General features: G+C 38.9%; 3 protein-coding genes across 7 annotated transcripts; 1 reads left to right on the top strand and 2 right to left on the bottom strand.

Annotated features, from left to right (window-relative positions):
- The first annotated feature begins 14,705 nt into the window (after positions 1–14,705).
- LOC148645447 (uncharacterized) lies at positions 14,706–16,273 on the top strand. The gene is made up of 2 exons (XM_088610863.1): positions 14,706–14,813; positions 15,769–16,273. The coding sequence occupies exons 1-2, from the start codon at positions 14,787–14,789 to the stop codon at positions 16,144–16,146; spliced, it is 405 nt and encodes a 134-aa protein (XP_088466989.1). The 5' UTR covers positions 14,706–14,786; the 3' UTR covers positions 16,147–16,273.
- A 2,199-nt stretch (positions 16,274–18,472) lies between these two features.
- On the bottom strand, positions 18,473–81,970 carry LOC148645448 (excitatory amino acid transporter 2-like). 5 transcript variants are annotated; one of them, XR_015928044.1, is made up of 13 exons: positions 81,509–81,970; positions 66,694–66,749; positions 43,183–43,325; positions 39,499–39,651; positions 37,352–37,602; positions 36,183–36,345; positions 35,560–35,686; positions 34,629–34,862; positions 32,575–32,769; positions 31,436–31,570; positions 28,193–28,421; positions 24,371–24,499; positions 18,473–20,130 (listed from the first exon to the last, which is right to left on the bottom strand). XR_015928044.1 is itself a non-coding variant. In XM_088610859.1 (12 exons), the coding sequence occupies exons 3-12, from the start codon at positions 43,313–43,315 to the stop codon at positions 24,425–24,427; spliced, it is 1,695 nt and encodes a 564-aa protein (XP_088466985.1). In that variant the 5' UTR covers positions 43,316–43,325; positions 66,694–66,749; positions 81,509–81,969; the 3' UTR covers positions 18,473–24,424. The 5 variants fall into 5 exon arrangements, 4 of the variants coding, with proteins under 4 accessions (XP_088466985.1, XP_088466986.1, XP_088466988.1 ...); XM_088610859.1 differs by having other exon boundaries at positions 18,473–24,499; positions 81,509–81,969; XM_088610860.1 differs by lacking the exon at positions 81,509–81,970 and adding an exon at positions 73,577–73,600 and having other exon boundaries at positions 18,473–24,499.
- A 13,345-nt stretch (positions 81,971–95,315) lies between these two features.
- On the bottom strand, positions 95,316–128,004 carry pamr1a (peptidase domain containing associated with muscle regeneration 1a). Its single transcript, XM_088611153.1, has 13 exons — positions 127,722–128,004; positions 115,667–115,843; positions 114,445–114,570; positions 113,713–113,827; positions 106,741–106,958; positions 106,149–106,256; positions 103,360–103,530; positions 101,724–101,915; positions 100,591–100,782; positions 99,841–99,907; positions 98,845–99,080; positions 97,422–97,717; positions 95,316–96,786 (listed from the first exon to the last, which is right to left on the bottom strand). Exons 1-13 carry the CDS (start codon positions 127,834–127,836, stop codon positions 96,247–96,249), a joined length of 2,553 nt encoding a protein of 850 aa, XP_088467279.1. The 5' UTR covers positions 127,837–128,004; the 3' UTR covers positions 95,316–96,246.
- Positions 128,005–132,009: the final 4,005 nt, after the last annotated feature.

A 132,009-nucleotide genomic window follows, 5' to 3' on the forward strand; every position in this document is an offset into this window, starting at 1 on the left:
CTTGATTTGAGTGGCTCAAGTGATAATCCATCTTATTCCATGGGGTGCAGTCAGAGGATTCTTTGAGAGTAATTTGACTACATTTACTTCATAACTGCATACAAATGGTTTGGGTGTTTAGTGCAAATCAAGTTGGCTTTTTTTAGAACATGCCCAACAACTCACATTTTCTAGCCCTACTGCATTGGAAATGTACATTTTCGTTCGGCAGACACTTTCAGCCAAAGTAACTTACAAGATAGAAACAGTCAAGATAGCAAGCATATAACAGTAGAATAAAATAATAATAAAACCACAAAAATAGACATAAAGCTATTATTACAGTAAAAATCTATCTTTATACAGTATGGGTAAAAATATAGGTTCCTTTTTTGCTAAACACTGTCAGCCAAATGAATTAGTAAAACTTAGTATACAGTATACAGTAGGTTCAAGTGCTATCACGCCATCTGGAGGCTTTTATGACCAAATTAGTACCTAAAACTCAGGCAGGCTGTCTTGTATCTGATGCCATTGACTGCCTTTTCCTCATTATACCCATCGATTCCTCCTGCCTCCTGTCACCTCTGATGTTTGCCTTGTTTCAGGGAATCACGAGTTCATGCTGTCATTCTCTATACTGATGGCATGCTGGATAGGCAATGTTTTTTGTTGTTTTATTTCAGTGTACTGTCAGGGTCTAGAATCAATTGGCCCAAAATTGAATTACTGCCTTTAAAATTTACAATAGAGGACATTGACCTACCAATGATTTTATATTTTATTTTTGGGGTTAATGTTCAGATGAACCTGAAAAGATAGACCGGGATATTATCTGAACCAGAATTTCCAATCCAGTGGTTACCAGAGACATTAGGGTGTTCATTGGTGAAAGGTTTAAACTAAAGACCTTTAGAGGTTCCTGCTAAATTCTGTTATGTCTCTTCCCAATTTGTTTTGCACTATTTTTCCCCTTACTGTTGGTCCATAATGACGGCTGTGTGTCATACTGCTGCACTTCAGCAGTAGGTGACGTGAGTACCCTCTTAAAGATAAAGACCTTTGGCATGAGAAGCAGTATATATACTCTATATATACTGTACAACCAATCAATCAATCAGGCCATTGCATACATTCAATCAAGAAGGTGAACTTTTTTATATGGGTTTTAGTAGTTTCCAGATGTGGCTAAATTTTGAAGACAGGCTTTATTTTCTGTGTTCAATATTCTTAACAAGAATGTGATAAATCCACTCTTCATCTTTCACTATAGCAGCAACAGCTGTGGTTGGCTTGTTTCACTAAAAGATGTTTGCACTTTGGGGGCAAGAACAGACCTCTTTGGGTGACCTGGTATTTATTGTATTGTACAAGTATCTTGGTTGTATGACTTCATGTCTGGGGTCTTTAATTGGGAAAGTCTGGATTTTGTGCGGAGCTGAATATTGTTTTGTTTTATACTGGCAGTGTTTGGTTCTGAAAAATTAAAAATAATAAAATAATAATACAAAATAAAAATAATTAAAATTGTTTGATCTTCTCCAGTGTTGTTTGTTACTCTAAAACAAAAAATATTTTATCATTCATAAAACAGAAGTAAAACATTTTTTTGAAACAATAAATATACAAAAATTATAGCAGTATTTTTCTGTTCTCTTCTGTGACTCAGTGTGTGACTGTGAAGAAAGATTATGGAAGAGCAGTGGTTGTTGCCATGGCACCCAAACATTGATGCATGATATTTCAGAGGGAATGGAAGAGTTATCTATATTAATCATAATACAAACTTATTAAATCTGGTGTTGAGGTTTGCGTTAAAGAGTACTGGAACTAAACTTGGTGCTGCATAAAATATGATTTGATTATTCCAGTGCTGTTTTCTGGGAGGGATTTAGGATGTAATTGACTGACATGATTAACACCTAAAATTGAAAACAGCATCTAGAGTTATTGATTAATCAGCCTTTATGTCTGAAGCGATGAAAGAAAGCATTTTACTTGGCAAGATAGAGAGGATTTGTTGCTTTTATTTGTGGCTCCTAAACAGCTGCAAAGCTATTACTCATTCCATTATCTTCTGATTTCCATGATTGGAATAACTTGACAACAAAAGCACAAGAAAATCAATGTAGAGCCTCTAGCTTATCAATCACTTTTATCTCCACCTACTCAATTTGAGTAATCACGTCAGAACTAAGATTTCTACAGTATATAGATAGATCTACTAGGATCAAAGACCTCCAAATATTGGAGGCTGCTAATTTTTTTAAAGGGATCTTGACTTTGCACAATGTTGTTTTATTTGGGGAACAAATAATATGATGAAAGCAGCAGTTCTCTCAGAAGCACAGCTGTGCCTTTATTCAGCATTCAGAGCACGTTATAGAGTCATGCAATCCTTGCTGTTGCTATTGTTTACGTCACATAACCCTGGAAACCAAGGTACCTCTGTATGGAACAAAAAACAACAAAAAAACCAACAGAATATGAAATTATATGTGTGAGCTAATTAAGAGGATGAAAGACTTTATTCCAAATTGGCAACTGCTTATCATATTATTGCAATTATAACCCTTGGAAACAGAATGCTTTATATTTATTAAGTCTATAGTTTCTACTATAAACTAATTTTACTATATATTACAAGATGGATGACATGGGTGTCTTTCTTCTTTGCCCTGTTAAAAGTGGTAAAATTCAATTCAAAATACTTTAATCATCCCCAGGGGGCAATTGAAGATTGAATGAACATTGCAAATCAGTTGCAAATGAACATTGCACTGTGTATTAATGTGGTCCTCATACCTATATGTTGCATATATTTATCCATGTACTGTAAATTTATAAATGTACATATAAATCTACTTCTATTTCATATGAAGAATTTGTACAAAATGCTGCAGCATGTAACAGGTAACATGGATGAAACTACTCTTTAAGGAATGCCTTATTATTTCCACCCCCAGAAGATCACTTGGATTTGCAAAGAATAATGTAAAAGATTTTTAGCAGCAGAAAAGGCTAAAATCTTTAAAATGACAAGTATAATTTTAACAATATACTGCATGAAGCAAAATCAAAACAACAAATATGTTTTCAGACTTATCTGAATTTGACTGTATCCGCAAAGGAGGATTTATTTTATGGTAGAGGATCGACACTGCTCCTGCTTGCTTATTAATGGCTCCCCTCTCTCTGCCATCATTGGATCTCTATGGCAAGGTGTGCATACCCAGTGTCTCCATGGCAACAGTTAGATTGGAGGAGAGGATGGGTGGAATTTCTTGTCTTCAGTGGGGGTGGGGAATCTGCCAAGGCCATTGTGAGCATGTGTGTGTTCTGTATGTGCGTGTGCCTGGTAATCCTGATGTATGTACAGTACACAGTATGTCTCATCACCACTGTGCTCGAGAGCTCTGTAGGGACACTAGAACAAATGCTCTGATGGTGTCAAGCATACTAACACTGCAGTAAAGCAAGGTCTCGGTTTATTTATTAATATCACTACAGCGGTTCAGCAATCCTTCAGTCGGTGCCCACAGGGGTCAAGGCAGAAACGTTCCCTGGGATGTTTTGGAAAACAAAGGGCTGAATAACTCTTGTGTCCTCCACAAAATCATGCCCTGTAGTTAAGTAAAAGCTCTCTCACACACCTACAGTACATGCCTCTCATGGCCAAGCTTGTGTAAGACGGGGAAAACTCTCTTTTCCTACCAGTTGTTTCTGCAACGTCTGGCAGACTCACTTGAGGGGTTTTCCTAGTTTGCGCCGTTATCAGCAACATTTTGTTGAGTGAAAGGATGCTTGACAGGCATGATGCTTAGCTCGTGCAATGACTCTCTGTCTTCAAGGCAACCAAATACACAACCTCTGCTTAAAGGGCAGATATGCCAGGCAACGGCTGTGTGCATCGTACTGTAGCTCCAGGGCCTATTTCCTAACTCATAGTCCCCTCACATATCCTTCACAAAAAGTGTTAGGAGGGTTACTTTGAAGATTTATTTTGTTAACCAATACTGAGTGCTCTGCAAATAATTCAGAATTGACAGATTTTAGGAATATTATTTTTCCTTTCTTAAAAAGTAGCATTAGATATAAACGTAAATAACTGCCATATTTTAGGCAATACAAATTGCTATACAGAAGAATGAAATTGATTTAATTCATGATACCTGTAGTTAAATGGTAATTAAAAACTCTCATGCTTATTTTATTCAAGAGTATTCTTTGTTTTTAAGTATATTTTCTTTGCATGTTTTTTATTATCTGAAGTTTATCTGGATTGCTGTCAAAGAAACTTTAATAGAAGGGTACTGCTTTTCAAATGCTTTACCTTTCATTTTGAAGTGTTACCAATATGATCAGCCAAATGCCCACAAGACAGGGAGACTGAGTCTTCAGCACCACTGAGACGCCAGCACAGCTCCCTTCTGTCTCCGTTTCCTCATGTGGGTCAGTGACTGAGCATCTGTCTCAGTGTTGCCGAGAGCATGTGTGCTCATTTCAGAGGCTGACCTTTGCCACTTCCCTCAATTGATCCACACTCTCTGGGAAAGGCAGCAAGATCCTAAACTAAGCTTTTCTTTTCTTCTTCTTGTGCTCTGTGTATAGTTTTGATATGTACTTTCACCCTAAACCCAGTGTTTTACTCTGCATTACTTGGAAATGTAAAAGAATGCTCCTTTTTCTGGCTTTGTTTCAGCAAGTTTTAAAAAGTGTACAGTACATACCTGGCAGACTCATTCTGGTTAGGATTAAAGTGTGTCTCCTTCTTCTTGGTATTTTATTGGTACTACTGTTTGTGTCTGTTTCCTCTAGTGCCATTCTTTATACAGTAGGTTTATTTTTTCTTCTGAAAAGAAGGCTTTCTTGCCTTCTCTGTTCTCTTCAAAGAGTTCTCCTCTCTGTTTTGTGTTGTTTTCCTGCACCTGTCTGCTAAAGGTAATACTTCACTAGTTTTTCCTCCCTGCTTCTTTTCTTTCATGTTGGAGGCAGAGAAAGAAACCCTGACAAGAGCAGGGAGCAGATTGACTATGTGACAACTGCTCTCAGAGAGCCAAGTATAACTGCTGTTCTAATGGACTAATATACCTGGTCCCTTGCAGTCCCCTGCCTCTGGGCACTTAAAGTGTGTTCCTCTTCTCAGCTCATCTAGCTCTTTTTGATGAAAATTTCATCCAGCCATTTTGAAAAGATACCCAGATGTTTGGCCTCAACCTAATCCTCTATGAATCTCTAAATCCTCTATGAATTTCCTTCTGTTGTCCTTGGTTTGCGACTGGATGTAAAACAGTCCTCTGTGTTGACCTTCCAGCCATTGTTGAAGATTTTCTCCCAGAAACAGTAAGTGTAATAACCAAGGCCAGTGCATTTGCTTATTGTGGTAATCATGCATTGTTTGCAGAGCTATCAGTTGGTGTAAAGACTCAGTCCTCCCTGTCTGGTCTGTGGCAACAGCCCATTGGTTGGTAGCAATTATATTTTTTTCTTCTGCACTCCTGAGACCAGAGTAATCTAAAGTTTATTATTGATTATTTAATTTATACATTTCAGAATTTCTTACAGTATACAAGGCTGCTTAATAGGGAAAATACTTTTTTATTATAAGACTTGTCTAGGGCTTCATTTTAAATGTGCTTATCTACAGTATATTGCTTATGGATGGTCGTTAAATGTAAATTTAACATGACAGTGTTAATGTTATGGTCAAAATAAAGTTATTTCCTGCGAGGATATTATACTTGGTCATACTGCTGCATGCACATAAGCTCCATGAAATAAAGTAATAAAACAGGGGAAATTAACAGCAGGAAGACTACCAGAAATTTTCCTTGTCTTACAATTTCCTTATGTGGGCTCAACATCTTCCTAAAATTAAATATGTATGTTTTGCAAGTACTGTTAAAAAAAAAGGAAAAGGCACACTTCAAGTTGCAGCTTAGTATAATAAACAAAGAGGTAATGTAAGCGAGTAAACTCAGCGGGATGCTGTCAAAACATTGCTTAAAATATTGCTGCAGCCAAAATACACCTTTAACACAGTGCTTGTTGAATGTTCACATCAGCCTGGGATTTTTATCATTCTGACATCTTCATAACGTGTACAAAACATCCCCTAGTAATTTTGTCTGGAAACAGGCAGAACATAAAAGTCTTACTGTAGCTACAACATTATATCCATACTACAAATAACCAATCTGTAAAATATTTGTCTAACATAAAAAGCATAGCACTCCAAGCAAAATTTGAAATGTTTTTACAGCACTTTATATTAGCTGGGAGTAATTTCAGTATGCTTATAAATTATCACTATAATAATTATCATCAATACTTGAAAAATAACTTTAGGAATTCTTTAAAACTAGTTAATTATTTTATATACAGTATAGGGAACAGGACCCATTTCATCCAGCTGACATGTGGCCATAAACCATTATGTACCAGCAAGGGAGCCAAACCCACCAGTACTGCACTTGAATTGCATGCTTGTTTCAAAATATGAAAAAACAAATAGTCCTGCAGTGAAAATGTTAAATCTCACATCTCAAAGATAAAACAAAATATTTCCAGCATGCATGCAAATAAAAGCAATGTTTAAAGTGCTTCAGGGGACTAACACATTCTATGATATCGTACATTAACCTGTGAACGATCAAGGATTATAAAAAATATTTTTTCTAGTTCATTATTCTTCCTCATTTTATTTTGCAAGTCTTTTTGGCATCATACCACTGCACACGAACCATTCTAATAAAGTGATACATGCATACTTCAGACATTTATTTTCGCCAAATATTGTTGAAATCTTTTTGCACAGGGGTCTGAGCAGTGCTGAGTGGTTGTATAAACTAAAAAAGCAAGACAAAATAAAAGTGAAGATACAAAAAAATGACTGATACGCTTATCACATTTTCACAAATCACCTGTTATTTGTTGAAGTCTAATTTTTCTCAAACAAATCATCATGGCTTCATGTGACACCTAGAAATTTTACTTAAACTCTGTATCACAATACAGAGTTTACACAATATTTCACATTTTTCAATGGCTGTTTCTTGGTCTCTTTTTTGTCCACTAGGGTGTGCTGAAAATCTGATGAGTACAGCGCCTACAGAAAGTCTATACACACTTTCCAAAAGTAAAACATTTTGTAGTCTTACAGCCTGAAATCAAGACATATCAAATCAGAATTTATTTTTCCTTTCTTTATACACTGTAACACCCAACATCCAAATCAAAAACAACTGCTCAAGCATTCTGAAAATTAATTAGAAATCAAACCCTTGAGAAATGGGTTGGCCAAGTGTAAACACCCAGTTAATACTTGGTAGAACCACTTTATGCTTTACAACCATTTTGAATAACAGCCATAGCTGTTTGGATAAGTCTGTATGAACTTGGCACAACTAGATTTGGCAATGTTTTCCCCATGTTGTCTCCACCATGCTTTGCAGTAGGTGGGTGATGTGTCCTATTGGGTTTTTGCCAAATGTAACACTTTACATTCAGACCAAAAACTTCTATCCTGGTTTCTTCAGACCAAAAAAAAAAATTATCACATGGCTTCAGAATTCCCAGTGTCATTTTGCATACCTCTAACTCGACTCACTGTGGGCTTGCCACTCTCCCATACAGCCCAGACTTGTGGAGGGCTGAGGATATTGTTGTGACATGTACACTGACCAGCTTTTGACATAAAGGCCTTCAAGTCTTTCAAAGTGACCACTGGATCATAGGTGGACTCTCTGATCAGTCTGCTTTTTGCTCTGTCATTTATTTTAGAGGGATGACCTGATCTAGGCAAGGCCTTCCACTTATTGATGGTGGTTTTGACTGTTCCAAAGGATATTTAAGGCCCTTAGAATATTTGTATATCCATCTCTTTCTGTGTCCCTTTCCTTTCTTTATCCTGGAGGTCTTTCATGACCTCTTTTTTACCCATAGTTGACTTGAGATGCACTACATATCAGAATAAAATTAGCATTTCTCTTCTGCTATCATCTGAATTACAACTGGTTACATCAGATCTCATTTACAACTGCAGTTACTAAGGTACACTTATCCAACTTACTTTTCTAGGTTTCATTTTTAATTTATTTTAATATAATGTTTGACCATTAGTTTTTCACTTGGAGGTTGTATGTTACAATGTGTAAAGATAAAATACATTTATTTAATGTGTCTCAATTTAAGGCTGTTAGACCACAAAAGGTGTTATTTTGGAGAGGGTGTGCAGAATTTCTATAGGCACTGTACAGTACATCTTTCAGACTTTATCGGAACCTACCCAATGTCATACAGTATGCGAGATATTCGTAAGACATTTTGTAAGATTTATGTAACAGTATATAAGACATTAATTCAGAAGAATTCATGAATGTTCTTGTCTTGGTTAATTTATAAACAGTTGTTTTATTGCAGACAAAAGCTGTATTGCAACTAAAATTAAATCATTTAACATTAAGGGTCTTTTCATTCCCATATGGAACCATGTCTGGTATAATTAATCAAAATTGTATCTTCTTATTCCAAGGGAGGGTTTAATACAATACACATATAACTAGAGTAATCCTTTAATGTTTCTTATAACCCAAACCCTACACTGGCCTGAAATGCACTCTCATTTCAATAGCATTTTTTCACCATTTCTCAGCTGACTGAAAAATTGCTTAAAGGAGATGCATTTAAATCAAATTCCAAGAGGTTCTTTCCAGTGGTTGTGATTGTTTTAGACTCATGCTTTTTGGTTTGAGGAACATTTTTAAATCAGATGACTGGAGCGGTTCAGAGACACATTGCAGGATTGCACTGTTGAAACCCCAGCTAGGTTTAGTGTTAGACTACTTAGACAGTTTTTACACTCAGTGCTGGATTTTGAGTCACAAGGGTACTTTAGGACGAATGATAATTTGCTCCTATCTGAAAGTTTTTTCCCCCGGAGACTTTCGGATGCCTTACTTATATATTGCAGCATTCAGGAATTAAATTCCAAAATGGAGTCAGATCAAAAGTTGTGAGAAAACCTGTTCTACTGAAGCCCATACATTTCCAAGAGCTTTTATTAATGGTGTTGATTGTTTTAGACTCATACATTTTGGTTTGAGGAACAGCTTCAAATCTCATACCTATAGGGCTTCAGAGACAGATGGCACGATTGTTAGCATATTCACACTGCTTAGACTTTTTTATTTATTTTTTTACACTCAGTGCTGGATTTTGGGTCCTACGGGAACATTAGGACAAGTGATAATTTGCTCCTGTCTGAATTCCACCCCCAGAGACTTTTGGCTGCCTTTGCTGTACAGTATATTGCAGCATTCAGGAATCACATTCAAAAACTGAATAAGGTCAAAAGAAAACTGCTAAGGAGAAGCATCCCCACAGCATGATGCTGCTACCACCATACAGTACTTCACAATAGAGATAGTGTTTCTTAGGGCATTTGTAGTGTTAGTGCGACACATAGTACTTTGCCTGTTGGCCCAAAAGCTATCTCGGTCTCATCTTGCCAAAAAGCCTTTTCTGAAATCTTGGCTGAATCACTCTTGCGCTGCTTGACAAACTCCAGACAAGTTTTAAGATGTCTGGGTTTTTCTTTGGAATAACAGCTTGTTTTTTCATCTTCTCATACAGCTCAGACTTCTTGATGGATAGTAGCAGACTGCTGCTCCTTTAATCCACTCTCAGCCACTGAATTCTGTAGGTTTTTCAAAGCAATCACTGGCCTCTCAGTGCCTTCCCTAAACAGTCTCCTCCTTGTTTTGAGCATCAGACTTTTCTAGGCAGTGTCTGAGTGGTGTGATACAGCTTCCACTTCTTGATTATCCAAACACATTGATATTTTTGTACTTTTTTCCTAATCCATACACTTTTAATCACTTGATCTCTAACTTAGAATACTCTATAACCTTCATTTTTGTACCTCTCCTTTAGATTCACTGCCTGACCAATGTTCCACACCCACACTGGGGTTTTTATCCAGTAAATGTAAACAGGCTGAGGCCAATGCTAAGGCAATGATATCCTCGTTAGAGCTATTACTTCCACCTGTGTAAACCTAGAACTCCCAGATGAGGGGGGTTTGAATACTTATCCAAGCAGCATAGTTTTAGTTTTTTACTTTTTCTAAGATATCTGCTGATAAATAAATGTTGTCTTTAAAAAAATTATGTTTGAGCACGTGAGTAAAAATGCTGATTTTAAAAAGATGTGTGTCTATTGTAATCCAGCAACATCTGAACACTTTTAAAGGATCTGAATACTTTTGCAAGGCACTGCATTTGTAACTGTAGTCTGTTTTGGGTTTTTTAGTTATTTTAATATCTGGGTTTTATTTTTTTTACATTCATCATTATTCCATTTCTCTCCTCCTATATAAACATGGGAAGTTTCTTTTCTTTCTCTACCTCAAGGACTAATATTTGGTGCTACATTCTCTCTAGTCCTCTCTGTAATTAGCACACACACCTGTTAAACATTTAAGGACAATAAACCCTGCAGAGCCTGAGGCTATCCTCTTCTGTCCTCTGTCCCTTCTTCCCTCCTGGACAAATAAAGCAGGATTGCTGCTGTGTCATGAATGGCCATTTTCTTTGTGTATTCATGCAATGGCTAAGGAAGAGTCACTTCACACCTACTGAAGGTTCAGGTTACATACAGGCATGAGCAAAGGACTTGTGCAGTACATTACCTGAGGAGTGAGTGCACATTAAATGATAAAGGTGTTTGCCCAGGTTTGAATTTAATCTAAATATTTTAAAATGTAATTTGTTACCATTATTTTGTAACCTAATACTTCTATTTTAGTAGCATTTGCAAATGTACTAACTGAACCAAAATCTTGATAATTAATTTTAATTAGGAGAAACAGTGATCATAATGCAGATCCCTGTGTTAGACCACTAACTACAGTACATTTCCCCAAATGGGAATCCACCTCTTATACTGTCTATACTCTTATTTTTTTATATAAATTAACATGTTCTTAATCCAAGCACCTGTTTCCCTTAATTCCTATCACTGGTAATTTGAGATTTAATGTTTTATGAGGATCTTTATCAAAAGTATTCTGAAAATCTAAATAGACTTTGTCATATGCTAATTCTGTATCTATTACTTTTGTTCCAGATGCTTAACAAGACCAGCCTTTTCTAAATTCATGTTGACTATTCCCTAGTATCTGATTTCCATATACAGTACAGTCATTGTATGTATTATTTTTTAATCTAATTTACTATTTCAAAGATTAGGGCGTCTGGATACCGTTAATGCACATAACAATGCTACAATGTGTTGTCTAAAACTACTGGCAACACAAACTCTTTACAATAACCTTGGCCATGACCTTTGTGATATTTTTCAAACAAAGTTTTTTTTTTTCTTTTAATACATTAAAGCAATCAAAAGCACAATATTCTGGACTATACCTGTACATGCTTCTAATTTTCAAATAAGTGAAAGCAGAATAACTACTGTTATCCTGTATAGCAGGATTTGCTCTTTGACAGTGCCCTTCAATGTAGTTAATAACATCAGTCTCTACTTTTATATATTTTCATTGTAGTTTATTAAGACAATTAAACCATAATTGTTTAAATGGAATCTTAAATTTCTCTTACTATTTTTTTGTCATTATAACTACAATATGCCTGTATTTTAGAACGCATGTTTAATTGCACAGTTATTTGATGTGTATTGATTTATTTGATGGTGGTGGTGAAGGGGAGTCCCTACTACCTGTAAAGTGCTTTGAGTGGAGTGTCCAGAAAAGCGTTATATAAGTGTAAGCAATTATTATTATTATTTTTATTATTATTAGGTGTATTTTGAATGGCAAATTGCAGGATCATTTCTTAATAGAGCCAAAGGTTCAGGTTTCAATAACAGGGTCAGGGAGCTTGTTGGAGGAACGTCTGTGTAAAGATGCGCCTTCTGTCCTCAATCCTGTGTCTTGTAATTTACTGTTGAGCCTGAAGAAGTCCATCTGAGTAGCTTTGTCATGTGACTTCTGAGGAGTTTGAATACTTGAGTCAAGTCCACTTGCAGTCTGGTTGCGCTCTGTTCACCAAAGCTTTTTTGTTTCCGACTACAGAGGAGTAATGTGTGTTTTCTTACAGGCACTGTTTCTCAGTTTGGTGTACTGTACTTCACCAACAGGCTGCCAGCCGGGTGAGGGGAGTTTCCCTTCTTCCAGCTGGTGGCGCTGTTTTATTCGTGCTGCCATATCGTGCTACCAAAGACCCGTGAAAAAGCGGAGCAGCGAGTTTCACCTGACTTGCAGCACAACAACATACTGCAGAAACACGATGTTTTAAGGGAGTTGGTATTTCTCCCGATTTTACAGTCCTCAGCTGAATATTGTGATTTTTTTTTCTGAAATAACCTAAATAGTTAAATCTCAACAATTACTGTACTGCATGTATTGTCAGCCAACGAGAAGTCCCGTGTCCTCTAAAAGCGAAAATAAGGTTTGGAGTACGAGAGAGACCCGAAAGCACTTAAATTACTGTAAAGGTTTTAAAAATGGCATCTGGGGGAAAAAGGCAAGTTTTGGACGAATACTAAAGCGGACTTTGCAGACAAGACCCAGATTTGTTGCACTCAGCTGGCGAAAAACGTACTCTGTTAATAAAGTTCTGCTGCTCAGTGTATATCCAGTCTTCTGGAGACATGCACTTTCACACCGTTTGTGTTTATTCGCATCATTTTACACTTAAATGACCCCCCTCCCTACACACACACAAACATACACTACACTGCACCCTGTCGGATTGTATCATTATTTGCATATGCAGTCAAACAATATCATTTAACTCACTGTATTTAAAAATGCCTGGCAGAACCTCAAGTTAAACATTCACCACGACTAGCCCAAAGCTTTTTGTACTGTAACTGATGTGAATTTTAAAGTGTAAGCACAGCATGGCATAAGTACAATCCGCTCGGGTTTTTGCATTACCGTACACCTCTTACTAGAAAGCAAACCTGGCTGAGACACTTCTTGCAAGTAAAAGCGTCCCCTGTCCCGCGGTCCGCAGACCGAGTTCATCTCGGTTTCCTCGCAGCAGGTGTATTCGCACCTGTAACTGATCACGGCCTCCAGCTCCCAGTTCCAGGCCCGCTGGCATTGATGCGCCCCAGCTCCTCCACCTCGCTCCACCTCCCCCCCTCGCACTCGCCTCCCCGAGAGTGTGTTGTACCCTTCGTGTCTTCATACAGTACACGTCCCCTTCCAGCGTGTCGGGCGTGATGTCTCCTGTTCCCGGACAGCGGGAGACCTCTTTCTGAATGAGGTTTCCAGTCCCCTCGGAAGTGCTCCGCGGCTTCCCCGAACAGTTTGCACAAGTATACGGCACAGAACAGCTGTCATCGCTGGGATAAACATACTGTACGGTACTGTACTGTTGGGCAAACTGTTCGCTCTCCTCCGAGTTTTCGTCTTCCTTGCACTTCACCTTTTCCATAATAGATATCCTGTGTGACAGCACCTGTTCAGTTAGGATGCAGCAGCAGAACTAGTAAGGATCCACGGGTTCTGAGCGAGAATATCTCAGACTGAAGGGATTTCCACACAGTACAGACAGTACAGTACAGACAGTACCCTTATTCAGCGGGTCCTGCAGGATCTGCTCAGCAGCAAGCTTGGCTTGAGCGGCTCTTAGAGCTTTCTCTCCACTCAGGTCTTTAATGAAGAAGTTGGAAGACATCTTCACTTCTGTTACCAGCTCCGCTTAGAATCTACAGTACACCTTCTTCTTAAACTGTTGTTTCTTTGTATTTGCTAACAGAACAACAACGACAACAACAGTAATTATACTTTAAAGACGTTTCATTGCTCTGTAGACGCCGAACCGTTTCTCGTTGCGAAGTTTACCGTATCAAAACGAAAGTTTCTCTTGTCAGAAAGTGCCAAGGTTCATGAACAAAAAAAAATAAAAAAAATCAGTTAACAGGTTAGATGCAGAAATTTGGAGAGAATGAAACAGCATTTTTAATAATATAAAACGTCAACACATATTTATCCCAACTGTTTGTTTTTGACCCTCAAGCAATTTAATTTTCCGCAGCACGTTATTTTATTACACATTGCCTTGTATGGCTTGCTTTGTGTCGGCTGTATTAATGGTCTTAGCCTAAATTTGCCAAGTGTCTAAATATTTCGTAAATTATATCTTATGATGGAGCTCATTGTCATGCTCTTAAATATAACTAAGGAGGCAATTTCACATCTTTTGACAGCTACCTAAATTAATATTAATATTTAGTCTGCAGAACCACTTCAAAGAAATTTCTCGTGGTCAAATGCCAGGGTGAAAGATTATTCAATTTTAGGTTTTAAAATTTTAATTTAATTTAAATAATGTAACTGATCACTTTTAAAGAAAAATGTTACCTAAACCTGCATCTGTCTGAAATCCTGATACAATACAGCATTTTGATGGTCGGTGAGTCCTGTTCAAATATCTGGGAATTGGTCGAATTCGGTATGGGCAGTGAAACATACAGGAGTAATGTTGACAGCACATTGTTCATTCCGACTGCTATTGTCAATTACCATTTAAATGGAGTAAATAGACAGTTATAGTGGAAAGAGATCTTCTCACTGCGTCTGTTAAGCATTTGAGACATTGTTAAGGACATTAGATGCTGCCACACCAGTGTCCACTGCAATGTCACACAGACCCAATTGTGACACAGATATGACCTCAGTTCTAGAATGTTATCATCTCCAGATCATCACAGCATCATTTTACTGTTAGGTGCAACAATTCCTGGAGAAATATGAAAGTTTGATAAAGCAGCAAGGGATGGGCTGTAGTGTTTCCAAATTAAAGGTAAGACTGGTTTACTTTAGAGGATTGTAAGAAGGATGTATTAGTATTCTAGGTTTACTAACTCCCTTTAACTTTTTAAGCAGAGATCAAAAGATAGATGGTAGGTAAAGCTTGAAAGAAGAGACTCATATGAATGCACCTGATGCTATTTTTAACACAGTGAAGCCAGGTTTCTGTAGAGAAACTACAGAAGAAAATATTTAATGAGGATTATATTACAGTGGATAATAATAAGAGAAGAAAAGCCAAGTTCCATTTAAAAAAAAAATCTACATCTAATGGCATTTAAATGTATGTGATCCGAGCCTAGTGTATATTCTTTAGCATTTCATACACTTAGAATCTAAAAATAATTACTTCAGTTAAGTGTTTAATTTGTTATTTCTCTGTTCACTTAACAAAATTAGGAGGATACATAAACCAAATATATGACCTCCTCTGTTTATATATTTAAAAGTTAATGCTCAGGCCTACTTTGTTTTTCTAGCAAACATGTTATTTAAAATATCCAGCATAACCAATTTATCTCTTTACTTCTACAGTAGGGAAAGTGTTGGCTACAGCTCATGTTTAGAGCTTGTCTATAACTTATAGTATAAGAGTGTGGTTTGGGGAAATCAGGTGACAGGCATACACATCTATAAACATCCATACTGTATATTCCAGTAATTATTTTCTTATACTGTATATATATCATGTATCTTGTATCCTTGGCGGGTAAAATCCATTCACTGTCATTAAGTTAATGACATTGCAGGAAACTGATAAATCATGGCCAAAAAATATAAGGACCTCTGTATGCAGTGCAGTGTCTCCATATACTGCAGATATTTATATGTATTCAAATACAATCTTCATATACTGTGTATTTTGTTACTGCTAAAACAAAAAAGCAAAAAAAAGCAAAGGGGAAAAAAGATCAGTGCTGGCAGATCCATTTGCCTTCTTTCCCAAGAAAACCCGGCGAGCGGAACTGCGGACACAGGCGGCCGTGCAGATCCAGGCCTGGTGGCGGGGCGTTTCTACAAGGAGGCAATTGGATCGGAACAGGCTTCTCACCCGGGTCCTGCTGCTCTGGCGCCGCTGGGCCTGGGAGACCAAGAGAGACCGGCACTGGCAGACAGTGCGCCGGGAGCTCGTCATCTTCACGATCTACCTCACGCTGATCCAAAATCGATCGCTCCTGGGGATCCGGGCCCGGATGCCCCGCTTTGGAAACCTACGCGTGCGCCGCCAGCGCCACAGCTCCCAGCCTTCAGGGCAGGACGGGAGGAGCACAGAGCCCGAAGACTGCCCACAAAGCGACACTGCAGCGGGTGGAAATACCCTGTAAAACCAGGGAAATCATACTGGAGATGTCAAACGAATTTCAATCAGAATTAAAATGAAAATATCATTTTAATTAAGAGTTCTATGTGCTGCAGTATTGTAACAGATAAATACCACATCCCAAGGAAAGATATACATGCTCTTTAATCTAACACATACTGTACATGTACAAGGGTATAAAGGAGAGTTCTCATCTGGGACTTTTTTTTCTTTCCCTTAAAAGCTAAATTAATCAATTAAGCTAATTGAACCCTTAAATGAACCATTATTAACTTGGTATAAATTTTTTTTTCTTTACTAAGTTCTTGATTTGACTAAAGTTGATTCTTAAGAGAGGTCGATGAGGTTTGGACTTAACTGTCACACCCTCTACATCTAGAGGGCGCTCCTTCTCTGTCCTGTTCCTAGTTTCCCTGTGCTTTTCTTGTCCTTCCAGTGGGTCCTTGTGTGGGGCTATATGTTTCAGGGTCTCCCTTTGCTCCTCACTCAGCATTGAGGGTTCGTGTGTCTTGAGACCCACCCAGCACCAGGCCGTCTCCTCCGCGGTCTGAGGGCAGAGGTTTCTCCCTGACCTCGTCTGACCCCCTGAGCCCGGGCTATCCTCCGTGTTGCCCCTTTCGCCGCTACGCATAGGGTCTCTTCTGCTCTCCTGGCTGTCCCACAGCATGACCTTTCCAACATCCGTGACATTAACAGCTAAACATTAACACAATCAGTGTTTTGTATGGGTCTTAATGTTTAGATTCCAGAACAAGCAGAAAGTGCTGTATGTACTTCTATTTGTTACAATAAAGATTCAGGGCTGCATGGTCGTTAGTGATGTATTCTCACAGCTTTGATACTACTGGCCTGGGGGAGCTTTCTGTATGGAGTTTTCCTGGTCTTATCTAGGTGAGTCTTCTTTAGATATACAGTACTGATTTCTGGTGCTGGTCCAGGGTAACTGTAGGTGTATGTTTGAGTAAATGTGTGTGTGCTCTACCATGGACTGGCATCCTGTCCAGGGTGTAGTCTGATCTTAGACCTGGATGAGAGGAAAATGGATAATAGATTAATCTCCCACTGTGTATAATACCTGGGAGTTTCTGGATTCACTCAATTTTCATCCTTACCAGAGAATTTATGGAAGATTAGGATTAGAACACATAGTATCTACATAGATTCCTGTATGCAGCAGATAATAACATTAAGGGCACTAATTAGAGTTGTCTAAATGGAGTATTACCAAGAGGTCTCTAAGAACTGAAGCAAGCGGCATTCCAAATAATTAACCACATTAACAATAGACCTGTTTGTGAACATAAACAAAGGCTGAACAATGTTCACTCTTTTGGATAAATTAAGGTGAGTTAAGGAAAAGAAAAATTGAAGATATTTGTTGTTGAAAAGTAGTTTAATGTGCTGTACCAATCATACAAACTCATAACTGAAGTCATAAACTTTCCAAAACATTTGTCAAGATTAATTCACTATTTAAAAGGTAGTACGAAGTGGTCAAATTACCACTGTCTTGCCAGGAATACAAACCATGCACATCAGAACATATGTGCATAACTTTAAGGGTAGCTTTAAAATTAAAACTAGGACTAGAGTACATTTAACAATTCATGGGTTATACTGTATATTATTACCTGCTGTGCTCAAATTACAATGAGCTTTTCTAGAAATGTTTTTAACATGGACTCATGAAAGGTAGGTCATACAGTACCTTCCAAATCTGTTAGAGTTCTTTGGAGAAGCAACAACAGTAATGGCTATACACATGCCAAATTACAGTGTGTGGTTTATTTAGATTTTCAGAAGGGTTTTTGTTAAAGTTATTACTACTAGCAGCAAGTTCTTGATTTCACTTAAAACAATACTTAGTAGTATACATTTTATTCGGCTGATGCTTTTATTGAGGGTGACTTGCATTTGCACCTACACATCTATTCACAGCAAGGCACTTTACAGGGAACAATTCAGCTGAGCCAGTTTGCTCAAGGGTACAACCACAGCATCTCGGCTGGGAGTTGAACTCACAACCTTCCAGTTTCAAGACCAGAATCCCGAGTGCTACTCCCCAACCAGAGGACAGAAGTGACAGCTACTTAGAAGTACATTTACAAAGGAGAACAGGCGGCTCCTCTTTATGCAAAGGGAAGTGGGATAATGGAACAAACTATCCAGCAATACCCTGTCTTGTTTCAAGAAACAGCCTGATACTGTACGGTCCTTGGTTCATAAACAGTAGCTACTAAACACCATCCAGGCTAGATGGGCCAGATGGCCTCTCTTTTTAACTGGTCTTATGTCCCTAACCTTATGGAATAAAAAAGTCACAGGTCAGATTTTTTTAGTTATGAACCAACATTTATTAGTTTCCATTTTATGTACATGAAAGGTACAATACTTAGATTTTAATAGCCTTTTATTTTATTTCACTGGTTTGGTACAGAAAGGATTTCATATAAGTTTTAAGTTTAAAAACCATTTTTCCATTAAAAGTACACCTACAAATTCACAAAGTAGGAAATTCTAAAAGTAAAACTAAAGTGCAAGTGAAAAAGAAAGGGAAACAGGAAAAGACCATGACGGTTGTTGGCTCTAATCTAGGAGATTTCATCAAAAGAGAAAAATTATCAGTAGAAAAGAAACGTACATTAACTGTCATAGAAATATTGTGCCTACCATTTTATTTTTTAATGTGCGCAGAGATTTTGCTTATAAAAACATGGACAGGAAAAAGCCAAATTTAAAATGAATTATTTGCAAATAAAACTGACACTGTGTATAAGTTGACCGGTTAATTACAATTAATTAATACTGTATATAATAGTTTATATAATGTTTTCTATAGAGCTACATTCAATATGTTTGGTGTGGATTACTCCAGTGTTGTTTATGCTGGTGAAGGGAGTCTGGAATACATCCAGTCAAATAAAGAATTAATACAGAACGTGAGGGGGATATGGGTGGCATCATTACTGGCAGTTCAACGTGAGCCTCTAGCCCAGCAAATATCATACAGGAATGTATACAGAGTAAACATTTTATTAATTATTTTTTAACAATTCCTTGATGCTGCCAAAAGCACTGTTTGTTAACCTGAGGAATATTTTTTTTTTCTAACAGGCACTGCCATGGAGGTCTATGACAGGAGAAAGCTCCTCAAAAAGAGGAAACTAGAACAAAGTTTGTTTTTCTCCCGTTTTAAAAAGATACCATTTTTGTGCTATTCAAGTTTTTTGTGCTTGTCAAGAGATTTTTTTGGCTGTGGGAAAGGCTTTGTAGGCTTCTGACTGTCTTTAATAAATTTGACTTTTTCCCTGTGTGCTGTAAACCTAGTTACACATGACAACAGTACCCACACTCCACAAACCAAGTAACACAACTCCACTTAAAAACACAGCTTCACAGTAAGAAAGGTTAAGCCAACAGTTTTTTCTTCCTCTTCCACCTGTGGAGATTGTTCAAGGGAGCATCATCAAATCTCTGGAACATTCTGAGTTGCTATTTCACATTTAGGATATGTACACTGAACATAATTCACGCATGACTTTTAATTTCATGTGATAGACATTTGAAATGTTTACATTAGATTCCCAAAAATATATATATATAAATTTATATAATGGATGTGTAACATCTATGTAAGACTATTTCAAACCGCTAACCAAAATGCAAGGACAAGCAACTTTTTAGTTCCTCTTTTAAATTTTTTTCTTAGCTATTTCTTTTACAGAGCACATAGGCAGGTATCCTCTAGCAAATTACAGAATAGTCACACCAAGTAAACACTACCCTTAAACATCATTTCACAGAAATTAGACATTTCCTACCTACAATATATACACAAAGTGCAAAGAGGCACTTTAAATCATGCTTTAAGATAGTGATACAAAATGATGTTCCATCCAGTAGGTTAAAACAGGGTTCACTGGTCTGACACTCAGTCCCCTTAGGTGGTTGCCTGGTCAGCCACAACTTTTATCGTCAAAGAAACTACCTGAAAACAAGACAAACCTACTATATATAGACATACTTCATTCAAAATAAATGCTGAACCCAGTCTGTATAGATTTAAGATGAGTAGAGGTATGCTACTTTAAAACTTTCAGCTGTAAATTTAAAAAAAAAATTTGCTAAAATGAAAGACTTGTGTTGGTAAAACAACAACACCTTAGGCAGGATTAAATTATGTACCGAACAGAAAGATACAACCATATATAATGTAGAAATCCAAACTATCATGTACAGTAGCTTTCATTAGCCTGAAGTGCACACCTCAGGCTATCGCGTGAAGGGATTGGGTGCTATAATATAAATGTTTAGTAAGTAATATTAGTAAGATTATCATGCTTTTATCAGTGATCATCATCAAACTCCTAATACAGGCTGCTCTGTTTGTAGTTCACATTTTCAAGGCAAAGCTGTCATCAAGTGAAAAAAAAAGGAAAAAAGGAGAATGAAACAATCATCAATAAAAAAACACACCACCCACCCACCTCTTGCACACACGTGAACATACAAAGAATTACAAGCAAATGTCCCAGTGGTCTCTGCTTGAGAGGAAATAATTCACTTTCCTTGTGCTACAGTACCTCTTATACTGTACTACGCTACAGTATATCAATTACGCTTCTATCTTCTGAAATGCAAGTGCAAGGTTTCATATTCAGCTCTGTGCTTCTGAATCATCATGGTTTTCATGCATTTTCTATACCTTAAACTACACTGTGATGTTTGGAAACAGGACACCCTCCTCCTTGTCAGAGGCGCTAAGAACAGTCATGACCTTTGTGGTAATAGGCTGAACACGTGTTCCTGCACTCGGGGATAATCTTCAGATTAAAGGGATGGGCTAGACAAAAACAACACAGCATGAAAATGTGCTTTCTTGTGATATAATTTTTGGTCATTTTAAATAGAATGGATATTTTCAAAGAAAGATAAACATAGGTGTTCCCAGAACATTAGATTGTATGCTCTAGTCTTTCCAAGCAAGAAATATAAAAAAAACATCCTGAAAGCATAGTTTTACGTTGCAGTATAAAATGCTAGAAATATACAGAAATCAATTTTAGAAAGTCTATAAATGTACTAATTTAAAATTCCATTTTAGTTCCCCATTGACAAATTTCAATGTGCTCAAAGTACGTAAAATAATTTAATACATTTTATTTTATTTAAATGTATTTATACATGTTCAGATATATTTCACTATTGTTTCTGATTTTGTTCTTAAAACATATCCAAACTATTTTCATATTATTTTGAAAGTGTGATATTTGACTTTATCTCCAGCAATGGACTACCATCCGATCCAGGGTCTATCCCTTTCTCACAGCCCTGAGTTGGTTAAGTGGATTAGAAAATGGATAGCTGGAATATTTGACTAGTATTTGGTTTTCATTGGAATCCAAAAAGTGTTTTGGGGAGGTTTGTTTAATTCTCTGTGTGAAGTGTCATAACGCTTTCTTGGGCAGGACACATAGGTTATTTCCTAAAAGACCAGGATAAAGTGGGGTAGCTAAAAAACCTACAGTATGTTGAAATGTTTTGGGTGAAATTTGTTTGAAGAGGTGGAAAGGTTCAGGGTGTTTTAAACTTTAATTGGAAGTTGTATTTCAGCATTATGGAATTATAGATTTTCAAGAACACTTTTCTTAGCTTCTCAGCCTTAGCATTTTTTTATTTCAAAGTATGAAGGCTTTTCTTCCAAATACTTTCTCTCAACATTTATAAAAGAATTCGGAGTGTCTTTCTGAATACTTTTCATTGGCTAGGTGTTTGCTTCACTCACGTGGTCTACACATTTCACAACAAGCATTGCTTTCTCACACTATTTCAAAAACAAATTGTCTGATAAGTATGTGCCTGATCCTTCTGTAGTCATCTGTAGATGAGCCCAACCCAAAACAACCCAATACTAGAACCGTGGATTCTGTACTTAAATTATCCTGCAACAACAAAATGAAACATATTGGCAAATCTAAAACATGCTAGAACAAGGCAGTACAGTTTGTTAAAATGATGTGTAATGTCATAATTTTAATTTAAATGCAAGATTGATTCCAAATAAGGCTTACATATTTCTTTTATATCAGACTGAGGAAAAGCAGACTAGGTAGAACTGATGCTCTTGCTCTAAGACATTGGCATTACATTTAAGTCATTACGAATTCAAAGAACCCTAATAATTTACAATTCATCTATGTCCATTTAATTTCTATTAAATTACTGCACTTAGCATGCATGCAAGCTTTTCTAATAAAACCAGTCTCTCTGAAGTAAATTTCCCCCACTGTTATTAATCTTATCGATCTCCTCTAGAATTGGGTCACAGAGGATCTATTCTCAGTATTTTCACATTTTTTCTTACTACAGCAAATATAACCACTACACAATCAATACAAATTTAATTATATACTTCCAACAATCAATACACTAACCAATACATTATAGTAATTTCATAGAGATACCAGATCACAGATGCAGCACAGAACAACTTATACCACCAAAGCTGAGAAGAGTGTTCATTAAAAGTTATTTTGTCACAGTAGAATGATGACAGTTTTTGGTCTGTTGATACAAACAAATTTACTACTGTATTTGATGGCCCCCAAAAGAATTAAGACACAAAGCTCCTTTTCTCAAAGAAAGAGGTAAGAGGTGCTTTTTTGGGTTGTATTATTATTATTATGATATAAGGCCTTGAAGGAAGAACTGTAATAATATCTTAACTTTCAAAGGACCATACTTGTGGACTGGCAGTCTCAGAGCTAAATGAGAATGTTATGTCACCTAGAGAGAAGAAATCTGTCAGAATTAACAGGTGAATCCATCCTCACCAATCAGTGTGCATGACTCATTGGATTCTCCTGGTAGATTGTGAAGACATGCCAAATCCAATTGTTCTTACTGTCTAGTCATGACAAGACTATGTGGTTTGTATTACTGATTTAAATATATTTTTGTCATACAAATATATGCTAATGCATGCCTAAATATTTAAATTTTTTCTGTAGGTTTACCTACAGACCATAGTGTACATTGTTGAATGTATCCCAGTATAATACTGTCTGTCCCCCACAAAAAAATACCTTGCTAAATATTGCCGTCATATTTTTGCCACCAGAAAAGATAACTGTGAAAGGGGTACGATGAAGTGAGGTTTTTCTATCGTGAAAAAGAAAATCCCACTAGACAAAGTTTAAAGATCGGATGGCAGGTGAAGACATTGTAGGGACACCATTGGACCTGTCCAATCATTTGATTCACTCCATTCAATCATGAGACAGACCTCCCTGTCTCTGGCAGTGTAGTGCCTCTTTTCCCTTAATTAAATCCCTTAACTAATCATTTTAAATATAGAGTATAAGCTGAATGGGGAGTTCCATAACATTTATTTTTGTTTGAAAAAAAGATTCTCATTGGGCTGCTGTCCAAATGTAAGAATGAAAATGAGCAGCGCAGAAGGAGGTTGTCAGTACACTGTGAGGCAGGCCTGATGCTGCTGAACATCCAGCAGGCTGGGCCTTATTTTTCCAGTAGGAAAAATACTTGCCCCGACTGGAATTAATCAGACTGGCACAGGTAAAATAGGGGCCCCTGTCTGTAACCCTCCACTACCACCATGAGGAAAGACAAGAAATGATGATAAATGACGGCCTTGCCACTTTGTAAGTTTTTCTGTGCAAGAACTTGAGCAGAGCATGAAAATAAATCTGCTCTAATTCAGAAGTAAAGGCCTAAAGGTTTGCATGACAAATGATGGTGGTTGAACAAGGACAGAGAGAAATGAGTTTCCCTGCCCCAGCCTTGAGCACAAAAATCATTTATTCCATTTGACCTTAACGAAAATCCCAAATCGTCGCACATGCTCAAGCTCAGGACAGGCAGTTTGTCAGTCTCATCCTTTTTCCTTTTGCACAGACTAGTGAACTGCCTGAGCCCAGATATCACATCTGGTGTCACCGGAGAGCAAAGGGGTTTCTCTTTTTAGAAAGTAGACTCTATAGTGAAAATCACTCTATAAAATCACAAACAAACATGCTTTAGGGAGTTAGTAGGTTATTGAACTACGTCATTCAATCAGTTGGTCAGTCATGTTTTTGTGAGAATTAATAGATTAATAGATTTTGTCATCAAAACTAAATCATGAAACCAATTATTAGTTTGGAATGATTATTTGTTTTAGTTTTTTTATTTGAAAATTATTTTTAATTTTTGTTAGTTTTTTTCACCAGGTGGAAAGCTCGTGGAGGCTCTGGACAAGGCGCAGCTGGGATCTCTGTTCTTTATTTTTCACGTTTCCAAGGTTCCTCCTCAACAAGTGTGTATTCAGCAGTGGAGCCATTTGTGGCCAAGGTGACCTGAAAGCAATTATCAGGAACAACTAACTCAAGGACCAAGGCACTAACAAACATTTTTTTTCTTAATGGTTTGGAGCAGAGAGACTGTATTTTTGTGTTTCAGAGGCAAACAGCTGGGATCCTCTGTTAGCTCATGCACACAAAAGTTAACTCTTGGATTTGCATAACAAGAGAAAAACGGAAAACTGCTGTATTACTCCACAACAGCCAAGTGTCCCTTCCTACTGTGCCAGTGGATCAGTGTTCTCCTTTATTTATTGATCAAATATCTAGGTGTGTGAAGATAACGGAAAACTATTAGGAGTGTGCAATTTCCTAATTTGTTTACAATTTGTTTGTTGTTTTTGCATTTGCATTTTGAAGTGATATTTTAATATTTGTACTGTATATCCATGTGAACAACACATCAAAGCCATCAATGTATTTGGTACAATGTTCACTCCCATGTATACAGAACGTTCTAGCCACAACTGAGTAAGTGTCCTTGAAATTATTCCATTGTATTGCAACATTTGTGCATTTCCCTCTCTCAGAGAAAATGGTAAAGAGGATTCCAGTCACATGCATGAATAGTAATAACAGTCTATACCAACAACTAACTATAGATGTCAACTTAATCTCACCCTGGTGACCTATGCATGGATTTACATGAACTTAATATAAAATATATTTACAAAATATGTATTGTGCTTGTACTTATATTGTGTATGTGCATTATTCCTCAAGCATTATTAAACAGAAGTGTGAATGTGACGATACAAGAGAATATCTCTTTGCACTATTGCACTGTTGCGTCTCCACACAGTCATGTGAGGCCTGCATAGTTCTTTAGAAATCAGTTTCTCTGCTCCAGTGTACACAGGTACAATTACCTGCACAACAGCCTGATGACACTTAAAATCTATTGTTAAAACATCACACATGCTTGCTGTTGCCCAGGTATTATAAAAACTGGCACTGGCATCCTTCTGATGGAAGATTGAAAAGAAAAAAAGATACTTCAGGTATTTCATGCAATCAAAGAGACAATAAAACAGCACAGAAAATACAAAAGCATCAAAATAAGAAAAAAAGAGTAATATTTTGAGTCTTTCCCTTTGTTTCTAAAAATAGAAAACATTTGATGAGCCATGCACATTTTACAAGACATCTGAATGTCAGATTTTTTTGCAAGATTTTATACAATATATAGATAAAAAAGACACAAATCAAAATATATGTATATACACAGTGAATATAAACATGCAGGAAGAGAAGATGGAATTGCAGCCTTTGTGCCTCCTGTAAATAATACATTATCAAACCTGTATTAGAAATAGTTCCTTTATAGAAAATAATAAGAATTTGGTTGCAAGAAAACAGGAAAGACTCTCCCTCTATTTCAATCAGAAGTGTAAAAGTGGTGCCTGAGTATACTGAGTCTTCTGTCACAGTCAGACTGAACAGACAAAATACAGCTCACAGATTCCCTTCAAACAGCAACAATCAGTTCATTAAGCCTGTACTTAACAGATTTAACACTTGCCCAGAAGAACCTTACTTTTGATATTGTTCTCAGTGAAAAAGGCTTTCTTATCCCTGTAATTTAACAGGTTGTATGAGCAGACGCTGGATTATTTTCATATCTAAACACCCAGACGAGTTAGAAATCACTTTCCAGTCCAGTGTGTAGCGCTGGGATTTAGAGCCCCTCAAACCGAGACATACTGCATCAGTAATGAAGTGTCTGAAACCTAAGGAAATCCAACACTGAGGCCTGGATAAAATTAAACCTTCTCCCATCCTTCAGTCAGACCTTCAATAAACCCAGGTAATGAACTGGAAGGAGACCCAGACAGCAGAGACCTGCTTCTCCAAGTCGCATGGTATTGCGCACACCGAATAATTGAGTTTTTCTTTAGTGTGACAGTTACTGACTACAACTGGGAAAGCTGTGAACTTTGTGGAAATAAGATAATAACTAATTTGACTGGATAATTATTAGCTCAGATGAAATGAAAACTAGAACATTCTATGGACCTCCAGAACTGGGGTTGTGCATCCTGGCTTGCTGGGATTGTGGACAAGATGCAGTGCAATTAATCCATCAAGAAATAATTACAGCTGGGTCTGTTGTGAAGCTCCATGATGGAAAATGCAGAAAAGGCGCGCCTTATAATTAGATTCAGGAAATACTGTTGCGTACTGACGTCTTTTTCTATCTGAATCCTGTTAAGATTGGAGCAAAATTCCTTCACAAACTCAAATGAAAGTGTGATGTTTTTGAAAGCAGAAATTGAATTTATTAAATATATTAGATAAGCTAAGTGCCAAAGCCTCATAATTGGAAATGGGATTTGATTTGTGAAATCCCATGGTGCAACCTGGATAGGGGTTTATCTGATAATCCCCAAGGAAATTATTCTGCTGGATGGCTTGCAGTTTTCTCCATCAGATCATCAATCCCAAAAGAGAATGACCAGGCCCAGAAAACTATGGACAGATGGATGGACAGAACTTGCTGGGCTCTCCACCTAAGCACATCTGTCATTCTGTGCTGAAAGTCTTTTAAGAAACAGAATGGATTGGAGTCATAGTGACCTTTGTGTTTTAAGGACAATGAACATTTTATCATTGACTCTGCTTTAAAACACAGAAGATAAAATAATATACTTAGATAAACCTTTTGCTGTAATCTGTCAGGCTTGTGATTGTCAATATCACCTGTATTACAGGTGTGAGGTGATGGTGCATTTATTTATTACAATACTTTGAGTTCTGAAAATGTAATTACATGGTATTCTAATATACAGATTAAGATTAAGCTTTTTCACATTACATTTTTAAATTACATTGCGCATTTCAAAGTGTTTATGTTTTCATGTTGTCTATAAATTGCTTGAATCTTGTTTGTAGAAGTAAAGTGAAAAACAACCAATTTGCAGAAGGCAAATCCAGAACATTTGAATCTAAAGAACACACTGGTGAAACGACAGATGCACCCATATTTTCTTTATATCCCAAAGTAAATTCACTAGTCCTTGAGTAATCTGTGTTAATCCCAGCAGACCTCCCCTGGACAGACTATGTAACCTGGTCCTATCTTTTTCAATCATATAATGGGTCACTGGCCCATTTGTGTAAGTGGATAGGATTTATTTATTACAGTAGTTTGAGTACAAATTGTTTGCTGTTGTTGCTGTTTGAAAGCATTGTGATCAAGGTCTGTATCGCTGATCTGTGACGGTACAGTCTGAGAAGATGTCTTGAACATGTTGAAAAATAACAAACAATGGCCAAAGCTGGGTTAAACTTTGGCTATGTATTTATTATTTACAACGTTGAAGTGGAGAAAAAATCTTGTATTATGTAGAATACAATGCTTTGAAATGTATGAAATATATAAACACTGTTTTGTTTTAAACCTCAAATACTGTATACTTAAAAAAAAGCTGTGTGTACATACTGTATACACATTTTAATATACACCATGATCAATAATCTTATACAGTATATTTATCTGTATGAGTTTGCAGAAATGTGTATATCCAGATGGCATAACGACTGCTATTCCATTTCTTGTTTTTCCTTTTTTTTCTTTTCAAAGTACCTGTATAGAAATTTCTATAGATATATACAATCATGCAAAAAAAGGAGTGGAGCAGGCGTGCATTGCTATATACAAGTTTCTATATCCATAAGTGTGAAATGTACCTTGCACTCATCTACTAGGACAGAGTTGTGAGCAGCATAAACACACTGGTTGGAGTTGTTTTCCCGATGGTTCAGGTCATCATAGAGGGACTGTGTTTTGGTGAGCTCAATGTCATCATGGTGACCATGCTGGGCATCCAGATTGTCCAGCTCTGCTTTGGACAGGTGGTAGACGATCCCAGCACCGAATGAGTCGCCCACCACGTTGACTGAGGTTCTGAAGCGGTCCCTAGAGGGAAACACAAGTGGAGATGCAGACTGCACTGTATACTGTAATCTATGTTCTCTTGTCAGGGATCCCTGCTCCCATCAGGGCGAGAGACTACAGGCCTAGAATGGAGGACGGTGAGGGGCGCTGCACTGGGGAGCTCAACAATACCTTCTGATTGGATTATCAGTATATAAATCTGGCCAGACAAGAAACAAAATGTCAAAGGAAGTGATTTCTGCAACATGGCCTTTCCATTTCATTGAAGGTCTCTTGCTATTTTAGAAACATTCTTTGAAAATCCTGCAGCATCCTGAAACCGGATCACAGATCCCACCACAATTCCCATTTCAAAACTCTTCTGAAATTCATTATTTTGCTAAGCAAAGACTGCTTAATGTACTGTAGTATTTGGGAGGATTTACAGTATGGTCCTGCAGCTCCATCTGACTTAAAAGCCAAACAAGAAGCAGCTTTAAAGGTTTTTTGCAGTGCTCTCCAGATTTATTAATCACACAATGAAATAGGAATAAAAACATCAAGTATTCAGAAATATTTACAGGTTAGATAATGTACCCTGTTAGACAAATCCACAACTGTCTTGGTGTGATCTTGATAGCACTGCACATAGCGGTGTCAAATTTGTCCTTTTGTACAGAAATCAAAGGGCAGAATTTACTCACACCTCTAAATACACTTCCTTTAAATAAACTCCAACAAAAAACTATAACTACATTCTGCTCTATGGCTCTATGAAAGTGCAATAAAAACCTCTGGAACTACATTTCTGAAGGTTTCCATGGAAACAAAAAGACAAAAACAAGCTAAAAAATGTGTTAAATAGAAACTAATTGATTCCTAGGTTAAATGCGAGCAAATGATATAGCTGGATGAATCACAAATTGAGCTTTTTGGGTAGTCTCACCAGTGGTATGATTTATACAAAGAGGTATATATCAACCCTTCAGTGAAGTACTGTATGGAGGTACTTCTGTTTTGGTTTGAGGTTGTTGCATCTTCGGGTCCTGATGCCCTTGTTACAAATGAGGAATATATGGATTCTTATGTTTATAAGGATATTTTAAAAATATGTTTTTCTCTGCTAAGAAGCACATGCTTAATGGAACATAAAATCAATGTTCTTCATCATCGGTCATCTCTGTCTTCAGACTTACTGTATATCCAATCAAACATTACTGGTTCAAACTGGAGTAGGTACTGTAGTTCACAAATGGAGACCAAAGTGTCTAAAGGACCTGAAGCACTTCTTCCTGGAGGAATGGTCAACAGTCCCCCCTCAGGAGTGACAGAAACCCATGTCACACTCAAGAAGGCATCTGATCTAATCCTGATGTTATCCACACCAGAGTAGGATTTACACAATCTGTCTACAGGGGCAGGAATAAATGTGACAACTGGATCTTCTAGCCCTAAATTCATTTATGACAAATACAGTATACTGTAGCTTTGCTCTTCGCCATTAAGCTATTACATTATAATATTTTATGATTTTTGTTCTTAGTTCACATACAGGCACTCTGTGTCAGGGACATGAGTTTTTTGCTTTTGCTCAATGGTGGATGTCAAAAACCATAAGCAGATCAGATCTATGCTGCAATTTTATGGTGTACTGGGTAAAATTGACCTACAGTAGTTGCATACTTATAAAACATTCTAAAATTGTAATTGTAAATGTGAATAAGAACTTATATGCTGTATAATATTTTGTTTATTAGCTATCATAATTTTCTATCAATTTAAATTAGTAAGAAAAATATATATTGACAGCTGTAGTACTATAGACTACTACAGAAGATTTTTAAGCAATATATGTGGAAAAATATTTCAGAAGGAACTCAGTTCAGACTTCTACACAGTACATATGGTTCTACAGCAGTAACCCTTATTTTTATTATAGCCCAGAAAACACAATAGTACAGTATGTGCAATATTCTAGGACTTCCCATAGGATGAATCAGTCTCTTCAATGTCATTTGCTACCATCTGTTAATAGTCGCCAGACTGTGAGAGCTTTGCTCTTTAATTTAATCATTTCTCGATTCAGAACTTGCCAAAGAATGGTGTAAAAGTGTTAGGAGACCTGCTGCAACCTTACTGGGGTGCTGCTTTAATTGAGTTGCACATCCTACAGTTTGCAGAATTTGCATGTGTAAGCAGTTTAAACACTTCCTAACAAAATGCTGCCATTAACAGACGAATGTATTTGTCTAATCCAGTGGTTCACACAGATTTTCCTCTGTTAATTCAATGACTTTATTGATCTACTTTCTTTTTAGACCTTTATTTAACTCATTGCTTAGGTTAATCCTGAGAGTCAAAAATGTCTTCTTCCTAGGTTATGATTCTCAACATTTTCAACAACTTCAGAACGTAGTACTTTACACTACCTCTCATCAACTTGCTTGCCACTCATTCTGTCTTAACTACTCTTATTATCTGATCTATTTTTGATGAATAATCCTGACCCAGACACCTGTACTCCCTCAGTGAGTGCTTTTTCTTCTTCAGAGATTCAACTAACTACAGGTATGTTTCAGGAAATGCCTGAATGAGGGCTGTTATAACACTCAGAAAATGGTACAGGGTTGAAAGCAATTAAAATTCCATTTGACCTTCTTTTAAGAGCAGAAAGCAAATTTACAAACATGCCCTAAAGAGAAAAGTGAAATCAATAAGCCTGTGATTAAGAACCAAACTGCAGCAAAGAACAGAGGTGACATATTTCTTCAGGACTGTTGTTGGAAATCACTGCGTCCAAGTCAGTTTACAGGCCATAACATTAAAGTAGAAGTATCATACTAATTTTAAGGAGTGCTCTAGGTTTTTCTTGTGGCAATTACAATCTAAGCTTTTTAATTAACTTAATTAATCTAGTTAGCTTCTTTATTCATATTTTTAAAGAACATTAACTGGATTCATGGTCTAGTGACTCTCAAACATGTTTCAGATGTGTTGAAATGTTAAAACTGACAGAGGAGTTGATGGGTACATGAAGTCGGTGTGATGCAACTCACAGGAGCCAGTCCACAGCCACCAGTAGACTGATATCCTGTGTGGGCAGCCCCACAGCGGTCAGGATCAGCAGCATCGTGACCAGTCCAGCGCTCGGAATGCTGGCCGCTCCCACACTGGCTAGGGTGGCGGTCAGACTACAGGACGGAAAAAGAGTTCTTGGTTTGCCGTTCACTCAAACACTTTGGCAGAAATGCTCATCCTTTAAACCACATATACAGTATAACCTCAGTACTCGCGAGGGTTAGGTACTGTACCTTGAAGTGGCCTCTAATGGAGAAGTCATGAATATGGAACTACAAAACTGAAATTTTTTATGTTATGACTCTTAACTTTTGCAGCAATAGTTTTAGTAATCATTGGTAGTATTGTTACTTAAAACAAGTACTGAAAATAAAGAATAAAGAATTTGTTTTCCCACTAAAATTCTAGTTATTGCAAAAACATTAGATCATTGTTGTGATATTATAGCTTACTCTTAGAGTTTTTTTTATTTCTTGTACAGTGCATTTTCTTTATTTTTATGCCTTGGTTTTATGACTATTATAAATGTAGCCCTACTTAATAACGTTTATTACAACACAGTAATAACAGTAATTATAACAGTAATATTACAACATTAGCAATAACTGACAAGAAAGTTTCCTCACTCCCTTTCTACTCAATCAACTAACTCCTCTTCTTGCAATTTGTCTAATTCTGTTTCTTATAATTTATTTTCTTATCCTTTTCTTCCAGACACGTAAGAGCTGAGACTGTGATAACTGTTTTTTTATTTGATTTTTTACTCTTTTATTTAACAGCACAACAAAATGTTGTGAAAGTTGGTGCCCACATTTATCCTCCTAAAGCGCCACCCACGAATAGGCAAATTTGGTCTGAGCATGTGAAAAAAGTGGTTACTAAAAAATTTTGTGAATGGGCGAAATCAAAGATATTGAAATACTGGGATTTTACTATATCTGGTATACCATAGCAAAGACAGAACTGAGTGCAGGCACAGCTGGTGAAACAACATGTAGGGAAATTGACTAAGCAAACTTACTGCACAACTCTTAAAATACAGGTTTTGTGAATGTATTTTATATCTACAGATGCTTGATTAGGTATTTCCTTACTGTTGTAATGTGAAGAGCCTCACCTGACAGTGATTATCTGTCCCCCATCCAAGTTGATTCCATTCATCTGTGCAATGAAGATGGCGGCCACAGCCTCGTACAGCGCAGTGCCATCCATGTTGATGGTTGCTCCCACAGGCAGAACGAACCTCGTCACTCTCTTGTCAATACCTAGGTTCTCTTCCAGGCAGCGGAAAGTGACAGGCAGTGTGCCAGCACTGCAGGATGAGAAAGCAGGAAGGACTGAGCCCAGACAAACATGTGAATGTGTCTCTCTCAACAGTTTGTGAAGTAATGGCTGAGCTAAAGGCCACATTAATGCTACAAGACTTTGCCACAGTGAAGTGGGCGAGACATTTTTACATAGTTATAAATCATTCAAAACTGAGTTTAGGGATGTAAGATTACTTGTGAGGAATATTAAAAGATGTGATTCTTTTCGGATATCAAACAGGCAAGTGGAAAGATACTCTGACCCTAGTTCACGATGAGTTGTGTGATTGCAGGTCTGAACCTGGGTCATGCTAGCAGCCATGTCACCCTGCAGCTCACAACTGATAACCCACATGAGCTCAGCAGGTGTGAGCCTGGTCAGTATCCGGATGGGAGACCTCCTGGAAAAAAACTAAGGTTGCTGCTGGAAGAGGTACTAGAGGGGATAGTTGGGGGTGCTCACCCTGTGGTCTGTGTGGGTTCTAAAGCCCCAGTATAGTAATCGGGACACTAAACTGTAAAAAGGCGCCATCCTTCAGGTGAGACGAAGAAACGAGGTCCTAACTCTCTGTGGTCATTAAAAATCCCAGTGTGTTTCTCGAAAAGAGTAAGGGTGTTACCCCAGCATCCTGGCCAAATTACCCATTGGCCCTTACCTATCATGGTCTCCTAATAATCCCCACCTATGATTTCACTTCATCCCTCTGTTCTCCTCCCCACTGAGAACTAATGTATGGTGAGTGTTCTGGCGCACTATGGCTGCCGTCACACCATGCAGGTGGTGGTGGAGGGAAGTCCCCATTGCCTGTAAAGCACTTTGAGTGGAGTTTCCAGAAAAGCACTATGTAAATGTAAGGAATTACTATGTTACTAGCCGAGTGTGACCGGGATTATCCAAGAGGCAGCACTCAGCCGATAGAGAGTAGAGTGGCATTAATCCACTAGCCCTAAAAATCAATGGACATTCTGTGAAATTAACTTTTCAGATGATACCACCCTGGCAGGGCTCATAAATAAGATTAATCTCTGTACAGGAAGGAGGTCACTGCCTTGGTGAGCTGGTGCAGTCAAAACAATCTCCATCTTAATATAGGTATAGAACTAAGGAGGTAATCTTTGATTTAAATTGCGAGAGGAAGGAATTTGAACTTCTTGTGATTGGTGGTCACATAGTGGAGCAAGTAGATACCTATAAGTTCCTTGGCACAACAATATCCTTCATCTTGAAATGGGAGACAAATGTACTGATTGTGAAAAATCCCCGACTAAAATTAAGCAACTCAGATAGAGTAGTAGATAGTGTCAAACAAAACAGTCAAACCACCACTGCTACCTGAAATTTGGGCTTTTCGCCATATAAACATAGGTCAAGGGCTTTACTTAACTTAAAATATAGTATTGTCCATTATTGTAGCACATTTCAGTACTAAAGAGCATGTCAATGTTGTTTCCAAAAATAAAATAATTTAGAAGCAGCGCCTTATGGGTGACCATACATTTATCAGAGAGATTTTAGTGGGTTCAGGAAGGGAAATTCACACTTGTTCACAGAATTCCTTTATAATGGTATAAGGGATCTCTGGTCAGCTTTTCATTTAAGGTGGGTGATCCAGGAGAGAAACTGATTACTTCACTACCAATGAGCATTAAAAAAAACCTGTTCATCCTTAATCAGAAAGCCACAATTCCTGGCAAAGGTCATGGGAGCAAATCTCAGGATAACAGGATAACAGTCACCTGCAGATAATACGCACAAAGGGACAATTCAGAGACAAAAAGCCCCATTAGAAATTCAACAATGAGAAACACCATTAGCAGAAGATTAGAATTATAAGAAGTTTTCAAAGAAAGCAGCAGCAGTTACCTGGATGCTGTGCCCAAGGCAGTGATCCAGGCCTGAAAGATACCTATGAAGAAGGTGAAGGGGTTCTTCCGCACGATGATGAAGTAGAGCAGAGGCAAGAAGATGGCACCATGGATGATGAGCCCGATGATGACAGTTACCATGTACATGCCCAGCTGGCGAGCCACCACCTCCAGATCCTTAATGGAGATGATCTTCCCACAGATCAGGCACGCGATTCCCAGAGGAGAGTACCTGAGGAGATAGAGACACTCAGGACCGGGACAAGCTGCTCCAATGTTGATCAACCAAAGTCACAGAAAGTTATGGATTCTGAAAAGGCATTTAAAGACGTATCTCCTACTTTTGTGTATAATTGATTGTTTTTTATTTATTTAAACAGGCATTTACAAAAATGGAACATCAATAGATACTGAATGTTAAATTCATAGATGTCGAGACCCTACTCTATTTACATCAAGGCATTTAGAGGGACAACCTGTAACTGAAATTTACAATACCAACATACATGATCTGGATTCACAACCTTTTAGTCCAGAGACTAGAAGACTAAGCACTATGCCATATTATTGCACATGTGATAAACTAGATACGAAATCAAATTGATGATGATATGAATTCAGGCATTACTTTAAGTCTAATTATGTTTAAACCGATAGAAGGCGGAAGCTACAGGTATTTACAGTGGTCCCAACATGTATTTTTATTAACAAATACTACCAATAAAATTTCATTTATACTACCCTGTTTCAAATCACAAGCATTATTTTACTAAAAACCTTTATCCAGACAAACTTAAAATATATACATTTACATTATGTTTAAATACATATATACTGCATATATGTTTTATAAAGGGAAATTTAACTTAATGTGTTGTATTCAACTGGGCACAGGCATTTTTAGGTGTGCTTGCCAGCGTCTCACTGACCACATGACAATGATGACCAGCCTCATGACGATCTCATTGAGGATGTTGAAGAACTCCAGCATCAGCTTGGCCTTCTCCCCCATTTTTCCCATGCAAATTCCAAAAGCAATGAAAAAGCCAATCAGACCTGTGGAAGCAGTAGAGTTTCACACTCAATACATTTTGTAAATTAGGTTGAACTATCACACTTTGGATATAAGCTTTTTTTTCTTCATAAATGACAAGAAATAGCAATGTTTTTCAAAAACATTAAAGTATGTTGACAGCTGAGTCATATCCGCACTAAGACATCATATAATGAAAGTGCAATGACTGGAGCACATTCTTTAACATCCTTCTATTAAGAAGGCTGCATGTAAAAATATTAATCTCTACAATTGCTCATTGAAGTAATTTGTAAACTACAGTACTCTGAGTAAACCTTAGTGAGCAGCGTTTATAATAGAACTAAAGATGTTAAAAACATTTTTCACAATGTAAAAATACAGTACATAGAAGTGTAGTTTGCCTTATCCATCAGTACACAAAATAACATTTTTTTATGTGATGGTTATTAATTTTTGCACAGTGCTATTCAAACTTTTAAAGTAGGAAATTAGTTATCAGGGATCTTCTCTCCTTACCTAACACATTCATCCCACCCTTGAACTCCAGAGCTTTTTTGGTCATGTAGACTGTCTCAGGTGCCACAGTTGCATTCACCAATAAGTCATCCATGGTGGAGTTGGTGTTCTCCTCATCAGAGTAATCAGGGACAACTGGGACCTTCTTAGCGACAGTCTGGATCTGGTGAGGAGAGCAGAGTGAGTGTCAGACAACAGCACATTGATGTCCAAAACAGTCAGTCTTTGGAGTTTCTCTGTGCACCTCAAGGTCTAATGTCCTATTATACTGGAAGAATTTTCTACAACTGAAACTTTGTTTCACTTTTCCCTTGTTATTCCACACAGAAACTTTACCTGTTCCTTTGTAACCACTGGAATCTCATGTAGCTCTGCACTCAATTTTTTACTACACTAATGGTTACTTTAATTGAACAACTGTCATTTTTCAAAGGTCTTCAGTTGTTGACATAAAACTTTCTTGGCCCACCTAATCCCTTGAGGGCTGAAATTTAAAATGGTGACGAAAAAGGCATTTTTTTCTAAATTTTGTACTGTATTTTCTATTAAATACCTACCATTCTGAACCTGCCAGTTCTTTATCAAACCGTCATCTATGATCCAAACCCAGTAGAGACAGACACTTTTATGCCATTACTTGGGGATTCCTAGCTGTAGCTGGCTAAACACATTTTAGCTTTAGCTTGATCAAAAAAGATAAAGTAATATTTTAAGATAAGATCACTTTATTAGCCATATACAATTTCTTGTATTGGGAATTTGTCTTTTTGCATACCCCAACTTGCTCTCCATGAGACACACAGACAGGAAGGGAAGCTTGGGGTCAGAGTGCAGGTTCAGCCATTTATACGGCGCCCCTGGAGCAGCTGGGGTTAAGGGCCTTGCTCAGGGGCCCAACGGAGTAGGATTCCTCTGCCGGCTGCAGGATACGAACTGGCAACCTTCCAGCCACAGGCGCAGAACACAAGTTTTAAAGACAAACTCACTGCTGGATGACATTTCTGAATGGCTTCATTTAATTAACCTAAATCCAGAAAAATGTGTATTACCTTACAATATTACCTAATGTGACAGACATGCTTTAGGGAGAATATTTCTATTTGAAGGTTTAAAATTTTACAGTATTTAGGTAAATAATGGAGAGAGATAAAACGGCCTTGAATACATACCTGCTGGAAGCACGCCTGCACTAGATTCTCTGGAAAGAGGTTTCTGATGAGGTCGAAGAAGGCATCCAGACTGGAGACCTCGTCGTTTTTGTTGCCCTCTCCCAACCGAGCCTTTAGTTTGGGGTTTCCAGGATGGATGAGCAGCACCAGGATGACACCCAGAACGGCTGCGATGATGGTTGTTGACATGTAGTAAACCATGGCTCTGGTGCCCAGCCGGCCACTGGCCTTGGCATCCAGTCCTGCCAGGCCTGAGAAGGAAAATGGATGGTGAATCATTGCTGTCCATACTCCGTCTGTACCACTGGGAGCACAGCTAAAGTGCTACAGTTGTGTATAGTTATCATGTCTGAAGGTTTCTGTCAAATACATATATTCCTGCAATGTGTTGAAAAAAAATGTCGAGAATTCCATAGCTTGAAGCAAGATTGGTGGGACAGCTCTATTACAGACCTCACACTGGATATTTGTCTTTGGATCTCAAAGGTTCCCATAAAGCTTGATCAAACACCAGAACTTTCAGCTTTCTTACACCTATTGGAAGTGTGTGTCAAGACTTTCCCTGAACACCAGATATTCCTCAGACTGGTACCACTGATACTGAGGGTGTTCCTGTGAGGGTACCAGCACTTCATTCCACATACAGTATATACGTTTTTGCATGTACTATATTAACAGTAGTTTCTATATGTAAGAAATGGTGCCACACAAAATGCAAGCTATTTCCAAAGGCCAAAGAGGTAATGCTAATGATTGCATATAGTGTGTGAGCTGTTCCTGTTGAGCTATAAGTTGGATTTGTGCAAGTCAGCATTGATATTTTTGCTCAGAACAAAATCTTATAGTTGGACACAAAATATTTTATACAATCATCTTTTGTTCTTCCATGGAGGACTTTTTGTGTTTTTAAATAAATTATTATTCAATTTTGACAACTTTCGAACTTTTTTCAAACTCTCTTTTAATATAGATTCAGAAGGTTTATCAAACAGGTCATTGGTCGAGTGCATAATTCAAAGGGGGAGATTTTGAAACTAAATCCTCACAGAAATTCCTTCTGTTCCTAAGACACACTTCTTTTTCGTGCTTGACGCCCAACAAATCCTGTCTGTTAAGCCACTTAGTGCAGACAGCATAAAAATGTACCATAGCATCTGTGTTTTTTCATTGCTTCCTTTATTGACAAGGTCCCAGTGGAATAAGTGTTTGCAGCAATGTGAGTAGTAATCCATTTATGTGGCAAATGCTCATAGCCCACTGCAGCATCCACTGCAGTCCCCTCGGTCACCAAGGGTTCTGAAGCCACAGACCAACAAAATAATAAATATTTCCAACTGGCAACATTGTCACAGAGCACACTGTACTTAGCCTCCATCTATTTCCTTACCAAGATCTTACTTTGCTAAAGGTCTTAAATTTGATGATGCTTTCTAACGATGTGTGGCAGGGCATTAGGAGCTCAGTTCTGCTGTAAGGTTCAACGAAAAAAACACTTCACATTGAAAGAATATCTGTTAAGAGAGAGCACCCCTAAGCATTTTCTTTTTGATCTTGTTGCATCAAAGAAGATATATATAAATCCTGGTTGTGTTATCATTTGCAATTCCTACTTAAAAATGTTTAGATGTTTTTTATACCAATACAATCCTTTTGAGGTGATACACGTAACAATTCTATCATTTAATGATAAAACGTCTGAAAAACAAAAGAAAGAAGCAATAAAAGTCAGGACAGCTCAACGTGGAAAGAGATGTTAGTTGCTGTTAGAGCAGAACAGCTTTTTAACTCCTTTCTAAGCAGGTCATTGAAATTATTTATTTGTTCATTGTTTTTGGCCTGTTTCTCCCATTTAGGACAGATCTGCTTTTGTCTGTGAAATGTAGCAATTAAAAAAATTATGCGCTGCAAAAAATAAGAGCTATTCCCAATGAGTACTAACGGAGATCTGACCTGTGGTTAAATCCTGACCCACTGCTAGAGTTTCAGGTTTCCAGTGCAGACACTTCTGTTGTATCCTTGAATCCGATCCAGAGAGAATCTTGTGTTCTAAGTCAGTTTAAGGTTACTTAAAATCTAACAAGCTCTGGTGCTCTCAACTCCTTAGGCATGTGAAAAAATATAAGCTTGACCAGGCTCGGAACTATTACCTGTGATTAAACTGGAGATGATGAGTGGCAATATGAGCATTTTCAACATCCTCATGAGGATATCTCCAGGAAAAGCGATAACCATGATGACGTCTGATGGGATGGGAGAGGCAAAGCGCAGCAGGGCTCCAGCCACAGCCCCCAGAATCACACCTGGAAAGGTAAAAGACGAGCCAGAAAGTGAGTATCAAGCAACACTCACCCCTGCATGCTAAGATAAAACCACATAAGCAAGGGCCCAGGATATAAACTACAGGACAACAATTTTTATTCAAGTTTTATTTTGTTATTTCATACATTTTCATTTTTATCTGTGGGACACGAGACATTGTCATTGCCATTTTACTGAAAACGGGTCTGACTTTTAATATACTTTGAACTAAGCAATTTCTAATTAAAAACAAGGAGCTTAAATGAGATACCCAGCTGCTAAATCTGTGCAGGACAAAATGATTGTAGCTTTAATTATTTCACTGCTGATCTGTCCTTTATTCAAATGATTAAGACTGCTTTTGTATTTGGACCCTTTTTCTGTATTAACAGCTTATTGCAGAAGAATTCTGCAACTAGCCCAACAATCTGGGAACAAAATACAAAAACAATACTTCAAATACAGACTGTAAAACCCCCTTGAACTGCTTTTTCAATTATAACCCATTGGTGCTTTGTTTAAGACACAAGAAAGGGGATTCATAGCCTGGTTGAGAAACAAATTCCCTCATGTGTCCTCATGGTCTATCCTTCACAAATTTCACAGGAAAATAAAAGTTTCCTGAAGTGACCTGCTGACCGGTCACAGCAATTAAATGCACTCTCAGAATCCTTTTCTGCTTGTGCGCTACAAGAGCTTTTCATAGCAATGCAGTTGATGCTGTGTGAAGAGACAAAGTAACTGGAAGTTGGTGTATTCCCACCATGGCTGCCACATGTCTTTCAGAGACACAGTGCCCCTGAGGGACAGCTGACCCTTGTACATCTGGCTTTCGCTACAAGCCAGGTCTGAAGTCCCTCTTAGTCTGGTTGGTGTTTCTCAGGGTCGATAATGCCGGAAGCTGGTATCTCAGACAATGCCTTGCTGCTTTGAAAGCCCTCTTCCTCCATTTAAGTGGTGCCAGGGATTAAACCCTCTGAGCTGTTTAATAATTCCTTTTGTAATTAAAGCCATTTCAGCCCTGGCATCTGGATACCCAGATGAAAATTTGTTTTCATGTGCAGCAGAGCAGCGTAATATGTTTGTGCCTCTTACATAATCTCACCAGGAACAGATGATCCGCTGTTGTGGATGTGAAAATCTGACGACACTGAAAACAGCTTCCACACTGCAGCTCGGTAGGGAAAGCTCACGGTGCTTTTTGCTCATCTTTAGTACTGTCACCTGACTGTAATACGTTAAATGTCCCTCAAAACAATCATGTCCTTATAAATCCGGAGCAGGCCTGTCAAACCTAGTGTGAACATGTGGTTCCTTAAACAACAGCACATGATATACAGTAAACTTAAAAAAACACAAAGTCAAGTAGAATATCTTTCTTGAAATTTAAACTGTTGCTCAATGACTGTTGCTCAGAAAATACAAATGGTTGTAAATGAGAGGAAGCCATTTGGCCAGTCTTGCTCTTTTAGTGACTCTAAGCTTTGTTCAGCCATTTCTTGAAAGAGACAAGAGTTTAGGCCACAAACACCGAGCTAGGAAATGTGTTTTAGACACTCAACACTCTTTGTGCAAGGAAGCAGGAAATGAGAAGGCTCCTACTCAGTCCTAAATGGATTCTCTTTTGATTTCTAATTCTGACCATGTGTTTTTGTTTCAACACCATATGCGATTTGGCTTGATCCTCTCTCTACTTAGGATTTTTTACACGTGAACCAAATCTCCTCTTAATTTTCTCTGTTTGGGACAGATCAGGAATCATTTGTGTTGCTCTTCTTTGAAATTTTCTAAACATCTGTTACCAAAGTTAAACAATAATCTAAATGTAGTCTTACCAGAGTGCTGTAAACCTTAAGCATAAATAACTGCTTGATTTAAACTTCACACTTTTTTTTTTGTAAATGCTCAATTATTGTTTGCTGTATTATTTCTTCTTCCCATTGGTTTAGGAACACAGAATATGAAAACCCAATTTCTATTCATGTGTAGGTTCCTGCAGCCCAGAATTAGCCAAATGTTCCTGCAAGTGATTACCACTTTGCACATATCAACACTATAAAACATCAGTGATCGTGTGTCTGTCATAAACTTTTGTTTAAGTATTTTTATAATTCTCTAGCTACAGTTTCATTTTCACACTCTCCCTATTTTTGCATAATTTTGCAAATTTAATCACAGCTCAATTAGATCACAGCAAGGTTAATTGCTGCCCAATTAGAGAGTAGGTCTCAGTTCCTTGGGACTTGTTCTACCAAGTTTTCCTAGGTCTCCATCTGTGAGACTACATTACCATTGAGTCTGGGAAATAACCTGATCTTATTAAAAACTTTCTGAAAATTCAAGATTCAAATGTTTTAGTTTCATTAACTGTCCTTGTTGCTTGTTCAAATACATTTTTAATTAGTTAAATTCTAGTTAATGAAATATATATATATAAACTTTCTATACTGGTCATCAAAAGAAACTGAGCAATTTATTTAAATTAAAATATGCAGATTTTGGACATTGATTGCATGTTTGGGAGTCATTTTGAACAATTAGGACAGACTAGGAAGCACTCAGGTGACTTTAATAGTTAAAGCACATTAGCACTACCACAGCCCTGTGGCACCCTGACAGGAAGAAGGCTCCACAGCCAAAATGTTGTGAAATGTTGTGTTTCTTTTCTTGTCATTTTAGCAGTTATAAACCTTTACTTGTTCCTTTGCAGCCTGCGCATGCTGACAGAGCTACTGTACCTACTTGAACTACTTCAACATATATCATTACAGGTAATCAAGTTTTTGTCAATATACAGGGGTTAATCTCTAATATTGCCATTTTGTGGGAACCCTTCTGTATTTTTAAGACCAGCAGTTATCCAGACTGATAAAGCTGCCATGGATCTTCTATTAAATAACACAGCATTGCATCACTGAGTAACTGCAGCCACCTCACAGTCATATTGATCAATGTTTCACTCACTAGGCTTGGTGGCATCAGCTGTGACCTTCAAATCAATATTATGTACTTGCTATGTAAGGTAATTGAACAAAACCAGTTTTGTTCTGAATTCTAACACTTAATTCACAAGAGCGTTCATTCCACAGACAGATTTAAAACCCTGGTCTTAAACTCAAACCTTTCGGTGGCTAGTGGCAACTGCCTCCTTCAAATTGAACAAGAACACTTTGTCCTCATTTTAGAGAGTCAATCTGGAATGGAGACATTAGGGGTCTCTCAATATATAAATCCACCCAGCAACAGGAATTTTATCATTCAATTTTGCACATGCATAGTATAGAGCAAAACCGCAAATTCTCTGAAAAGGCGTTGCACTAAATATTTTTTATTTTGTTCACAATTACATGCTAAAAAAGGCTGATAGTCAAGTGCTTTAATAGGCTGAAATACCCAGCAGGCATGGCTGGATTACAGCATGTAAAGCTTTCTTGTGCACTTAAAGTCTTAAGCAATACAACAGGAGTTTCTTCCCATTTCTGTCAGTAAGCAGGTTTCTTTTGTCGCTGCCTGACTGTGAAACGGTCACTCACCAAGCACTGTGAGAGTGAGCAGCATGTTCCTGGCCATTTTCCCACAGATGCCCCCACAGCGTGGTGGTGTGGCTTCAGGTTCAATGGGTTCAAGATGGCTCTCATGCATCCTCACCTCCACTTGCTTAGGCATGATGTTGGCACTGAGGAAAACCGAAGAGAAAGAAAGATGGTTATGTACAGTATTAGAGATCCCTTTCAAACTGTGCAATAAACTGATGCTAATGTTTACTGTTCTCAACTTACAAACAGTACCCTTTTTTAAAAATAGGAGTTGGACATTTAACAGATTAACTTTTTTCAAAGCAGACAATTCTGTAAACTGAACCATTAAGGAAGCAAAAGCTGAGCGAACGTTTCACTCAGTTTTCTGTTGCATACAAATTATTTGCCACATCTTATGATTTCATTCTTAAAAAAATGACATGCCAAAATTTCCCAAAGAACAGATAATTTGAATATAAATGCAAAAAATATAATCTAATGATCTTTATAGAGCCCCTTCTTTATTTTTAAGATTGACACCTTGCCCCGCTCAGTAGATATTAGGAAGCACAGAATTATTTCCTATTGTGAAAGGCAATTCTAAAAAGCCAGTTCTGGGGGTATGTCTTTTCATTTTTGCTACCCTAACATATAGATTTGCATCTGAACACAGCCAGCAGTCACATACATTATTTTAATGCAGCAAACGTATGTGATATACAGAAATTAAAAAGGAGCCAAGATAACTTTTTACAATGTGATGTGACTGCAAAACACTAAGAGATTATAACAACAATTGAGCAGAACAGATGGAGAAGACTGCAAAGGATTTGGAACTAAGTGATGAATTATGACAGGACAACTCACACTAGACACATAGATGGATTGAAACTTAATTAACTTGGAAGGTGGAGTATAAATTCAACCAATTCAAATGGAACAGATGCTGCTGCAGGAAGAACTGCTCTGTCCTCTGGGGGCATTATTGTAAGACACTTTGACTGTAGCCTATTTTTTCCTTTGTTTTAATACAAATCATTACTTCTTTCTCTCACACACACAAAGTATTCCTTGTTAATCTTTAATGGCATGTACCTCTGAAGCCTAAAAACTTCATCGGTTTTGATCTTTCTCTTGACCAAATACACTCAAATTTTGGGTGATCTCACACATTTAAAATGATCATTATGTTGATTTTTAAACTGGATGTCTGTTCTATCTACCTAGTCATTAAATAAATGATTTTCTCAGGAGAGCCTTTCTTCTCTTGCTCATGGAATTCCTAACCCTACATCCAAAACAGACATTGTCTCAAGCCTGATCACCTTGTCAGCGTAGCAGTTTAGCAAAAGTCTCTTTCTCTTTTTTTTAAGACAAAAATGTTGCAATACATGGATGACAAGAGTTTCTAAACCTTGGCTGTGTTGTGTTTGATAAATTTTTTAACATATTAACATGAACATGATTTATTTGCCCTCATTGTAATTTGAGAAATTTCTCTAAAGGTGCAAGATTACACCTGGAGAATTCTAATCCTTCAATTTGTGTACTGTATATAATTGTCTTGGAAATGAACACCGAACTGGAACTAAGGGAAACACCACACAGGAACACCAGGGAACTCCCTGGAATTCATGTGGACCTTCAACTGCACCACAGATGATGTGAGGTAATACCAAGTGGACTAATGTTAGATGTGTTTATTTCATTTTATATTTGATAATACTTTCTTTCTTTGAAGAGAGAGTTTCCTTCTTCATAGACCACGACTACAAGACTTCCAGGTAATCTGAATATCACCTGGTCTGAAGTGAGTGACTACTGTTTTGTATTTGTGGAAATACTGATTTTCTATTTGTTGTATCTACCACCTGAAAAAAAAATGTTGTTCAGTGATGTGGAATTTCGAATAGGGGAAAGGTTCCCATTTGTTTAACATCTGCTCAGAGAGTAATTCAGTCCTGAGGAGGTTCTTTAATTGGATAAGACACAGGCTCCCTATTTTCCCTGTACAAGACATGTGCCTTAGCTGTCACTTAGAATATGTTACCATGCCTGTAAAAGGCAGGACTTCCTCTACTGTACAGATCTATTGTAAATATTATCCTTATTATGTTTTGCCTGCTGGTTACTGTAGTGGTGAAATATATTAATCATGTTACCACTTGGTATTCCTTGACTATAGGGGTTTGTACTGTAATTAACTTATTTGCTTACATAGCAAATCAGGACAATTTGATACTGAATTATGCAACTTCAGTTATTTAGTGGAACAATTCAGTCTTTTCATCAAGACCTGCCATCAGCATGGGCTATATAGTTTATTCTCTGGGAAATTCAAATGATTACAAAGAAATCTTCCCTGAATTATACACGTTCTATGGTAGTTTTCTCTGAACACACCACTCGGGTGAAAGGCTTTGCCCCTGGAAGCTAATCAAACTGCAGAAAAACATATTTAGACATTCTGTATTCCTTACAACAATTAGATATATGAGTGTCAGGCTGTGGAGGAGACAACTTCCTGGTGCTAGGCGGGTCTCAAGACATCTGAAAACTCAATGCTAAGTGAGGAGGAAAGGGTGACCCGGAAATATATAGCCCCAAACAAAGACAAACCGGAAGGACAAGCAAAGCACAGGGAAACTAGGAACAGGACAGAGTAGGAGCACCCTCTAGCTGTAGAGGGTATGACAATACCCCCCCAGGAGCGAGACAAAAAACACGTACAAAAGCACACACAACAAAAATAAACCTGGTAGACCAGGGCAACAAACCACTCGAGAAAGACTCACAACAGAAAGGAACCAAGAGTACAGGGAAACAGGGGACTGGGGGCCAGATAACACAGAAACCAAGAAGTGAGAAAACCAAACACCAAGAGTTAAAAAAAAAGTAAGAACAAAAATCCTGGGAACAAAAAAAATAGAAAAACACCGCACACAGGGCAAAAAATAAGTTCAACATTCTGTCACGGATACCGCTGAATCACCCGCTCACAGGCACGGAAGTCAGAGGTGGCATCCCGCAACGAGATTAGAAGAACAGAAAAAAGCTCAACATTCTGTCACGGATGCCGAGAGCGACAACCCGAGGAAAGCCAGGTATGCGTATGCGGATGTCGAGAAGGCATACAGCTGAATGACCTGCTCACAGGCACGGATATCGGAAATTGCATCCCGCAACAAGAAGGAAGAGCCAGCCCAACATTCAATCACGGACGTCGAGATTGACAACCCGAGGAAAGCCAGGTATTCGGAAAGGCATACCGCTGATGGACCCTCTCACAGGCATGGATGTCGGGAGTGGCATCCTGCGATTAGAATAGGAGAACTGAAAAAAAAAGGCTCAAAGCGATGCGGGAAAACAAAAGGCGCCGCTCGCGGGGTCAAGGTATGGGTCAGCATTCTGTCACAGATGTCGGAGGGGCATGCCGTGGAATGGCCAGGAGAGCAGTAAAGACTCAATGTGTAGCGGCAAAATGGGGGTAATGCAGACGAGACTAGGTGCTAGGCAGGTCTCAAGACATCCGAACCCTCAATGCTGAGCCATTGGATGCTCCATATATTTTTATACACAGTTGTTTAGAGAATTTATACACAACCAAAATTAATTATCAGTTTCTTTCTGTGTTCACAGTATAAGCTTTTCAGGCCAGGAGTGTTACAACCACTCATGGACCAGCTCAGCAGTGGATACCCTGGGTTGTTTGTGAACTGTGGTATAAAAACTAATGTTAGTTTTGAAGACCGTCAAGTTCCTTTTTCTTTTAATTCACCAAATTAATTATTATTTAACTTTCTTTTTCATATGTAAAGAACAAAAATGACTAATTGAGGAATGCTAATATTCAGGCATTACCCCAGAAGACAGTCATGATTAATAAGGCTCAGGTCTGATACCATAATTAAATCGGAAGTTCTCTGACACATTGCACATTGCAATTCTGCCTTTATCTGTTAAAATTTTTTTTAGATTTAATTTCCCCTTGCAATAAGTCTGTTCGGGTAAATCCTGAGGTGCCTATATATTGGCATCCATTTAAAGAGTGTTTGGTCTCTCCTAGACCTGAAAATTTAATTTAATATTTTGGACAAAGATTTATGACCTCTCAAAAGTCATAGCATTCCCTTCTCCTGTTTTCCAAATTTAGAAACTTACAGGTAGTTCTGCATTATAGCAGGAATGCTTATTGAGGAATTACAAATAAAAAAATACAAGTTTCCAGGCTCCTCTTTGTTTTTTTATTTACATTTCCATGTTGTAATGAGTGCCTAAACCACCCACTGTGGAGAGAGTCTGTCTCCACACACACTGCATAACCTGCTGGATTTCAGGGGTCAAACAAAGGGATTGGCTTCCTCTTTGTTTCATGGTAAGTGCCTGTTATGTGGCACAGGTATTTAAATATTATTTACACCTTTGAATATATACAGTTTATCTGACTCTTAATAAGCTAAATGTTTGCATACAGTATCTGAGTAGAGTAGCATTAGTTTGGAATAATTGTTTTTAAGTTTTCAAGGCAGCAGAGTGATGCAGTGGCTAGCATTGCTGCCTGTCACGATTATAGTCCCCCCTCCTTAAGGGTGCTCCAGCCCTTTCACTTTAGACTTAATTCTGTGCACCTGATCCCTTTTCCCAGCCCACCTTAAAAGCCAGGCGCTGACGCTCATCCTGGCTCTGCATCTGGTTTCCACACTGTGCGAGTCCGGGACCTGGAAGCGCCTGGTCCCGTTAAGGTTTTAATCTCTGTTCCCGTTCCCGTTCCCTGTCCGCCGGTTCCGACCCGGTTCATGGTTTTAATTCCTTGTTTGGATGGATCACCTGGCTATGGACTTATTCTTGTGTTTTGGATTCCCTCTATGGATTACTTCTGGATTGTTTGCCTCGGCCACACCTTCCCCGTGCACCAGCGCACTTTGGACACGCCCCCCTGTTTTCAGCCCCGTATTCCTGCATGACGTTTTCCCAGTGTTTCCCCACTTCTTCGGATTGTGTCGTTCGCGCAGGGTCCGTAAAGAACTGTTCGTTACACTGCCTCTCAGTGCTGGGGCTCTGGGTTAAATTCCAGACCTGGAGTGCTGTCTGCGTTGAGTATGTTCTCTCCATGTACAGTACCTGTGGGCTTCCTAGCGGAGCACTGGTTTGGACACAGTGCAACTTACAGGTAGGTTAACTGGCTTCTGCAAAAATTAGCCATACGTGTGCGTGTGGACATGTCTGTGTTTGTGTCTGCGATGGACTGCTGTCTTGTCTAGGGTGTACGCTTACTTGCCCCAGTTGCTTGACTGGACTATGACCCTGAATTGGAAGAAATGGTTAGAAAATGGATGGATGCTTTCTTACTTTAACAATCTCCTACTGAAATCAAATAAGAAAAGTGTCCTCTCACCATCAAAATGCATTCACACACTGGGGATTTCAAAGATCTGTATGAAATCAGATTGAGGTAAAAAGCTATACTTCAGTATTAGAGGGCAATTCAAAAGATTTTTACTTCAAAATGGGTCAGGAGATGACACCAGCAACTAACTGTGACATTGGAGTGCAGAGCTGTACACTATCTGGGAACATCTGCATTCAGCATAACCCTATTATAAACAACGATCCTGTTACATAATCATAAGTAACTATCTAAACAGGTAAATATAACTAATCCAGGATTTTATCATTGATAGTGGAATAGTGCTCCATGTCACTGTGAAGATTGGTTTACAGCAGCTGTGTCTGCTGGAATTATCGCTGACTTGTCACTTAATCTAAGCAGAAGCAGCAGCTAAGAATCACATGAGAAACACTCAAAGGTTGAAATAATTAAAAACACAGAGCAGGTGACTTAATATATTCCTTCAAGGGAGAGCCAATCCAAAACAAAGCTTTCTCATGGTAAGAGCTTCATTTTCTAACCTGATTTCAGATAAAAAAAAAAACATTTTTGTCAGTTTTACAGGGAATTAACTAATCACACCTTCAGTTTGGGGAAAAAAAAATTGTCAGGGCTGCCAACATCTTTAGATGTTACATCAGCCTATATATACTCTGACATATTTAGCTCTGAAAATGAATATTACCAGAATATTCTCTAGACATACTGTAATTCCTCCACAAGTAATTTAGTATTTTTTTCTTGAGAATGCTCTGTATTGAAAGGCTTTATAGACCAATATCATCTGAATAAAAACTCTATCAGTTGTCAAAGTAACTTAATTCATAAATAATGCCACTTGAATAAGACAAATAAAAAAATGTTAATTGTCAACACTCACTTGCTTTATTTCCTTTGTCTGAACATTACCTTTTGTCATTATTACTTCTACCTACTGTCTGAGAGAGCAGCAACACTTTGATTGTGAGTTCATTGCTGTTATTATAAACCAGAGAGTAACTATAACAGTAAATAATGCCCTCTGTCGTAACACATAAAACGCAAAAAAATAGACAATATGCTGCACAAGGGAAAAAAAAGCTAAATTTCTTAATGGACATCTATTCATGAGGCAATAATTATTTACCTAAATGACTTTTGTGCTCAACTGTCAAGCAGCTGAAAGCCAGCAGCCATATCACCCTGCAACTCACAACTGGCAACCCACTGAAGCTAAGCAGGTGTGAGCCTGGTCAGTACCTGGATGGGAGACCTCCTGGGAAAAACTAAGGTTGCTGCTGGAAGAGGTGTTAGTGGGGCCAGCAGGGGGCGCTCACCCTGTGGTCCATGTGGGTCCTAATGCCCCAGTATAGTGATGGGGACACTATACTGTAAACAGGCGCCGTCCTTCGGATGAGACGTAAAACCGAGGTCCTGACTCTCTGTGGTCATTAAAAATCCCAGGGCGCTTCTCGAAAAGAGTAGGGGTGTAACCCCGGTGTCCTGGCCAAATTTCCAATTGGCCCTTACCAATCATAGAGGGCCCTTACCCCTCTATGAATTGGCTACATTACTCTCTGCTCTCCTCCCCACTGATAGCTGATGTGTGGTGAGCGTTCTGGCGCACTATGGCTGCCGTCGCATCATCCAGGTGGATGCTACACATTGGTGGTGGTGGAGGGGAGTCCCCATTACCTGTAAAGCGCTTTGAGTGGAGTGTCCAGAAAAGCGCTATATAAGTGTAAGCAATAATTAATTATTATTATTATTATTATTTAGAAGTGGAGTCTAGCCTTCACTTTACATGCTGAACACTAACCAATTTGATGTTGACACATACTGTAGGCTATGAAACTTAACGTCTGTGATTTTGCAGTACTGCAATACAACTGTGAGATGCATGATATGAAAATCTATTTCGTGACATAACCCAGCCTATTAAAATGTAAGAAAAAGCTTAAGCAATTGCACTTATTAAAAGCCTTTTTCTCTTTGAAAATCTACATGTTAGGAAATAATAGTGAGGACCCTATGCAAAAAAACAGGGCGATCTCCAGAGGTGTAGTTGATATAACAATCTGAGGTCTGGAAGTCGAAGGTAAACAAGCTGGTGCAAAAGTAGAAAAACCAGAAGCAGAGCCGTGAGGAAGCCAAGAGTCAAAACCAGAACGAGAACCAAAGTACTAAAACATAAACCAGGAGACGTAGTCGGAGAACAAACAGGGGTCAGGAAGCCAAAAACCAAGTAGTAAGTTATGGCAAAAATTGAAGCCAGGAAAAACCCTAATACTGAGCACAGGGGAGAGTGTGAAGCAGCATTAAATAGTCTGGGGTAAATGGACTAATTTGGAACTGTGCTGGAATGCGAGGTGGAATAACAAGTCCTCTGGGGGTGTGGCATAACACTACAGAAGAGCAAATTCTGAACTCTGAGCAAATATGGAATATGGAAAATTCTGAAAGGCTGCCTGGTAGTGGTTGTGGCTTATTGCTCTCGGAAGAAATGTTTTTTTTTTAAATAAAGGCTGTTTTCTTGTAGCACTGGCACCTCAGTTTATTAATTCACTCTGAAGTTAATGTAAATTAATGTTAAAGTAGACTTGATCATTTCTCACCTCCATTCCTCTCCTAACATATCAAAAAGTCTACTCTCCCATAGTTTGTCCAGCTTATTCAAACCATCAATCTTTGCTCTTATTCATTACCAAACAAAATAGTTCTTCCTCAGCCTTCCTAAGACTATATTTGGATAAAGTGATATTCAAACCATCCATCAAAATAAAAGAGGTATCATCCCAGACCTATCACGGAAGCCAGAGGCTAGCTGTGGAGAGACTGGCAGAACAGGAAGACTCTATGCGTAGCGGCAGGAACAGCGCAAACACGGGACTCACTCCAGCTCAAGGTAATGGGCGGAGTCAGGGATGAGGCATAAGCCCTCAGGTAGCGGACGTGGGGGGACCTGGTGAGGCGAGCTTCTCGACAACTGATCCCAGTTGACAACAAGACACACCGGAAGAACAAGTAAAGCACAGGGAAACTAGGAACAGGACAGAGAAGGAGCGCCCTCTAGATGTATAGTACCCCCCCCCCCCTTCAAGGGTGGCTCCTGACGCCCAAAAATGTAAATGAGCTGCACAGCACTGGGTGAAGGAAAAACCTAATTTAACTGAAAGGAAACCTCCGGGAGTCCACAGCTGAGAGCTACCCCCTCCTCCAGGATAAAAACCTTTATTGAGTAGAGGAAGGGGGGGCCATGCAGGGCTCTGGGGGAGCGAGACAAAAACCAGACAAAACACGTAAAAAAGCATGAACAACAAAAATAAACCCTGACAGAACAGGGGAACAAACAACACGTAAAAATAACTCACAACAGGTAAAAATTAAACCTTATGTACAATTAGCATTTTATGTACTGAAGTTGGAGATCTATTCATAAGAGGTAATTTCCCATTGACAATAAATTACCACCATCTGACAGGGCCAATGCTGATGAGATTTTGCAACACAAATTAGTTGAAATCAGCACTTCAGGCAGAACCACTAATGGTGTTGCACAACAAAGGACTCTCAGGAAATGTCAAAGTGTCATTAGGAGGTACTGTAGGATTAGTGAGCTGTTCAGCTAGGATTACAGGGCTCCTGAGGTCAGGACTACTGGGGGTCAGTTCTGAGGTTAATTCCCGGTCCATGGAATTGCAGGGCCCAGGCTAGGACCAGGTTCTGTGCTCTCAAGTTAGCCCCTTGTACTGATCCTCTTTAATTCAGACATTGTGTGTCATTAAGGTGTCTTGATTAATCAAGAAGCATGGAAATGGAACATTTTAAACACACAGAGAAAATGTACTGTATAGTATTTGGAGACATGCGGGTCTTTGATAGAGCTTTAAATCAGTGGTGCTCCAGGACTGGAGGGCCAGAAGGCTCTGGTTCCCTTCACCTGAACCCCTAATTACCAAATCATCAGTATGAAGCCTTTTCTTGTTCTATAGAAGCTGGAGAGTTAACAATAATAAAATCTGCTGGACAGTAGCCCTAGAGGTTCAGAATTGGGCTCTCCCACTTTAACATGTGAGCCTGACTCTGTGTGTCTTATATACAATGATTCATAAACATACACATTTGGTACTGGGATCTGATGGCTTGGGTTCTATGAACCCTGCTAATACAAAACCTTGGATCTTTATACAATGAAAATCACAGAGGCAACCTGTAGATCCTGTGCGGGACTGCTATTTTCCCTCCTTGAATATTTTGCTAACACCTCTCAGAAAACCTGCATACATACACTCCTTCGACCTGTCTGACAGTCTGGTATGCTGTAATACGATATTATTATAAATTAATACCTTTCAGCACTATGAGATGAACAATTAAAACACCTGTGTCACAGGAAGCAGTAGGCAAATCTTCTTTCAGAAGAATGTACAATTATACAGGAAAAATGTAATTAATTGCTGGAAACAGGTGCAAAAAAGGGAAATATTGTTGTATAAAGCATAATATGGAATATAGACTTGATTTAGTTGAATCATAATATAAGAAATACAATTCAGCGCTCAGGCTGAATCTACAGTATAAGCACATCAATTATTTTCTGTCAGACGATAACTACTCTTAATGTGCCATTCGGAGCTCATGTGTCCTGACTGACTAGCACAATCATGTTTAGATACTCCCTTTTTACTTTTCTTAAAAAAAAAACTATCTACACCAAAAAACAGCTTCCCAATAAATATTCCAAATCTAGTGTAGTCAAGTCTTCTAATATCCAGAACATTCATACCAGCTCTGGGAAAACAAGACTGTGTATCCACCCTCTGAATCGTGTGCTGGCAGGCCATCCGTGTCGCTAAAAAATAATGACAACGGTATACTCCAGAGGCTCTAATGGAATGGCTGCTCTTACATACTTTCATAACATATGGCTGCATCAGGAATAGCAGTAATATCTGTAGCTATTATAGCCATAATCATAATATTAGTTTATTTAAATAATGTATTTGGCTGGCGATAACTAAGATAGGCACCATTATTTTACTCTATATGCTTATAAGGCAGGATAATTATAGGTAATAAAATGTAATACTCCATTTTATGCTACGTTCTAAAGCGGTCACTTTCATTCCCTAAACATCATGGTATTCACATATATAGACCAAAGATGAATTGTTATGCAGGACATGCTGGGTGGACGTTGATGCTACAGGCAACACAGGCAGGAGAATGATCTGAGGTCAACAGACACAAGACAATGCTGTTTCTATATCCAGCTTTAGGTGACATTTCTCTTACACTCAAAGGTCAGGGAGCACAAAAGTTCAAAGCACACTTTAATGTCACCTACATTAACATCACATCTACAGTACATTAAAACTGAACCCTAATGTAATTAAAAGCATCTTGAGGCACTTTTAGTCACATAAAGCTTGAAAAAAAAGCTAGAACAAATAATCAGCCAGCATTTTTCTGAATAATAATGACAAGGACCAAAGAAGAATTTTTACTTTTACATTGCTCTGTTACTGTAGTAGCTATAATATGATGACAAACCTAGCACACACCATGCTCAAATTACACCAGAGGCAAAATAAATGTTGTTTGATTAATGTAATAAATATACTGTACGTGCATACAGTACAGTAACTCTTTATCTACAGTGTATAGAACATGCAGTACACATCTTAAAAGTGACTGAACAACACATTTTCACTACATGGAAATCTTTCGCATTATCTGAAATAATCGAACCGTTAAAGTCTGAATTACTGCAATTATTTTCACATGAAAGCTTGAGGCCCCAAAAACTAGAGCTTTACTTATGATTAAAATATTTAAACAAAATTACACATTGCTTATTGCTTCCTGCATGTGAATCTGAGCACAAACAAAACATCCACTTTTGAAAACAAAATGTAAAAGAAAACCCTCTGGAACTGCACTCACCACAGCCTTCCAGTGAAGGTTACGGTAACAGGGTTACACTCCAGCCGTGAGCTGTAAGGAGCTGGGGGAGACTAGGAAGATCACAGTTTAATTGGTTTATCCATCTGCTATTTTAGACGGGATCCTCGAAAGATTTGGCTACAGTGCACATGTGCAGTGGATTGCTAGAGAAGCAACGCAGACTAGCCGAAGTGTTTTTAAGTGCTACCTTTTTATCTAGAGAATTCAGCCCAGCCAGGGGCACACAGAAGAATACTTTCTGAGCAAGCTGTCCAGAATATGCAATGTGCTAAAACAGCAAAGCATCTTGGTCATTGAGTTTTGCAACAGGCACACACACAGGGAGAATGATAGAAGACAGTGTAAGCGGCCAGCAAAAATCCCTACTTTGTTTTCCTTTTAATCCCTCCATTTAAAAAAGCATGCTTTAAACTGCATTTGGGCTGTACGAAAAAAGCCCAGTGAGAGCCATTGGATGAGAGGAGCGAACAGCCTGGCTTACAGTCACATAAGCCTGCTCTTGCAATAAGTTAGGAGGTACTGTACATAAGGTTATTTCAGGTTGGTAAACAATTTAAGGTGGCTTGGTCTCGCGATAAAAGAAATAAATACTAGGAAAAGTCAGCGGTCAACAAGAAACATTCATTCTCTCAGAGACAGTTAGCTTGTGCATTTTTCAAGAGACTATTACAAGTAACATGGATTTTCTTATTTCATATGTTACTGTACTTGTACATACTTGTATGTACTTTAGACATTGCAAACCCTTTGTAACGTTGCGACATCATGGTACAGGGCTTTAGCCTCTCACAACACCACACTTGGTTACAGGTGTATACTGTTCGAGATACTCAGGGTGTGACTGGCATCTACTCTCATACTGTACAGTATGCGTTGTCCCAGGACAGACAACATTTAGATACACAGTATATGACTCATGAGATATAAGATGTAATTAATGTGACTCTGCCATTGAGAGACAAACACCACTTTTTTTTTTAATACAGCCTACTGGTTTGCGCTTTATGACTAAACTACACTAGTATGCCAATTAGTTAATTAGTCCCACAGTTACAACACACCAAGATGCACAACATTGCCAATGGGAACATATTAAAAACTTTCTCAATTACAACAAACTCCTGCTGACAAATGCCAGGAAGATTTGTTTCTCCTCAGTTAATTATTTAAAAAAATTCTACAAGTTGATATGCAGCTGTTAATGATTCTACATAAATTAAAACCTCTGCTCTACTCCAAAGCTTCTTTACTCCAAAGCTTCTTTCTATCCCTAATTCTTTAAACTGATATGGTTTTACTTGAGCGCTTGAGAACAACAGGCCTGACCATCACTTTCTACAATTACTACCTTTTACAAAAACAGCAGTTCTAAAGCTCAGTATGTATATTTTCAATGCTTAACACGTGAACATTAATTATTAACATTTATTTGGCTAATGATTTTATCCAAAAAGATTTAGCTGTACTAATTTATACAGCTGAGTATTTTACTGAAGCAATCTGAGTTAAGTGCCAAAAGCCTCAACACTACTCTGCCTAGCTGTATAAACGGGTATAAGCCACTTTGGATAAAAGCATCCCAAAAAAAATAAAGTAATATAACATTATCCCTACTGGAGACCTTTATAGTCAATATATGTACAGTATAATGATTCCATGATAATTCTTCCATGAGGTAATCAAATAAAAAGATATGAAAAAAGATATCAAATAAGTTTTCACAGAGTAAGAGTCTGAGGTTTAGTGATGTTCTTCCAAATGTTTAAGATAAACACATTCTGAAAGTATTTGCAATGTAATAAGTAGTTTTTAAAAATAGACCAATTACATTGAAATTAATCTGAATGAATGTTTACACATTTATTAAAATTTAAATACAGAGCCCAGTACATTACAGCCTCATTTTAACATGAATAAATAGTCAGTGTGCCTAAAAACTGTGTCTACCATTACATCACTAAAGTATTAACACTGCTAGCAATAGTGCTTCTATAAGAAGATCACAAGCATCTTTTATTGAACTCTTTTAATTGGGCACAATGTTGCTGTTAAATGTACAGTATATCCTTGCAATCTAGCTCTTCGTTTGAGGTTTTCCACATATGTGACAGACTGCATGCATATTGTCAGGAGACTTCACAATTTAGGAGAATAAAAGACTAAATTAGAATTAGACTAGACATGTCTCCATTTATCCAAGTGTGTATAATAAGCCATGATGTATAATTGGTAACTACGTTGTTAGGCAAATACCAATATTTCTTTATATTTCTCCTCAGTGTGGGAGACTCTATGGTTAGGAGCCCCAGACAGTCAAAAACAGCCTCTTAAAGGGCCACCCTCCTCTCGGTGTTGTTGGCTGTTGTGAAGCCCCTGTCCACTTCTCCATTTCCTCTAAGAGCTCTTTGTGCTGCAAAGAGCGGCTCTGTATCCACTGCTGCCCAGCCAGCTCTGCCTCCAGTCTTGGCAGGGCCAAGGAGCTCTGTGTGCCCAGAAATTCAAGCTCATTGACCCTCAGAGGTGCCAGTGATGTCATGCCTGCCCACCGTGAGAGAGGGGCTCAGGGTGCTCTCCACACTCTTTCCAGCCACCTCAGGGATGAATAAACCTTTCAGATGATAGCCCATTGTGCTTCATCATTGAGCTGGATTATACCAATTTTATGCTCAGGGATGGCTGTGCAGCAGCTTTGAGAAGGTTGGAGTGCAGTGGGAGCTCAAGGGGGTTGTCGTAGCAACACGGCATCTTACTGAAGAGCAGAAGGAACACAGGAAGGGTTTAGACTGACTGACACTGCAGAATCCATCTCAGGGGAATGCACATGAAGGGGGAAAAGAGGAAGCCTTTAGTTGCAAACATGAAAAGCGTGTTGGACATCAGAGCTGAGTAAAGATGGCAGTGTCTGACACTGAGTGCAATGCACTTCTTTTCAGACTGTAGGACTTCCGCATTTGCAGAGGTACATTGCAAGGCAAAGAATTAATGAATTTCTTATAAAAGATGAAAGGATGAATAATATCTGTATATTCAGTACAGGTGTGTTCAGTACTCATAATATTGCAGCTACGTTCAGTGGTGTCTGTTCTGGGAGGCTATTCCAGCCACAAAAGACATCATGTCAGTAGGCTCTTCTGGAATAAAAGAGCTGTCACTTCTCCACTCAGAATAGGAGACGTAGACAAAAAGTGAAAAGCACTTGAAACTCTTCTAAATACTTCATCAGATTCTTTTAGCAGCTATACAGATTGCACAAAACTCTTCCAGGTTAAGTTTTATACTACAAAGACACAGGGCAACCCATTCTGATAAAGAATTTCTCATGAATGAAAGCCACTGTTTTTCACGAATTAACTAACTGGGACAGATTCTGGGTTTCAAAGCCTATTAACATCTGATCACGGTGGAATGCCTGACCTGTCCCTAAGTGATGGGGAGGTATGGGACCAGATGGAAATCGTTCTGAGCTCCATTTACAGCCAGGGTGCAATGGTGAAAGACTCTGAGGTGTCTTTAAAGGACAAACCTTTTTGTATAAATAATGACATTGTCCCATGGAATATGAATTTCGATTGATTAATTCAAAACATTTTATCTTAACTGGGTGAAGAACAAAAGATTTATACTGAACTTTCCCAGACCGCATCAATATTTCAGGAAAGTCATATTCCTAATATTTAAGTGAAGATACAGTAATAAGAACACAAAAACAATGCCTGTAGCTTGTCATTCAAACGTAAGAAGTAAATGGAGTGAAAACTTAAAATGGTCAAAGTCACGTTTGTGATTGCTTTTAATATCATATTTTAGCCGTAGATGTGAAGCTCAGCTTTGGGTATAATAGCCACTGAATTTGGCAAGTCAGCATTTTCAGTTAATCATAGGCTTCTAGAGTACAATACCATCTAGAATTAGACAATTATTCATAACAGTTTATAACATTTAAAACTGAAGCTTTATCATGGTTCAAAGCAAATTAATCTTATAATCATTAATCTTCTGATTTCTTTTTTAATGACTAACATGATGTCATTGTATCCTGATAAGTGATTGGTCTACTAATGTGACTCTTTCAATTTCTGCTCAATAAATTAATACATTTAACATGCCAATATTTTTGTGCACTTTACCATTTGTCATATCTATGTATCATATTTACCATACAGTAAGTCTTGAGCTGCTTTTAGCTAATTCTGGAGCAGCTTAAGAGCCATGTGCTGTCAATAGAGCCTTGCTACCATTCTGGGGCAGCCCCTCAGATGGACTAGTAAACAGTAGGGCTAACTCCTCTTTAACAATAACTCAATGCTTTGTGTAGATCATGCTAATAGACAGGAGCAAGTGTGGCACATACTAAATGATGTAACTATTGTGTATAACAGAGCAGGCAATGGGGAGATCTAAGCATTATGTCCTTAGCTGGAGTGCCTTGTCGATACAGAACACCTGCGCGGAGCATGAATCCATTCTTGGGTTTGCACCTGCTGCCTGTGCTGTGGCACTTATTTCCCCATCCTGCCATGACTACATACCAGCAGGACTTTACACACCCTCCCACTGCTTGAGTTATAATAGCTTTCTTGCTAGATCGGGATGCAAAAGTTTTGGCACGGGTGCTCTACCTGCCAGGTTTGAGTTTCACTGAGCATCTGTGGGACGCTCTGGGACAACATGTGGCACCTACTGTAGGGCTCGGAGACCAGTGGACCAGCACACCTTTTTCCAGACTGTACACAAGGAACAGGATACAGCTTCTGCAACATGCATGTGATATTGCAAAAGATGTATCACAGATGAAAACAATCCACATTATTTAACTAGCACTTTAACAGTAGAAGGCTGATCAAATCCTAAATGATAAATGTTAGATCAGTGTAATGATTCTACCTTCAATTCAGTAAGATAAACCTGTAAATCAGTAAACCTGCAAATCAGTAGACCTGCTAAAAATCAGGAAAACCTTTGTCAACCTTCAGTTTGTTTTTGTGATGTTTGGTACATAGAAACTGGGGCACATTGGAAAAAAACTGTAACTAACTTGCATTCAAAGGTTAAAATGTGTCTGGTAAGCATGACCTCAACTCAAGGTTATGAATCTTTGGCTGCTACTTTGAATTCAGTCAAATAGATAGCAGGGATTCCTGGAATAAAGTGTGTTAAAGGTTCTAGAACTTAAACACAGATTTATTATTAACAGACACACAATCTTTGACAGCTCTCAAACCAATACTATACCTTCATTATCAGATCTCTCTATGGAAATTTAAATAGTATTAAAGGAAGTACCCAAGACAGGTACTGCTGCAGGCTTTTCTGCTTCAGAGACAACTTAATATTCTAAACATGTACTGTATGCTCTGCCTTTTTACAGGTGGAAATTTATGGCACATTGACAGAATTCGGCAGTATCCAGAATTGCTTGATTTGGAGCATCCATAAAATCTGCTGGCGATAATTGTAAGTTAAAAAATAGCATGCATTTCAGTACATTTTTCAATCACTTTTTCTTTATGTTTCTCTTTCATATGGGAATCACGTGAAGAACCAGAGGGCATCAATTTTACAGTCTGTTGGACAGCTGAATGAACAGATCACCCATATAAGCCAGCACATGTGACCTCCAAGCTGTCTGAAAGGATCCCAGTTCGTCTGGCTCTGCAGTGGTGTAGAAGCCCTCTCTGATACACTGTAATCCCCCCAGTGTCTCATTGCACAGCCACATGTACTTCCATCCGCTCATGTTCTTAGGCAGCCACACTCACGTTCGTCTGCAGAGACCAAAACATACGACTTCACTAGCTAACCCCACCTGACTGATTACAGCCATTGTCTATAATTATCAGAGTAATCTCTGTTGATCTGCACTAATCCACAGAAAGCATACACTTGGAAGTGCCATGGGTACACAAGACATTACTGCACAGGTTGCTGGATTACTGCATCTTTGTCTCTTTGCTTCTAGGCTTTTTATCATGCCCACCCAACAAAATCAAAAGGCAGCACTCTGGTTTAAAAACCATCACACGGATGCCTCAAAGACTCCTCTCATGGCTGTTTACTCTTTTCCTGCACTGATACCTGTAGAGCTCAAATCCTATTTTTGCACACATAATTTACAGAGGAGGATAACTGCATACAGAAAATAATGAGAATTTCAGATACATATTTCAACTCTGACACAGCAGCCATATCACCCTGCAGCTCTCAGCTGGCAGCCCACTGAAGCTCAGCAGGGTTGAGCCTGGTCAGTTCCTGGATGAGAGACCTCCTGGGAAAAACTATGGTTGCTGCTGGAAGTGGTGTTAGTGGGACCAGCGGGGTGGGTCCTAATGCCCCAGTATAGTGGCAGGGACACTTGTTGCTTTTCCTGTTTCTGTTTTTGCCGATTCCTCTATTTTATGTCATTAGCAAATTTTAAAACTTGTTTTCTAACTATGTTAGAAACTAAATCATGAATCTATATCAGAATGATGGCAGTCTTAAATGGATCCCTGCAGTACACCACTGCTTACTATTCATTTGAGAATCAACCTTTGATAAGGGACCTTATCAAAAGCTTTCTGGAAGCCAGTATATACTGTATTATAACTACCTACTATCCTTGTTAGTCTTTTCCAGTGTACCCCACATTTATTTGAAACAAGAGGTGTCAAATTCATTTGCTATTGTGGGTGAAATGTTGTGATTTAAAGATAGTTCAAGCAAGCCTTACATTATCAAAATCATTACATTGTATTATTGGAAGCGTTTCATGTTCTTTGGTATTTTTTTCAACATACATTTAAAATGCAATAAGCAGTCATTTAAACTTTAATTATTTATTTAAAGATGTGGGGATTGGCTGAGCATTACTAACTGTAATTTGAAATACCATAGTGTGGAATTACCTGGGGACACTGCTGTCCAGTGGAGGCGGAGCCCTGGATTGAGGGCTACACATTGCCTTAGCAACCACAGCTGTGGCTCGTCCTTAATCAGCCAGGACAGCTGGCCCTTTAAGACACACTGAGCTCCTCCCTGCCAGGGGAGGGCCTTCCACCGACAGTCCCACAGGGAACTGTGAGGTGAGTGTTAAGGCTGCCTTTTTGTTTTTTTTTCTAGTTTTTGCTGACCTCACACCGTTGTCTCCGCCCCCTCAGACAGGGTGTGGCCGTGGCTCCACCCACTCCTGCATTGTTACAATAGCCGTGATTATGGTACATTAGATACATTTGTCCCACATTGAAAACAATGATTTTAGGATGTATTGTTCACCTATTAGTAAAAATAAATGTACAATCATGCAAGAACATAAGTAAGATTACAAAGAAGAGGAGGCCATCTCCTCCCACAACCATCTGGTGCCTCTTATTCTAAGTTTGAAGTGCACTTCTACATAGTTTTCATTTATATCCTATGCTTCATGTTTTATTTTTTACCCTGAAGTCCACTGGCTTATTACTTGTCAGTGCCCTTGAGGATTTCAAATACTTATATGATCAGATTCCCTCATGGTCGTCTCTATTAAAGACTAAAAAGGTTCACTAGTTCTATCAGCTCTATCAGCCTGTGAGTGCAGGAGATAACCTTTCACAATGCATCTAGTTACTCTTCTCCAGACTTCACAGTGGAAATATGTTAACTAGTATATTATACAATTGTAACATAACTTCTTTGGGTTTGAATTTGACAAAATAGCCTAACATTTTGTTTGCCTTTGTTAGCACTTGCCCACATCTGAAAGATGCAAGCTATGTGTCAAATAACCACCCAAGTATTTTTCATAAACAGCCTTTTTTAGCTCAGCATTTCTTAATTTGGATTTTTAGTTTATGGTTTTGCTATCTTTATAAAAAACTTCAGTGCCGACTGCCAAATATTTGCATGGTCTTGATTCACTAAGAAGTTTGCTAACCCTTCCATTTTGGTATCTGCAAACGTGACTAGTTTATAGACTCTACTGGACTACAACCTACATGATCGATAGAAATTAGAGAGAACAGTTGTCCTAATGCAAATCCCTCTAGTACTCCACTAACTACACCAGGTTTGAGCTTTCACCCCATCTTTACTGTTTGGTATTTATTAACCAATCCTCAAGGCAAAAAAACAAATTTCCTTGAATGCCTAATATGAAAAAATACGTTTTAAATGATTTTTGTTCCCATCAAGAACATTCTAAAAATCTGAAACTTATTGAATCTTCAAAGACATCTGACTTGTTGGCTAGCTAGCCAAAACCTTTTCTACATCCATATTGATGGTCCATTAGGATTTTAATTCAATTTAGGTGATCTTGTTTAAAAACAGATTTTAATTTGTTGCTGCCATTTTAAAATGACCTAAAATTCATTTAAACTGTAAAGTGGAACTGAAATCTTTTTTTAAAGGTAAGATTCAGTCAATCCGTAGTTTATTTGTGAGCCCAGATAAAACAGAATGGTGATGCATAGGATTTCTGAGAGTGTACACAGCAGCTTGGCACAGGGGGTTAAACTATCGTCAGAATTTGTTTAATCTTTCAGTTATCAAAAAAGAATACAAAATTGTGCCAGATTAGCAATGAAACTGCTACGTGGTAGAGCATAGCTGTATTAAACCTTTGCTTCCACCTAACAACCATTGCTGCCACTACAATGTGGGGGGTGCTGGCTCTTTTAATGAGCCCCTTTGGGTCAGGAAGGAGGCGATCAAACACCAGCTGGTGGAGACTTCTGAAGCAGGATCTCTGCTGCTTCTAGTCACTCATGCAGACAGCTGCATTGTTGCTGCTAATGATACATTTCTCTCCAGCAGGCATGACAGCAAGAGAGGGCTACAATTAAGCTGCTACTTTCTGGTTGGAAGGCAATCTGGGCTAAAGCTAATTTTGTTTTCATAGACTGGAAATCAGCAGATCCCCCTGCCTTTTAATTGAAGTTTTACCTTTCAGACCTTGTCTACACCATAGTGCAAGACTGAGGATTTTTATAGGAGGGGATGGATATTGAAGAGTATCCCTATAGTGCAAGACTCCACGAACACTGTGAATATTGTGAATATTTGAAAGTCTCATCTAACTCATTGTCTTATATGGTAGTGAAATGTACAGTTCAATCACAGACTAGGACAGGGCTCAGTGATGTCACGTAGTGTGTTTCAGGACCCTATGCAGACAGCACAATCTGGAAGGGAGTGAACAGATATGGGGAGGAGACAAGGAACTGGGCTGGTAGACGAACAGGGGGACGTGTTAAAGGTGCTCGGGGGGCGTAGTCCAGGCAAACTAGTCCAAAGGGTGTTCGTAGGGAAATCTGCAAATGTCCAAAGCCGGGTGATCAATCCAAGACAAAGACAAACGAAGTTAAAAGCAGGAACGGGATCAGGCGAAGGGTTGGGGAATAAAAAAGGGTAACGGGGCCAGGCACTCCCAGCCCTGGACACAGATGGTCAGGACACCGGGGAAAAGGCTTGGCTTTTGGACAACCCGGAAAATAGGCATGCCTTGTAGCTTCCATCTTCCAATACTGAGCCCGGAACACTGGCTTTTAAAGGGGAGACTGGAATAGGAGGCAGGTGCAGGAGATCAGATAAAATGTGAAAGAGCCAGAGCACCCTTAAGGGGGAGGGATTAGAATCGTGACAGGTGACCTGCGGCACATGTGCCATTATTGTCACACAAAAGTTATTTTTAACTGCATGTACAGTAAAAGTCTAATAAGTTACAAAGACACTAAGTTAAAGAACGATAAAAACTATGCACGATTGTTAAGCAATTCTTTACAGCATGCTACCCAATGAAAGCTCTTTGGTGTAGAAAAAACAAATTGCTTGGTTTACTTACTGCATTATTTTTAGAAGGGCTAGACTGGTTTTTTCACAGTAAAGCTCACAATCATTAACACTGATAATATTTTTCACACATAAGTATAAAGAAAAAGATTGTAAAGTCATGGGAAGGTTTTGGAACACTTTATGGACTGTCTTGATGTAGTCACAAACTTTGAAATGCACTGCAGTAAAGTTAACTTGCGGTTCGATATTTGCCTAATTTTTATTTTTGGAAACTTAAATAGCATCTTAACAGAATCACCTAGAGAGTGTCAAAATTCTTCCATTATTGAAGATGATTTGAGAATTTTCACAACTGTCACTTTGTCATTTAAATGTATTAATTTATTTTTGAGATACAATGTTTCAGATGTCAATATCTTTGCAAGGCAAATACACAGATTTAAAACCACTGATGTTTAAAAGATTTAGATGTTGAATTTTTTTCAGCATTTAGATTAACATACTTCTGTGAACAGGTATTTTCACACAAAGTCAGTTTTTGTTACCCTCCCACAGCCAGTTAACAACTGAGCACTCAAAGGGTTGCATGCTAGTTGCCTGAAGTGTCAGGCTACAAGCCTGTGATTTGCAAATTAAGCAAAGGAAACAAAGGCAAGGATCACTCCACATGGTTAGACATGCATACTGATATATTCATGTTAGATATTATTATATATTAAACTTGTATTAATAAAATTGTAAGGATGGTTATTATTGAGATTTAAAAAGTATCGATGTCACACAAATCCATAAAAATATGTACATGAGCTAACTCTTGGCACAACACTTCTGAGAGGTTGTCAACACCTGGTCTAAGACTACACTGAAAGGAGAAACAGAACCAAGTGCAAAGAAAAGCACCAAATAGTGCATGAAGGACAGAATCAGGCCAGTACCTACTGCTAATCAATATACAGAAGAAAGAAAAAAAAATTACACCTGAGAAACAGTGGCCAAAACTGCGACTACCACAACTGTCCTACTGAGCCAGTACTGCCCAGAGGAAAGCCTCCTCAGCCAAGACAGCACAATTAATGCCACAATACCTTTCCCTTGATAAACTGGTGACCCTCTGGTTCAAGTCTAATTTGTACAGGCCTTTCCAAAAAGACCCCTAAAGTTCTACACACCTACTGTAAGCCCTTTTTTCCCGTACAAATCCTTCATTTATGTACTAAATCTGAAAAGGCTATTCAGTCCTTTAGCAATGCCTCCTCTCCTTTGTAACCTTTCTTTCTTAAGTCTACCGATTTCCTCCCACTTCCTAGGAGTAAATATGCACCAATGCAATTCCTGCGAAGGCCACTGTAGACATTGTGCTACAACATTTGCCAGCTAAATCCTTTCATTGGTCTTACAGAAATGTCAGCCTATGTCATTTGTTTTACCCTAGACTACTGGAGAGAGCTGTGGTAGAGCCAGTTGTCAGGATGTGTCGACCTGAACAGGGAGACCTGCATTAGGCTCTGAATTGCTCCTGCACACTATGTTGTTTATACAGTACTGTACCTCCAACAGCTAACATGCCCAATACTACAGTCATTTTACTGGGGGAAACCGGCACCTTTCTTTAATTCCAGACTGCCAGAGGCCAGATCTGTCTCCAGTTAGGCCTGGTAAAAGCCTCTCTCGTGTGAGTGGGCCACTCCTGTGAGTGCAGCAGTGGTCACCAGTAATGCAGTGTGCTAACTAGTTCCACCAAACTCTGCTACATATTCTAAATCCATGTTGCTCCATCAACCCATCCAGCAGCATTAACAGATAAAGTCTAGCTGGTGTCTCCGTTCAAAAAGACACATTCCATAAACTACAGACTGCAAATAAACTCATACTGTTATTTTTGTTTATAAATAGCCTTTTAAATAAGCTGAAGCTTAAAAATAGATTAAGTATTAAATTAAAAGTACTTTCATTGTAAATAAAATTAGGAAGGTGGACTGTAAAATCTGTGCTAGATCACAGATCAGCTACTGTAAATAAAGCTGTGAATTTAGGTGTGGTAAAAATGCACACTTAAGCATATCACAACCTGCTGCAGAAATTAAAAGCAGAACTTCACACTTCAGCCTACCTGGTTAGTGCAACAATGTTTTTTGGTTTGAATTGCTCCCAAAGAAGTGAAAACCCACAAGAATACAAATGTGTCTTGAAGCTAGATTAGACAAGACAGTCTTCAAAAAACAGTATATTTGTTATACCAAAATAAATGATAGAGCTGAAAACAATGAATAGCAGATCAGGGATCACACTGCTACAGTATATAATACTTTGTAACATTAAAAATTAGTATTTTATACCTCTGTTAAAGAATAAGAAAATGCAGAAAATGACAACTTACATTTGTGACAAACTTGAAATTGCAAAACTTTAAGCAAAAGGAAGAGTTGCATTCCATGACATACCTTTTCTGGAGTTTTTGGGAAGTTTTGGAAAGCTCTGATCTTGAGGTTTACACGCTCTGTAAGAAGAAGAGATCAAGATTTTACAATTTCACTCATATAATATGGACAGTTGCACAGTGAGCGATGAAGGATAAGCGATAATTAGATATACTGGGCTAAGATTAGGGAAAACAGTTCGGAGGAGGAGGGAGAAGGATCTTTTTATCCAGCCCAGAGCCTCCACCTAAGGGAATGACAACCCAATACACCGTTGACATTTCTGTGACTTACCCCCTCCAAATAATGAGCTTTAGAAACTCCTCAGCATTAATATTCTATCCAGCTGACAGGCTTTTCCTAGATAGGAATGGTGTACAATGTTGTACAGACACTCTATACACTCATGTTTTCAATCCACAGAACAATTCAGAATTCATGCCAATCCAATGAAAAATTCACTGGCTATACAAGGACCTGTGTATTTAATAATAAGTACCCAAACACAATTACAAACTGAAGGCCATTTATGCTGTACTTCACTGAAGCCACCTTTTCATCCCATTACTAAAGATTTGATTGGTGAAATAAAACCTTTGTATTATAACTTACTGGATAATCAAGCATTTTTAAATGAGTGTACTGTACAAAGGTCTAAAGCAGGGCTTTTCAGTCTGTATGTGTGATGTCCTGACTAGCTCCAGTGCTCCTACTGTACATCAGCACCTCCAATTACCACAAAACATCCACAAAACATCGGAGCCCAGCGGTTGAAGACAACTAGACCCAGGAGCATGGAAACAGCACAATACCTCAGGAACCATATCCAGCATGTCCAACTGAATCCACCTCACACCCTGTCTCCTGCCTCCTCCATGGACACTAAACTCCCTGACACTGTCCCTGAGCCCTTCTACTGTAGGCTCCTGGTCAGTAACCACCTCCATCTCAGGCTCCAGGTCAGTGGCCACCCCTGTCCCCAGACTCCAGACTCCAATCTCTGGTCTCCAGACCTCAGACTCTGGTCCCCAGTCTCTGGACTCCAGTCCCCAGTCTCCCGTCTCCGGTCCCCGGTCCCCGGACTCCAGTCTCCAGTCTCCAGTCTCCAGTCTCCAGTCTCCAGTCTCTGGACCCAGACTAGAATATTTGGTCAATTGGAAGGGGCACGGAGCCAAAAACAGGTCCTGGGTCCCGCCGAGGGACTTATCAGTACCCCAACTGATAAAGACATTCCACCCGGGGTTCCCGAAGGAGGCCACCCCTTTGGGGGAGGCACTGGGATGCGCTGACAAGCTCCAGTGCTCCTACATCAGCACCACCAATCACCACGGCGCATTCCACACAAGGAATTTCTTACAGTTTTTTTTCCCGTTCACAGCCATTCAGTTCCTGACTGCAGCTGCTAATTACCCATCATCCCCTCTGGTCTCCATCCCAGGACCGACTGTTTCCCCTGCGCATCTCAGCTGCCTGCCATTCCTCTTTCTGCTTTCCAATTATTTCATTATTATCATCCACTCACCTAGTAGATTCCGTGATCTTCACCGCTAATCGGACTCTGAGAACAATTACTTTGCCGGGCCCTTTTTTCCACCTATGGGCCCGGTGTAACAATATGTTTGAGATACCTGGTGTCTTCTGTATTTTGTTACAGCTATGCACTATATTTTATTTCAATTAAAATTATTTACATGCTCAGAGATCAATAATAGACTACTGTTTCCATCTCTTTTCATAAGCATGAACACAATTTGAAACTATATTAAGCTTCTGAGGTACTAATGAAGACTAATACATGCATTCATATAAATCGGAGATAGACAGCTCTGTTCTCAGGAGTAGAATTTATTATTCTTTTTCTACATGTACTATCGCTGTGCTAATGATTTAGACATTAAGTTATATAACCATTATTTGAACTCTGCATCTACTGTTTATAATAGTTACACATGCCCATAAATTCAACAGCTGTCTGACCCTTGAGGACAGGAATTCTGTTTTAGCAATACCAGGAGCCTGTGTCTCCCTTCCTCAATGTAATCTCCAGATCTCAATCTTTCTGCTTCCCACAGTAGTCTCCCACATATCCTAAATGTATCATAACGATTGTTAAAATGCCTCATATTAGAAAACTAGAGCAGTCATGTTTATAATGCTTACAGATTTAATGCTCTAAATCCAACAAGATTAACGTAAAATTCAAACAACCTTTGAATTGCGACAATCTACTGTTTATACGTTAACCTGGTGAGGTACGGTGACCTGATGCACTGAGCAGTTATAATGTTAAATAAACCAAATAAAACTGAAAAAAGAGTTGAGAACTGTGATGGGTTATCACGAATCAGCAGGACTAGCGTTACATCTGATGTTCGATAAATCCATCCTTTATAAAGGACACTACGTTTCTTGTTTGCGTCTCAGAAAAATTACACAATAGGGCGCATTATATTCAAAAGTGCTTTGTAGGTTTTATTTTTCTGGAAAAAAAAAATGATTCACAAGTTCCAGTTCCCTAACCGCCACTGATCTTCGACAGCTTTGTATCTTTCCACACTGAAGCGCACTGCCGCTCCTCCAGGCCTCTGCCTGACGGCCGCTGTCCCTTCAGGACCACTATCCAGGGCACCGCTGACTTCCACTGTTAGCGGATCGCTGAACAGATTAAAGTATTTGATTTTTATATATTTTTTCTAGTTATTACGCAAACAGAAAAGAGAAATTGCATCTGAATAGGAACAACGTCACTGACAAATACGGAATGTTTACGTTTAGGTGTCAACACTCAGCTTTTGAAACAGGTTGCATTGACTTTTTATTTTCTAAATTTTATTAAGCCAATAAAAACCTCTTAAACCTCTTCGACTCCTGGTCGAACTAAAGTTTGTTTGTTAATATCTTTACATGAGAATTTTTTTTTTTGCTGTTCTGCGAAACCACGGTGAGTGCAAATGAAAGAAATACTGTAATACCTCACAGCGCAACAACGCATACGGAGTCGCTTCCGAAAATACGCTTATTAAACATAGGGGGTGAAGTGAGTATGGGAAAAATAGTTATAGTCGAATCTGTAGTGTCCCCGAGTATCCTTCCTTAGAAGGTAAGCATTTGTGAATATTATTCAAACCCTTGACAACTGCTTTGCAAATTTGACCTCTGAAAATATAAAACCTTGAGAATAGATTTTGGGATTTTGGACTTGGCACTCAAAATATCTTTGCTAGTTGTAATCCCCGTTTACAACAAAATACGCCAAATCCCATGCAGCTGTATGAAGTCACTGGGACAGTTCCTAACTCGGAAACATTATAAAAGATCGAAAGGAAAACTGTTTTCGAGTCTTAAGTACTTGGACGCCATTGCGTGCGTTTGTACAGTCAGTAAGCGATTCGTTAACACGTCTTCCATTTGAAATATGTGAGCCAAACACAAAAATGCAGGTCACAGATTACAGTCTTCGAACGCGTTGGAGTTTGGGTGTTCGTCCAGAATCCTATTTGTTGATTTTTATTAGGGCTAAATTAATTACATTAAGATTTTAGATACCATTGACGGGAATCATCACTGCATTCAAGTAATTTGTGACATGTCCAACGAAATTCTGGATTCTGCAAGAACTAGTTATTTTATTCGCTCTGAGTTTTTAAGAGAGTCGGGTAGAAATTTCAAAGCATTCTGGGGTTCGTTTTGCAATCTGCTTTGTTCACCCAGAAAATGCTAAAGGAAGGAAGCCAGCAGCCAAGATAGTACTACTCCCGAATTTATCAAAGCAGCAGGGAAATCTTGGTGGGGGTCAAGTAGCAGATCATCTTTAAACCCAGGAGGGAATTAATCCTACAAGGTTAATGCAATCAAAAATACAAATCAAATCCACTAGTGCTTCAAACAAAGCTAGTGAAAACTAACCTTATTCAGAGTCCACAGTTGAAGTAGAGACTGGTAGTAGCAGTCTGATACTGTACCTCTTCTGAATTCTGTCTAATATATGGTAAGATGCAGTTCATTTTAATTAAGAGCAGTAAAAAAAAACGTGCAGCGGGTGTGTACATGGAACTGATGGTGTATTTTTTCAATATTCCCCAAAGGTGTCATCACTGTTGATTTTTGTTCTGTCAGGACACTTTCAGAAAAACAAGACAGGCTTGTTTTTGAAAAAAAGTTGTGTGCTCTAAAGTAGCTTTACCTGTTAAAATTAATTCAAAGCCAACCAGATCACTCCAATTCCCAATTTATAAATGCTTAATCTACCATTGAATGGGAAGCTGTACTGGAAACACTCGTAGCTGGCAATATATTTCTAATAGTTATTGAGAGTGAGCACACTCAAACATGTAAAAGTCACCCTTATCTCATTTGTGCTGTATCGATTCCAGAGATGTGTTGACTTGTGGGGGTGGGGAGAAAAATACACAAAAAATAAAAGATCTAAGCACAGCAGGAATTCACTCAGGGTTGCAGATGAGCACACAGTGAGAAGATCCGATGAAGTGCCAAGAGCCACAGTGTGCAAAAGGCCATTCACAGAAACGCACAACAGCCTTAAAGGGTCTCAGAGAGCAAATGTCACAATGCCTGTCATCCATTTCGGAGACCACAGTCTTCCAGTTTTATCCAAAAGTGTTCTCAAAATGATATACCAGATTTATTTTCCTTAAAGGTTCATTTAATTTTGGGGGGTTTGGGATTTTGCTGAACACTGCCTTAGCTGTGGTTCAGTTCTGGAGGCTGGCATGGTGGATCAGTGCCAGCTGCACAGTAGAACATTTCCTGTCCCTGCTTCCTGCCTTCCTCCTGCTCTGAATATCGCTTGGCAAAGGGGAATCAGTGCTGGCAGACAAATGAGGGTCATCCAAAGCAGTGGCGAGATAAGATCTGTATGTACAAAAACATACAGTCCAAACATCTTGACCTCCCAAAGACAAATGTTTTCAAGAGCCTTTCATAGTCTAAAGCACCTCCTGGCTCTTATGAGATACGGGCTCTCTGGCTCTCATTCCACCTGATCCCTTAATAGAATTCATTCAGTTCATTAATTCGTTGAAGTCTTACCATTTTTAGCATGGGTTGATGGATGTTTTGACAATCCGTTACTTCAGCCAATTACAGGCAATGGCAGAAGACAATAGACTGTTCTTCTAGCAGATTGTATGGATGTCACAGGAACTCACAGTACCTTTCCAAAGTACTTTGCCCATGAGATAAAGCTAGCCAGAATTATTTAATTGGCTAATGGGCTCAAACTATGTGTCATTGGGAAGAGAGCCAAAAGGTGTCTTCACTGCAATACACTCTTTAACAGTCAGTAGCACTTTACTAAATATTCATGCTCATCTTTTCTGTCTATTATGTCTCTTCATTGACTGCAGCAGCCAGACTTTGGGGGTTTCCAAAATCAGTTATACAGTATAATGAAATAACAAAAAGCAAGCATGTCAAAACTCCTCTAAGCATGTCAAAACTCCTTTCCTAAAAGTATCCATAAGTTTTCTTTCTATACGCCTGCTTCAATGTAAAATGAGAAGGGTCAGGCAGTATACCGCGACACATGTTGCTGTATGGCGAACAGCACAGCGCAATACTGTTTTTATTTATTCAAATAATGTGGTGCAGGACTGCACTACTCTGTAAAACTGCCAAGTGGCGCAGTGAATCCTTAATGCACCACAGCTGCATGTGGCCATCACATCACAACCAATATTATTTTAGTAATACAAATTAAATGTTTATAAACCCATTAGTGCTATCCTGACTTAAAATACTGTGCAGTAACACTAACAGATTATTTTCATTTTTTAATTGCATGCACTACACAGAATTACTAGTAATTGTGTACTGTACAAATAGTAATTAGAAAACAGATAATTTTATTTTAGATTTTAATGATAAAAATAAGTTTTTAAATTCACTATGTATAATATATACTATTTCAAGGCAAATAAGCATGAAAACAAAAAAATAGACCAGGACTTTCAAAGAATGACTTACAGTCCTGTACTACAATTTGCACTGGAGCCGATGCAAATGGCACTGCAAACCACACTTTCACCACATGAATATTCCTGTTTTTTTGTGTTTTTGAATCAAAAGAACTGTAACTCCATTTTAAGGTATCTGAAGATGAATTGCATCTGAGATTTCCTTTTGATGATTAATTATATTGATACTTTGCCAAAGTTTTCCAATTAGCAAAATGGTTTTATTCATCCATCCATTTTCGAACCCCTTTATCTAATACCGGGCTGTGGGGAGCCAGAACTTATCCTGGCAAGCAACAGATGTAAAGCAGAATACACTCTGGAAGGGACATCAGTTCTTCACAGAGCACACAGACAAAACCATTCACACCAGGGCCTGTTTCACCAGAAGCCAATTAACCTACCACTATGTCTCTGGACTGTGGGAGGAAAGTGGAGCACCTGGGGGAAATTAATGGGAACATGAAGAGGACATAGAAAATACAAGCAGACAGCACCCGAGGAACTGAAGCCAGGGACCCAGAAGTAAGGTAGCAATGCTACTCCATTGGCATACAAAATTGTTTAATATCCAACGCAATATTGTAAACTCATTTAGCAATATGAAGAAGCAACATTTTAGATGCTGCAGGATATGCACAAAAGAATTAACAGTGTGAAGGAAGGGAAAGTGAAGAAAAAATTAAATTACAGATTGGGCAAACGTTAAATTAGGCACAGGACACCACCACAACCTCGTAGATTTAAAAAGAATAGTAAAAGCAAAAATTGTAAGAAAAAAGTTTCTCATGATTGTAAAAGCAATTTTAATTTTATTTCTACATAACATTTCCATTCAATCTTTCCCTATTGACAGGAATATTTGAAAAGTAGCTCGCCTACTGCAAACAGTTTACTTATTGACAAAAACATTGAAAATGAGTAATGTGTACCCTTCAACATTAAGTTCACTGACACCAGAGCTTTCTGCCTTATCAGGTCTCCTGTTCAGTTGAATGTTCCAAAACCTCTCTTTTTCTTTTGTTTTGGTCTTTCCGCTTTCTTAGACAGACCCCCATTTGTTAACCTGTCAATCTCAGCTGATGGTTACAGCTTTCTGAACTTGTGGTTAAATACTCAGAGCCTACAGCTGTTAGAATGGAACAGAATTGCAGGTTTCCTTCCGAGTACGGTCAGAGAGAGAGAACCTCATCTCAGTTACAAAAGGAACTGGACGGCATTTTGGCAGCCTGTGTGTTCCCAGGGAGATTACCGAGGGAGGAGTTGCTGCAAACTGCCAATGACTCTGCAGTGAGGAAGTCCTCTTAAGAAGGGTTGACATCTCTCTCTCTCCCTGCCTTAGGGAGATCAGGCAGTTTCAGAGACTGCAGTCCATTCTGTCCTGGAAGTGCAGTATATGCTGTATCAGAGAGAACTACTGCATTGCTTTCTGATTGATATTCCTAAAAGGCAGAAATGAAGAGAAGCAGATGGCTGTTCCTGCCTACGAGTTACAGTACATCCAGCAGATCGCTGTTCTCTGGGTTTCCTCTGATGAGTAGAATCTCTGACACAATTTGTTCCTCAATCTCTTCTTTCCGCATCTGTCCTTTCAGTCATGTTATACTGCAATAATATTATTAAGAATTATTTTGAAAACCATTTATAAACACCGTTAAAATAAGCCCTAATAGCATTTTCACTACATTTGGGTGGATCATTTGGATCATCCAAAAATGCAGAGAAGAACACAGCAATTTGCACATACTTCCACATGGCAAAAAAAAATGATGTGCCCATTTGAATACAATAGTTTCCTATTTGTCCTTGGTTTTTCTGTGTACCTCTTGTATTGGTTTGATATCCATTCTTCAGGCCAATATTTAATCTAAATCCTAAGACATTGGTTGCCACATTTCTATATGTTTTTCAAGGACCCTGCCATTATTGCTCTAATTTGTAGAAAAACAGAAAAAATGGATATGTTTTGTGTGTACTACATACAACACTGCAAGCAATTTCGAACTCAAATTCAAAAAGCTTAGTGAGCTTCATAGCTCAGTGAACTAATAGCAACACAGGCCAAACAGCCTCCTTTCAGATCCAAGCTCTTATTTTAATACTCTTTCTATCCATCTAACCACGTTTTCTTATACAGGGTCGCGGGTGAGCAGGAGTCTCTCCTGGCAAGCATAGACTACCTGGATGGGACACCAGTCCATCACAGGGCAAACACAGATACAAAAATGCAAACAAAGACACTCATGCCAGTACCATCATCTGCACTGTAAAACAATCAACATAATGTAATAGTATATAATGTAAATGTTTGATTGAGTAGGTCTTTCCCAGGATTTATTCTGTCTGTGCAAGAGTTGAAACATCCGAAGGCAGCTTCCAAGGGTTAATAAGTACCGATACAAACAATTGTGCCACTGCATAACCATTGTACAGTACAAATACTAGATCTAGAAAAAAAGTATTATTTCCAGCGCACAATGCCATTCCTTCCTCCGGTACATCCTTGCAGTGTCTCCAATTCCACCCAAGCTCCTTACCCCCCTCCCCAGCAGCTCCCCCAGGCAGGAAAGGCACAAACCAAACTGACATCCCTTGCTCTGACTGATGTCTACGCTAATCAAGATAAAGGATTTCCCAGTGCTTCTCAGAACGTTTCTGGCAGAATACATTTGCCCAGCACTGGGGTAGCACAAGACCTGAGGATTCAGTTGCTTCTGTGGCGATTCACCTTCCAGAGCCGGGCACTGCCATGTGAGGACCTTCAACAAATGCCCACAGATCCATTTCACCTACTCATTGGCAAGCACACATTTTCTGTCATCACATTTACTAGCCAACCCGGTTCCATGGGCCTGGTCTCAGAATAATCCCAGTCCGGACTCAGAATGAACGAGTCCCACTGATTTGCAGTGTTTCAGATTAACCAGTAAACACAGATATTACTGCAGCCCTGGCAGGATCAAGAGGACAGCAGATGTTTACACTGGAGATGAAAAGCCATTAAACATTAGACCCTTTATCTCTAGGTTTCAAAATACATGACAGAAATATATTGACAACGGTACCAAGCGTAATACTAGCAGTTGTTATAGTACTACAAGCAGAGCAATCCTGGTAGGAGACAGCAAGAGTATTAGTAGCCAGACCTTTCATAGCAGCAGTAGTAAGAGTATTAGCATAGTTGTAGTGGTAACAGCAGCATTAGCAGTAATACTACACAGAGCAGCTGCTGTTGTAGAAGCACCAGTAGTAGAAACTCCCTTTGAAATGGTCAACTGTACAGCTTGTAAAGTACGAAACACTGTTGTGAAACAACCTGCACTACACAAAAGAGAATAATGATGGTTTTACTCTTAAAAATTACTGCATGCAATATTTGTCATTAATAAGAATTAGCAATTAATTGCAGTTTAGCATGTAGTTCAATTGGCAACTGCAATATTGCAAGCTATTAAAAAATAAGCCATTTAGCCATATTTAAAAATCTAAAATGAGAGATGAAAGGATTTCAGATTTTTACAGCATGAACACAATGCATACAGTACAAGCTGCCTCAATGTCTCTGAAATTTTCTCATCTTCTAGCAAATGTATTTACAAGCAGATATCACTTCAGGCAGTAATGTCCAAGTTAAGAACCAGACAAATGTAAAATATATTGATTCAAAAGTATTCCTTAAACGTCTATGACAGAAGCAGATCTCAAACCTTATGACCTGCTGCTGTGGTCACATTACAATCCCAGGAGTGTTCAACAACAGGAATTGGCATCAGTCTTTTGAGGTACTGTATTTGTGGGACTAATACATGATTTTTGAATATCTCATGCTCAGAATTGTTTTAACTGACCAAGGCATTGTTCCCATCCATCCTTAAGGGAATGTTTTACTCATTTACTCCTTTTCCCTACAAATCCTCTTTTCTGTTTCTCAGAAGATTGGGATGTTTTTATTAGTTTACACAGCCCCCACATGGAAAACTTCTTTACTAGGCTAAGTGTTAATAAAACACAAGCATTCTAGATGGACAATTTAACAACCCAGCAACTGCAAATCAATTTGTATGAAGTTGCAGAAACCTGGTGAGGAAGATACCCACCCTCCACCAAACCTGTATACCTCTCACAGCTTACATGTACCCAGGAATGCTCTCCTTATTTTAAGAGGAACGTAAAGCATCACAAATCTCAGCACAAAGTGCAGTGAAGCAATGGAGGAGAAGGAGCATACTTCAGACTGTGTCTGGAAAACAAACAGAAAAAGCTGTCTGGAAATCTGTCATGCTGAAAGGAACCCAGAACTGATGACAGCAGGGATCTCTTCTGGCCAAGATTTTAATTATGTTTCAGACAGCATGGTCTATTTATTTTATAAGAGGGACTCTAGAGAAGTCAAAGTATAAATAAAATCTTTACTAAATTAAAGAAGAACTGCTTTGGATAAACTGCTTAACAATGAATGAGGAAATAAATATGATTTACTAAATTTATATGATATAAAAATCCAGTTGGATTCATCTTAATTTGGTTTTGTAGAAAATAGATTAATGTCTAATCCAAGATATTTTGTAATTTATCTGTACTTTAGCAGTTACATTTTTTCATACTTCTTGTCAATACACTATGTGCAATATCACAGGAAAATGTATAAGTAAACAGTTTGTCCTGGTTGTCATGGAATAAAATGTTACTGTACAGTATATAACTAAGTCAGAAATTAATGCATTATAGAATTTTCTTATTATTAATTTTATAATATTCTTTTTACTCTTCAAATTACATCGCATACCTATAGCTGTAGGCCTGAGACTGTTGTATACACCAAAGGCACCTCTCAGATGCGCAAAACAGATGATTTTTAATATCAGTTTCTGAAATGTGTTCTTAATAATTTAATGCAATTGCCCTCAGTTTTCATATCTAGCTGGAAACAAACTCCACGATTCAATTCAGTTGTCTGAAAAGCACCCTGCTGTAGAAAAGAACATGTTTGCTTTTTAATGAAGTTCCTCTCAAAAAAAGCTATTAGAAAAACTCACACGAACCCTAATCTGTCAAGATTCAGTCCTCCCGAGTTACAGCAGAAAACGGCTGCGGAAAGGCTTTCCGAAACCGATGGGAATTATGAACCAATGTTGATGAGTTTACAAATCGTGCTTTATGCCATAACAGTGTTAATACTATTGCTGGGGCAAAAATAACAGCATGTTCTCAGAGAACATACGGTGAGGAATTCGATTTTGTTTTTCTTCATTAGAATATAACGTGATTAATCATTCCTGTAAAAACCTTCACTGTCGGATTTTGTAAAATTTTCAACCAATCATATGAAGTCTATTATTGTTCTATTACGCCCTAGAGAACAGAAAGCGCAGCTGCTGGTGGAAGCCCATTTACCAAGGCATTGCTGATGAGTGTACTAAACCACGGTGAACGTCTCGTAATGATCCTGGCAACCATGAATGCTTGACAATAGTTGTGCTCAGAGCGCAGTGTTGAACCCAGAGCGTTATGAAAGCCTTCACCGAACTCGTTGGGAAAGATGCCCTTGGCTTGAACCAAGCCCTTCCATCTCCCTGCGCAGCGGTCAGTCTCCACATCTCCGGGGTCAGCTAGTCCGCACGCGCGATCGTATTTCCTTACAGCTGTAACGCAACGGGGGCTCGGGCGGGCGCCCTTGCCGCATTAGGTCGGCCCCTGCACCGTCCGGGGCTCGAACCCGGGACTTCCGCGTCTCTCTGCAGCGACCTAGCCCCGTGAGCTAAAGAGAGATCTCTCTACAGCCCAGTAGCTGTAGTCCTGCTATCACAGGGAAGGGCGGTGACGTCACCCGCTCTGGTACGCCGGCTCTTACACAGCGCCTGTCGGCCGTAAGCGTTACACTCTCCCCCGCTTAAATCGCTGTCCCCGGCGAAGGGCTATCCCACCCCGCTTCTGACACCAATGTAGCGTTTGGCAGGTTCTTTTTCAGAACTAAAGAACAGTGGAGACGCGATTAACCAAGCACTGGCTTTATTTTACAACCACACCAAAACCAAACACAGGATCTACACACACATGAGGAGACTGACGAACACGTACACACATTTAGGGTGGTAATTACCTAACAACACACTCTACTTTTACAGGACTACACAGGGCACTAGAATTACTAGGACATTATTTACACAGGCAGGGTCAGCCGCTGGTCATCGTGCCGACCCTCAGACTCTTCCCGGCTACCACTCCCAGCATGCCCAGCGGTACTACGAGCGCCTAGGGGCGCTTCCTCCTCACCACCAGGCGAGGGCGTTACACAGCTCTAAAATCCCAGTTTGCTGTGACTCACCCAACGGGTTTTTTTTTTGCAAAGTTGGAACGTGGTCATCGCCCAGTCAAGAGGAGGAGGTACTGTATTTGACATATTAGATCAAAAGAATGGTGGAAACCCAAGAACATCGTTCGTGTTCTCTACTTATTACCGAGGATGCTGCAATCTGCACCGCTCCTCTTACATCTGGAGTAAAATCTGGATCTCGAGTGTAAAACCATTAAGTAAATATGTCAATATATGTAGTGGGACTCGTGTTTATACCGCGGTTTTGATAGCTGAAACCCCGGACAACAGAAATGGCGATACCTTGACAACGAATATGCAAGAGAAGGAGGGAGAACGGATGTTTGGACCGGCTCGGTCACAAAGTAAACAAAATCACAATTATTATTTGTTGAAAACAGCAATACAACTCCATCTATCCTTTTGAACAGAAACCGAGTCTTGTCTCCTGAACACAATTTGCACCTCAAACGCTTCCGTTGTGAACAAATTAAACCCTTGGGCGATCAAACGGACAGTATCAGCGCATGTCGATGTAGAGCAATTTCTCTTTGTTTTTCATTTCAAAATACAGTGTATCAGTAATATTTCCTGACCATAAGCCTCCCAGCATGATAAAGACGAGCCAGTGCCCGTGTAGCAGACCAGCGGGAGCTGCTGAAGCGAATCAGAGAAGACCTTTGATAGTGTATGTCTTGAATCTGTCTCATGTGTGGGAACTCCACCTCCAGGCGGGGACACTGAACACACGCACCACCGAATACTCAAAGCACATTCATGCTCTTTGTGCGGTCCAAGAAATTAGACACCAAAAACTGATGAATGATTGTCATCACCTTGAAAGAGTGGGACAACATGGGTGAGATTAATCAGTTTAGGTGCTTCAGGGTTTTTAAAAAAAAATCGATGTCGTGGCCCATTTTTATTTTCACAGAAGCATTTTCCCCCCCAAAGCACGGATGCAGATTAATGTAAATTTCTCCGCTCGGTGGCAGAAACATATAATGTCAGGATAAATTGCCGAGAGGTAGCTTTCTTTTTGCTGTCCTGTTGCCACATATGTAATAAAATACATGAATTCGCTCGACAACCATTATGTGGAGTGATCTGATTCGAATCGACTTGTGTGTTTTTTGTGAATAGCCCTGCTGGCCGTGTTAATACATTGTAACCTGCAGTTAACACCTACTGTATACTATTACAGCCGCTGAAAGGAAACTCCAGCCTCTTTGTTTCTCAATGCCCCTCTAACTCACCCCCACAAAAAATAACGAGTTTGACCTACATACGAAATCCAAATAGGTAGATGGTTTCATATCGATTTAAACTGATCATTTTGAATTTCATAAATTTAAAACAGATCAGAACTACAGTACAGAAGAGGAAATTCCAATTGGAAACCCGACTGCGTTATTTAGGATGGATAAATTAGTGGTATAACACAGTCTGGTAAGGGAACAAGTAATAGGTGTACAGTATGCCATGCTGAAAAGAGAAGAAAACACAACGTTTCGGCCGTGGAGGAACGGACTGGTATATGGATAAATTGGATTAAGTCGTAAAATAGTTTAAAATCCGTCAGGACTACCTCTAGGATCACTGTTATATGATCTTAAATTATTGATACTACCTGCAGACCTGTTGTTGTTTATTCGTTATAGTCATTTTGTCGTTGCTGTTTTCATGAATGGCTTATGGGTTCCTACAGAACATTGGTCGATTTTATGAGGGCTGTGCGAGCGTGCAAGGTATGTAACCAACGATGAGATGCAGGAGCATCTCCTGGACGGAGATCATTTAGCCACCTGACTCGGTCTGGGGGGACTGCCGTGTGCTGTCGCGTCGCCCGCTGCCCCTCGCGCCGGCCACCCCATCGGCAGCACGCAAATTGCTGCGAGTCGGTGGGGTGAACATACTGTACTGTATGATATAATAAGGATTACCGCAGGTTTACAGACGAACCAAATCACGGCGGGGAATCAAGCATCGCACAATCCTGCCCGGTGCTCATTCCTAGACAGATCTTGTGCGCCACCTTCAACACTTTATTTAATCCGAAATAAAAAAAACCCGACAATCCGTTCCATCTTGTGTTTTACTTATAAGTAAAGAGGTTAGATCTACTGTATTTGATTTCCCATTGATGTAACCCTTTTCCGACGTTAAATTGAAATTCGACCACAGCGTACGTTAAGTTAATAACTGGGCATGATCTTTTAATATTAATGAAAACAAGCATTGGTTGTAACCACCCGACCAGATCGCCAGCAATCTTATATATTAACATATAAAATACACCACATTATCTAGAGATGCAAGGTTTTATATTTAGTTAGAAGGGATAACTGAATTAAAATACAGTCTTTATGTGTATAGCAACCTCTAATGCCACCTAATAAGAAAACTTGCACTTAAAGTCACAAGAAAATGTAAATATTACACCTAGAAAGTTTCCGTTTGAGACTTAAATTAGCATTTCGTGAGGCCTCTCAATATTTAAAGACCAAGGTACACATAAACATTTTTTTTTGCGTGCTGTGCGAACACTCACATTTAAATTTCTCGGGAGAAAACCAAAAGTTTCTGATCCTCTCTGCTCGAAGTTCCGTGGTGTCTTGTAGCTGCAGACAAGATCTTCTGCACAGAAACCGCGATCCTTCAATGTGTCCAACTGAAAACCAAAGCAAAATAAAGCAGAAACCGATACTGGGTGTTCTGTATAATCCACACAGCTCCGCGCGACGCGATCCCGTTGAGCGAATTCCCTCTCTCTCTCGTGCTCTCTCTCCCCTTCTCTCTCTCTCTCTCGTGCTCAGGAATGCCTCCCCAACTGCAGTCAATGATGAAATTCAAGCCCTCCCTCGACCTTATTCATATCTGCTCATTGGGTTTTTGTTCTTTCAATTGTATTTTTTGACACTGTCCCCAATGCTCTCTGCTTTTCTGTCACATTCACACGCATGAACACTACACACTCGTACTCTCTAGATGCTGGTTTGGGGTTCAGGTACTGTATGAATCTGAACTTTCCACGTGTTGGAGCTCGAAGGTAAAGGCAAGATTAAGAGGCTCTTACTCTCGCTATTTCCAGCACGGTGACATCACCTGGCCGTTAAGTGCCCTTTTAAGTCCCATCTGAAGAGACAGCCTGTAGCCACAGTGTAGGCTACAGTACTGTATATCATACTGACCATATTTTCACAGCTGATGCAGCTCCGTTAGATATCAACCTTTCGACACTTTGCAGGAAATGAATTCTACTACTTCGAAAGTGAATTAAGAGAAAAATAACACAAGTCGTGCTGAAAGACTGCTCCGCCTGCACCGAAATGTATCTCAAAGTAAACACATTCAAGAGCCCCGTCTCCGAACAGAGTAGTGGATATACTGAAGATTGAAGTTTTGTTACCTGGAACAACGTTTTTATTTTAGCGATACAATGTGAAAGATACAAATATATAATAATTCAAGTTACTATTTAATAGTAATCCAGTATATCAATTATATATCAATAGCTATAAATGTTTATGCAAATATGCGTACAGTAGTTCCTATATGTATTATATGTTTCAGTGCAGAAAAATAACACTTTCGCTATTTATGGATTAGAAAGGCAAGATTTAAAAAATATTGTCTTCCTATCACAAATTTAGCTTATTTATTTAAGGACGGGAGTAGGTACATTTGATAGACGTTGATTCTTCACAAAAAAAACGACTGTGGCTTAATTGTACAGTACGCCAGCAGTTAAGATATTGAACTTAAATTCATCATTTTGTATTTTATAATATAAAACAAGTTATGAACCATATCCGATCGACCACAAATGTTACTGTTTATGGGTGGCTCTGCAGTTGTTTTTAAGTGGTTACAAACAAAGCTTAGAAACTTTCATATTATTTTTTCATGCATTAAGAATAAGGAATTATAAATAAGGTATAAGGAAAGATAACACTGTTTATGTTGTTTTGAGGGAGTTATGAATGAATAGATGCAGTCCCCTTTAACACAATTCCCTCATTACAGTTTTGTAAGTGACCATACAAGGTTTTGCTTGTATTTGGTTTCACCCACTGTTTTCTCTGTCCTGACAAGTGCCCCAGACCCTCCTGCTGAAAAGCATCTACAAGGTCAAGTAATGGTACATTGGTCTGAAATTCAACACCACATACAGCAACACCCTGCATTTTCTTTTTGGATGTCTTGATTTTCCCATTTGACTGGAAGGTCAGTCTATCGGTCAGTATAATGAAGGAGCAAAGGGCTATAATAAATCAAATAACCCTCTCAAATCTTCAATGGCCAGGAGCAGCAATTTTGGTAGAAATGTTTCCAAAAAGTTGGTAATCTCCTAATGACCTTCCCCTATATTAGGTCATAGGGTAATCCCCTTCAATGTCTTCTGGGAGATCAACAACACGTAGATTGGATTGGCAGGTTCTGTCCTCCCCTTTGTCCAAACAGGACTGGAGGACATTCTTTCCTTTCCTCTCAGCTTCTACTGAGAGTCTGTTACTGCTGTCTGCAGACAGCCTTTATGTTAGTTAAGTGGTCAGTCTTGACAGGGTCCCTGAGCCGGTAAAAAATGAAGTCTCTCAGTGAGAGGAGCTGTGCATCAGAAAGACAGCATTCTTCCCTTGGGAATCATCTCAAAGAAGTGTAGGGTCTGCATCTGTGACCATCAGGAGAAGAAGCTGCTTTAGGACTTTTTTAGACTTGGCTTTAGGAGATAGAGTGTTGACAATGAGTCATTATCCTCAAGAGCTTGTGTAATAAATAAGCACAAAAATATCCTAAATTGAAAGTGAACCAAATTAAAAAGGGAAGAGGGTGGGATGAGACTGTGCACAATTTACAATTTAGTTTGACTTAACTAATTTTAGCCTGGAGGTTTGTAAATGTTTACATTTTTAGTCTTCCCATGATGTATCCTTTTGACAGTTAGAATAAGAGATCTTGCAAATCACTCCTTGCAAGAAATCAAGTATTCTTAAAGTTTTGTGGTTCTTTTTCTGGTTGAGTGCTGGGGCTCCAAAGCAGACCAAACAACAGATGCAAGACAATCCTACCCTGTTCAATGCCAGATCCAGATTTTGGCATTTAATTTGATTCTTTTACACTCCAAATGTGCTTCACATATTACATATCATAGTTTTCAGCTTAAGGCATCTGGAGTTAGCCAGTCACCTCTAAGTGACACACAATATGTTTGTCTAGTATTTAATTGAATCAGATGTGCTTCTGGGAGTTCAAATAAGACAACAAGAATGCTATAGTCAAATAAACTTGAGATTTGCTTAAGATTTTGGGAAAGAACATAATGTATAGTATAAAATATTTCCTTATGCTAAAATGTTTGTTCTGCAGGTTCTCTGAACTGCAGCTTTTGATACTCATATTGAAATTAAGGATAATTAAAAGTATGACCATTTAATTAAAATGTTGCCAAAGCAATAATAGTTATCAAAACATTTACAGTTATTCAGTCATTTACAATAATATAATCATCATCACCATCATTGTTATTATTGTTGTTGAATATAATAATTCGAATCAACATAAAGGAGACTATAGCAAAAGTATTCTAGACACATACTGTAATATATAACCATAATAAAGCAATACAAGTACATCTAACCTGTGGTGCGAAAAGATTTGTAATTTTGCCTCTAGGGAAGTAATGGGTCATACACCTGATAGCCATTGAAGCAGAACCACTGCTGGGAGGGCCTGATGTGCAGTGTGCAGGATACATGTGGGAATTGGGGGACAAGGTTTAGTTCCCCTGCTGTGGGTCATGTCAGGGAGCAGTCCACATGTGTGTTAACCACAGGAGTTCAGCAGCTCCGGAGCCACACACATCTGAGGTCAAAGTAACAAGAGTTCTAGAAAGTCCATGGAAATTCTCTCTGAAGCAGTTCCATTTGACCTCACCCTGGAGGAACCCTGTGTCTGTTGGTTCTCTTGGTGTTTATACTTACTGTAATTCCTAATTTCTTTACAACAACAAATAATAGAACTTTTTAGCAAATCAATGTTTTGTGCTGTTATTATTTGATGTCAAGTGTGTCCAAATTTATACTTTACTATTGAAAATAACTGAAGTATACAGATTAGGTTATCTGTATTCATTCTGTTTACAAAATTGTTAGCTGCCCAAAACACCCAGACACAGGTGGAAATTACACTATATCAAACTCTAAATTATTTTAGTGCTAGGTTGCATCTTGGGCCCAGTGGGGAAATGGTTTTAGGGCTGTGTTCTATTCCCCAGCCAATGTTTTATGTACTATTTAAAAAAAAAAGTTTGATGAAGCATATAGGTTTTCTAAAGTTATTGCAAGCTTTAATGGAATAAAACTACAAAGCAGAAATCTAATTTATAAATGTTCTTGAGCACTAGGTAACAACTTGAGGCATGTAAAAATGACATACAGTATTATATTATGTTATTATTATGTTATATTCTTGACACAGAACTGACAGAAGAGTAATAAAATCAGTCAAAATTTGATAGACTGACATATTTTTAACAATAAAATAACATAAAATGACACAAACATTATATATATAAAAACAAATATATGTGTTATATACTGTAATGTCATGACATACACAATGCATTTCTGAGGCCTATGTCCTGCAGACAAAAAGACATATAATTCTAGCCATATAACCCAAAACATTATGCAATAGCTTGGCAAGCTAAGAAGAGAAATATCCTGCATGCCTAAATAAAATAACACAACCCAAAACTAAAACTCGCTTCCTTGAATGTGGATGCCCAAAAGCAAATGGGAATTTATTTCTCTATTTTAGAGATGATACACCAAAACAGAAGAGAAAGTTTTTAGCCTGAGGATTCCACAATAAAGACTGTCAGAATTTTCTCAAATGAACAGGATAGCAAGTTCTGTATTACAAGGTTCAAATAACGTAACCCAAATCTGACTTCTCCTATCTTGGAGACCTTGAAAATAAGGTGGTTTCTCATGGCTCAGGTTTTGAGGAAGAGGGGGGTGATGGAATTTCAACTTCTCTGTCTATCTTGTCTTCTTTTGTCTTCTTACCTCCTTCATTTTACTCTTTGTCCTTTTCTGTCTTTTTATGTCGTGCTTCTGTGTTCAAATTTAATGATTTGACAAGACGTTAATTAACTATTCTTGTTTACCAGTCGCTCAGCCCACCTACTGCTACTGTAGGCTAACGCCTCAGATAAGACCTGTCTGAATAAGGCCTTGAATATGTCAGAGTCACCACGCAACCACGCACTCGCCCCCACATTCTAATGTGCACTGTTCACCGCAATTAATCTATTATCCAACCACTTTCCTCTTTTCTCCCTTCATAAGTCTTTCAACCACACCTCTCCATGCTCACTACCGAGGTTCACTCGCCGAGCTCTACTCTTCTCGTCGCTAGTTTACTCAGCATCTGTCGAACTCTAGGAGAACGGATCTTTGCCCTCCTTCTGACTATGGACCTGCCTTACGATTTGGCTTTTGGTTATGGGATACTCCCTCTCTCTCGCTTCAACACTTTACTCCTACCCAACACCGCGTCCTAATTTCTATCTACTGGTGCCCTGACAGAATAGTGCACTAAAATGAGAATAGCAAAGGTAATAGAATTTATGATTCCACTTGCTGCAACAGTTGCAGCACTCATTTCTGTTATTTTCATGTCTCTTCATACTTTTCTCAAATCCATCTATCCATTTTCTACATGCTTTATCCAGCACAGGGACGCTGACAGGACACACTCTGGGTGGAATGCTAGTCTATAGCAGGGCACACACAGACAAAAACATACTCATCAGGGCCAGTTTTCCCAGAAGCCAATTAACCTACTGATGCACCCAGAGGAAACCCATGTGAACAAGGGAAGGATGTACAATCTGCTAACAGATCGTACCAGAGTAATTGAAACTAGTGCCCCAGCACTGCAAGGGGATAATGATAACTGAGACACTCCATGCAGTTTTTTAAAATGACACATCCAATATACATAATTATTGGTTATTATTTTTCACTGAGTCAACAATTTAAGCGGGAAATGAAATGTTTATATCAGAAACCAATCCTTTTTTTATTCTGTTATAGTCAGAAATCTTCAGCAGTTACTGTACATTTGCTTATACTATATTAAAAAAGGGGAAACTAACAGGCAAAAGCACATTTATCTGTGTCTTTTCCATTGCATTTTGTATGTTTGGAATCCTAATGTCTTTCAGCCAGGACTTGAGAGTGTGCATGTTTTTTATTAGTTTGCATTCTGGATGACTGTTCTAATGCTAGAACTCAGCCAAACCAGAAATTTTGGGAAATTCGCAGCTTCCATGAGGGCAGATATACGTTTGACTGAAATTAGAAAGATGTGGATACAGACTTCTGGAATGCTCTGGCTACAGTCAAATGCTTTTGGGTCAGGCGACTAGGCAGTTGAAGAAGGAACTAAAGCAGACATGTTTCCTTAAAACTCCACCATACTGTCTATGAGCCTGTCACCAGTACTGGTGAGTTGTACTGAGCTGAAAGACACTGACATTTCCAACATACAGTATCACCCTCAATAGAATAATGTGTCTTTAAATTTGAGTCAACTTCTCCAGGGTTATAAATCAGTTAATGAATGTGTAGTATCGGGTGTGACTAAAAAACAAGCAAGACAAATAAAAATAAACCAATTTGTGCTGGCAAAAGAAATTATAATGAAACCCTTTTGCTGAATGAAAATGAATGAACGATTAAGACATATACTTATAGACCAGTTTAATAAGAACATAGGAAAGCTTTCAAACAAGGCCATTCAGCCCCTCTAGTCCGTTTCGTACTAAGTAGCTAATTTATCCAAGAGTGTCATCCAGCCATTTCATGAGACAAACCAAGGGATAGGCTGTGATAACATGGTAGGCTGAAAGAAGAGTCTATAGCGTGTGGAAATCTAACAATGTCTTTCCAATTACACATAGTACAGTATGCTCAGAAGTTATGCAAAGGTTACATCTGTACCAGACTGAGAACATTTAGTCTTCACTGTTTTAATCAATATGTACACTAGATTGTTCACTTTGCAAGTCGGTAGCATGATACTCAGCTTTCCTGGGCAATACCATCATACAGTACATCTGTGTCAAAGCTGAAATTGAAATGTAAACATACGGATAAACTAAGCAATCACAAGGGTTAGGGAACAGAATGGAACTAACCTGACAGGCAGATTGACAGTGGTATATAATACATATAGTGGTATATATATGTTTCTGAAAAACATGACATTAATCATGATGTGACCCCAATTTGTGCAGAAGGTATTTCAGAGACCAGATAAGAAAATAAAAATATAAGCTGCAAATGATAGGAAGTTATTTGGCCCATGTTCCTTCTTCAGAGGGCCAAGAGTTTGGGCCTCAAACACCTGTCTGGGAAGCCTGCTCAAGATACCTACAAATCTTTGTAGAAAAAAGTGTTTGCTATAAATGAGTTCCTTTTGAGTTTCCAGGTGTGACCTTGTGTCCTTGAGACTATTTCATACTGCTGACACATGAATTAACTCTGACTACACCCCTTGGGATTTTACATACCTTTATCAAATCTCATCTGAATCTTAGATCTTTGAAGAGCTGTAACCCCATTTACATGGAATTACAATTCCAAACCTGAATCAGATCAAAAGTTGTCAGAAAACCTGTTCTACTGAAGAAAAAAACCTGTGTGTTTATGATAATTCCTTGAAACCACAAATCAGTCTTCTTTATTTTCTGTGCACAGTATACTAAATGACTTTAAGCAAGGCTTTTGTGAAATTTAAGTACAGTATAATTTCCCTAAATGTAAGCTTTACACAGGAATGTTGCTCACAGCTGTATCGTCCCTCCGTATTGTCAGAATACGAACAGTGTGCATTATCTAATAGTGTGCAATGCACACCAAACTATTTACTCTAGTGATTGACACAAAGATTGATCTGTAATCTTTTTTCATCTCATATTTCTCAGATCAGCATCAAATCATGGTTAATTAGTGGATCAAAATCATCTAAAGGTCACCAATTTATCGGTTTACTGATACACAGGATTCATTTCTACTTTGTCTGAAATAGTGATGCATGTCTGATTTTGTATACTGTACCTGTACAGGCCTAAAACTGAAGGAGTGAGCAATGAGCTGAATGTCACAAACTGATCATTTAACATTCTGCAGAACAGGGAGGTAGTCAGGAATAGCTGTGAATAGCTTTGCATGTCATGTGGTGGGCGGATTCATTGAGATGTTTCAGAGAGATGTTCTCTGGGGAAAGGTGTGAATGGAGCAATGGAAAGAGTGAAAGGAAAATCAAAGCGAACAAAAACATGAAGCACTTACTGTATTTTGTAGCGTGCTCTTCACGATGAGTGTTATTAAAATTAAATTACATTGAGAGAGTTTAATATTGTTTTTTAGTGAGTGTTACAGTATGTATAGTAATGAATTTCACATAGTTTAGATTAAATTGTTTAACTGTAGTAACAGTATGGAACACCAACTGGAGTTTCATTAGTACACACAGCAATTATCAGTCCTTAGTAGTCTATATATAAATATACTGTATAATAGCATAGCAATGTGTCTCTGGACAAGTTCTTGCAGTTGTGCCTGAATGGAAAACATGGAGTCGATTTAGTTTTTTTGTAAACTTACAGTATCTCTGAAACTGATGCCATTAACTGAACTTCAACAAGGTGCTACAATTTATTATTTACAGCCTTTTGGTTGGCCGGAGGTAAATTTCATGTTATTCAGACACACACATTTTTTTATAGTCTCAGTTGCATGCTTACTGTATATGTTCTTTGTTAAGCATTTATGAAATGTCATTTACAAACCTTAAACTAAAGCACTACAGCTAAGCATTTTATGGGAGACTACTGCAAAAAAATAATCTAGACACAGGTACTATTCTACTATCCTAGAAGTAAAATATTAATTAACTACAACATAATAAGAATTTAAACCTGTGGTGTGAAAAGACGTGTAATTTTGCCTCCAGAAAAGTGATTGCTGACATATCTGATAGCCACTATAGCAGAACCACTGCTGGGAGGGCCTGATGTGCAGTGTGCAGGATACATGTGGGAGTATTTCAGGACAAGGTTTAGTTCCCCTGCTGTGGGTCATGTCAGGGAGCAGTCCACATGTGTGTTAACCACAGGAGTTCAGCAGCTCCGGAGCCACACACATCTGAGGTCAAAGTAACAAGAGTTCTAGAAAGTCCATGGAAATTCTCTCTGAAGCAGTTCCATTTGACCTCACCCTGGAGGAACCCTGTGTCTCTCAGTTTTTATACTGTACGCAATTTTCCATTTTTATATAGTGAGATTGTTGAACCAATAACCGAACTTCTCAATAAACAAATGTTTTGTGTTGTCTGCTTTTTTGGTGTCAAATATACCCAAATTTAGATTATTGGTAAGAAATCTAGCAAAACAAAATGGTTTTATCTGTCTTCATTCCAATTACAAAATTGCTGGCTTCCTGTGACTGCCCAAAACACTCCTAATAGGAGTTAATGATGTCCAGACACAGGTGGAAATTACACAATTTGCGCTAGTTTGGTGCTAGTAAAACCCATAAGGCCGTAAAGAGATACCTGTACCTTCTTTATTATGAAGTGCAAAGTGATTCACAGTGGTAGGATATCCACCATGGCACAGTGTAATGGTGTAGCAGGATTGGGAGTGTTAATACTGGGTCAGGCTATTAGAGCTGGCAGAGTAAGCTTGCAAAGTAATAAGAAAAATTGGATTCAACAGTCTGCAAGCTCATTTTTCTCTATTAAAAGAGGTCTACACATGACAGAGGTTGTCTACTCCAAAGTCCCTAAGTGAGACAAAGGATTGGCTAAACGGTATGGTCTTGAGTGAAAGACTGAAAAACGGCAAAGTTTATAACAAGAGAAGTACTGCCTGTTGTGTCAGGAGCAAAATTGTGGTTTTTGCAGCTGTCCCTGAATTGAAAACAAAGAGTCAATTTAGTGTGGATTTTCTGTAAATGATGTGTTTAACCTTTGACAAAGTGAATGCTGCAAATACAAAACATCTTGGAATTAAAGTTTTAAATCTGTATTCCAACCTCATGCTGAAAATAATCAAGGCTTTGAATCATGTTCACTTCTGTCTTAGATTTGATATCTAGTCCTGGAGGGGAGCAGCGTTTCAGACTTCATTGATCTGTATACAGTAAGTTGTTACTTATCTCAAAACTGGAAAACCATTGTCTTCACCTTAGAAAGATGCTGGTGCAATGAGCAGTACTGTGGTATACTAACCAATTAACTCTGCAGTGCTCCAGGGCTAGCATTACCCAGCGTTTTCCCACTGGTAGAAAAGGTTATTGCTGGTTATAATTTACATCACATGGTGAACAGCCACGTGAGGAACATCTTGACATCAGTCATTATTTGTTTCTTATTAAGAAGGGACAGCATGATTGCAGATGACCTCAGAGAAAGCCCCAATTAGATACAAGCAGCACTGCGGGCAAAGGAAAGTCAGTGAAATACAAAATTGTGCTTGTCTGAACTTTGCACTCTCACCCCTGATGCTACTGAAGCTGTTACATTTAGTGTTTGAAGATAATATCTAGAAGGGCTAAACTACACTTCCTGAAGGAAAATTACGTGGATTATTTAATGGTTAGCATTTATGGAAGCTGAGTGTGTACTATCCTAAATATTCATTGGAAGTTTCATTTCACACCTCTCTGCACCTATTCTGACTTCTCACCTCTTGACTGGCCTCTCTTTCTGTCCCCTGCTCCTACCTCTCACTCCTCCTCCCTCCCAGCCTTTGTTCTCCCGCTACATTACCTTTGCCTACTGCCTTGTCTCTCTCACACCTGATGAAGGCTCCACGGCCGAAACGTTGTGTTTTCTCTTTTCTTTTTTTTCAGCATGGAATAAACCTATTACTTGTTCCTTTGCAGCCTACGCATGCTGACGTAGCTACCCACCTGAACTACTATCCTAAATATTGGAATACTAAATACTGTAACAGATTATTTATTGGACAATGCATTGCATACACACAACATCAACCCCAAGAGGGCGCCACAGGCACACATCGAAGGATGAAGATGAACGGAAATATAAATGAATGAAGATCTAGGAACCTTGTTATGTGTGCTTGTCTTGTCCTGGAATGAGCAAAGACTATCCTCAGTAAAATTATCTATAAAAATGTACAATTGTCTCTTCCTGCAGTGCTAAAAAGAGAAAGCAGAACTGCCTACAAGCTGTTAGTTATTGTGAACAATGGGAGAACGGACATGCCATGTCATCTGTGATTTAGTGAGTCTTTCTACTGAATGCTAAATTTTATTAATGTAATTATAGCAGAAAATGCAGATTATAATATTTAAGAAGCTCCCCAGTGCAAATCAGATGTCAGAAGTGAGACAAGACTTTCATTAAGTAGACACCAAGATACAAGAATGTCAGGGTTCAACCACACAAAATAGCATACAAATAAAACTGAATATTTGTCTAAGCCAGATGTCTTTCCAATCTTTCATGTAGTAAAGAGGGGAATTCATTAAGCGGTCGCTTTGTTTTCCATATGAATTTCAAAGCACTGCATGCAGTCTGTTGATCTATCCCAGTAGCCTACGGGCAATCATAAATCAAAAATACTTAAGCAAGGGAGAACATTCATTTTTATTAAGGAGATGTGAGTCCGAAGAGAATAAAAGAAAATTAGTCAATTTGCTCAAATCCTTATCCACCTGTTTGAAGTTGTGTACTGCGATGGTAAATCTCTGAAACAAAGTATTTGAAGTGTTTGATTACAAGCAGGTAAATGTTCTCTGCTGAAGAGTTTAATGACAGCAGTACAGACCAATTCATTTTATATCTTGATAAAGCACCAAAAACTTTGAACATACAGTAGTTAGCAGATGAGGCAAAGAGTGAGAAATATTTTCTAGTACAATATACTCTATCATGTGCATAAAACTATGTTATAATAATATTGACCATTACTGACAAGAGTAGGTACAGTATAGAAGCAGCACAATGATGAACAAGCTGAACTGTAGGTTGCAAACACAAGGCAAACAAAGAAGTGAAAACGAGCATCCCTAATGAGTGACCCTAAAAACACCTCGGGAAGAACATACTGTATGTTCCCTGTTAACATCATAGATGAAATGTTAGTGCATTCAATTTTACCCTTTTGATATCACCTCAAGCAGCATGGTGGTTAGCACTGCTACCTTGTGGAGTTTGTACTGTATGTTCTCCCAGATTATGTGTGCGTTTCCTCGGGGTGCTCCAGTTTTCTCCCACAATTCAGCTTCTGGGAAAATTGTGCCTAGTTGCGAGTGTGTGTGCGCCTGTGTTTGTGTCAATACTGTATGTCTGCCAGGATGTACCCCGCTATTGGGGCACCCTGGGGCGGTGTGGTGGCTTCGTGCCTAAGGATCTGCGCCTGTGGCTGGAAGGTTTGTATCCTGCGGCCGGCAGAGGAATCCTACTCCGTTGGGCCCCCGAGTAAGGCCCTTAACCCCAGCTGCTCCAAGGGTTCTGTATAAATGGCTGACCCTGCGCTCTGATCCCCAGCTTCTCTCCCTGTCTGTGTGTCTCATGGAGAGCAAGTTGGGGTATGCAAAAAGACAAATTCCCAATACAAAATATTGTATATGGCCAATAAAGTGATCTGATCTTATCTATTGCACCTGTCGCTTGCTGGTAAGAGGCTCCAGCTCCCCCATGAATCTGAACTAGAAAACCTGGTTAGTAGACTGATGGATAGTTATAACCTGTTCTCAGCCCCATATGATCCAGATCTATTCAGAGATATTCCCACACAAACTGATCAGAGAGGCTCAGTGGATACTTACAAATGCTTTACCAATGGTAGCTGTACACACTATTAGTCTATGGTTGTCATTGTAAACCCTCTTGTGATCACTGATTTTAATCAACATAATGCTTTGGTTTGCAGCATTGTGGAGACACGGTAAGGAGTCTCTGAATTGTTAGCCCAAAGTGTGAGTGAAGTACTGCTGATGTGTGCTCGAGGTTACACTTACAAATACAGTATACACCCTCCCGCATGACTGCGTACAGAAGTACAAATTTCCTTTGGTCTTCTGGTTAAAAACATCAACCAGATAAATACATAGTACCTGTGACATGTCTATTCAACAAAATATCGATGCACTTGAAACACAACCATGTGAATTTCGTGAAAAAAGCTTTTGAATTTGCTGCAGTTGCATACGTTTCATTGACGTTAGGTGTATTACAGTACGCTTTGGTTTTGGCATTGTTTAAAAGCGCGAGTTACAATAAGGAGGTTTTAAAGAAAAAAAATACAATACACTCTTCAAAACAATTTTGTATTCTTGCAGCAGGAATGAAAAAGTAAAATTGAACAGGGAATAAACAGCCTGTTCATCTTGGTTTTCTTGCAGCTCAAAACTGCTTTTTGAATGCAAAAATGGATTACTGTACTTACAGCGTGACTCACAGTAGAAATGTCTAGTTTAATTGGCTGCAAGAATGGATGTGGTCTTTGTGCGTTGCTGCAGTCAAACGGGCTCTTGGTTTGTCGTAATTGTCGATCTAAGAGCTTCACAGCTCCCGATTTTATTTTTTGTAGTTGACCGAGTAACTTCTTATTCCAGGTCATATCGCAGATTAGTTACACGTAACGTTGTTCAGATCTTCCTAGCAGAGTTCCCAGATAGATTTGAGGTCAGCGCGATTTCTTTTTCAAAAAATGTTTTTAAGCTTTTAAAAAACCACATACACGTTATCATCAACGTCTTTCAAGGGTTTCAGCAATACACTGCTGACGCCTAGTGGCGATTTGCGTGGCTTACAGCAATATTTCTATAGTATAGCGCTCCCAGTAATTTTGTTTTGTTCGAAGTCATGTTTGTTTGTTTTTTCTGAAGCTGACGGCAAGGAAGACAAAAAACACTGTAAGAACATTTAGAAACGTGACCATGTGAATCAGGAGAAACTTTCCTGAGTTGTGGTAGGCAGAGATTTGTAATGGAGAGTTATACAAGCAAAATAAGTCTCAAATAAGAGAAGATGCCAGGGAACAAGCAAAGGGATAGCAAACAGATCAGAACAAAATATGCTCAAGCTGGTGTCCACATTTAACCCAGAATCCGCCTCTCGTACTGGAGCTCCAAATCTGGTACCAGTTTTCACACACCCCAGTGTGACCTCATTTCCCTGCACACATGAAGAGGCTTCTTAGCAGAAACACAGCTTCTTTCTTTTCACTTTTCAACATGGAGTTGACCTTCTGTTCCTCAAATAGTAATATTTATAAATGACAAATAGTAAATTTTATAAATGACTGCTTTTTGTACAGTGTAGCACATCAGTGATATTTTATTACAATAATACATCACAATGTATTTACAATTTCCAAGTAAAAACCCTTAACATAGTACAAGTAGGTATTTAATCATAAAACAATGACACTACAGCAAATTTTACAGAATTGAGTTGAATATGAAATATTGGTGGAAAACAATGTGTTCAGAAGTTATCTAATTGGCATTGTTGTCTTAAGGTTACCCAATGTTGAAAGCATTCACCCTCCTACGGGGATGATACAGATCAAGGAACATACAAAGGAGTATCCATGTCAACATTCACTGACAATTAAACTGCAAAGAAACTCTTTTTTTGTAAGATTGCATGTGTACCCTTGGCCTTGTAACTATTTTCTTGCTAAACCTTAGTGAAGCCACTACCCTCTAGAGATCCATAACCTGGGGAGTCCTTTCCCTCCCTCTGAGGAGTCTAACACATTTGTCATCAGTCTTAGACTGGTTATATCCTTAAAAATGATCCCTTACGCTGTGTGTGGAAGTCTTAAGCAAGACTTTAGTGGAAGCTTTCCAGAGCTAATATTTTCCTCTGAAAATGTACCGGATGCAGTTTTAATTTACAGGCATTCAGTTTGTTTATGTTTTCTTATTTCTTATTTTTTGTAAAACAGAGGAACATGGAGTACAGAGTGAAGACAAAATTCCCTGAAACTGACATGTAATTTCCCAGAAGTGTTTGTCAGTCCAACACAGTGGGATTTTCGCTGTGGTATCCAACCCCCATTCCCCAGTTATAACACAAGAAGTCTTTTGACTCAAATTAAAAGCAGGAAATATACAACATATTGGAAGTCTTCAGACAGGCTTTCTACCCAACAAGAGAACTTGCTGGTCTTGAAGATCTATGGAGGCAGATATCCAGTGTTTTCTTTTTGCCGAAACCCAAAGAAAAGACCTACTTCATGTTCCTCTCTATCCAGTCTTTGAAGTTGGCTGCTCGAGTGTAGACTGTGTAGAGACTGGGGCTGCAGGCTTGGTCATAGCCCCAGCTCACCAGCCCCAGAAGGTGCCACACCACCCTGAAGTCCCCTTGGCCTTCAAGGCCGGAAGAGGAAGAAGGCAATACTGCAATGCCACCTGTTTCAGAGGGGCAAATGTTGGAGAAGCCCTGGGGGTGCTCCCTAGCACAGAACATGTTGTCGGTGATGCTGACCAGCAGCCCATTTTGGGCGTACTGACTTTCACACAACACCACATCGGCCAGCTCCATGGTCCCCACGCGCGTGGTCTCGTTGTCACGGGTGCCGGGCTCAGGAAGGATGGGCCAGCCCATCACGTAGCCCTGCAGAGCTGTGATCTCTCCTCCCTGGGCACTGGGCAGGCAGATGGGCAGCACCCTCTCGTTGATCTGGGCCTTGTCCAGCAGCTTGAGCATGGCCATGTCTGAGTCCAGGACCAGTGGATCGTAATTGGGATGAACAAGAATAGCAGAGACCTGGAAGTCCAGGTAACAAAAAATAAAATGAAAAAATTATAGATTTACTGTATCTATTAAATGTATTCATACTCATAATGGAAGAAAAAGATAAAACATATAACACAATGAGTTGGACTGGATAATTTCTTCTAAAAATTTTAAATACAGTATGTTTCATTTTAGCATTGCACAGAGCAAAGTCATATTTGTCATTAATTGTTAACTGAATTCTGGAAAAAGAGGTCATATTTATTTACACCTCTAAGTGTTCTTTATAATAAAAGTCTACAAAAGCATCTATAATAACTTTCTACGCAATGGAACCTTTTGGTTCAAAATGGAGGCCTCTGATGGAGTTGGTACAAGGAGACATTCAGGAGTAGCTTCTTCATCATGGGTAAAGTCAAAGATCAGGTTAAAAAGTCACTGAGCTCCACCAGCTGGGGAATGGCTATAAAATGTCTAAGATATTCTGGAACTGTCCTACTAGTATAGTGGCATCCCTGCCAGGATTAGGATGTAAGGGAATCTGGCCTCCGCAAGCTGTGAGACAATTGGTTTGCGATACAAACGTAAATCCAAAGGCAACTGAGATGGTCTCAAATACACACCGACTTGCCTTGTCTCGGTAACTATGGAATGGTTAGACTTACTCTCAGGTGCTGCTGGCTCTTCGGCTCTTTGGCATCATTGCGGTAGTGTTTGCCCACTACCACCTTGATGTCGGCAGCCTTCAGCACATGCACTTTGCCCAGGTCGGTCACACAGTGTGCGGCCACAACCACACTGCGCTGGTTAACCAGCGCCCCGCTGCAGATGAGCTGCCAGGCGCCCTCGCTCTCTGGCTTGATCTTCGAGGCCCCGTCGGTGCGCCGGTAAATAGCCACATGCCAGGGCCAGCGCGTTTCAGAGAGCTTCTTCTCATTGAAGGCCGGGAGTTTGCCACAAACTGCAGGGGAGAAGAGAGGGCTGAGCTGGGGTGTACAGATCCTGACATTAAGACGATACTGATATTAATGTTTTATTAACTCAAAATGTAGGTTTTTAGTTGATCTGTGTTTACAATATACTGGATTTTAATCACTGTAGGAGTGTATCAATGTACCCAGTGATCCAGCAGATCCTATCCATCTCTTATTAAAAAAACACTCATTCCTGGTAGGCAGCTTGGCAAGCCGGAGCCTATTCCAGAAGCACTGGACACAGGGGAGGACTGTACCCTTGGCAGGATGCCAGTCCATCGTTGGGCATGCTACCGCACACAGGGACTGTCCAGGCACACCAATGACCATGGCTCATAGCCAACATGTTGTAAGGAGGTGGGATTAAAGCAGTGCACTTAGAAAAAACACACACAAATACAGTTAAACTTGCAAAGACCTTACAGAATACACAACTTTATGATGGCCATAAAATCTTTCTGTTAGATTACTGTATTGTATGAAGAAATAAAAGTGCTCACAAGTGATATATATATATCTAGTAAACATCGCAAATGGATAACTGTGTGTACTTGCTCTGATGGTGCTTTAAGTGCCTCTAAAACAAATTGGTTGAAGCATATTTGTAGGATTTCTCTGAGATGCTTAACTTGGCTCTGGGTATGATATGATTTAAGCTTTATTTGTATTTTTGTGGTCCCAGCTAAAGATAATAACATGCACAGTGGTTAGCATTGCTGCCTCGCAGCACTGGGCTCTGGGTTCAAGTCCTGTGGTTCTTTCTGTATATTTGCCCTGTGTTCACGTGCCTTTCCTCCAGGTGCTCCTGTTTCATTCCGCAGTCCAAAGACATCCTGGCAGGTTCACTGGCTTCTGGTGCACACTTGGCCCTGGTGTGAGTGTGTGTTTTTGTGCAATCTGCTGTAATGGACAGGCATCCCATCCAGGCCATATCCGGCCTTGTACCTGTTGCTTGCTGGGATAGGCTCCAGCTCCCCCGCAGATGGGTGAATGGATAAATAAAAAAGGCAATGAACTGACTTCTGGCCATTTTCTACAGCGGATTCTCTCTGGTGAATGAGCATGTCTAATGAACGTTGAATAAACTCACAGCATGACAGCATGCTGTCCTTACCTGGCAGGCAGGTCACGTGGCGCCCACTCCACTTGCCAGTCTTCAGACATGTGCGACGGGCGCTGCCAGTGTGCTGGTAGAATGGGGAGGCACACTCGTACTGCAACTGGGAATGCAGGTGGTGATAGCCAGGGGGCAGCTCCACAGGGGCAGGAGGGGGCTTGGTGGGGGAGACCACATTGTAGAGCTTCCCCAGTGCAGAGGAAGAGTAGTATAGCCTGTGTACTGGAGTCGTCCTGAGAACAGAAGAAAGACTTGTTTACAGTATGTAGGGGTTTGCAAAAACTATTTGTTTTATCTTATTAAAATTTAAATCCAATGCAATTTCTTTCAAAATGTCATCCTGTATTCGTGCAGCAGTGATCATCACTCCCAGCTGAAAAATGTTAAGCTGCTCTGACATTGTACTGAGATTTGGAGAAGGGTGCCTCTGTAGTTATATCATGCCAATAGCAGCCTCAAGGACAAAGTCATGCAGAAATGCAATATGTTACTTTAGGTGTGCATGGTTTACATCCGAGTGAAAAATGTCAGATTAATGAACAATAAAAAGGACAGGTACTATAGTCAAATACTTGCAGTAGAACATAGTGATGCATAGCACTATGTTTAAGCACACTTCTTAGTCTTTAAAATAATCATGGCAGTAACTAAAAAAATGTTTCTTTAAAACAAACTGAGTGATTTGATTTTATTGAAAGATACACTTCAAGACTAGTTTGATTGATAATCATTCAATGGGTAAAAAAACTAGGAAGTGAATGGCCTCAATCAGTGGTGGGTAATGACTGAAATTAGCATTTTAGGACAGACTTAATCTTCACTGGCCAGTTCAATCCCCTACTGAAAACCAGGGGCAACAGTGGAACATGCTGATCAAACCTGCACACCATTACTCTGATCACAACCTCAGATTATCCCAGTTTCATCAAAGGTCTAGCCCTGTGAAACATGATACCTTGAATGGGATACTGACAGACAGAGTGTGACACTTACCTGGATTGAGTTGCAGGAGGCAGAACCTTCTGTCTCACCAAGTCAGACACCTTGGGCTCCCGACAGGCTGTGAACACAAGACACATAGAAATGGTCAACGATCCTTAATTAATACTTACTATGTAATAAATCCACACACTTTGCTCATTTTTTCCTGTATGTGTCTTTATTTTTTAATTTAATGTTTATTTTAATTTTTATTTATCCACCCATCCATTTTCCAACTGCTTTATCCAGTATAGCGTCATGGGGGAGTCAGGTCCTATCCCTCCAAGCGACAGGCGCAATACAGGAGACACGCTGGGCAGGATGTCAGTACATCGCCAGGCACACACCTGCCCTCCTGCCCAGACCATCTCTCCCTATTTAGTGTATTTTGATGAAGTATTGTGTCTCAAGGTCTCACAGATGTTGTCAGACTGTGACTGGCTGTCAAATCTGGGCAGGTTAGGAACTGTTCATTGTGAACTTCCAGTCAGTGAGTGACAGTGACTGACTTAGTCCAACCTCCATCATACTAATGAAAAGAGGCATTACTCTCTATACCAGTGTGAGCTGCTATAATGGCTTTAGACCATTAATAAGTTCATAAGGGACACTCTTTATACCATCAAGTCAGCCCAAATCTATGAACGTATTTTCACTGGCCAAAGTTTTTAAGAGTGTTCTTATGAACATACTGCAGGAACATGTTCTAATCAAATGAGTAGAAAATCTGACCATTAATCAGCTACCAGAGGGATACTGTACCTTTGACACACTGGGGCTGCTTGCCACTCCATGTGCCATCTGGCTGACAAGTCCGCTGGGCACTACCACTCAAGGCATAGGAGTTGTTACAGAAAAACTTGACAGTGTCAGGGGTGTCCCCTGAGCCTGATGTTAGGATGTAGTAGCCATTGTAGAGCCTTCCTGGTTCAGCACACTGTATCTTCTCAGGCACTGAGTACAAAGAGGCAGGCAGACAAAAAAATTTAATTAAAAGAACATTAATTAGTAGACTTTTCATGGCAAAGTCACTATAAATTTGTACAGAGAAGACCATGGAAATTGAATTAGGTAAAGCCCTGAAAGATGTCCCAATACTGTAAATAGCCAAAAGAATGTTCAAACCTATTAAGGAAAATATGGATAGGTGGCATACTGTAGGTTAAATGTGTTTACAGGCAATAAGGGCTTCTTCTATGCAAAAAAGTTGAAGGTCTGTACAATCACCTACTTCTAGATGTTCTGAACTCACAAAAGGCCTTTGTGTCAATATCTTATGGTGGTTCTTGGTTCTTGGTTCTTGGTCCTGATAGATGCAAGGACTCCTAATTTCCACCAGAGACCGTACAAGGATGAATTCATTGTTTAAACTGTATTTTTGTCCTGTGGAAGTTATTTTATCCAAGACCTTCACTAAATCAATAAGTTAGCTGTCATGCGGATTGCAAGCCAAGTATGTGGTGGAGGGTTTCCTTTGGGTTAAAGGTGTCATATAAAATTCAACCAGGTTTGTATTTGACAAGGATGGCTGCAGGATTGTTCATACTTTCATTCCAAAGTTCCCCATTCTCCCTATTTCTGCCAACGTAAAACTTAAAGTGTTCCTTACTCCTGGAAACTGGAAATTCAAGGAGACCTAAAATATACAGTAGCCTGGGTTTCTACTGGGGTAGTCACCGCCACACCTGCTGGGTACCTGTGTTAGTTAACTGCTCCTATACTACATGCCTACTACATACTAGGTATATACTAGTACCTCTAGTGCCGTTCTCACCTGGTTATAGAACAGCATGTACATCAAAGGTTTGATATTGCTTACAGACTCTTACCACACATACAGTATATGCTGTATAACTATCACTGTAATAATACAGTACTGCCACTAGAGACCCTACCTTTGACACACTTGGGCTGTGTGCCACTCCATGTGCCATTTGGCTGGCATGTTTGTTGAGGGTTGCCGCTCAGAGTGTAGCGACTGTTGCAGAAATATTGCACAGCTATTAGCACATCTCCTGGGCCGTAGACCAGCAGATAATTGCCATTTGAGGGCTTCCCTGGTTCGGCACACTGCTTCTCCTCAGGCACTGGAATGAAGACAAGTTGTGGAGAAACTTTGAGTTCACTGTGTAGCACAAACGTCTCATATTCTGCTGTCTGGGTGAAAAACATCAAACAAACAGCAATTTGGAATTCCATTGATAATAAGATCTCTCAGCCTCAGTAACAAATCTACTTGGGAACTTCCAGCAAAACAGTTAATGCCAAACATTAGATCATGAGTAGTTCCTGGAAAATCATGAGAAAAGCTTACCAACAGAAGCTAAGAGGCACTCTTAGAAAGTCCTGTTCCAGGGAACTTTGGCTTCTGTTCATTCTAATAAACTGTGGTAAATTTCAGGAAGCTGCCAGCTGTGCAAGCTTCCCTGCAAGAGGATGGAAACTAGTGCCAGCAGCTATTTGCATTAATTTCAGTCTCTCTCTATGAATCAAACTTTTCTCAGTCATTCTCCTGGGAACACCCTTTGACTTCCGGGTTTCATTCTATCTGAGCTTTAATTACTCAGGGTAATCGAAGCCCTTTTTTGACTCTTTGTTTCCTAAAGCCCTTTTAATTGTCTTCAGTATATAAGGAAATTAGACAAGACTAGAAATGAACATCAATCCACTACCAAGAAATGGATTTCAGTGAAGCCAAAATTGAGGTGTATTATTTCTGTGTGGAATGTAGGCAGCTAAGCTCATGCCAGAACCAAGAATGTGAACATTGGTATTGTGTGAAAGAGAATATTTCCACTTCTGTCTGTATGTCATTAACTGGTAGCACATTACATTTGTTTAGATATCTCATAAAGAGCGAAAATGTATGAAATATTCTGTAGATAGACTAAATATCATTTCGTACATCTTGGCAACAATACTGTATGAATGAAACTTTTTTTCAAAAAAGACTACTGAAATTAAAAAGACTCGGTTCAATAGTAATGCACAGAATCTCAAAGATCTTTGACGAATCATTAAAAAGATATGGCCAGCCAATACTGAGAGATATCTCTTCTTCACCTTTACAGTAGCATCAGAAAAGAATGCTTTTACTGATGGTTTACTGACAGCTGCTTGACACTACTTCCTACTGCTGTCAGGCTCCCTCTCCTTGAGTTATAGACACATAAATCAGGTGAACTGTAGAAAAAATACATTTTGCTGCAAAACCTTCTTTTAATATAAATGCCACCCCTTTAGTGTTTAATAAGTAACGGTATCTGTAAGAGTCATGAATACCCCAGTTTTAAAATAGAGTTGTAATTAACTGGTGGGTTATTTATAAGCTCTTTTATCCGAGTCATAAATCCAGTTTGTTGACATTGAAAAATTCTCGAACACCAAACTGGAAGAACTAAATGAATAAAACATCCCAGTTAAGGGCTAAGTGAGCCTGAGCTTCTAAGAGCCCCCCCAGACTGGGGCTCCAGAGCTCTACCTGAGCCTGAAGCTCTCCTCTCGCCTCTCTGAACAGCCTCTTGTTCTTACCACACTGAGGTGAGGGGGCACTCCAGGTGCCATCCAGCTGGCAGGTGACCTTGCGGGGGCCTTTTAATGTGAAGCCAGGGTCACAGCGAAAGGTGACGTGCGCACCAAACCGAAGGTCATCGCCCTCCCTCGCTCCATGGACTGGCACCAGGGGGCTCCTGCACATCACCACTGACAGTTCAGATATTCCAAAAAAATCCACTTTATTACTCACACAAGACCAGCATCACTGCACAATATGATTCTGACAGGTCTACAGCGCAAGGTGGCTGTACTTTTAGTTTTGAATAAATTGTATCAAATCCACTTGTACTGTAGCGAACTTGACCTTGAAGGGGTTTTATCACATAGAGGCTCCACTAGAGGCCACTTGAAACAGGTTTTCCATAATGGTCAAATATGAATAAAACATCACCTTTCTCAGGTTTGAGGGTACAGTAAATGGCCACAAGGAGATTGCAATATGTCTCTAATTATTGAGAATGAGGTTTTAGCTGTGAGAAAAATGGATGCAAGGCAAATCTGGCACAGTAAGACAGGCTGTTTTCTTTGCACACAATGATGTAAATCTTGTAACTTGAAATAATGTGACATCACAGACAAGTGACACTGCCTGTGGTGAAGGAAACTGTTTTTACAAGGTGATTGTGGCCTCAACCTTAGTTGAGGTTCTCCAGCCACCCTGACCGGTAATAGACTTAATGAGCTAGTAAAAATCAGTAGCGCTCCCAGCGCTGTTAAGGCAATACCGAAGGCGAAGCTTTCCCAGAGAGAAGAACAGTGTGTGAAGTGACAAAACCAGGAAAGTAAATCAGCCCACTGCATGTGAAGCAATGATACAGACCCATATTTTCCCTCTCTTTAAGAGTAGCTAGAAATGATTTGTACCCAGAATTTTACTTAACCCCTAAATCCAACTAAGATCAATATTTGTGTTTTCTCAGAGCCCAGGGACAATTTCCACCTTCAGTGATGTGCCCTTAAAATGTTTGCAATATCTTGGGAAGTATAGACCTGCTATAGGCCTGGTTCAGGGCTTAAGTAGAAGCTAAAGGGAAATCTAGTGAGTGACTGTGAGTTGGCCTGACTTGTTTATGGATTTATCCTTTTAACAATCCTGCTCTTGTGCTTATGAAGCAACTAATGATGTTTACTAAGCGGTGCTTATTAAAACTTATTAAACTATAGGTTCACTTATTTATCAGTGTTATCTTTGCCAAGTTGAACGCTGATTCACTGGTAAGGAACAGTAAAGGTTTCTGGTGCTTCATGGATTTGATGCAAGGACATATTTGGGGTAGATGTCCATAGCTGACTGTTGCACTGCAAGCCCATAATTCAAAGAGAACAGATAACACCAATAATTCACTGTGCCAATTAAGCACTGCACCCTGGGAGGTTCTGACACATTATTACCTGTAGCTTAATCGTGTTTTAACCCAACAATCTCAAGAATACAGGACACATCCATACAAGAAAGTGCAGAATTATATATGATGAGTCACACAGGAATTTAGCTCAGTACTTGAGCAGGACAGTTAGAAGCATTAACAGAGTTAGAATTAATCAAATAGCAGCAAAATCTCTTTCCAATTGCCAGTAAATTATTTTGCAGTTATGCAGCATTTATGAACAGACCAGCTTATATCAGACAGATTTTGGTTCACCTTTTATAGATAAGTATTTGTTAAAGGGAAAGAATAAACAGTTTATTTCTTGAGAGCTTGAGAGACAGACAGGGCTTGGAAACAGAGATGTAATGAGTTTTAGCACTTCATTAAGAGAAATAAAAACATAGAGCCTATTAAAAATCTTTCTAATGACTCAGGTCTGAATTGATACCACAGTGTTCAGTGTTTGATGCTTACAGTTTTGAATGGAAATGTTCATTTAAAAAAAGATCCACCTTACATTTAATTAATCAAAATGTGATATTATTGGCAGAGATTAATACTTTTTGAAGGAATCAAACATTTACTTTGTTTCATACATTATAATCCAAATGATTGCAAAACATAACTCAATGGGAAAGATATAATTTCTACAAATATACTATGGTAATCTAATTGCGTAGGGAGCCAATCTGGAATTCTTACATCCTACAACTGTATATTAAGTGTCAAACCAGCCATGTTAAACCTTAGCATATTAAATAACCACTACAGTGTGACTCTATTCCACTAATGGCCATAATTGCAGACTTAACTGTTTAAATAACTACCTGTATTGTTCATTCTTTTAAAAGATGATGCATATAACTTGCTGTCACTTGCCACATGGAGAATAAGGTACAGTATACAAGGGTCATTGTAAGAGCCAGCAGGATCCAGTTACAGCCTCCTCTGCTGTCTCCTGCCAAATCCAGGTAAGTGTATCCTTCCAGTAGAGAGGTACACACACCAGACAGTAACCAGATGCAGATTCATGGGGCTAAAACTATAAATCAAAGAGTCCTTTGTTGGCCACTAGTTAAAACCGAACAGGGGATGGAAAATTAAACTTTTTTGCCATTGTTTTATTTTAAATATAAGAAACTATTCATTTAACAGCTGAGAGGTGCTTTTAAGAGGCCTCCTGAGAATTTAAACTTTTTTTTACCAAAACTAATTTGCAGGAATAGCACAGTACCAATGGTTTATGCAATCCTGTTCCATTTCTGTGTGACCAGCTGCCTAGACAGCACCCAGAGTCGAACAGACAGACTCCATGTGGGTGAGGGAAAGGGTTGTTCTGCTCATATTCTCATTCAGTAACAAGCAGACATGAGAAAAGGTAGGAGTATCACTCACTGTTTTCACAGTGTCTGCCAGTGTAGCCACCCAAACAGGCACATCGATACGAGTCAGTTGTGTCCAGGAGGCAGGTGCCATCATGGAGACAAGGGGAGGAGCTGCAGGCTGCAGATGGAAATGGGAAATAGGAAGATGGTTGGGACTGGGAAGACTGGCTTGCAGAGAACGTCAAGGCTGTTAGGACTGGAGTGGGTCTGATCTGGACTAACAGATTACTTTAGAGAATAAAAGCAGTTGAAGAGTATGAAAGGTTTGTTGAGATACTGACTAAAATTATTGCCATCTACTGTATTATTTACTGTACATTTAACATTAACATATATAAACAACTAAAGACATAGTATTCTTCTTAATAAGTAAAATTAAACAGCTGTGCAAAAATAAGGGAAATATCACAGGCCCTGTCTCTTCTTTGTTGTTGTAAAATGCAGTCCCTTGAACTGAATCTTGGGTAAATTTAAAATATAAATAAAGCATTAATATCGTAGCATTATTTGTTCTTCCAAAAGACAGGTGACTAAGATGAAGTACAGTACAAGACGCAGAAAGATCACAGGTTAAAACTGATATAAAATCCTGTTACAGTTACCTGAGCTCTCTTCAAAAGTGGCGAAAAACCCATCAAAGCTTTTATAGCCATCTGAGACGAAGAGAATGTGAAGGGAGCTGCCAGAGCTCCTGATGGGAGCAGGTCTCTCGTTCCCACAGAACCGCCCAATCACACGCGAGTCCACACTGTCGCCATCCCGCACTTCCACGTAGTCATAGCGACAGCTGTAGTCGAACTCCAGGCTGAGCATTAGAAACCTGAGGGAAGGAGAGTAAGACTGAGCTTTGCACAGTAGAAACTATAACTATGATGAATTAAATTAAGATTTTAAACCACTAGAATATTAGCACTACAGATTGATTGTAAGAGCTACTGCAAGCAAATACCTTAAAACTGCATAGGTCTTGGAAAGGCATTCTCTAACAATTGTCTTTAGAACTGCTGTTCTTCATCACTGTTATGCTTAGGGTTACCACAGCATGTACTCTGAAAGCCTATTCCCTATCCAAAATATGCTGGTGGAATTCATAAGTTACAAAAGGTCATTTCTAAAATTTCTTAAATTAAAGGAACAGATGTCCTTTTAGAAGAGGAAAAAGCATATTATATCAAGCAATTCAGATATTGGACAATACTGGCAAAATGTGTTATATTGTGATACATTATTAAACTGTTATATTATACTGTTATATTGTGGTTCACTTAAAAGCAGGGAACATCATAGAGTAGTGGGTATGCTGTTCGGGTCCCACCTGCTGACACTACTCCTGAGTGAGGTATTTTACCCCAGTTCTGCAGTTCTCCTAGCTGTATAGTGGGGACCAGCATTGGAGTAGAGAGCAGTTCTCTATTCTCAGTCTGCTAGATGCTCTAGTAACCAGGATGAGCTTGATGTTGAAGAACCCCTGTGCACTGGTGCAGTATGTACTATACCTTTTTTCACTTAAAGATCCCTGCACAGACAAAGCACACAGGCCAAAACATTAGCGAAAAAGATTAAAACAGTATCTGTTTTTATACACATGAGATCAACCTGAATCCAGTATAGTATTAAGATAACCAGTTCACAGTTTGGAAATGTTTAAAAGTAGTCATTTGGTGTGAAGTTCTCTGTACTGAAGTCTTTATTTCCTAGGGGTCTGGTTACAGTATATAAAATGGACACTGTAGCAATGGCACAAAGATCTACGAGGTTGTTTCTGTGTACTGTGTAAGATTTTGGAGGATTCATACATGTTGTTTTATCTGTGTTGTTCACATGCCAGGAGGTTGCAAAACCCCTAGTTGACAACTGAAAATTGCAACTTTCACAACACAAAACTGACATCAAATCGTTTGGGTAGGTGGTTTTACTGAGCTCCACTCTTAACTCTTAAATCATAACTAAACATAGAACAATAACTTCAGTGTCATTAAGGAAGCACAAAAGAAAAGTTTGTATTGTGTGCTGAGAAAAACAACAAAAAAGAGAATAAAAAAAATGTGTAACTCTTTGGATACAGTAACATTTTTCCGTTAAAAATAAAATTTCAGACAAATCCAAACAACATCCATGTACTATTTACTAACATTCAAAAGATATTGTAGTGATTTGGCAACAGAGCATTAAATATTCCCCTTAAAAACAAATCAAGAAACACAAAAGAAGATTATTAACTCTGCCAATTAGCAACCAATGCTAAGTAACTTCAGCACTTTGTCATGATAAATATGATTTATTACAGTGATGTATTGTTTTCATGCTAACTAAGCCAGACAGTTGGTTCAATAATCTCGAAATAAAAATAACAATTCATGACTCATTCATTAATTAAAAAAGTGTGAAGCATTTATTTTAATTTCCTCCTTTTTGTGGGAACAAAATGCTTATAAATATTTGATTCCTGTACTTAGGCTGCTTGTTTTTAAACCCCATCATCAGCTTTCAAAATCTGCAGCTCCCTGCAAAAACAATTAATGTAGAATTTCATGTCATTAAGTCTGTAAGTGTTTCCAGTGAGATCATGACCATTTCCAGCACACAAGAGTCACTCAAAGCTACAGTTGTTTGTGTGAAACAAATACCATAATTGCACATAAGGCAGATCTGAGCTCAGCTGAAATACATTTTATGAAATGATATACACATATACTGTGAAAAAAACAGGAACAGATGGCACTCATTAGTTTTAATGAGGAAATGTTCTGCACATGTGAAATGATAAAGGACATTTTACCTAACTAACAATGCATAGGGAAAATATAACTTCCTTCTCCTTGACTTTTATTTATAAACAAGGTTGCTGTCCTGCCCTGCGGGAAGGTGGTATTGCTGCACTGAAATTCTCTTCCGCTGTTGTATTTTCAAGAATAAAACAAAAATCTTCATGAAGATATTGAACCATTCATCCAATTCTAGTTGCTCCACCTCTCCAGGAGACACAGTATGAGTAGCAGTGAAAGTTACAAGAGGTGAGTTCTCTGAAACATCCTGCATGTGCTCTGGGGACTGTGAGCTCCTGGGATCTAAACGTTATCAAGTCCTGCTGTCGTCTTCAGTGAGGCAGCAGGGGTGTGTAGAGTACACCACCATTTCTCTTTTGAGGTTACTTACTGTATCAGCCTCCCCATAGTAGAGCACAATAAGGAAAATGAGTGGTTTTCTCCTCCTTCACTGTTCTCAGGTATCGCAGTCCTTGGACATACCATACGCTTTGCCAAACATATTTATTTGAACAAAAGGCGCTCACCTGTTCTCTAGGATCTGTAGGTATTGTAGTCTTCAGGTCTTTTGGTGCCCTAGAAGAACTCGCTAGCCTGAGATTCTTTCTTATACTGTTTGGCATGAATGCTCTCCACTCCTATTGCTTGTAAACTTTCATGTTAATATCTGTTATTCTTATTGTAAATCTCACAAAAGTAATGCTCAATGGTCATATTTTTCACCTCTTGTGTTTCACAATTAAGCATATTATTGGCTTTTTATATCAGTATGGGCTATTTTTTCAAAAACAGGTCTATATTCCATGACCATGTTCCATATACAGTAAGTTAAATATGTAGAACATTGGCTTAACTATAACAATTATGATGTATGCAATGTCTGGATACTTATCTAGAAATAAAAAACATGTTCCTTGTGAAATGTACTTCATCTAACTACTAGAACAGTGCTGATTTCATACGAGCTCCTTTTTGTTTTTCAGTTATGCATGAGTGCTGGGTTCTACAGTTGGATACACAGAATTAAATAACAAAGAAGCAACTGAAACAATTAGTTACATGCCTACAAGTGTACTGTGCAATTAGATTGAGTGAAACTGAAAACAAACCTCTGCTACTAATTAACTAAACACATATTCAGCTAATAAATGGGATTACAAAATCTATTTTGGAACCCTACCCCTTGAATCTGTGGCAAAATAGCTAAAAATTGGCCTTGTTGGGCTATAATTAACTATTCTTTTCCTCTTTATTTAGCAAAAAACTAAAATTGATCCTGGAGATAGGATGAAAACAGCATGTATTATCCAGAATATGTCATTAGTAAATGCTTTTAGTTGTTTTAGATACAATGCATGTACAATAAAATACTTCTATTTTTAAAAGAAAGATTTTTACAGAGGTTTTACAGGAATATATAAAGTGCACAATTTGTCTTAGATCCCAAAACTGAAGTAAAAATACAGTTTTATAAATTCTTTATATTCTGTCTAACCATGGTAGAACATAAAGTAAAAGAGTTTTACTTCTTGAATTCTTTGTACATATTGCAGTATAAGACAGAAGTCTCTTTTTACTCAAATGCTTCGTCTGGGTTAGTGTTTGGCACTGGGGGTTAGGATTAGCTCTCAGCATCTGCAGTTGACTTTTTTTGCTTGGAAAAGCTGCCAATAGTGACAGGAAAAAATGCTGAACATAAATAATAACCAACATTCATAACATTCCCTTGGCTAAGTGAAAGCAAAGCAAAAAAAAGGTTTCAAAACCATAATTTTATTTAAACTTCAGTAAAAAAAATGCACTAGATTTCAATAATCAAAAGGTCAAACAGCAAACTTTAAGGAGAAAGAATAAAACACCTGCATATTAATTCTGCTGAATGAGTGAAATACAGTATGATGCCCATGTGTCAGTGGGAATGATCCTCACGTTTATAGGCATTTGGTGCACATTACAATCAAACTTTTCACATAAAAGTTAAAAAGACAGTTCAGCTCAAAGCAGCATTGCAGGTAGCAGACGTTTCGCCCAAGATAGCATTCTAGCCTGTCACGATTTACTACCAAATCCCGAATAAAGTTTTTTTCCTGCCAACTCTTACAAATGGGATTTGTAATAAAAGCTCTTATCTTAAGCAATAAGTGTCTTAAGTGGTTCATACTGTAGTCCTATGGCTGTTGGCCCAGATTAAAGGTTCTTGAAAAAAATATCCATTTCAGTCGCAGCTTTTCTTAAGGTACCTGATATGATCCTATCAGAAATTATTTCAGTATGACATGCCTTGTCCATGACCTCTCTTATTACTGTACTTTAGACATGTGAAATCACATTCAGACATGTGCAACTGAATTGAATTAGCTACTAGCGCCTCTAGGACTTCCGTGCCATAGAAATGAGCCATAGCAGATTCCAGACAAACCACAAAAGAACAGTCTCCTTCACCACAAGTTATCTTCTAATTGGCACCAAGAATAAGGAGGAAAAATAAGCAGTTTTTGTTTTTTGTGAGTGAAGGTTGAAGCCTTTTGTCTAGGCTTCATGTTGTATTTTCTATTCCAGGACTAAATTTTCTCCTCCTGTTGTGAAATACTGGTCAATCACTGGAAGTATCATACTTACCCAATTGGAAGAATATAATGAAGCAAAACAATGCCAAGACGCAGAAACTGCAGAAGGGTGAGAGGGGGAATTTGTGAAAACTACTGTAATTCAGGTTTAGTTAATTTAGTCCAATTGCAGCCAAGCAATTGACCATGCAGCCAAGCAATAGTTGCTAGTTTTTATTTTATATGTTTAAGAGCATATTGTTGAGATTGTAATTGTTTCCCTTTATTGATATACTTTCTGCTTAAAAGTTAGCATACTGATCATCAGTGATAAATCTGGAGAACACATGAGGCAGGTCTGGTGTGAACTGCTTCCAGTATGGCAACGTGTATAAGCTCTAGAGAAAGAGCCGCATAGTTTTTTTTCCCCTCTACAAAAATGACAGGTATTTGTTTTTTGGGATCCGAGATTTAAATTGAAAACAGGTTGGTCTGCTTTCGAAATTCAACACACAAACCAAACAATCAGCAGTCTACCAGCTGATTGAAATCAGCACCTTTTGCATATTCACTTGAGATTTATCATTGAAAAACTCAAGTAAACCATTGATCTTAATCATGCCAAGGAAGAACATACTTTTTTATTTTTATCATTTACTGTCCAGTTAATTTTTTTTTTTAATTACTGAACAGTGCAGTGTAGGGTAATGAAATATACAGTATTTTATTCATTTGTCAAAAAGTAATTCTAATGTATTTACTGTACTGAATATTTTTAAATCGTAGGGGTTTAAAAACATTTCTTTCATCTTTTTGTTACTTAATTTCTCTCCCCTACAGTACAGTATATAATCAGAAAACGTTTGTTTTCTCTCTACATCATGCACTGAGCTGCTGCTACAGTGCTTTCTCTCCCTTTCTCTCTACCTCCTTCAGAGATTAACACACACACCTGTTGACCATTAAAGGACATTAAACCCTGGTGGGCCTGCAGTTCTGCCCTTCCGTCACTCCTTTCTCACTCGAGGGAAAATAATCGAGGATCTCTGCACTCTCATGAATGGCAATGCTCTATACTGTATGTATTCATGAAACATCTAAGAAAGGCTTGCTTCTGACTTAGGGAAGATTTGGGTTACATAACAATTCAAGGAACCTAATCCAGGGTGTGGGTGTGATAAAAAACAAATATTGTTCAGTACTACAATGATAAACAATAAAAAATTAAGTATAGTATCCCAGAATTAATGGAAAGTGTTTAGACGAAGACTGATACTGATGTATTTAAAAATATTTCATTCAGGAGTTTACCAAAGAAGAAACAAGAAACATCCTTCAGGCTGTCATAACATTTCAGTGCTAAGTGTTATTTTAATTAATATTAGCACAGAGAAGACCAATGTTTTATGGGTCAAGAAGCACTTAAGAAAAATAGAAACCAAACACCAGGGCCTGAGTGTGCTTGTATTCTGCCCATGGACTGTTATTCCAGTCCATTAACTAATCTCTTCCAGCACTCACTCAAGAAAGGCATAAAATATTGACTGGAAAATTGTTAATGGAGCACTTCATACATAAAATGGGACAAAGCCGAAACAAGTAATTTAAGGCCAGCAAGTCTTACAATAATTAAAGTCTTATTCAATGTAATGTTGTGGAAATTCTATTTAAGAGTCAAACTGGATGATTAATTTTATGGGAATAGGAATCTAAGGGATAGTCAATTTAAACAAGACCCTTGCACAATTTTCACATTTTGTTGCTTTAAAGTTTGCAGTCGTAACGCTTCTCATTAGAAGAGACTGGGAAGCTTGTCAGGACTGATAGGAATATAGATATTTCTATACACGCTGTACCTTAGAAATAAGATGAGTTTATAGAGACACTAATCAATTTAATTTCCCAGACACTATGGGGAAACAATAAAAAGTTTAAACAGAATATTAGAATACATAATTAGAATTGAAGAATCTAAACAGAGAGATGATACGTTCAAATGAATAATGCACAAATATTCCTTATTTCCAGGAATAGTATATACAATTTTGAGCACCAGGTTACAAAAAGATTGTTGCTCTGGATATATCGAGAGAAGGCTGGACAGACCCCTGAACAATCATCTATCAGAAACAATGTCAGCTAGATTTATCAAATGGCCTGCTCTCATTTATAGCTTTTAAGATGTTCTTAAAACTGATGAATCATCTTTTGCCTTTCAAATAATGCTTACAGGAATCTGGAATCTGATACAGTTGAAGCTTACCTTAATTCAATGTTAAAGTCCGGGCTGACTTGTATTGTCCACTCACAGTGTGCATTGTTGGGGTAACCTTCTAAGGTGATGTGACCTCTTGGCAAATTGATAACTCCTCCACATTCTGCGAGAGGAGAAGGGAGAGGAACAGAGCTTTAAAACAGTTTCTATGTTCAAGATACAACAGAAACTTTGAGGGTCGAACAAAAGTTAAATTATTTTACTGCGGTGGAACAGCAATTCTAATGTGTTGCATTAGTCTCCACATCTTGTGGACAATATGTCACACAGTGCTAATATCCCTAATATTAGTAATAATCATTTGGTAATATAAATTAGCATTATTTTTGTATCCTAACTTATTCTTTTAATTGCAATGTAAAACATAACGAATAGGCAAATGTATTGCCAAAACAAAAACAAAAAATCTGGCATTGTGCTTTTGTATTAAGAACTGTCCAAAGTGCTGAATTTCAGTAGACTATTTACACACGTTGATTTGATTTGCTATGACATTTAATATCAGTTTGTGTCATTTTTTTTCTGAAATATATTTTTTTTATAATTGACAAAGCTTTTGTCTTTAAAAATTAGCATTTTTGAATCAAAGTGTCATGTTTATAACAAACTGGCAGTTACTATAACATCATTTCTCAGTTTTCAGATTTCTCAGTTGGGAAGATACTGAAGATGAAGATACAGGGCATATTCCCGGGTCTGAACAGAGTGAGAGACACTCACTCATGCAATCGCCTCCAGACCAGCCCCTCCGGCACTCAGTGCAGTACTTTCCTTTGATGAAGAAGTCATCTCTCACCCCCCAGGTCCCATTGTGGCAGCGTTTACAATTCTCAAAAATACTGCAGCCTGGAGAAGAGAAGGGAGGAGAGTAACAGGTGTTCTGGAAAGGTGTAAGGAGCTAAATGATGTAGTATGTCAGCCCTGAGCTTGCTGTGTTTGCAGAAATACTGTAAGGCAGTGTGCTCTCAGGTCTGAGGCTCACTCCTAAGCATGGATGCTGAAGACCTCTAGTTCACTCATTAGGATTCATGGTAAAGCAAATTCCACCCACCCATTTTCTAACCGCTTCATCCAATACTGGGCTGTGGGGGTGCCAGAGCCCGACCCGACAAGCAGGCAAGCCAGGGTACACCCTGGATGGCATGTCAGTCCATCACAGGGCACACAGAGACACACACACACACACTCACACCAAGGCCGATTTTCCCGAAAGCCAATTAGCCTACCAGTATGTCTTTGAACTGTGGGAGGAAACCAGAGCACCCGGAGGAAACCCATTGAACACAAGAACGTACTGTTGCACTGTGAGGTAGCAATGCTACCTTAAATGCTCAGAGCTCACTGACATCTGTTTACATGTTTACAAAAGTTGAACAATGATACTTCCTTAATGTTACCTCGACACTAAAGAAAAAGGATTTCAAACATTATTTTGAAATATAAAACACAAATACTAGAATTCATGTCAAAAGTATTTTTAAAAATAAACACATTTACATTTCCATTCAAATTTTAATATCTGACACTAAAATAAATGCCTATACATCAGAAAAAAACATTTCAACATATTTATCAGGATAGATTCTTATAAAGTGTATGAGATATCAGGAAAAAAGTCTTTTTTAAAAGGTATTAACTACTTGATTTCTTAGGAAAATGAGCAAAAATCAGTATAGATCATAATATTATACAGCTCAACAATGGCACTTATCCTGAACTGTTCACTATTTAACAGTTGTGGCCACTATAGTATCTTGCCTCACTGTGTAACCCACTGCATTAGGTTTGAACTGCATTCTACAGTTTTGTGACATGACTCCTGTCTATATTTTACTATGCATCTATCTCACTGAATCATACAGTGACCAGTAAGCCATTTGTGGAGTAACTTGATGAATAAAAATGGTTTACAGGGACTCACAGGGTCAGCTGAGTCTTTTACCTGGGTGGAATATGCAGGGATCACATTCGTTGTCCTCGTTCCTGCAGCACGGCACGGCGTAGCCCACTACCTCCCCCTGGCTGGGGCACTTGCAGCGGATCTGGTCATACTCACAGCAGCCCCGGCACATGATGTTCCACTCGGCGCCCGGGCAGTTGTCATTGATGAACTTGTATTCTGAAACCCCCAACAATCAAGTCTTAGCACACAGGCTACAAGCAAAAAAAAAAAAGAATATCTAGAGCTACTGTACAGTCTATTGAGTGGTATTTTTACAAAAAGAGAACCACTCGAGATGTCAGCAATAATTTTCACATCTGCTCCTAGCTTTTAAGCTTCACAGTTTAAACATAAATGGCAAAACAAAGCTGAGTGTCTTAGAGTATTAGGAAGTTTATAAAATTACACATCTTCCCAGAAGTTCAACAGGATGAACTTTTCAAGGGGCAATGGCCGCTGTTTGAAACACAGCATGCACAATAGAAATATGAAGTAAGCTTTGTCTAGCCCAGAGGGGGAGTATTTTGAGGTCAGTTGTTTGTCCTTACATAGCCTTATTTTCGTCTCATATCTCAGTCTGCCTGTTTCATTGCCCAGTAAGGAACATCTTTTCAGAAGTTGAACACCACAGAATTCTTTATGACAAGTTCACTGGCTTGCATTCATTTGCGTTTTCAACAGGAATGTTTGTCGACAGCACATTACTTTTTGGGGTTTGAAAGTTTTATCCATTTCAGGCTTTGTGATTACAGGAGTGTCGGCATTTCAAATAAAATCACAAAACTACTTTAAACACTGTATTCCTATTTGCAATTCTTAGAATTTGAGACATTGATAAATGATTAAAGACACAAAATATTAGTACACAGCTACATCAATCACATTACTCTGTACATTCTCTAAGAAATGTAGAGAATTCACATGGTTGTGGAACAGTCTGTCAAATGCAACAAGACATACTGTATGCTCTTTGGAATAACTTTGCACAAGAATTTCACAAAGTCTTCAGCTTTGTACGTTTTTATGTTTTTATCTCTTCACTGCTACTCACAAACTCCTTTTAAAAGTGTCATTGATTCCATATGACACTGAACTCTTCAATGTGCTTTAATGTGATTTAAATACGAGTGGGAAGCTTTTGTTTTCTTTAAGCCCTCTGCTGAAATTCCTGAAACACATATTTTCAAATGTGGTCTTGGAATACTCTGCAGTGGGACTTTCCACCGTTTTTTTAACTTGGCCCCTGTTTTTCCATAGTAACATTAGCAATATTTAAACTCTTTTCTTCTACTTAGGGTTCATCTGATAGATTTGATTAATAAACACATTGATTGGACATAGTGGAAATGGGTGGAACAGATGATGGTTTGAAAGGGAATTAAATATTTAGACCATTGCGAAGAAATTCCACTGAGATTATGATGCAAAATATTTCATCACAATAAAACTTTGTGTGCAGGAACATAACTTCTATTGGTAAAACACCTTATACAGTATGTTCACAGTTGGCAGTGTGTAGTAACTCCTGATAAATCATGTCAGTATGGAATGGAAGAAAAGGTACTGTTTATGCATCTGCTCTAACATACAAGTAGTCATTTAAAAAGAATAACTAATGAGCTCCTATTTGGTTTTCAAAATAAAATATTTGACACTCTTAATCAGCTTCTCTTCTGTGTACCAGAGTTCTCTCTAAAATGGAGCTTCCAGTAGCTGCTTACAGGTTCTTTACAGTCACAGATATACCTTCCAGATTTGTGTGTAGATTTTTCTTTTATTTCTGAGACATCAACTGAGGTCTGTTTCTCCCTCCTCTCCTCCATGGGAAATAATGGCACTACATAACTGTGAGAGCCACAGAAATGTACACAGTGGATGCATCAAAACAAGCATCGTTTACTTGTAAAGAAAGCTAAATGTCCGCACACTTAGTTGTGGACAAAACTAGACAAAACTGTTGGGGAGTCAATTACAGCCATTTACAAAGAATGAACTGTTCCTCTACACTCTGAACAGCATTCCTTGTCAATTAGTATGATAGTTACCATACTGCAAAGAAACAGTTGAGTTCCATGACTTAAATGTAAAATGTTTCTCGACATGAGTTCATGAGTCAAGAGTCTTTAATGAATGTGGCAGTGAAATTTCTGAAGACTAAGTAATTCTCTGTTGAGTCCGTTGCAAGGAACTGACAGTGATATGGCTGAGTGCCAAAAAAAGCTGCTCCTGGGTCAAGTCCTGTATATAATCCAGTTACAACTTTTAAAACTGGAGAAATGCAGAGGTTTGAGACAGTATCTGTCACAATTTGCAATGGAACCACATTATTTTTACAATCCTAGCAAGGGTGCACAAAACCTAGCAAAGGTGCACAAATGTAAAGCATTGTTTTTTTTTTCTTTACTGTAATGTGGTTTAAAATGGATGGTTTTGCTTTTTGTTTCTTTTAAATTGTGGTAAATAGGTGCTACAAAAATGAAGCACTTCATTTCTCCTGTGAATGGGAGGCCCTGTCTCAACCGTGGGGACTGCAGCCCCCGGAGTGCAATGTGGTTGGTTTTAATTAGATAACGGATTGCCAATTGAAGCTCCTGGATTGGCCAGTGGAATTCAGTCTTTCTGAGGATTCTAGTGAGAGCCTCGATTTATGAGGACACCTTCAACCCCTCCAGCTGTAAGATACACAACTCGTATTGCAGCTGTTTTCCTGGTACCTGCAATAATTTTGTTGCCTTGTGTGTGCAATGAAGCAAAGAATGTTAGGAGGTTTATTACTAACAAAATTAGTTGGGATGGTGCCTTACCCGCATAGCCCTGAGAATTTTATGCTTAATTACAAAATGACATTCCAGTATATTGTACAGTATATGATGTATTGTGTTTTGACATGTTGTTTGACGGCATGTGAGCCAAGCAGACAGTTGTCTTTACTGGATGCAAAGTAGGTAACTGGAATTATGCCCATTGCTGCTCCTTTATGTTCTCTTCTACCATTAAGATTTCAGAAACCATAACAACATTTCAGTGATTTTAGAGATAAAGGTTAAAAAGGGTTATAAATGACAAAGGACAGACATTTTTAGAAGAGACCAGTTGGCCTTAGTGACATTAACATGTGGGTTTTCCAAGGCTCTATAAACAATTTGTCAATTTTTCAACTGGCTTTTGGCAATATTAATAACTCAAAGCCTTTCAAAGACCATTTTAAGAATAATGTGTGTGTGCAGGAGCTTCATGATTTCAAAGTAGTATAATGATCACTGATATTTATATTCATTACATTTCAATACATACTGTACTGTATATACAGTATAAACATACACATAATGCACAAACTGCTGTTTCCCTTTTTTGAATGCACCTTAACTATACTCAAGTATACAGTGCTACATTTGTAGAATGTTTTTTTTAATTGTCTGAATAGCATTTGTAATTGCAAACTACATGTACTGTATAACCTGCTCTTGTATAAAGGTGTCCTATGAGAGTCTGCAATATGAGAACACACAATAGAATATTTTCATCCTGAGTCAGGCACTCCCTGTATACTATGGTTCATTTGAATTATTTGGAAATACAGTAATTTAAAGCTAGTTGCGCCAGACAGGCTGTAAAACGTTTTCTTTTCCTGTCGGACATGCGGGACAGAGCAATGTTGGAAATGTCTATGGACTCTGTGTTTGTAACATTTGTAAGGTGTTTGTCTTTCCATCCTAAATAATCTGCAATGTGTCTAACATGTCGGTGCACAGGCTCTGAGAAGCAGCCGGTCCGCCACTCTCCCAGTGACCCTCGAAGCAGACTGACACACTGTAACGAACAGTTCTTTCCGGACCCTATGCGGACGACACAGTCCGACGGAGTGGGGAAACATTGGGGAAACGTCATGCAGGAAAACGGGGCAGAAGACAGGGGGCGTGTCCAAGGTGCGCTGGTGCACGGGGGAGGTGTGGCCGAGGCGAACGATCCAAGAGTAATCCATAGAGTATCCAAAACGCAAGGGTAAGTCCAAAACCAGGAGATCCATCCGACGAAGGAATTAAAAACCACGAAGACCGGGTCGGAACCGGCGGACAGGGACAAGGAACAGGGGTTAAAACCTTAACGGGACCAGGCGCTTCCTGGTCCCGGACTCGCACGATATGGAAATCAGATGCAGAGCCCGGAAAAGCGTCAGCGCCTGGCTTTTAAGGTGGGCAGGGAATAGGGAGCAGGTGCATTGAATAAAGTCTAGAGTGATAGGGCTGGAGCACCCTTAAGGAGGGGGAACTAATATCGTGACACACACCAGCTAAAACAGAGCCATCTTGGAAGTGGGAGACTTACAGCATGTCATGTGCTCTAGGGCTTGATTCCAGAATGAGACCTGGAATCCTATTGCATCACATTTGACAGGAAAATGTCGAACAAATGGATTTAATCAAATATTTAAAGAGTTTTAAACAAAAACTTGAAACACTTTAATTAAAGTTAGAACTGAGTATAACCTCCGTGTGCTTTAACACAAGCGTAGACAACTCTAGTTGCAGCTGTCTCCTGTTAATGGCTTTAAGATGCTGGTTCCAATCTTTTTCCTCTGGAATCAGGTCTTGAGAAAAACATGACCACAACAAGACCAGGTATTGTATTCTTGAAGCTGTGCCATTGTAATCAAACATTTGCCGACCAGTCTCCAGGAATGAACTTGTTGGCTCAGGGTTTGTCAATGTACCGCCTATTAGCTGACTACCGTCAATTGGAACCAAAAGCATGTTTGTGTTCAAGGAGACTGCACCCCACATCATCACATTTCCAGCACTGCACCAGCTGGCTTGAACACAAGGGTCCGCATAACACTCACAATGATAACGTATCTTCTCCTTTGTCTTGTGAATAAAACAATCCACCAATCATCTCTACCTCTGCTTTGGATGTCCTCTGGCTTACAGAAGAAGTTAATTTCATGTCTCATTTGTCAGAATGATCTCTGAAATTGCCTCTTAGCAATGCAGGCAATTTTCATGCAGAGACAAAACTACAGTCATTCTGCTAATGTTGGGTTATTGCTTCCTGGAATTTATTCTTTAACCACACAGTCTGAAAATGATTATGCAGATGCGTTAGATGGATGTCCTGACAGTCCTGGGTCACTGTGCTGTCTCTCACAGGGCAGACTTCCTTGTTTCCCTGGTTTCCTAGTCTGTTGATAGTTGAAGCAGAACTCCTTTCATTCTCCAGGTAACTTCACTCCTTCAATCATGCTGACAGCAACCAGGCATTCTTCATCACTCAAACATGTCATGGTTTTATCTTTCATCTAAAATCTAAGGGTATTGTACTTTTGCTTATATAGATACATATTTAGGCAAATCATTTAGAAAAATTCCTGTTTTCAAATTGTAATTGTAATATACAGTATATACTGTACAATGCTTTGCAAAAGTATGTAATAACTTTTTAAATTACAAAATAACACAAAAAACTAAGTTACAGTTAATGTCGGCAAAACCTAAAGAGAAAAAAGTGGAATGTGTTGATTGCATTTTTGCCCCAGTTTATAGTCTAAAGCAGGTTTTCCTCTAATATTTGCCAGAGTTTTGCTCCATCTATATTCACATTGGTCTTGACAAGCTTCCCAGTCTCTGCTGATGAGAAACAGCTGAATAACATAATGCCGCCACCGCCATGCTTGACAGCAGGAATGGTGTTAACTGAGTGATGCACTATGCTGGATTTGCGTTAGGTGTAACTCTTTGTATTATCTTGCCTGACCACACAACATTTTGTAACATATTTACAGTATCAATTATTTACTTTGTTGCAAATCCCATGTGGTGTGTGAGATGTTTTTTTTTTTCCAGTTCTGTAAAAGCTCCTTGTGTATCCAGGATATTGTTGACCAATAGACATTTTTTCACATCTCAGCCACTGAACTCTAAACCGCTGAACCACTAACTTTTTCAAAGTCACAGTTGGCCTCCATGTTAGCAACCATGACAAACTTCCTCCTTGCCCAGCAGCTCAACCTGATCTAGACAGTGTCTGGGTGCCTTCCAGTTCTGAATAATTAACTGCACTCTGCTCAACGAGATATAACGGTCTTTAAAATGTTTTTATCCACTTCTTCTGATCTGTATTTTTAGACAAATTGATCCCCAAGATGTTATGAAAGCTCCATGGTCTTAATCTTTGCTTCAAATTCATAAACCAGAATGAGATACCTTACAGATGTACAGTAAGTGTATTTATTCCAAAGTAATGTAAACCACTATTTAAGATAAACCACACAGACAGAAGTCACTCAACTAATTGTGTGGACATGAAAATGTGAAAACTGTGCATGGGTCTGAATGCTTTTGCATTATCCTGAATGTGCTCAGCAGTGTTATTCCTAAAACACACAATTATCTCTCTACTTAAGTGGCAAAATACGGTCACACTGGCAATAAAATGTATAAATATCATTGTAAGGCTTATAGAGAGGGCAAAATTGTAATCTTACCTTACTCTTTCATTTACAAAATGACTGCAAATATTTTTAGTGTTTTGCACATTATTGTAAGTAATTGTTAATTTTATAATTTCTTTTAAGATTACGTTTTAATTATAAAATTATTTTTCAGTTTCACTAGGACAGTCTGTGGTTCATGAAATTCAGTGGTTAAAGTGGACCAAACAAATTGTGTATTTTATTTAAATTAAACATTTGTGGTTCTCACAAGGCCACTGCTGTCATGCAGTACAGCACACATCTTTGAAGATTATGTCACAGTATTCCGGGGAAACTCACAGAGGATTCTCAAGTAACTAACCTCCACGTCAACCCAGACCACAGTTCAAGTCAAGAAAATTTCCAGATGATTATTCAAGCCCACAGTCCTGATGTTGTTATTCGGCTTAGGTCCAAACCAAAGATAATTTCAGTTCAGTCACTGGACTCTTGAGACCTGTTCATTGATCAGTATGTACTTACATTTCTCAGTGAGCCAGGTTCTCCTCTTAAATCTTCACATTATAATGAATTAGACTTTTACAATTACATGCATTACACAGAGGCAGACAATCCATGTTGAGCTCTGTTGATTTTTTGTGGTCTGTTTATAGCTGCTTTGCTCTCTGGTTTATTGTGTAAGAAAATAGCCATCTGCTATGTATGATTATGAGAGTCAAGCTACTCCTGTTTTATTGCTTTCTGTACTTGGGACAGCCAAGCTTAAAACAATGCTGTAGTGGTAGAATCTAGGACACACTCTGAATAACCTACTGTATGTTATTAGTAGCTGACCTTCTCAAAGGGTTTCAGTGCCGACTGATGAATTGGTGGTGGAATGACAATGACTTAGGGCTTGAAGAGCTGTTGCTTGAACTCAGTACCTCACTCGGCACCTCCTTAGATGAGTCAAGTGGCTCGGTCACAACTATTGCCTCCCGTCTACAGCACACACAGAAATATGGCAAGCTGAGAATCCCCAAACTGCAAGGCTAAGCTGATTGAAGAAAAATGTATATCGTTTCCATTTCCATTTAAGTTTTAATTTGGAAATATCAAATACGTTTTTGGAATTTCAAATCATTAATCAGCATCGATGACACCTGCAACTTTGCACCAAATTGGGAGAATTTCCATTGTCCATGGCCCCTTCAATACAGTATGCACTGCTGCTATGCATCTGATTCCTTTCAGTGCTGTAAGCCCAAAGGTCATCCCAATAGCTTTGTCTGCTGGAGGACTGAAGCGGCTGACTATGAGAGCTCTGCAGGCTTACAGGACAGAACCCAGAAACAAACCTCTGCTGGCAAACAGTCCAGGTTCAGATGAACCAGTTCTAGAATGTTGAGTCCAACTTCTGCTCTTAGCAAAGGTTAAAAGATTGTGCTTCTAAGAACTTACAACAGTCTAGATATGTTTAAATACCCCTCCCCATATCTGTGCCTCCTCTCAAGTCTATCACAGTTGTATAGACAGCAGCTTGCGCAGTACAGTTTCTGCTCTAACATGCAGCATCAACATGGAGACCTTGTATTATAGACAGTTGTATTTCTTCTGAAATCATGTCAACCAACAGAACCGACCGTAAGTGGACTCCATTCAAATTTAAAGTGATCTCAGAAGGTAATTAGATACACCTGGGCTCAATGTGGAGTGTAACAAAAAAGGGGTTTATTACTTATCAAATCAAGACATTTCAATGTCTTCTTTTAAATTATATAAAACAAATCCCAGATACTTTCAGACTACTAATACTTTCAGAAGGCATTGTACCACTCTGAAAGAGAGAAGAAACAAATCTACTTACAGGTAAACACACTGCAGACTGATACAGAAAACCAAGTAAGCAGAATACCTCTGAATATAATTACAATACATTTCTGCAGTGCTTAATTTGACTGCTTCTGGGTTAGTACTCTAAGCAAGCCCTGAAGGAAATGTGACATTCAGGTCACTAAAACCATCAGGGACATTCCATTACACCAATACTGTATACATACAGTATTCATACATGTACTCCTTCATGGCTTTTCCAGTATTTTCCTTTGTCATTTACTTTTACCTTTATGGCTAATATTCACTGGTACTCTGTAATAACAGCTATTGGGTAGTAAGTGTTCAGGGCATTGCCCTCCTCTATCATTCCTCTTAAGTTACTTTTATTTGTACTACCCAAAGACGTGTGTATAAATCTTAGCGTTATTTTTCACCACAAAGATTGTTTATTGTTGCAGGAATGAAATGGCACAAGTCTTTAAATCAACTGAGGGTAAGGGAGACATGCATGCAACATGTAAGACAGCATAAACTGGAATACACCCCACAAAACCCACATCTGTTTTCTGCTGTGTTCCATACAGTATATCCACTTTATGGCTTTGTCTGTTTATTTTTCAGACAAAAGTGCTGTGTAAGTGTATGAGTCAAACATTTTGCAATGGCCAGCCTTGTCTGAATGAACACACAGTTACAGAGATCTGTATAATACCCAATCTTGTTGTCTTTCAGTGAAGTTTATGCTACAGTTCTGTGCTCTAACTCCAGCACTTAGTTTGGTTTGTGGTGTAGTTTACAGAACTGGTGTCTAAACATTCAGCATTTAAGGCTTTAATCAATGGCTAAGAAAAATTACTTAAGCCAATAATTTACTCAATAAAATGAGATCTGGATCAAAATGGAAGCCTCCGCAGCTGGCTTACAGTATTATGGTCAAACACTCATTTTCTTGCTATAAAACCTCTGAGTTTATAGCACAAAGAGCATTCATGGCAACATTCTGACTCATGTTAGCATCTAGCAGAAGATTATTTTCTCTTCATCGAATAAAATGGACAATTTTTGACACCAGCAGTTTGCTACTGTGCTTTCATTATTTTATTTACTAAATAAAGCAATGAAGAACCCAGTTGTGTGGAACATGGACAAATATTGTACTGTACAGGATGAACCTGATGCAGGGATCAGTCCTCTACATTAAGGACGTTGATAACTCCAGGTTGATAAGGACATCTTCCCTTTAACATAAACAAGATTTACTTCACAATAATTTATATTAAAGGTGAATTGCAAACACAGAACACCACAAAACTTAGATTCAAAGACACATCTCTAGACCTCTCAGTTATAGTTCAATGAATTTAGTTACACTTACAGCTGGACTGTAATATCGGAATTACAATGTTTACAGAAAAGATTAATTGTTCTGATTTTATCATCTTTTTAAATGAGCTGTGTTCAATGATGATGCTCCAAAAGAACAGCTGTACTGAGTATTTAAGACTTAGACACTGTGCTTCAACAACTGAGGTAACAAGCTAAAAATGTTGTTAGTCTGAGGTTAAAATTGAAAGGGGTAATTGTGATAACGTAATGTAAATCATACTATTAATTATAATTTTACCTAAACATAAGAATGAGAAAGAACACTGAAAGTAAAAAACACAACATTTTTCTTAGTTTAAATTCATATTTAAATACAGCTGATCAGTATTGTCGGGAACATTCTAGGTAAAGAAGACTCCAAGAAATTTGCAGAACATGAGCAGCAGCTCTTCCTTACAGTTCTGGAATGAGCTCAGAGAAGAGCAACTGGCTACCTCCCTGGAAGTAAGGGAACCCCCTACACTGACAGGCTGAAAGAGCTCAAGCTTTTTAGTTAGTCTTGAACACAGAAAACTTGGAGGGGATCTATTTCAAGCAGTCAGAATCTTCAAGACCATTGGCAAAGCTGAACCCCATATGCTTCTTCATAATCAAGAGTGAAACACGCACCAGAGGACAAAAGTGGAAATGTTTGGGAAGGGCATTTACTGTAAAACTATGAAAAGGAGATGTTTTTTTTATACAAAAGTTTGTAGGAGTCCGGAACAAGGTACCCTACTATACTGTACATACATCTGATGCCCTGGTTTCTTTCAAGAAACAGCTGCATGAGATCCATGAATCATTTAGCTGAAACCAGCTACCAGTCCTCAAGGCCTCCTCTCTCTTATTTGCAATCTTTGTTTTGTGTATTTACAGTATGTTCTAGTACACCTTATTCTGGGCTCTCCAACAGCTCTCTGGAAAGGTTTTGGCCCATATTTTTAAAATATGCTGACGCAAACTAATTTTCCAGACTCAGTTCCTTGTTAACATTTATTACCTTACTGCATACTAAATAACTGCACTGAGAGTTCTGAGCCCATTGTCCCAGAGGCTCCTGTATTCTGGAAGCTCACTGTTAACTGGAATGCCGTCTTCTGAGACTATTCATCATTTCAAAGCTACCAGCTGAGCTCATTAGAGTGATATTGGCAAGCTTGCAATGCACCTCGAAGTGCAGACAAAGCATGTTTCCAAGCTAAAAATACCAGCAAAACACCCATCTCTGACCTCAGTTTGCAAACATAATATACAGTATACAGCATATTTTACAGTTCATCATCACAAGGCAGGAATTGCAATATACTGTATGTTGTAGAGCAGAGAGTCAAAGAGTTAGTTTGAAAAACACATCCATACATTTTCTAACCACTTCATCCAATTCAGGGTCGGGGAGCCGAGCCTATCCAGGCAAGTGGCAGAGACGGGGTGGGGTACACCCTAGAGGGGTGCCAGTCTATTGCAGGGCACACACAAACACAGATATGCACACACTCACACCGGGGGCAATTTTCCCACAAGCCAATTAACCTACCAGGAATCTCTTTGGACGGCGCGAAACCAAAAGCACCCCAAGAAAACGCATATAGATGTGGGGAGAACAGACATACTCCACGCAAACAGCACCCCAGGTCTCCAGAACGCCAAGGCAGCAAAGTTAACCACTATGCCACTGTGCCACCCCAAAAAACACATCCCTCTTCAGCAAAATAAATAATCAGCCAAAGGATTTAAATCAGTGTTCTTTAAGAATTTGAAACATGTTGAGAATGAGAGAGTCTGAATGTGCACTACAGAGTAGTTTACTAAAGCACATATGACGAGAGAGCAGTGTTGCTTGAAGTTCAGAGCGTTCCAGAGAAGTTCCAAGGTCTCACAAGACATTTAAAAACAATAAGGGTGGGATTTCTTTACCAGGCTTCGGAGACTGGCATATTATCTCCTTTGTTTCACAGTGGGTACCCAGGCTTTCCATAATAGTATTGTGCAATTTTTATCTTTAATTAGAACTTATTAACTGCAACTTTCAATATTTTTTAGAAATTATATTACATGATAAGATTGATTTTAAAGAATGCTAGACAATCTTATTTCTGTAAAGCCCTGTCAGTACCGTGAGTTGTACGTTACTGCTGCACCTGACCGATATTGACACACAAAAAAAACAATGTACAGTACCTTTTTCATAATATTTTTAATTAACTTTGTGTTCACCGGCTTTGTTTAAACACAAGCATGAACATGGTTTAATACAGGACTGGAGACGCTATTTAAAGTACTAATATTGTTGTTAAGTGTTTACAGTGTTATTCCTGAGTTGACATCTTAGTGACGTGTTTTTGGAGAATCAGCGTGTAGCGTGCTACAGATACTAACATGAGTGTCACAGATAAATGAATGAATATAAATATATTAATGACTGCAATAAATGAATACTCTTACCATACGGTAAAGCCGACACCTGGATAGCGAGGAAGAGAAGAGAGACTGGCGCGGTTACCCCAAGCCTGCGTCTCGCTGTGCGCAGTGATGCCTGCCAGACTCCCGGAGACGGCATGGTGCAGTCCTTCAGCTCTGTTTACTTTCTGAGCAGCGAACGCCTGCTCTGTTATTGTGAGACATGAGTCGATTTCCGAGTTGCTTCGGGTTACAGTCAGCCTCACATGGTGCGCAGTGCCGGACGAAGTTTCCAAAACTCCCTCAAACAGCCCCGAGGATCGACGTCACTTCGCTTGAATGAAGCCTGGCTCTGAGAAAACCCACTTCATTTTAACCCATTCCTCACATTGTAGCGCAGTCTCGCAAACAAGGCGCATTCTACATAGGAAAATATATTTGGCTCCTCTTAATTGAAGAAACTCGTAAATTGTTATTGAAATCATGTTAAAATGATCAGTTAAATCATCAGACAGATGTGTTCCTGCCTTGCATGATACACCAGACATATGCACAGAAATGTCCTTTGTGAAGGCAATTTCATCGGTGTTCTTCCCTACAGATCAGCACAGTGAGAAGACAGTCATGACAGCTATTACTTTACAGTCCTTTGAAATAGTGAAACAACTTCATGCTGGGCAACTCCAACTGCTCTGGACAGGATTAAGTCCATCCTACAGTATGTAGCATACAATTAAACTATTATTTTGGAAGGGTTGTGTACAGTACCTTCACAATACCACACTTTACATTAAAAGCAAAAACAGGTTTAGCATAGGGATTCCTTAAAAGAACTTGTAGTAGGATTACAGTACGTGACAGTCTACAGCTTTGTTTTTGCATGGAGAAACAGGTATGGAAGAAGAGTTGAGTAAAATGTTTCACCCCCCAGTACCAGCAATAAGATAAACCTCTCAGGAGTAGAATACTGTGCAGTCAGAATGTGAGTAAGATACAGCCCTTGTTTATCCTTTTTGGAAATGTGCCTTACAGTGTGATTACATAGCCACATGTTAGGATAGCGTCATTAAAGCACTCCTGGTCTGTTTTTTGGAGGGTGGGTGTAAAAAGAGAATGTCTCAAAGCCCCCAAAATTGAATTGTTAACTTTTGCACACAAATAAAACTCTTAGACCTTTGAACGAACTGTAGGGACCCTGTAGAAATGTTTGTTTACTTGAAACACATGTTTTAGGGTTAGCATCACAAATTGTGTTGTACTCTATGAAAACCTGGGCAAGCAATCAATATACTGTACTGATTTTGGCAAAATGATTCTTGCAAATACACTGACCTTATCTGACTGTATCAACAAAACAAAATATTAACTCTGTGTCAGAACCTTTCAATAAGTTAAAGAAATTCATATGAATCAACCTCAAATGCTCAGGTACTCTTGAAAGTAAGAATGTTCAATTTTCAAAGATGTTCAGTTTAGAAGCGGGGAACCAGACTGCTACCCCCTTTCATCAAGACCAGGGAAGAAATAACTCACGTCTCCTTGTCTGAAGAAGAATGTGGGAATCAGAGGTGTGCTCTGCTCCCTTTTCTTTCCTTTCATCATTTTTCTAATGTTTGTTCAGCTGGTCTCAGGTTTATTAAATTAAATATTGGGTGGCAGGTCTGCTTTTTCTTTACCTGGTCTTGGACGACCTGTCAAGATGGAAATGAATTTGAGCAATCCTGAGTTCATGCTGCTAGCATTTGGAACCCATGTCAAGGTGTTTTGTTCTATCGGAAGACAGTGTGGTGCTGGCAACATCATCATCATTGATGGAGCAATGACAGATTGTTCTCTTCTGAAGTCCAACATTGCCCTTAAAAATGTTCATGGAGAATACCAATAAATCATAGCACAGTGCAGCAAAGTTAAAAACTATAAAGTAAAGCATCATACAAAGAGTGTAAAACAATTACAAAGTACTGTAAACACTTGGTGCATGTTTGGCAAAGCATAGAGAAATCTTTCTTAGACTTTTGTGATAGTTACTGCCTGAAGAAGGGGACAGTACTACCACAACAGGAGCCAATGAGCAATGACTGCCCTGTCCTTTGCTCTATGGATATACAGTAGCCTGAAAAGCTGCAACATGTCTTACCAAGGCTTTTCTAGCAATAAGTAGGAGGCTGCCAGTGTACATAAATATCTGAGCTGTATCTTTCTGCTCCGTTAGCAGAAAGAACGGCATGTTTTTGCAGAATCAGTAAAGCTACTGAAATGGTTGAAAGGTAAAGCCTATTTCCCTTCTCACATTTTATTTTCTGCAGTGGTATCGTGTTGAATTTAGCAGACAGGCACCTAGAAGGGCCTTGTGGAACTATCCCCCACTTTCCCTCCTGCTCCCCAGTGGCGTGGAATGTTTGACTCACCAGGACGACGTGGCAGGTCCACATGCTCCCAGTCAGTCATCTTTTGTTTGTACAACTACATGTTCAGAAGAAGGAAGTACTGTAGGTCCCAGAACCTTTGACTGCTTTTTTCCAGAACCTCTGCTTGCATACAAGGACTCTGGAGCAAAACATAACACATACAAAAATGAAATTCACAGCTAAGCAAGTTTTTATTCCCTTCAAGTTGTTAGACCTATGGGTCTGGCTCTTACCAGGTTATTTATTAAATGAAACATTACAATAAGAGTAACAAAGTAAAAAGCATCTCACTGTACATCAAAGGAGCAGAAGAACAACATGCTGAGGGCCAAAATTAATATTACAAAAATGAATTGAATATGCAGACAATGAACAAGAGTGGTCTAAAACCAATGTAATACAAACCTTTACTACAGAAAGAAGATACAGTCCTAATTAATTAGGTGATCCATCTCTGTTTGAGGTACGACTTTTAAAATTTCTTTTTAACTCTTTTTTAATTAAATTAATTGAGGAATACTATGACTACTGCATTGCTTTTTGCAATACAATCTTTAAGTGTAAATCTGTAATATCAGTACAAATCAAAAGTAATGTAAAATAATCATAGTCAATAACAGGCAGTGTTGGTGTCACGATCGGCAACCCTCCTCTTAGAGGCGCTCCGACCCTTTCGGATTTCAGTTGATTATGTGCACCTGTTTTATTATTTAAGCCTGGCGCTCCTGCTATTCCTGGCTCAGCATTGGGAGATGAACGCCCAGAAGCCCGCCTACCACCGGGTCCAGGAGAGACTTGACAGCATAGGCTTCATCACAGCGTCCTGACCATCTGAGTCTGGGGCTCGAAGCGCCTGGCCTCGTTACCTTGGTTTTATTCCCTGTCCCTGTTTGTATCGTCTTGGATGGATCCCCCGGTTCGGACTTTGCACTGCTCCCTGAATTCCCCCTTTGGACTGTCTGGATCTGTTTGCCCTGGTCACGCCCCCCAGCACCGGATCACCCTCGTCACGCCCCCCTGTCTGTCTACCCATCCTATCCTGCTGTACCTTCCCCTGATGTCCTTCTCCACTTACTTCCGGATTATACCGTCTGCATAGGGTCCTTAACTACACTTCACGGGAGTCTTGAACAGCTCCCCTTACAGTTGGTGATCACTGTTAGTAGCTGGTAAAATTCCATTAGCATCAAGAACTCCGTTCAGCAATAAGCCATTTATGTTTTTTTTCTTTTAGAATGGTTTAGCAAAGATGACATCTCCAGAAAGAGATGAGATAAACAGCCAATCTTTAGCTAGCATAGAAAGAATGTTTGGTTGGTAACTGGCTAGCTATCAGCAAAAAAGTCCACTCTGAGTTCCTAGGTGATTGCCAAATCATGTGGAGATGTTTGTTAAAGTGAAACACAGTTGGTTTACTTAGTAATCCCGGGCACAAGTTCATTTAGTATTGGATTTTCTTGTTCAGGATGTTGACCCATGTGTTTTTCATTTGCAATATTGAGTCACTGTTCATGGGACAACAGAACCCCATTGGATAACATGACAAGAGGTTGTGGTTCCAGCCCTGTAATTTCAGTTATGGAAAGAACTTGACAGTCGGGTTAATCTCTAACAGCACCAATCAGTTTTGTTTTGATTTTTTTGTGAACATGTGAATGTGGATTAGAATGTAAGTTCAAATATGACTTCTTGGGGTACTGTACTATAATACATTTTAGACATCCCCTTTATGGTAACTTTGAAGCAAAGATAGACGCCGGGTTTTTCTTTTCAGAAGATTTACAACAAAACTCAAAAGTGTGACAAGGACACAAATGTATTTCAACACACTACATTTTTCTCACTAAATGTTAAGCAGCCCTCATGTCTTAAGGGATGAATCAACTCGCAGAGCAGACTTGTATTTGCATACGCACCAGCGCACA

This window comes from Lepisosteus platostomus, chromosome 18 (assembly GCF_059453375.1).
Source record: "Lepisosteus platostomus isolate fLepPlt1 chromosome 18, fLepPlt1.hap1, whole genome shotgun sequence".
NCBI lineage: Eukaryota > Metazoa > Chordata > Actinopteri > Semionotiformes > Lepisosteidae > Lepisosteus > Lepisosteus platostomus.

Excerpts from the sequence above, each read along its gene's own strand:
- LOC148645447 (XM_088610863.1), top strand. The coding sequence starts at position 14,787 with ATGGGCTGTAGTGTTTCCAAATTAAAG. Across the intron at positions 14,814-15,768 it reads GTAGTGTTTCCAAATTAAAG|AAAACCCGGCGAGCGGAACT; the intron begins GTAAGACTGGTT and ends TTCTTTCCCAAG.
- pamr1a (XM_088611153.1), bottom strand. The coding sequence starts at position 127,836 with ATGCCGTCTCCGGGAGTCTGGCAGGCATCACTGCGCACAGCGAGACGC. Across the intron at positions 113,828-114,444 it reads GTCTGGAGGCGATTGCATGA|AATGTGGAGGAGTTATCAAT; the intron begins GTGAGTGTCTCT and ends CTCCTCTCGCAG. Across the intron at positions 101,916-103,359 it reads TGCCCCCTCACCTCAGTGTG|TGCCTGAGGAGAAGCAGTGT; the intron begins GTAAGAACAAGA and ends TCTTCATTCCAG.
- LOC148645448 (XM_088610859.1), bottom strand. The coding sequence starts at position 43,315 with ATGCCTAAGCAAGTGGAGGTGAGGATGCATGAGAGCCATCTTGAACCC. Across the intron at positions 37,603-39,498 it reads CATCTCCAGTTTAATCACAG|GCCTGGCAGGACTGGATGCC; the intron begins GTAATAGTTCCG and ends TTTCCTTCTCAG. Across the intron at positions 28,422-31,435 it reads GTGGCTGTGGACTGGCTCCT|GGACCGCTTCAGAACCTCAG; the intron begins GTGAGTTGCATC and ends GTTTCCCTCTAG.